This window comes from Chiloscyllium punctatum, chromosome 2 (genome assembly GCF_047496795.1).
Source record: "Chiloscyllium punctatum isolate Juve2018m chromosome 2, sChiPun1.3, whole genome shotgun sequence".
Taxonomy (NCBI): Eukaryota; Metazoa; Chordata; class Chondrichthyes; order Orectolobiformes; family Hemiscylliidae; genus Chiloscyllium; species Chiloscyllium punctatum.
The window spans coordinates 124,400,209-124,534,073 of NC_092740.1; the positions used below are offsets into that span (position 1 = coordinate 124,400,209).

The 133,865-nt window shown below is 41.6% G+C and overlaps 1 protein-coding gene across 2 annotated transcripts; it reads left to right on the forward strand.

Annotated features, from left to right (window-relative positions):
• The first annotated feature begins 11,701 nt into the window (after positions 1-11,701).
• Positions 11,702-112,358, forward strand: lpar1 (lysophosphatidic acid receptor 1). 2 transcript variants are annotated; one of them, XM_072588109.1, is made up of 4 exons: positions 11,702-12,827; positions 44,086-44,192; positions 55,841-56,585; positions 110,352-112,358. In XM_072588109.1, exons 3-4 carry the CDS (start codon positions 55,850-55,852, stop codon positions 110,648-110,650), a joined length of 1,035 nt encoding a protein of 344 aa, XP_072444210.1. In that variant the 5' UTR covers positions 11,702-12,827; positions 44,086-44,192; positions 55,841-55,849; the 3' UTR covers positions 110,651-112,358. The 2 variants fall into 2 exon arrangements, with proteins under 2 accessions (XP_072444210.1, XP_072444211.1); XM_072588110.1 differs by having other exon boundaries at positions 11,702-12,609.
• The last annotated feature ends 21,507 nt before the right edge of the window (positions 112,359-133,865 follow it).

The following is a 133,865-nucleotide window of genomic DNA, read 5'->3' on the forward strand; positions in this document are numbered from 1 at the left end:
TCACAGGATGACAGGGAAGGTCAGGAAAGTGTCGGGGAGATTTGCTGGAGCTACTTGGGAGGGTTTAAGTTCATCTGGCGGGGTCGGGGGGGTGGGTTGAATAGGAACCTCGTGAAACAAGACAGAAGGTTGTGGCTGGTACAGAAGTTAAAGAGAACAAGTGTGAAACCCTCCCAAGTAGCTCTAGCAAATCTCCCCGCCAGGATATTCACCCTTCTCCAGTTCAGGTGCAACCTGTCCCTCTTGTACAGGTCACTTCTGTACCTTGAATAGGTTCCAAAGATCCAAAAATCTGAATCCCTGACCCCTGCACCAGTTCCCCAGCCACACACTCATCTGTCTTATCCTCCTATTCCTACTCTCACTCACATATGGCACAGGGAGTAATCCAGAGGTTACTATCCTTGAGGTCCTGCTTTTTAACCTCCTGCCTAACTCCTGATATTCACTCTGCAGGTCCTCATCCCCTTTGCTAACTATGTCATTGGTACCAATGTGCACAACAATCTCCAGCTATTCACACTCCCCTTTGCAAATTTGCTGCAACTACTCCGAGACATCCTTGACCCTGGAGGCAACACATCATCCTCAAATCTCACTCATGGCTGCAGAAGCACCTGTCTGTACCTCTGACGACAGAGTCCCTTATCACAACTGCTCGCTTGGACTTTGACATATCCTTTTTACAGCAGAGCATAACCTGTATTTATATGGTGCTCATAAAATTCCAAAAATTCTTTCACAGGACTGTCATAAAGCAAACATAGAAACTGAGCCATATAATATTGAGGCAGATTGTCAATGAGGTAGATATAAAGGAGCATTTTTGAAAGAAGAGAATGCGGTAGGGAATTGGAGAGGTGTAGGGAAGGAACCTCAGAACCTAAAGCCCAGGAACTGAAGGAATGTCTTTGTTTTAATAAATCTAACTCAACAAACCTATGGCATTGTTTTCCATGTCTTTTCAGTTTGTCAGGAACATTTTAACTTGAAAACTGCTGCTTTTCTGAAAACACTAAGGATACAGTTAATATTCCTCCTGAAGCCATTACAGACTGCACCTTTCAGACAGTGCCTTTGCTGACACGTTGTTTTTCAAATGTGACCTGCAAACAAACTTTCCAGCGTGTGCCAACGCAGTTCCTAGAATCGTAGAATAGTTACAGCACAGAATGAGGCCATTTGATCCATCATGTCTGTGCCAGCTCTCCAAAAGAGCAGCTCAGGAAGTCCACTTTCCTGACCTTCCCTGTCATCCTGTGAATCATTTCCCTTAAATAATTGATCCAATCCTTGTTTAGAAGCAGTGACTGAATCTGTCTCCACCATATGGCAGGCAGTTTGTCAAACTCCTAACCATTTTCTGCATTAAGTAGTTTCCTCTTTTCACTAGTGCTTTTTTTTTGCCAGTAACTTTAAACTGGCATTCTTTGCTTCTTGATCTTTCCACCAGTTGGAACAATTGTTCTTCATCCCCCTATCTAGATGCCTTGGGATTTTTTTCATTTTCATAAGTCTCCTCATAAGTCTCCTGCTCCTCGGATGCTGCCTAACCTGCTGTGCTTTTCCAGCACCACACTTTTCGACTCTGATCTTCGGCATCTGCAGGCCTCAGTTTCTCCAAGTTAATTAGACAAGGCAGGCAAGAACACAGCAGAGAACAAGGAGGAACCAATGAACTAAAATGCATTTATTTCAGTGCAACAGGCCTGATGGTAAGGCAGGTGAACTCAGGGCATAGATGGGACCTTGGTACTGAGATATCATGGCTATTAGAGAAACATGGTTGATGGAGGGCAGCTCAATATTTCATGGTATAGATGCTACAGAAAGATAGAGGGGAGGCAAGAGAGGAGAGGAATGGTATTTTCAATTCGGGAAAATACATTTTTAAAATTCATTTGTGGGACTTGGCTGGCCAGCATTGATAGCCCATCCCTATTTGCCCATGAGAAGGTGGTGGTGAGTTGTCTTCTTGAATCGCTGCAGTCCACTTGGAGAGAATAATCCGGAAACTATACGGATGGAACTGAAACATAACAATAGGCGGATCACTTTGGTGGGATTGTACTATAGCCCCCCAAATATTCACCAGAAAATTGAGGAGCAAATATGAAGGGAGATCATAGATTGCTATAAGAATAATAGGGTTGTAATGGTACGGAATTTTTAACTTTCTGAACGTAGACTGGACTGCCAATTTGCTAAGGGCTTGGATGGAGAAGAAGTTGTTAAGTGTGTTCAAGAAAACCTCAATCAATATGTAGATGGCCCTACCGGTGAAGGGGCAAAACCCGACCTCTTCTTGGGTGATAAGGCAGGGCAAGGGACTGAGGTGTTGGTGGGGGAGCACTTTGGTACCAGTGACCATTATTCTATTAGTTTTAAAATAGTTATGGAAAAGCATAGGTTTGGTCCACAAGTTAAAGTTCTAATTTGGGACAAAGCCAATTTTGACCGTATTAGACAGGAACTTTCAAAAGTTGATTGGGGAGGCTGTTCACAAGTAAAAAGTCATCTGGCAAGTGGGAGGTTTTCAAAAGTGATATAATGAGAGTTCAGGGACAGTATGTTCCTGTTAGAATTGGAATTAGAATTAGATTTATTATCACATGTACTCAAGTACAGGAATACAGGCGTACAGCAAAAAGTATACAAAGTCACAATTTTCAGCGTCATCTTAGGTACAAAGGTCCAAGGACACCTAGGTACAAAATCGTAGGTATAAATTAGAAATTTTTAAAAAATGAGGTCAAAATATCAGCATTACAGTCATTATAAAGCCAGGTACAAAGATACCTAGGTAAAATATCTGTTAATGTGAATGGCAAGGCTGGCAGGAGTAGAGAACACGAGATGACGAGAGATATTGAGCTCTAGTGAAGAAGATGAAGGAGGTATTTATCAGGTCTAGATAGCTGGGATCAAATGAATCCCTTGAGACCTATGAGGGGTGTATGAGTACACTGAAGAGGGAAATCAGAAGGCCAAAAAGGGGCCATGAAAGAGCTTTGGAAGATATAGTTAAGGAGAATTCAAAGATATTCTACAAGTACATTAAGGGCTAAAAGAGCAACTAGGGAGAGAATAGGGTCCTTTAAAGATCAATGAGGCCATCTATGAGTCGAACCACAGGACATAGGTGAGATCCTAAACAAATATTTTGCTTCAGTATTTACTGTGGAGAAAGACGTGGAAGCTCGGGAGTTTGGAGAAAGAAATAGTGATATCTTGAAAAGATATCACTCTAACTCATATTACAGAAGAGGAGGTGCGGGAAGTCTTAAAATGCATAAGGGTTGATAAATCCTTGGGTTCTGATCAAGTGTATCCAGAGACATTGTGGGAAGCTGGGGAAGACATTGTGGGCCTCTAGAAGAGATATTTGACCATTGACAGCCATGAGTGAGGTGCTGAAAGGCTGGAGGGTGGCTAATGTTGTCCCATTGTTTAAGAAAGGCTGTAAGAAGAAGCCAGGGAACTATGGACCAGTGAGTCTTACGTCAGTGGTGAATAGGTTGTTGGAGGGGATTCTGAGGGACAGGATGTACATGTATTTTCAAAGGCAGGGACTGATTGGGGATAGTCAGCATGGCTTTGTGAGATGGACAGTGACAGTAGAGGCTCCTGCTTTCTTTCCTTCACCAGGAATCTCCCTCCGCTTACCCCCTAGAAATTATGGCTCAGAAATTCCAATGGGAAGTAGCAAATTTAGGATCGACTGGATTTAGTATCAGGACATTCCAGACATCAAGACAATATGGATATCCCTATTTCTGATCAGAAATCTGGTTCCGCACATTATAAGGTTTTGTAGATTGACAATCAACCTGTTTGGCTATGTTATAAATGTTGAGTGAGACTCGAACCCAGCACTTCTGGTTCAGAGGCAAGGATACTGCCACTACACTATAAGATGTCCACATTAGCATTGAATCATTTACTGTCGTTTATAGTGGAGATTTCTAAATGTGGTTTATTGCCAGATCAGCCCAAAACATTACTGCTATTTCTCTCATTTGAAAATCATCAGGCATCGAGGACTTAATAGAAAGGAGCATGCAGCCAGTTTGCATTCCTTCTGGCATTTGAAAAACATTAAATTGAAACAATATGTACTGCAAAGAACACAGTATCAGGAATTTCTTGGTTGCAATCAAATCTCAAGATTCAGATGACAGTTAAAAATGTTTCAATTTCAGACAAATGACACTTTATTAAGAAAATTTCAACAATGGACTTAGAGAAGCAAAGTATGATGAGCTCAAGTCACAAGTTTACAAAATGGAGATCCTGTTTAAAATTTCAATTTTTTTTGGAGGATGTAATTGATAAACGGGAACCAGTAGCTGTTGTGTGCATGGATTTCCGAAAAACACTTAGTAAGCCGGCATGTGAGGAATTAATATATAAAAAAAGGCCTCATGGAGATGGGGTGTGGTATTAACCTGAAGAGACGATTGTGCAATGGACAGAAAGCAAACAGAAAGGAGAAATGGGGCATCTTCAGGATGATAGGCAGTGACTAGGAGTGATGATTTCGAGGTGCTGGTGTACTGGTGTTGGACTGGGGTGTACAAAGTTAAAAATCACACTACACCAGGTTATAGTCCAACAGGTTTATTTAGAAGCACTAGCTTTCGGAGCAGTGATTGTGTGATGATGAAGGAGCAGCACTGTGAAAATTAATGCTTCCAAGTAAACCTGTCGGACTATAATCTGGTTTTGTATGATTTTTAATGAGTGACTAGTAGAATATTGAATACATCATGTTGGGGCCTCAGTGATTTACAATTTATGTTGCTAACTTAGATAAAAAGAGAGAGTAACGTATCTAAGTTCACTGACTATACAAAGCCAGGTAGAAATGCAAACTGTGAAGAGGTCATAGAGAGACTTCAAAAAGATATAGATATGCTAAGCAGTGGCAATGCGGTGACTGAGGGAGTGTAATGTGGGAGGTGTCAGGTTATTCATTTTGATTAAAAGAATAGAGAGTAAAATTTTGTTAAAGGTGTGAAACTTGTAAATAATGATGATCAGAAGACTTGGATGTTCATGTACCAGGAACACAATAAAAAGTGAGTATACAGTTACAGTAAAAACAATTAGGAAAGCAAATGGTATGATGTAATTTATTGCAGAGATTGGAGAACAAGAATAAAGAAATATTTCTAAAATTGTTCTGTGTTTTACTGAGACCACACCTGGAAAACTGTGTGCAATTTTGTTCTCCATGTTTAACTTGCATTTGGAGTCAGTTAGCTGAATTGGCTGGATGGCTGGTTACAAAGTAGAGTGATAGCAATAGTGTAGTCTCAATTCTTGCATCAGCTTAGGTTACCAAGAAAGACTCTCCTTCTCAAATTCTCCCCTTCCTGAAGGCATGGTGACCTTTGGACATCTCGCAAAATTGAGTGAGCAGTCCTACGGTCTGTTAATGCTATGGCAACTTTAGACTTACACCTACTATACTTGCAATGGAGGCAGCCCAGTGAAAGTTCACTACTTTCATGGTAGAGAGGAGGAGGTTGTGCTATGATGAGAGTAAATGGAATCTATAATCTCAAGCATTTAGGTGAAGTGCACGTCCAAAATGGTGGCTGACTAGGATGCTCCAGTCAGAGTTCCTCTGCTCGCCAGTCCCTTTCCCTTTTCTTTCCCTTTTAGCCTCTTTGTAGCTTTTTTTCCCTCACTTGCTCCTTCAGCCCTACATGGGAGTGGAGCCAAGGAGTGGAGTGAGTGGGTTGAGTCCTGTGGTGACAGAGTGAGTGCGGACTGAGTGCCAAGCTGAAGGTGTAAGCACAGACTGAGTCCCGCGGTGACAGAGTGAACACAGGCCCAGTCCCATAGAATCATACCCTTCAGCCCATCGAGTACCTACTGCCACAAATATATTACCTCTACACTAGTCTCACTTTCCAGCACTAGGCCCATAGCCTTGAATGTTGTACTTCAAGTACAGGTTCATCCAAGTATTTTTTAAAGGTTGTGAAGTTTCCTGCCTCAAATACCTTCCCAGGCAATGCATTCCAGACTCCTGCCATCCTCTGGGTGAGAAAGGCTTCCATCAAAAATAAACCTCCTGCCTTTCACTTTAAAATTATGCCCCCTTTGAACAGCAACTCTCTCTTCACCTTATCTATGCTCCTTATAATCTTACGCACCTGAAACACGTCCCTTTCAAATTTCTCTGCTCTCAAAAAGCAACCTGAGCTTATGCAACCCCAGGAAATGCTCCATCCCAGCTAACATCCCACCAATGCAATCACATCTTTCCTATCGTGTGGTGACCAGCACTGAACACAATACTCCAGCTGGGGCCGAACAAAAGTCTGTACAGCTCTGACATATCTCCCTGCTTTTATAATCTATACCTCGGCTGATAAAGGCAAATGTCCTTTATGCCTTCTTAAATAGGCTATTAACCTGTTCAGCCATCTTCAGCGATCTGTAGACAAGCACCCCTTGATCTCTCTGTTCCTCCGAGTTTTTAAGTATCCTACTATTGATTGGGAGGTACTCCCTTGTCAGGTTACTTCTTCTAAAGTAAATCACGTCACATTTATCAGCGTTAAATTTCATGTGCTACTGATCTGCTTATCTGACCTTCCTTCTCACTGTCAGTCACCCAGCCAATCTTTGTTTTGTCCGCAAACTTACTTATCATTCCCCTGTAATTCTCATGCGTGTATTCTATGAACATCACAAACCATGAGGGACCCAGAACTGATCTCTACAGATTGCCATTGGACACTAGGCTCCAGTCACACAAACACCTTTTTCCAAACCCTCTGTTTTCTGCCACTTAGCCAATATTGTAACCAACTTACAAAGTTACCCCTGGATCCAATGAGCTTTTACTTTCTTTATCAGTTTCCAATGTGAGATTTTGTCAAAGACCTTGCTGAAATCCACATGAATCAGCACACTCATAGTGTTGTTAGGAAGAGAGTTCCAAGATTTTGACGCATTGACACTGAAAGTATGGCAATATATTTCGAAGACACAATGGTGAGTGGCTTGGAGAGGAACTTACAGGTTGACTGCTGCTGTTGTCCTTAGTCTGCTGTCCTTCTGCTGCTCTTGGGGTAGAATTTGCAGGTTTGGAAGTTGCTGTCTAGAGAGTTGTTGCATTGCATCTTGTAGATGGTATATACTGTTGTCATTGTGAGTTGGTGGTGAAGGATATGAATGTGAAAAATATTAGATGGAAAGCCAATCAAGCAGGCTGCTTTATCCTGGATGGTATTGAGCCTTTTTGGTGCTGTTGGGACTGCGCTCATTCAGACAAGTGTGGTATATTCTGTCACACTTTAGGTTTGTATCTTGTAGGTGGGAACAGGCTTTGAGGAGTCAGCAGGTGAATATTCACCGCAGGATTCCCAGCATCTGACCAGTTCTTGTAGCCAAGAGTGTGTAAAAGGCCTGAGGAACTGCTGCAGAGATGTCCTGGACCTGAAATGACTGACCCGCAAAAACCACAAACCAAATGTCAGATCTGACTCCAACTAGAATAGAGTTTTCCACCAGATTCTCATTGACTCCAGTTTTGCCAACACTCCTTGATGCCACACTCAGTCAAATGATTTCTCAATTTCAACAGCAATCATTCTGACCTCCCCTTTTGTTTTCATCCCTTTTTTCCATCTTTGGATGGAAGCTTTAATCCAGTCTTGAGCTGACTGGGTCTGGCAGAACCCACACAGACTTTAATTAAGCAGGTTATTGCTGAGTAGCACTTGATAGCATTGTCGATGACACCTTCATTACTTTAATGATGATTGATATTTGGCTTATGAGGCAGTGTTTGGCTGGCTTGGATTTGTCCTGCATAACAAGACATACCTGGGCAATTTTTCATGTGGTCAGGTAAATGCCAGTGTACAGGGTCTACTTGACTAGGGCCATGGCTCAGTCTGGAGCACGTCTTCAGTATTATTGTTGGAATGTTGCCAGGCTCCATAGCCTTTGCAGGGATCAATAATTTAAGCCATTTCTTGATATCACATGAAGTGAATTGAATTGATTGACATGAGTTGGAGATGCTGGTGTTGGACACCAGTTTATAGTCCAACAGGTTTAATTGGAAACACTAGCTTTCAGAGCACTGCTCCTTCATCAGGTGGTTGTGGAGGACACAATTGTAAGACACAGAATTTAGTGCAAAAGTTGACAGTGTGATGTAACTGAAATTATACATTGAAAAATACCTTGATTGTTTGTTAAGTCTCTCATCTGTTAGAATGACCATGATAATTTCACTTCTTTCATATGTAAATTGCAGAACTTTTTTTAATAAGTTACATTCTCAGGTTAACTTTAACAGTTGGTGTCAGCCCAGATAATGTGTTGAAGGTGTTAGCCCCCTGTGTGCTGCTGTCTGTGCCATAATGTTTAGACTGATTCTAATCTAAAAATGAATTTTTGAATTGGTTGACCATTGGCATTTGTGATGCTGGAGAGCTCAGGAGGCTGAGATGAATTATCCACTTAGCATTTCTGGTTGAATATGCTCAGAAATGCATGTCTTTTACCCTGGTTTGCAGGGCTTCCCATTATTGAGGAAAGGGATTTTTGTGGCATCTCCTCCTCCAGTGAGTTGTTTGCCCACAGCCATTCATGTCTAAATGTGGCAGGATTTGATCCATCAGTTGTGGGATTGCTTAGCTCTCTCTGTTGCATACTGTTCACATTGCTTGGCATGGAAGGAGTTCTATGTTGTAGCTTCACCATGTTGACACCTTTCTTTTAGCTATATTTGGTGCTGCTCCTTTCTTGCACCTCCACACATGTCATCTACTGTGTCCGTTGCTCATGATGTGGTCTCCTCCACACTGGATGCCAACTTCGGAAAGTTCAGAGACCATCTCAGAAACATGTGTTATAAACAATCCTGCTGCTCTGGGCCAAACACTTCAACTCCCCCTATCACTCCACCAAGCCAAGCAAGTCCTGGGTCTCCTCCACTGCCAAATTCTAGCCACCGACCCGTAGGAAGAATGACTCATCTTTCGCCTTGGGACCCGCCAACCATGATGTTGATTTCATCAGTTTCTTGATGTCTCCTGCCCCCCATCTTGTCCCAGATCCAACTCTCCTACTGGCACCGCCCACTTGAACTGTCCAATCTGTCCACAATCCTACCCACCTATCCGCTCCAACCTATTACCATCACCCGTCCACCTTCATCTACCTATCGCATTCCCAGCTACCTTCCCCTCAGCCTCACCCCCTCCCAGTTATCTCTCAACCCCCTTGGCTCCACCCATTTCTGATGAAGAGCATATGCTTGAAACATTGACTCTGCTGCTCCTCAGATGCTGCCTGACCTGCTGTGCTTTTCCAGTACAACACTCTTGACTCTGAACTCCAGCATCAGCAGTCCTCACTTTCTTCCATATTTTGGATTAGTGGTGCTGGAAGAGCACAGCAGTTCAGGCAGCATCCGAGGAGCAGCAAAATCGACATTTCGGGCAAAAGCCTTTCTTCCAGCTGCTCCTTACATACCCTCCTGTGGTGGTGCCACACAATATGATTGAGGGTATTCCAATGTGAAGGTGGGCCTTTGTTTTCACAAGGACTGTATGGTAGTTACTCCAACTGATAGTGCCATGGACATCTGCAACAGGAAGATAGATGAGGGTGAAGTCAAGCATACTTTGCCTACTTATTGGTTCCCTCACCACATATTGCAGGCCTAGTTTAACAGCTTTAGTCTTTTGGACTCACCTAACTCTGTCAGTAGTGTTGCCAGTGAGCCTGTCTTGGTGCTAGACATGGAAGTCCCCCACTCAGAACACATTCTGTCTTCTTGGCAGCTTCAGTAATTCATTCCTTCGGCAAAAGCTTTCTGACGGTACCTCACTGTACCACTTCTGCTGGGTCTGTCCAGCCAGTGGGAGATCTGGCAGTCATCTTCCCGAATGGAAACAGAGTAACAACTGAACCTCATTGTGTGTTCGCTTGATCTCTGTTGTTCCTGGCAACCTGAACGGATGGTAATCAGGAATGGAAACCAGGGATATGGTTGCTCAGTTTGCAGCCTGATTGGTTTCAATATTGACAACGGTTCAATATGGACAGAATTGGACACAAATACAAACTTAAACCAGCAGGAAATTTGAAACAAAAACTGAAAATGCTGAAAGTACTCAGTTAGTCTGGCAGCATCTGTGGAGAGAGAGAGAGAAAAGAGAACTGATGTTTCAGGCCTAAAACCCTTAATCAGATTGGCACAACTGATAATAACAACTGAGGGAGTATATCCGTTAGGAAAGGCCAGGAAATCTCCACCTTTGAAAAGAGAGGTGACCTAAAACAAGTCTTTAAATTGATGAAGGGAATTTGATTGGTCGGGCACAGAGAAGATGTTTACACAGTCATTAATGATAAACAATCAGTCATCTACCCAATCAGGAATTCAAGAGAAACATCTTTATTCAGGAATGGTGAGAAGCTGAGGTGAGTAACTTTGGTGCATTTATGGGAATAAAAACATAGAGAAAGGAATAGAAAAAAAATTGTTGATCGAGTGAGTTAGAGTAAATAGAGTGGGAGGCTAAACATGTCGCGAAAAGATCCGTTTTTATGCTGTCAGTTCGATGTAATTCATTGACCAGTTTTCCCTCCTGCACTGTCTGCAAGATTGCCAGTTGAATCGTTCCAAGGCCATCTGTTTTCATGCATAATTTCCACGTAGACTTCCCACTTCAGTCTTATTACAAAGGAGGAGGGATAACTAGTGATTTTACTGTTCCGTTTCACCTCTGGTCCTTCTCAAGCGTTGACTTACTAACAAGGAATAAAGGAGGCGGTCTCGCGGATTGAACAGAAACGCCTTTTGCAACACAGGCATATTTTAACGAGATTGAGAATGCTGCAGAGCTGGGAGCTCTACAATGACAGGACTAAGAAATGAGAAAATAAAGTTGGCTCAAGTTCAAAACGTTCGGTATTTTGAGTAGTACGAGTTGGTGTTTTGCACTTGTGTTTCTTTTGGTAGTTAAAGCTAGACCAAACAACATCCCTCTCCCCAAACAACTCCCGCGTGAATTTCACGATTATGCAGCTCAACTGAACCTCCTTCCTCTTGTTTTTCATCTGGGGACATTAACCTTGCAAACACTTAAAACATGCAACTTCATTCAATATTCCTTACTTTTGTGATACGATACAATTCCAGGTCCGTCCTGTTTTCATGTGACTTGCGACAAACGATTTACGACTTTCAGAGGTTTTGGGTGAAACGGGAATTTTAAGTTTTAAAAAAAAACCTCATTCACCTATTCACTATCTTTTCCTCTTCCCATTTATTATTTCCCTGGCCGTCTGTAAGGTTTACAACCCACATATGCAAGACATTCAAGGAGGGAGAGGGAAAAAAAAGGCGGTCATTGCCAAGTTGATGAATTCGGCCACGTTTTCCAGAGTGAATAAAATAACATTGAAAGAAGGAGACTTTGGTACCAGAGGAACAAATCTGTCTCCCTCTTCGCTCCCCTTGAAAGATATGAGTAAGATTTAAGGTAGAGGTTGTGAGAGGGGGCTTGGGGGCAGTTTAGATTTAGTAAAACAAAAAGAGGTGTATGTATATATTAAAATCAGGCAGCATCCCAAATGTGTTTGTAATTAAAGCCCAGCCTGCTGGCGGCACGGGGCTGACGTCAGCGCCAGGCTCACCCAGCTCAGGGGAACCGGCTTTCAGAGTGCTCAGTGTGGGCGCACACAGACACAGGCAGAAGGGGGACAGCGCAGTGTGGGCGCACACAGACACAGAGGGAGGGGAAACAGCGCAGTGTGGGCGCACACAGACACAGGCAGAAGGGGAACAGCGCAGCGTGGGCGCACATAGACACAGAGAAGGGGAACAGCGCAGCGTGGGCGCACACAGACAGAGGGAAGGGAAACAGCGCAGAGTGAGAGGAAAACCGAGCGCAGTGTGGGCGCAGAGAGTGAGAGGAAAACAGGGCGCAGTGTGGGCGCAGAGAGTGAGAGGAAAACCGAGCGCAGTGTGGGCGCAGAGAGTGAGAGGAAAACCGAGCGCAGTGTGGGCGCAGAGAGTGAGAGGAAAACAGGGCGCAGAGAAAGAGGAGACGGGGAAGCAGCGTAGTGTGAGTGTATGGAGAAAGGGCAGAGGAAAATAGAACGCACCTCAGTGAAAGAAACTAAGCGCAGTGTGTGAGAGGCCAGCGGAAAATAGAGCGTAGTGTGGAAAGAGAGGGGACAGAGGAAAACAGTGCAAGGTGAGGGGTCAGCGGAAACTAGAACGGAGAGAGGTACAGAGAGACCCGAGAAAAAGGGTAGAGTGAGGGAGGCGGAAAAACGGGGCAGTTAGAACTCAGGGAAGATAGAGACCCGGGAAAACGGGGCGGACAGTGTAAGTGATCAGGATAGAGAGCGCAGTGTGGGCGGAGACAGCCCAGGAAACTAGGGCAGAAAGAGAGACATCGGGAAACAGGGCGCAGTGCGGGAGGGAAGAGCAAAGAAAGAGAGAGAGAGAGAGAGAGACACAGGCAGAGGGAGCGGAGCTACTGCCTGCTTAGCGGGACAACGGGACGGTCCTTTCATTCAGACATTTAAACCCGAGCCAGCATTTGCTTCGAGAAGGTTGTGAAAATATAAATTCCTCTCGCCTTGTGTGTGAAGATGGTGTTATTTCTCCACGGGGTTACAATGCAACTGCAGAGTTACTTGCAGGATTGAACGGACAATTATTAACTGTCAACTGTTCATCAGAAAGCTGGTTTTTCTATTCTGTCCCTGTTGTTGCTCCTCCGGTCACTCCAGTGAAGGTAACGGGGAGCAAGAGACCATTGTGAGGCCAGGTACCTGCTCCAGCCCCTATCCCTCATTCTCATCTACGTTAATCTATGTTCTGGAACTTGATTGTTTTTAGCCAATAATGGCACCAACATTTGACATCTTCGTTTAAACTTTCTGTTCCGTTTGGTTGTAGATAGGAAAGATTTTTCACTTGAGTTTGTGAAATTGTTTAACTTTGTTTGTGAGGTGATTGAGCCAGCGGGTGACTTTTTTTTTAATGCTGTTTTGGGGGTTGATGCATTGGGTTCTGTGCTGATTTCTCCCACACGCGGTGCGGTTCAGTTGGATTCCTCTTTGCTTACCGTCCACACGCTGATTCAGACTTTTGAAAAACTTTGGGTCCAGTCGTAATAAAGTGCCCACAGAGATTGACGCCTGAGTTGAATGTAAACAGTAACCCAGTGGAACAGGGTCAATATCAGTAGGAGGGAAACTGGGCGGGCGATGGGTGGAATGCATCCTCGTAATGTTCATCACTCACTGGGTAATAGGCACGGAAGGAGGCCATTCAGCCCTTCCAGTCTGCTTCACTGTTCAGTTTGGTTATGGTGATCTGTACATAAGTTCAATTTTTTTTCTTTTGTTCTATATTCTTTACTTAGAACTTGCTCGGTGCTGTTGTTTATACTCTCTGGAGCTTCATTCCAAGCTGTTACATGTAATTGTGACACAGAATCGCGGAATGCTTCTAGGGAGGCTGTTTGGCCCATCATGTTCGTGCTGGTGTGATGCACAGTGCCATTTCCCATTTCACCCAGTGCCACTTCTCCTTGTAGCCTTGCAGTTTCTTATCGGATAGCAATCCAAATTCCTTTTGAATGCCCTGACAGTGCGTTCCGGATCCTGATCACTTGCTTTGTGGAAAAGTTTGTCCTCCTTTCACCATTACTTTTTGTTCTCGCCGTCAACTCTGCCCTCTAGTTCCTGATGCATCCACCAATGGGAAGAGACTCTTGCTATGTATGCTGTCCTGACCCTTCATGAAATTGACAACCTTCAACAAATCTGCACTTGCCTATTCAGGAAGTAAAACAGTTCCAACGTCTCTAAACCATTAGCACAATTGAAGCCCGTCGTGCCTGGAACCACTCTCACAAATCTCCCTGAACCCCCTTTGAAAGTTTTTGCACCTTTTGGTAAAGTGAGGCACCCAACACCATTCTCCACTTGAAGGTGAACGTGTTCTACACAAATTTCATACAACACTCTTGCTATTGTACTTATGACTGATCCTGTTAGTGAAATCTAGAGATTTAGGAATATAACCTTAGGCCATTCAGTCCATCAAATCTAATCGGCCATGCGAGATCATGGCCGATCATCTACCTCAATACCATTTTCCTACACTATCCCCATATCCATTAATGCCATTAATAACTAGAAATCTATCACTCCCTTTCTTGAACAAACTTAATAACCAAGTTTCCTTAGATCTCTTGGTCCAGAATGCCAGGGATTCATTAGTCTTTCGAGTAAAGATATTTCTTCTTGGCCGAGTCCTAATTTGTTTACTTTTGAGGCTCTGTCTCCTGGTTCTAGACCCCATAGCCAGGGAATATATCCTTTCTGTATCTGTGTTCTCTCTCCCCTTTTCAGAATTTTGCAAATTTCAAAGGATTCCTTTACATCTAGGTACCCATGCTCTTGCATCTCTTTCAGAATTGCACTTTTACATTGTCTGCCATCATTGTTCCAAAATGAATCACTTTGTACAGTTTAGAAGCAAGCCATTCAGCCCATCAAGTCCACATTGACCCTCCAAAGAGCACCCCTGTACTCTGCATTTCCCATAGCTAATCCACCTAGCCTGCACATCCCTGGACACTATGGATAACTTACCATGGCCAATCCACCTGACCTGTACATCTTTGGACTGTGGGAGGAAACAGGAGCATCCAGAGGAAACCCACGGAGACACGGGGAGAATGTGCAAAGTCCATGTAGGCAGTTGCCCGAGGCTGGAATTGAACCCGGATCTGAGGCAGCAGAGCTAACGTGTGTTGCTACCTGTCCCATGTTCCTTTTGAAGTTGTGCGCTATTTGTGTCTCAGTTCACATTACTCTCAGGTTTTGCATCAATTGAAATTGTGACCTGTATGCCAACTTCTGGGGAATTACTACATTGTGGCAGAAACCTATCAATTGCAATTTTAAAACTTTAATCTGACTTGCAGCCTTAACAGCTTTCTGTGGAAGACAGTTCCACATTTTCATTACCCATTGTGTGAAGAAATGCCTCACAAGACATTTTGTATGGAACTTAAGTGGATTAGATGGGAGCCACCGTTCTGAAACCTTCACCTGTGAAGCATGCACAGGTTTAATGGAGTCTTCTCCCCCACCTTCCCTCCCTGGCCCCGTTGTCCTTTCTGAATGTTTAACCTAATGTCTTTGAGAGGCAGTCATCACTCGATGGGTTCACACTTCAAGGGCGAACATCATGTTTAATTCATTAGTCTTGATACTTTTCCAACAGAAAAATAATGACATCCTTGTGCATTAGCGAATATGCTCCATTAATCTGTAAAACCGCTGGGCTTGTATTGGTTTCTCCACAGTTGCTGTATTCTTTGGTTTCATAAAAGGGGTGATTCAGCCCTTGACTTTTGTGGGATGTAAGCAAATAAGGGTTTGTACAGCATTGCACTGCGCCTGTGCTAGAAACCGGAACATTACTCACCAGCTTTTGCAGCTCGTTTCAATGCCGCAGCTCTTTGATATTGTGGTGTTCTCTGCATGTCGCGTGCCCTGGTCATACTCTCTGTGCATCAAGAATGTCCCAAATGCTTTACCCCTGCAAAGTATTCTTAACACTTTTTTTTTGTATAGACTTGATTGGCATAGTGATCACATTAATAGTCATTTTCCTAAATCAGAGCCATCCTTTAAATTGCTTGTCAAATTTCTTCTTGTTTGAGAGATGTGTGGTATTTTCAGTACAATACACGTTCCTGATGACATGTTTTGATGACACACAAACTGTTTGGCAAATATTTTGTCCAGCATTACTTGAAGATTTAATATTTACCTTGAGCTGTTACTTGATTTTGATCATAAAATCAAAATGTATAATTTACTGTTTAGTTGCATTCTGCTTTGAAGTTAATAACTACTTTATGACAGCTGCTTGCAGTATTTAATGCTGGCTGTCAGGCTGGGATCACAACGACCACATTCTACCCAGGTTCCTATAGCCATTTGGAGATGATGTTCTGCTAGTCATTTCCTTTGCATAATAAGCAGTCCTCGTTCTCTGCAGATTTCAAAAAAGAATTCCTACCACAATTCAGCCAAGGAGAACTCCGTCATGTGTCTGTGCTTTCTCTTTGAAATTACGATGTCCAATTAGTCCCTTTGCCTTGCATTTGCCATATTCCCTCCCTTTTTAAAGTATGGAAAGTTGTTTTTATTTGTTAATCAATGCCCAAAGAATGACACTGCTTAGTTTGGGATTGATTTCTGATCTCAGCTGGAGCACAATTCGATGATGAACATGTTTGGAAAAGATCTCTCACCCTTTTACCTGTTGATATCAACATTGCACAACCTTTCTCTCTGACTTAAGTACACTTATCAATGACTTTAAAAAAAGTGCTTGGATAGGATCTAAGCAGTTCCTAAAGGCCTGAAGTATTATTGATTTCCATCTTATGCTTAAGCCTTTCTTAGAAAAGTGGACACATGTAGTGCAGTCCATAATAAATGCTGTCTGGATTTGCATGAATTACAAAACAGTTTAACCTGCTGAAAGGTAGGTATACTGACTCATTTCAGTCTGACTTTTGGATACACATTGTGCTCTGCTTATCAGCCTTCTGATCAGAGGAATCCAAATTTGTGTTATGTCTTTCGGTATGATGAACTTTGAATTCCAGGAAGTGTGCACAATATTTTGTGACTTTAGTTGGGGCAGGCCTCATAAATCAGACTATTGTTCTTTTATTGCTAACTTCATAAATGCGAAGAAAACAAAAGCAGACAAAGATGTTCAGTTTATTGAAGGTCTTTGACAACTTGAGGGCAACCAAAATCTTTTGATAGCCAATAAAGTGTCCTTTTTGTGTGGTTATTGTTGGAATGTAGAACTTGTGGAGGTGCTAGCATTAGACTGGGGTGGATAAAGTCAAAAGTCACACGACACCAGGTTGTAGTCCAACAGGTTTATTTGAAATCGCAAGCTTTCAGAGCACTTTTTTTCATCAGGTGAAGACTTCCAATAAACCTGTTGGACTATAGCCAGACTATAGCCTGAATTCTGACTTGGTAATGGAGAACAACATTGCAAGTTTCCAGCAAAAGCAGTGAGGAAATGACCTGCTAACCTGATTTTGAGATGCTATATGATGTTCAAACATCGATGGCCCTTTTTCATTTATGAATAGTATTAGCGGATTCTTTAGCATCTGTATGAGTGGGTAGATGTGGTATTAATTTGTCGTCTTCCCTGACTGTGCTACTGCTTTGGTACCATACTGAAGTTCCAGCATGTTCATTTGTACAAGTTTGGATTAGGGCTTGAAGCTGCAACCTACTGAATCAATGGTGAGCATGTTACCACTGAGCCAAGACTAATGTATTAATCAGCTATCTGTAATGTATCAAGGAATTGTGAATTGAGGGAATGTTGATTTTCAGGATGTTTAAATGCCCGGTTGGAGTGCAACATAACTGATCCATTACTTTTTCTGTTAAAGAAAATTTGACAACGACTTCTTTGCCGATGCCATTTGTTGAGATGATGGAATGTTAGATGAATGAAACTCCAATGTCTCCAGAATTGGGTTTGCCTCTGTTCGATTTGGTGTGGCTGCTGATTATTTGTACAAAAACATCTGTCAGAATTAAAGTACCGGCACAGATTCCTTTTGTGCTTTATACAAGCTACAGTGCAGCAGTTTACTATGACCCTTTTCGGGGTGCATCCTAATACTGTGCCCCTTAGAAGGATGAGGGACAAGAGGAACATGGTAGTAGGGAATGCTGCCATCTACAAGTTTCATGCCACTTTGGCAGGGACGTCCCAGTTTTTTTACTGTTATTGGGTCAAATGGGACCCTTACCTAGTGGAGTTGTGAGAATTCCTCTGAGCGCAGATTTGAAGAGAGAGTCCTTCAGTAGCTGCTGTGGGAATTAGGAATGGGTGAATATAAAGACTGCCCCTGCAATGATGACTCATGTCTTGACAATCAATAATGTATTTTGAAAAAATCTCTGATTTTCCTTGAAATGGAATGATTGACAAGAATGAATGAACACTTTAATGTGAACAAATTGATGAAATCATCATGTGGTGTGTAGAACAATTTTAGCGATTTTCTGCCTGGTGTTGGAGCCACTTTACTCAGTAACTGATGTCTCTGAAGTGAGAGTTTCACTTGGAGAGCTGGCCTGTAGGTTTTGAGCTGTGTGACAGATACAGTTCTGGAGTAAATATAAAATAAAAATAATCCAGTACGAGCAGGAAATGACAGCCTTCTGAAAACCAACAGCAAGCTTTAATTTTCTCCTTTTTGGCATAGTCACGAAGTTGGAAAGATGACAGCTATAATTTTTGCTTGGATAATCAGTACTTTGTAATATTGCCGTATGAAATGCATCATTGTAGTGAGCTGGACTGTTAACAGTTTCATGTCTAATCTATTCATGTTATTTGTTTTAAAAATAGCAAGCATGAGAATGAACATTGTTGACCATTCTGATGGTGAAATTAAATTGAGATTGTTGAATTATTAGCTTTTATCTTACTATTGGCTGGTAAACTGGGCTGATATCTACAGTGATACATTCCTTTTTCTCTCCCTTTGTACTTTTTTGACTCTCTTCTCTTCTCTTCCCATTACCCTTCATTGAACCAGCTCCCTTACATGCACTGGTTTCTTAGGGAGGTAGGTTGCAGCAAATCACTTGCTCTCAGGGACAGGCTTTGAGTTTGGATGTTTTGAGTATGAAAATGGTAGTCAAATTAAGAGAATCAGTGCAAAACACATTCCCTTCTGTTGCTCATATGTGTACAGTCAAAGTTGAAATCACTGAAGCAGGATCTCTGGATTTCACTGATTTGACTTAATTCCATGTTGTATGAATAAGGATCTGTTAAAGTTTTTTCTTCCAATGGGGGACTTACAGTTTTTGGGCTAAGTAAACACATTCAGAGGGTCGGTGTGGACTTATTGGGCCAAAGGGCCTGTTTCCACGCTGTAGGGAATCTAATCTAATCTAATCTAATTGTGTTGAGGAATGGGAGAAGGATGTGAAAAACCTAACTAAATTCAGAAGTAAATCTTTTTTTAAAAAACCGCTCATAGTTAAATTATTGCAAATTACATAGTTCTTGCATACCATTAGTAATAGGTTTGCAATCAAATTCCCAACAATTTCCATGTAAATCTGCTAATGAATGGGGAAAATGGTGTATATTTACTGTTAAGCCACTTCACTGAGGTTATGATGATGGCATAATTGTTGAAGATTACATGTTGGGGAATAGTGTAACTTTGATTACAGTAAACAATGCCTGAATACATACGACCTTTGCTAGCCTTTCATTATTGAACTGTTATCGGGGCTATCAGTGTTGCTGTTTGAACAGGAGGTGGGAGTTCCTGTCCATACCTCACTAGGAATGTGAATGACATTTGATTCTGCCTGAAGGGCACAGCCCTCTGGAATATCTCAGGAGGACCCTGGTCCTTTTTTTTTAAAAGTTTTAAAAAATTGTGCATTCTTCATTTATTTTGGTGGGGATTGGTTTCCAATGTGATTGTTACACCTAGCAAAAAAGAATTAGCAAGTTTAACATCTTTTCCTCCTCACATTTCCACAGAAGTTCCTTTTATTGTATGTTGATTTGTCATTTGAGAGGAGGAAATTCTCCACATCAATTGGTTTAAAATTGATGAAATGAACCAAATTCATGAAAAGGTGACAGGAGGTCTGAATCCGAAGCACTGGCTGAGGGTAATAAAGTGACTTGTTAGCAAAACAAAATGATTTGGTTTCCTTTGATGGAAGCTTTAGAACTGAATCCAAATGCATTTTTGTGGTCAGGCCAGGCAGTCAAATGATGCAGTTAAATGCTTCAAGTATTCACTACTAAGGCAAACAAACTGAAGTAAACTTTAAGTGCAAGCAAACTTTGCTTCTGATGCAGGTGCTGTAACAAATAACCCTGTTTGTCTTTTAACTGGTCCAGGTATCAGTGGAAGGCAGAGAATGAACTGTATCCATTGTCTGGCCTGTCATTTCCTGACGTTGTTACTTGTTCTGTTTCTGTTTGAGGGGGAAAATATCTGGAACTCTTGAGCTGATGTTATCTATTTAAATTAGGGTTTTGTCCTGTCAATATCAATTTGGATTTTATCCTAATCGAGCCAATAATAATCTGAAAAACATATGGCACTGCCAACAGCAAATGCTTTGTGCAAAAGTTTTCTTTTCCCTTTTCCTTACAAGCCTGTTCGGGGCCACAGTACAACCACATCCGGTCCTTTTGCTCGCAAAACTGGGAACAGATGTTGTTAGGCAGCCGGTAAGTGCCTTTAAGGTAAAATGCATGAAAAGCAACCTGAGCCTGTGAAGATGAAATTAAAAGTGCCACGAAACATTAAAGGTGGCGACTTCAATGGATCTTGATGAAGTGCCATTGTAAATGCTTGGGTTTCCAGGACGATGGGCTTTTTGACAAGCATTAGTTCATTTGGAAAGCTATAAGACAGGCCTATATCAATCTTTTGGGAATGACCTTTGTAGCCCTCATTAATTGCTGAGTCAACAGAGTTAATGGCTGTGTTTGCCTTTGTTTATCGTGGAATTGGATACAGTTGCGAGCAATTGGCATTCTAACAGTGTGGCCACTCCTCCTCTCCACCCGCCCCCAAAACCATCACCACTGTGTTCCAATTCACCAGTTGCAGGTTATCTATCTCTTTTCGATTCATGTTAGTTCTGTCTTTCGTAGGTTTGTCTTTTACAGCAAGATCAATCACCAAGTTAAAATGTGAAACAAAAAGTACAGTAAATAAACACTGGCACATCTACGGTTGGTCAAATGTTCATACTTTTGCTGATCTGGAATGACCTTAACTCTGTCTTTTGTTACCTTTTTAGACTTGACTATTTTAATGTTCTCCTCTCTAGATCCATCTTCCATTCTTCAGAAACTTGAAATACTCTGAAACCTTGCAGCCATTAATCTAACTTGCACTGAGTCCTGTTCACCCATTCCTCCTGTGTTTGCTGGCCTCCATTGGCTTCTGGTCTGTGTGTGCCTCAAATTTGAATGGTGCATTCTTGTTTTCACATCTCTCTCTAAAGCCTTGTCCCCTCTTATCACCGTACCCATCTCCAATCCTGTGAAATCATCAAGCTTCTCCAAATCTAACCTCTTGCACATGTCCAGTTTTTAGTGTTTGATCATCTGGACTCTAAGGTCCAGATCCAGCTCCCCAAACCTCTCCACCTGACTTTTCCTTTTAAGGTGCTACTTAAAACCTATTTTTCTTTGAGCATGCCCCTCTTTGAAGATTTACTGAATTACAGATGCTATAAAAATGACAATTGTTCTGTATGCATCAGTTTTAGTGGAGTAATGCATTGTACCAAAGTGTAGTAGAACTCTGATTTCATCCATTCACGTATGTGGCCGTATACCTCAAAGACTAATGGGTGGATTTCATCAAAACTTGGTACATGGGTCATAGACTAAACGAGTCGATCTTGTAAGTGATGGCCTCATCAGCGACACCTGCATCTTATCAAAACAAATTGAACATTTTGGAGTCCTGCTTTTCTTATGTGCTAGAAAGTGGTTTGATGATAGTTGAGGCAAGAAGTAAAAATCTTTTAGTCTGAAGCTAAAATATCTTTGTGTAATGAAAAAACAAAAATATTTCTGTCCATGAAGTTACTCAGTTATCCTTGTCCGGTGAAATGTTGAGTGCGTCAGTTATCTTGGAAGATTATTTCTGCTTGTTCAGTATTGAAAGCCTCTGCAGGGGCATAAAGGTTCGCAATGTTTTTATTTCCGTCCACTTGTTAGTGGCTACAAACATTGCTCAACTAAACTAAATATCCACTGTAGAAAGCAGGTGAGAGTTTTCCAAAATAATAATCTTTCTTTGCACTATAAGAAGGATGCGCTGACTTTGGAGAAGGTATAGAAATGATTTGCAAGTGGATTCAAGAATGAGGCACTTCCACAACATTTTTAAGAGCAAGTTGAGAGGAGGTGTGATTGAAATGTTGAAAATCATGATGGATTTTGAAAGTGATGAGTAGTTGGGGAGAATTAGCAGTCTCCAATTTAACACACCTTAATCAACAGTAAGTTAAGAACAAAGCCTTTCCGGCAGCCTTTGGTTGTCATATGATGTGCACTGCTTGAGAATGAGGTGAGCCAGATTCAGTCATGGCTTTCAACGGGGAATTGGGTGAGCAATTGAAGAGAGAATATTTGCAGGGCTCCAGAGAAAGATAGTGGATCTTGGATACATTGCTCTTGCAAGGAGCCAGGACCAACACGACAGACTGAATGACCTCCTTTGTGTTGTAACCATTCTGTGACTGACAAATATCACAGCACAACAGGACTGTTATGACATGGACGGAGGCCTGCAGCAACTCTTCAAACGTGCGTCATTAACTAGTGCCAGTCTCATGTTCTTTCCTCAGACTCTTGCATGCTATTTCTGCCTTAATAATCGTCCAATGCCCTGTTGAATGCCTCAGTTGAAACTGCTGCCACTTTGCTCCTAGGCAGTGCATTCATAGAAATTTGGTATAGGAGTAGGCCATTTGGCTCATCGAGCCTGCACCACTATACAATGTGATAATGGCTGATTGTGCAATTTTTGGTATCCCACTCCCACTTTCTCTTTGTACCCCTTGTTCTGTTTAACCGCAAGGGCCATGTCCAGCGCCCTCTTGAATATATCTAACAAATTTGCCCCAACAGCTTTGTGTGGGAGAGAATTCCACAGGTTCACCACTGCGAGTGAAGAAATTCTTCCTCGGCCCAGTCCTGAGTGACTTACCCCTTTTATTCTGAGACTGTGACCCTTAGTTCTGGACTTCCACAACATCAGGAACATTCTTCCCGCATATGGCCTGTCCAGTCCCATCAGAATTTTATGTTTCTGTGAGATCCCTCAACATTCTTCTAAATTCCAGTAAGTGCAAGCCCAGTTGATCCAGTTTCTCTTCATAGGTCAGTCCTGCAATCCCAGGAATCAGTCTGGTGAACCTTCGCTGGGCTCCCTCAATAACAACAATGTCCTTTCTTAAACTACTCATGAGAGAACACTTTTCACATGGCATCACCCTTGCTTCATTTGCACAACACTTTAATTCTGTGCCCTCTTGCTTTGTTTTAATCTTTTACAAGCAGGAACAGCTTTTCTCTGTTCTATCTAGATTGGTCACAATTTTGAAAGCCTCTATCAAATCACAGCCGGCTTCTCTCTGAGAAGAAAAGGCCAACCTATTCAATCTCTTGTTGCTTTTTTTTGATCAAGGCAGAAGCCACACTTGGCTCTTGAGAGCAATGATAATTGTTCCTCTGAGCAATTATGCTTCATATTTATCTACACTGTGGTGAACCAACTCTGGAAAGTACCCTGTTCAAGATTGAGGAATGAACATGGCACATGAGAATTGAATGTAAGTCCAAGTATTATCATTGCTTAGTGTTTATCATTTTTCTCACTGCTCCTGGATCATCATGGTGTTCTAGCTGTTTGTGGGTTTTGTTTTGATCAACTTGTTCAGAGATGTTTATTACAGACCTTTTTGGACCAGGTGGGACTTGAACAACCATTGCATCACAAGAGCCCCCATCCAGCTGTTGATGAACTGGTAGAGAAGATGGGTTGCATACAGTTGTGATACAACATGACCAAGGATTTAAATCCATTACAATTTGCCTTCATGTAGCATCCTTCAACATCGTAAATCATCCCAAATTGTTCTCAAACAAATTTGACACTGAGCAACAGGAGATTTTGGGGTAGGCCACAAGAAGTTTGGTTTTCGGTTGGACCTTAAGGAAGGACAGATGGGAAGAAGCTTAGGGAATGAATATAAGAGCCTAAACAGTGACCATAATTCTGTAAACGTTAGGTTAAGAGTAGTTATTGGGTGAAAGTCCTAAATTGGAGGGGAAGGCTAACTATGACGATATTAGGCAGGGACTGGGGAATGTAGATTGGGCTCGCTAATTAAGGGTAAATCCACATCAGGCATGTGGGAACCTTTTAAAGGCCAGTTGATTAAAGTTCAGGATCAGCATGTACCTATGAAAATGAAGGATAGGGATGGCAAGATTTGGAACCTTTAGATAATGAGAAAAATTGTGAATGGAGTCAAAAGGAAAAGGAGGCATATGTAAGGGTTACGGGACTAAGGATAGACAGATCCCTTTGAGAATTTTAAGGAAGCAGGCAAGAATGTAAATAAGTCAGAAGGGCTAAAAGGGGCCATGAATTGCCCTGGGCAAATAGGATTAAGGAAAATCCCAAGACACTTTATACATCTAAAGAGCAAGAGGGTAGCTAAGGAAAAGGTAGGTCTACTCCAGGACAAAGGAAGAAATTTATGCATGGAGCTGGAGGTAGTGGGTGAGTTCCTTGATGACTACTTTGCACTGGTATTCACAAAGGAGAAGGACATAGTAAATGGTAAGTCTAGAGAGGGGTATGTTGATATAAAAAGGTGGTGGTTCTGGGTATTTTGAAAAGCATTAAGATAGACAAGTCCTCAGGACCTGATGGAATTCATCCAGGGATAGAGGGTGGTGAGGGAGGAAATTGCTGGGGCATTGTACAAAATCTATGTATCCTCTTTAGTCACAGGAAAGGTCCCAGAGGATTAGAGAATAGGCATCATTGTTCCTTTGACCTGAAATTTCCCGAATTATCTCCACAGCCCTATAAGACATCAGCCTTGTCAATGGGAGGGGAATTATTGAAGAAGATTCTTAGAGATAGGATTTACTCATATTTTGGAAAAACATTTACTTATTGGCAATAGGCAGTATGGCCTTGTGTGGGGAAGGTCATGTCTCACAAACTTGATTTGAGTTTTTTTGCAGAAATGACAAAGATGATTGAGGGCAGGGAAGTAGATGTTGTCTTTATGGATTTTAGCAAGGTCAAAGGCTGATACAGAAGGTGAAATTACATGCGATCTGTGGTGAGTTGACAAGATGGATGCAGAACTGGCTTGGTCATAGATAATTGTGATGGAAGTGTGTTTTTTTGACTGGAGATCTGTGACAAATAGTGTACCACAGGAATTAGTGCTGGGACCCCTGTTGTTTGTAATATAAATGATTTGGAGGAGAATGCTGGCTGTCTAATTAGTAAGTTTGCAGATGACACAAAGACTGGGGGAGCTGTGGATAGTGAGTGGAATTGCCAGAGGATATAGCAGGATATAGAGAAGTTTGGGTGGAGAAATGGCAGACGGAATTTATTCTGGGCAAATGCGAGGTGATGCATTTTTGAAAATCTAATGTGAGAAGGTATTACAGAGTCAATGGCAGAACCCTAAGAAGTATTAATAGACAGACAGAGGGACCTAAGTATACAGGACCACAGTTCCCTGAAAGTAGCAATACAAGTGGATAAGGTGGTCAAGAAGACACATGGTATGGTTTCCTTCATTCGTTGGGGCATAGAGTATAAAAATTGGCAAGTCGTGTTGTAGCTGTACAAGCTTCAGTTAGACTCATGTTTGGAATATTGTGTACAACTCATTGCCATATTACCAGAAGGAAACGGAGAGAGTACAGAAAAGGTTTACCAAGATGATGCCTGGTTTGGATGGTGTCAGCAATGAAAAGAGTTTGGAGAAACTTAGTTTGTTTTCACTTGAATTTTGGAGGTTGAGGTGCTTTCTGATGAAGTTTACAAAATTGAGATGCATGGATAGTCTTTTGTTTTTCCCAGGGTAGAAATGTCTATTATAAGGGCACATGAGTTTACGATAAAGTGGAGTAAGTTTTTTAAAGGAGATGTAAGAAGCAGGTTTTTTATACACAGTGGGTGCTAGGTGCCAGGAATGTGCTGCCAGAGGATCTGGTAAAGGCAGATATAATAGTAAAGTTTAAGAGGTATCTTAAATACATGAACAGGCAGGGAATAGAGGGATACAGGCCATGGAGAGGCAAAAGAATTTAGTTTAGGCATCATGTGTCAGCACAGGCTTGGTGGGCCTGTTCTTGTGCTGTATTTCTCTTTGTTCTTTAAGCACCTGCGCAGATGAAGACATGACCATCAATAGTGGAATGATTAAAGTGGGAGATGCACATAAGGCCAGAATTGGAGAACCAGCTCTAACTTGATGGTTTTCTTGGGGGCGGGGGGGGGGGGGTGGGGGTGTGGTGGTTCTGTAGGGCCGGGAAAGATTGGGTCAAGTAGGGATTTGAAAATCAGGGTGCAAATTTTTACTGTCAATACATTACTGTGCTTGGGAGTCTGTACTGGATCAGCAAGCACAGGGAATAATAATGGAACAGGAGTTTAAGTTCCATTGTCATTTTCAAATTGGCATAATCTGAATAAAAATACCAGTTGGGCAATTTATGGAAATTCTGGTCTCTGTTATTCTCTTCATGATTCCTGGATGGAGGACCCAACCTAGCTATTGATAAATGCCAAGGACATCTTTGAGTATTGCTAGAACAGTTATTGCCTGTATTGACAATAGGCAACTGGAGAAACTACCAATGTATCCTGATGTGGACAATTGAAGTTTATCTCAACCAGCGGCCTCGGAGAAGTTAACCTGGCCAGCTGAGGAGTTTCCACATTACCTCTGCACATGTTGTGACACCATTTTAAATGCCGAGTCGATTGTTAGTTCCAGTTTATCTACCACAGTTGTGTTTACTTGAAGTTATTATTCATTTTTAAAACCTGCATTTTAATCCACAGAACTTGTGGAAAATTTCATTGATAGAGAGAAATCCGAGTTAATGTTTTGGGTCCAGTGACCCTTCTTTTAGAATATTTTAATTGTTTTATTTTTGCTGTGGTATTTACAATTTAGTAAGGTTCCAAAGCTACATTAAAGCTTGTATATTTTGAAGAACAAAACAACTCTGAGATTTCTAATGCTCTGAATTAGCTCCATATGAAAAAGTGGTGGTCCAATGTTGTTAATGCCGCCCATAATTTTTCTCCCAATTTAGCAGAATGTGCGCTTTGCAGGCAGATAAGATTTCTATGACAGTTATGTCTTATAATTTTCCTCACCTTCCTCTAAAGGAAAGTGCTGTATTAAACTGAATTATCTGAAAAGTGATGCAAATAAACTCAGGCCCCAGCTCTTTCTGCCAAGTTATGAGCCAAATGCAGAAAAAAAGAAAACTGCACTTTATATAGTGATTGTCATGTCTTTGGGACATCACAAAGAGCTTCACTGAGGCATTACATGAAAGCCGGTCACTGCTGTGATGTAAGAAACACCGTAACCAATTTGTGCATAGCAAGATCCCACAATAGGTTATGATAATAAGTTGATAATCTAATTTGGTGCTATTGGTTGAATATGCTCTGCTCTACAGTCTCATTGCAATTTTTGTTTTAGGCCAATGGCCTTTTTTTTTGTTTTAATCGTGAATTTGATTTGTGTGCATTTATTGTTAGCGGTGGGGTTCCATCCAATGCATCTTTTATTTTTTCTTTAATGCAGTCTATGGCCAGCATTCGCTCCTTTTCCACTTTGGTTTGCCTGATATTTTGTTGGGATTGAATATAGAAATAGAACAAAGTCACCAGCAGACAATTTAACATGATTTTACTCCCCTTATATCGAGTATGAATTTAATCTTTCATCCACCTTGTCAAATTCCTAAGCTAATAAATATCTCTCAAACTGATGTTTTAACAAAAATGCTGTTGAGCAGATCTTTGGAGAAATGCAGTCATTATTGCCGATTACAGTTTGAGTTTAATTGCTCTTTAATATGCTATCTTTGCAGTATCTGAGCAGAAGGAAATCTACTTTACTTTATGCAGATTGACATTTGAAACAATCAGTGCATGAGCAATGACCTAATTGAGGGAAAGGCAAAAGTCTGCTTGAGATTACAAGGGGTAACCTGATGCAGACAAGGGAGTTATTTCTAGGGCACAGGTTGAGAGCTTGCAGCACACTGATTTAATGTTTCAGTGACTTTTGGACTATTAGTAACAGACCCAAGATGGTGAGGCTGAGACTAGTTTAATGGAATCTTTTGATGTATGTCGACAGTATTTCATTACTTTCCTGTGGCCACAAAGGATTTCTTTTGCTGTCGCAGGACAGATTTGGTGGACATCTTGTGTTGGTTTAAAGCACTAGCCCACTCCTGTGAACAAGAAACTGCAGCTTCACCTTGACACTGATCCCAATATTGGTGATGGAAGAAACGTGGCAATAGCTCTGTAGCCCAGCACTGTGTGGTGTCTGTGGCTGCTGATGTTCTTGGCAGGTTGTTGGTTTTTCTTGGCGTTGTGTGGCTCCTGCCTCAATGCTACCAATAATAGTGTAATCTTAAAAGCAGAACCAGAGGATACAGTGCTTTTGCTTGTCTTAGCTGACCACTGATGGACTTAAATACAAAGAGATAACACTGCACTGGACAGCTGTGACAGGGGACTGCAATGGAAATTGTGCTCCAGAGTTGACAGGATGTTTTAAGGTCAGGGCTATTTGTAGCTGAGTGGTCCCCACTTGCCTGCTTTTCTCCCTTCACCTCCTGTCTGTTTCTTTTCTACCCCTTTCTGTGTCCCCCTCCAACATCTGTCTCACCACCACTCTTCCTCACTTGGTCTCTTGTTTTTTTTCTTTCACTCAGGGTCTCACTTTCTTCCTGGTGTCTTCCTTCTAGTTGATGCTGCTATGGGTTTCCAAGGTGCTGTGTAAGGAGCCTTCTACAGTGCATCTTGTAGATGGTATACACTGCTGCTACTGAGTATTGGTGGTGGAGGCAGTGAAGGTTTGTAGAGTGGATGCTGAAAAAGAATAGGCTGTTTTGTCCTACAGAGTTTTGAATGTTGGAGCTGTATTCGTTAAGGCAAGTGGAGAGGATTCCATCACACCCCTGACTTATGCCTTACAGAATGTGTGGCCAGACTTTGGGGACTCCTGAGGTGAGTTACTCACTGAGGATTCCTAGTCTCTGACCTTTTCTTGTCGCTGCAGTATTTATATAGCTAGTCAAGTTTGGTTTCTGATCAGCGGTAACCCCCCGGATGTTGCTATTACAGGATTCAATGATGGTGATGCTATTGAATGTCGAAGACAGTTGTTCATTCTCTCTTGAACACAATCGTCACCAATCACTTGTGTAGTGTGAAATGTCACTTCCATGTTTCAGCCCAAACCTGGGCTTATGCCCGAAACACTGATTCTCCTGCTCCTCAGATGCTGCTTGACTTGCTGTGTGCTCTTCCAGCACCACACTCTCGACTCTGGATATTTTCCAGGTCTTGCTGCACTTTGATGTGGACTGCTTCAGAATCTGAGGAGCTGCAAAGGATGCTGAACATTGTGCATTGAACATTGGAGAGTGTCCTCATTTCTGACCTTGTGATGGAGGGAAACTCATTGATGAAGCAGTGAGTACCCTGAGGAATTGCTGCACAGATGTTCTGAAGCTGAGGTGATTGACCTCCAGCACCCGAAACCAATTTCCTATGTGCTATGTTTGACTCCAACCAGCAGAGAGTTTATCCCTGATTCTCACTGACACCAGTTTTGCTAGAGCCTATTGATGCCACAATATTAAATACCACCTTGATGTCAAGAACAGTCACACTTGCTTCTCCTGTGGAATTCAGCTCTTTTGTCCATGTTTGAACGAAGGCTGTGGTGAGGTCAGAAGCTCAGTGGTTTTGGTGGAAACCAAACTGCATGTCAGTAAGCAGGTTTATTGCTGAGCAAGTGTTACTTGATACTGATGATACCTTCCATCATTTTACTAATGGAGAGTGGACTGCTGGGGCAGTAATTGATTAGGTTGGACTTGTCCTGCATTTCATGGTACAGAGTGTGCCTGACATTGTCTATGTTGTCAGGTGGATGCCACTATTGTTGCTACACTGGAACGCCTTGATCAGGGGAGTTGCAAGCTCAGGAGCACAGTACTTGAGTAGAATTGCTGTAATATTGACAGGGCCCATGCTTTGTTTATGATATCCAGTAAACCAAGATGTGAATGCAGCCTTTAAACTATTGAGCTGCAAACGTGGTTGCGAGTTGTTTAGTGTTCATTAGTCTGCCCTGAGTTCCTCTTAGTTTCTTTGGACTCATTCAGTTAAGGTTGAGAAGTGGATCCAAGATTCGTATTTAAAACTTCAATAAAGATAATGATGAAGGCATGAAGGCAAAGCTAGCTATCGTGAATTGGCAAATCAGGTTAAGGTATATACCAATAAAGATGTAGACTTTTAAGAGGACATTTACAAATGCACAACAGATTCTTTTGAAAAGAAGGAGAAATTCCAAGGGACAGACCCACTGTCCATCTGTAACTCAAAAGTGTTAAAGATAGTATCAGATTTGAAGATAAAAATGTATTTATGCAAATTATGGCATGTCATAAGATTGGGCAGAAAAGAAGTAAGAAACTTGGAAAGAATTGGGGGTGAGGGTGGAAATTTAATGGAGAGAAACATTCGGGTACAAGAGAAAGCTAGCCAGAAATATAAAAACTGGCCCAGAGTATCTCTAAATATTTGAAGGAACGATTTAATAAAGTCAGCATTGGTCATAGAAAATGAATCTGGGGATTGAATAATGGAAAATCAGAAATGGCAGACCAATTGAACAGGTTTCAGTTTTCATGATAGAAGGTTCAAATAACATCCAGAAATAGCTTTAAATTAGGAAATTGAGGGGCGGAGGAAGGAACTGAAGAAAACTGAAGTACCAGTGAAGTGCTACTCAGCTAATTTATGGTCTAACAAGTTTGAGTTCTGGTAAGGCTTCTTCCTCGATTCTGAAATGCCTAGTGTGATAGTTGATGTATCAGTTTTAATTTTCCAAAGTTTCCCAGATTCAGGGAAAAAGTTCCATCAGATTGAAAAATAGGAAATGTAACACTTTTAATCATAGTGAGAGGGAGACAGAACATAGGAATCTTTAAGCTAGTTAGCTTAACATCTGCTTTTACTAAAGATCTAGCAAGTCCCTTACAAAGGTTTAAGGCAGTTGAACAATCACCATTGTTTTGAAGGCAATCATAATTAATTCATTTATTAAAGGTCTTTGAGTATGTAACAACATATGCTGTTGATAAGAGTTAGGGCTAGTACAACCAATGGATGTACTGTTCTTAGATTTCTAGAACTTATTTGACTGGTTCGCTCACAGGAAGCAAGACATACTGTAAATGGGTCATTTTCTTGTTGGCAAAATAAGAAGTGGTGTGTATTTGGATCCCTGCTGGGCTTCTCCATTTAGAATTTATATGAACGTATTGGATGAAAGGACAAAGTATGGTTACTTAATTTGCTGATGACATAATAATGGGAAAGAAAATTCTGAAGAGAATGTAAGGAAGCTTTATGGGCTGTACAGTGGCAGTGGTTAGTATGATTGCCTCAGTGCCAGGAGCTGGGTTTAATTCCAGTCTTTAGTCACTGTCTAGCAGTGTGGAGTTTGCACATTCTCCTGGTATCTACTAGGGTTTCCTTCAGGTGTTCTAGTTTCCTCACAGTCCAATGATATGTAGATTAGATGGGTTGACCTTACTCAGTTGCTGAATTTAATTGGCTGAAAGCTGGTATCTCTAATATGGAGGACTACCGCGGTGGAAGAGACAGATGGATCATCCACTTAGTGTGTCTGGCTGAAGATTGTTGGAAATGCATCAGCTGTATCTTTTGCACTGATGCATTGGGCTCTTCCATCAGTGAAGATAGGGATATTTATGGAGCTTTTGTATTCGAGTGAGTTTAATTGACCCCCGCCATTTATGATTGATTGGATGTGGCAGGACTGCAGAGTTTAGATCTGATCTGTTGGTTGTGGGGTTGCTTAGCTCTGTCTGAATACTTACTGCTTATGGTGTTTGGCATGCAAGTAATCCTGTTTGGTAGCTTCACCAAGTTGACACCTCATTTTCAGGTTCACTTAATACTGCTCCTGGGATGCCCTCCTGCATACTTGAATTTATAACTAAAGGTTGACCATTTCAGAGAGGGATGAGGGAAATTTTTGAGAGTAGTGAGTCTTTGGAACTTGGTTGGGTGGACAGGAATTTGGAGTTATCAGATCACCATGATTTTATGGAACAGAGTTAAAAATCGCAACAACAGGTTATAGTCCGACAGGTTTATTTGGAAGTATTAGCTTTTGGAGTGCTGCTCCTTCATCAGGTGATTGTGCCAGTGCAGAGCAAGGGGTCAAGTGGTGCTTCAAGGCTGTTGCAGAGGGCATTTTAAAAAGTCAGCCATATTGGCACAGGATCTGGAGTCTCATGTAGACCAGACAAAGTAAGGAAGGCAGAATTCCTTCCACAGAAGAAGTAAACCAGGTGGGTTTTTGTAAGGATAGGGGACAGTTGGTTCTGTTACCAATGCTGAGACCAGCTTTATTAATTGAATTTAAATTCAACCAGCTACCGTGGTGGATTTGTAGCCATGTTGCCAGAGCATTAGCGAGTACTGGATTACTTGTCTAAGGCCCTTCATTTTATCACTTTCTTCTACTGAGTCAACAGTTCTGCTTTTGTTGCTTGCCTCCAAAAGGAACTGGCCGTTGTTGTTATAACGTTATGGTTTAATTTATTTGATCCATGTCTTTTGAGCCTTGAAGTTTTGGTTTCTCATGTGCCACTTGCTGCTGCTCAGTGGGGTGCCTCTATCAGTATTGGACACTGTCACAGCTTTAGCTCATACTCCACCTTACTTGATATTTGCTTCATATGTGTGAATACTCTCAGCCACAGTTAATTAAATGTTGAGTCTGGTTTTGAACTGTATAATTGTCCTAACATTACTGACCCCAACTCTGCACCAAGTGTGAATTACCATTAAAAGAAATTAGTTCTGTTTATGGGATTGTTTCTGATGGAACAGATTCCCTTGTATAAGGCTATTGTGAGTCAGAGAAGGTTTGACAGACTAGTTTCCATCTTTTGCCACTGTCAAAGTATTAAGGGCAAATAATCATTTGAATAGCTTACTTACAACAGCTGTCAGGTTACCCACCCCTGCAAAAACTTAATACTATCAGTAAGTAGCCCTTGAAACCTGTAATTACTTGTATTTTGCCTTGAAATTATGGAAGGTTAAGCTATTGATTTCAACATTTAGTTTATGATGACATCATCTTAGGGCTTATACTGTTACTGAGCAAAATAAAATTCAGAATGTCCTTTCTAACAATTTGCTCTTGTTGCTTCTAAGTCACGCTTTTCAATCGATTTTCTTGCCTGGCAAAACTGTGGAGTTGTGTAACTGGAAATTACATGCTGTATGTTTAGGGACTGGTCCCTGCTACAAGGTAAATTTCAGTGGCAGGTGGGCATCAAGCAAGATGGAGCCACGTCTTAAGTCAGACACAGTGGTTTTGTCATCAAGAATTAAGAGTTGCACCTAATTATATTGAATTTACAGGTCATTCAGCCCAAATAGTCTGATGTTTATGCTCCACATAAACTACTTCCCTATGCCATCTTACTCCATTAACGTACTCATCAGTTTCCCCTCTCTCTCTCTCTCTCTCTCGTACTTATCCAGCTTCCTGTTAAAGGTGTCCATTGCTCTGCCTTCAAGTGCTCAAAGATTGTTTCAGATTGTCACTTGTTCAAAAATAAATTGCTCTTCCACAGCTCGTGATTGATGTATTGAAACACCTTAAACACTTTACAGGAGGATTTAAAGCAAAATTTGACACCAATCCACATTAGGTTTTATTGGGACAGATGACCCAACCCTTGTGGGAAGAAGTAGGTTTAAAGGAGGGTCTTAAAGGACAACAAAGTAGTAAGGTTAAGGAGGAAACTTCAGTGCTGGCGCACCTTGCAAAATGAAAATCCAGAACAAAACTTGATCCATGGCATGAAATTGTAACAAAGTCAATATATATCAGATTGTGAATTTTTTCTATAAATCGTTGTCCGCATTTACAAGAATTGGGATTGATACTTCCTTTGAATCGCTTTGATTTCAGCATGTATTTAGTGATTGGTTCATTATCCAATATCTCAATAGTTTGAGGCCCTAGGTTATTCAAATACATCCCTTGACATTATAAGAACTGGCTGCATCCACTTCATATACAAGGGATAACTGCATTGAAGATTTTTGTCAGTATTAGTAACTTAAAAGGCAATTGTCATTAATATTATTTCCATCTCATGAGTGTATTGATGCTGGTCAATCCTCTGGACTTTGCAACAGTTTAGTCAGAAATAGTTTAGATATATTTCACAACTTTTTTTCTTCCTTTCTCTGCTTTGTTCATTTGTCTTTTTCCATTGAAACAGAAAAGGTAATTATCCATCTGTATGCATTCTAAATTTTCTAAGATGGCCTACTCGGACACTATTTATTTTGCCCTTCTAGTTAGTGCTGTTGGTCAGGGTGGTGGTAGGATGATTGGTAGTGATTAATATGAATTACATTTGGGAGTAAATGAGGATTCCATATGGAAAGGTGCTGCTGCTCCTTGGTAACTGGAAGTAGACCTTTTGTTTTAGAAACATAGAAAAATAGATATAGCTGTAGGTCATTTGGCCGTGAAAGCTGCTTCACCATTCAGTATGATCTTGGCTGATCATTCAACATAGTACCTCAGCTTTTACCCCATATCATTTTGGTTCCTTTAGCCTGAAGAAATATATGTCACTTCTCCTTGAAAACATTCAATGTTCTGGTCTCAACCACTGTTTTCACAGGCACCCCTGTGAAAAAACAATTATCCTCCTTTTTCAGTCCCAGTTGGCATACCCTGTATCTTTAAATTGTCGCCCCTGATTTTGGATTCCCCAATCATCAAGAACATCTTTGCTGCATCTGCCCTGTCTAGTCCAGATCGAATTTTAAAGGTCTCAGTTTGAGAACTCTTTCCCCCCCCGCCCACTTAATCCAAACCAAACCAGTCATTTTCTTTTTATTATACATCCATCTTGCCATCCCAGGCATCAGTCTGGTAAACCTTTGTTGCAGCCCCTTCATGCTGTACAATTATAGCAAGACATCCCTGTTCCTTAACTCCAATGCTCTCGTAATGAAGGCCAACATGTCATTTACGATCTTCGCTGCCTGCTGCACCTGTACAGAGACACACAGGTCTCACTGTACCTCCCTCTTTCATGATATATCACCATCAGATATTATTTGCCTTCCAGTTTTTGCTGACCAAGTGGTTAATCTCACATGTTTCCACAGTATAATTCATCTGCCATGCAGTTGCCCATTCATTTTGTCCAAACCGCAATGAAGCATTTTTATTTGCTACGTCCACCTGGTTTACCCTCCCTCCCAGCTTTTCATTGTCCGCTAACTTTTGAAATATTGCATTTCGTTTCCTCATCCAAATCATTAATATCTATTATGAATAGCTGGGGTCTAAGCACTGATCCCTGTGGTACCCTTCTGGTCACTGGCTGCCACTCAGAAAATGACCCATTTATTCCCAGTCCTGTTTCCTCTCTGGCAATCTGTTCCCTATGTGTCAATACACAACCTCTAATTCCATGCCCATTAACTTTACATCTCAGTTTCTTACGTGAGATCTTATGGAAGGCCTCCTGAATGCCCCAGTAAACCATATTCACTAGTTTTCCCCCTTATCAGCTCTACTAGTTACATCCTCAAAAAAAATTCCCATTAATTTGTCAAGTACAATTTCCTTTGTATAGATCCATGCTGACTCTGTCTAATACTGTCAGTGTTTTCCAAGTGATCTGCTATTAAATCTTTTATAATAGACTCTAGAACTTTCCCTACTCCAATGTCAGACTCATCAGTCTATTTTAAAGGTCTGTTTTCCTTCTACCCCCTTTTTTTAAATAGTGAAGTTACATTAGCAACTTGCAGTGGTCTCTAGAATCTTGAAAGATAATCACAAATGTATGGATTATTTCTAAGGCCAGTCCTTTAATACTCTGGGATGTAGATTATTAGGCCCTGGAGAATTGTTCGTTTTTAACTCCTTCTGTCTCTCCAATCCCGACTCGTACCTATTTCATGTAGTTCCTCTTTCTTACCTAGACGACATGTTCCCCAGTATTTTTGGGACAGGATTTGTACTCTTTTGTGAAGACAGAACCTAAATATGTATTTAATTGGTCTGTCATCTCTTTGTTCCTATATTACTTTCTCGTGTTTCTGATTGTAAGGGACCTACATTTGTCTTCACTAATCTTTCTCTCTTCACATAGCTATAGAAGTTTCTCGATCAGTTTGCATGCTTTGCATAAACTTACTCTCGTGCTTTGTTTTCCTCTCTTTAATAAATCTCTTTGTCTTCCTTTGAATTTTGAATAGCTCAGGTCTGCTGCTCATTTTGCATACTGCTTCCTTTGATCTAATACCATCCCTAATTTTCCTTGTTTGCCAAAGCTGGGCCACCTTTCCTGTTTTACTTTTGTGCCTGACAAGAACGACCAATTGTTCCTCCTAGTGTGTGCTAAATGTTTGCCATTGTTATCCATTGTCAGCCCTTTAAGTAACACCCCCCTAGTTTATCATAGCTCATGCCTCAGTTTTCACCAATTACATTCTGGACTCTAGTCTCACAATCAACTTTGTCATTCTCCACCTAGATGAAGAATTCAATTGTATCTCACCTTCCCAAGGGGTTGTGCACAGATAGATTGCCAGTTGTTCCTTTCTCATTTGACAATACCCAGTTTGGATGGCCCACCCCCTAATTGCTTCCTTAATATATTGATTCAGAAAACCATCCTGTACACATTCTAGGAATTTCCCCCTCTTCAGTAATCTTACTGATTTTGATTTGTCTCATCGATATTCATTTAATAAACTGAAATTAAGATCCACTGTGGATTGGCAATCTGATTGATTTGTGAACTATTCGAGATGCGAAAATGTTCAAACTGGCTTTTCCTTTGAGGGTGATGTGTACTTATTCAAAGCGGTCATGTGAACACTGCTTATCCCTTGACTAAATAGCTTGCGCAGTCAATTGATTTGTTTACATTATATAATAATTTAGAGTATTTTAAGAAACTAATTGAATTGGGGATGTGTCAAATTGTCATCAGCATTCCATAGAGAAGACTCATGGACCAGTCCCAATTCTCAATGAGATGTCAAAGTACATCCCCATGTGCACTCCATACCTGAACCAGATTATATTCCTCTCTTTTCAGTTGAAAGTGATGTTCTTTGAGTCTTGGTATCTACCTTTGTCATTTGAGATGAATTTGGATACCATCTGTGGATGGTAATGCAGTGAGTGACTCCATTACAAGTCAGGTGAAGTGAAGTTTCTCACCAAGCAGAAAACAGTGGATGTGAAGCTTTACCTTGCTGCTTTGTAGCAAGGTGTATTTAAGCTAATAATATGATATTGACTGTAGGACGGGAGGTTTTTTTTGTTTAACATAACAAGCAAGTAGAGTTATAGACCATTGAATTGGCGTGGCATGTTTAGAGTGGTAACATAAAAGGATCAGGAGAAAAAACAAATGGGAGTGGGAAAGATCCAATTATCAATGTACTTCTTACAAATTATGTTGTGTGTTTTATGGTATTAAATGAAAGAGTTAAAATGCCATTGGCATTTTCTCATTCTTTACAATGCCTGGTTTGGAACCCATCCATTAAAGAAACGGACGGTCTTTAATCCATTTATAAGCTTTCTTTTAAATTCTGGCACATTTTTACAACAGCCATGATAATTTGTGGTGCAAACTGACCATTGAAAGGAAAGGGCATAGAAGTTGGCTGCATTATTTAGCCACATTGACCTTTTCTTCCAAGTCCAATGAACTCTGAAATTCCAAACAAGACTGGTAATGGCAGTGACTCTCAGCCAACCTGAGTTCAGGAAAATGGACTGCGTTTGAGTTATTTAGTGTTCCAGAAAGATTTTAATTCTGCAGACTGTGTTTTACAACTGTTAGCATTTTACAATGTGGCAATTGTTATTTACAGCTATGTATTGCAGACCAGTTGCCTGTCTTCTAGCTATAGAAAATGAGATTACGATTCAAAAGAATCATGTTTTGACTCTTATCCATTTCTTTTTATTTATTCATGGGAGGTTTGTGTCACTATTTATTTCAGCATTTACTGCTAATTGCCCTTGAAAAGGTGGTAGTGAGCCACAACCTTGTGTCATATTAATCCATGGAGGTTATATTTGTTAGTAGTTTTGATAGAACTGAGTGGCTTGAGGTCATTTCAGAAGCTGGTTATTCATCAACAGCATTGTTGTAAGTCTCAAGTCCCATTTAAACCAGGTTGGGTAAGGATGGCAGATTTCTTTCCCAAAAGGGCATCAGTGAAACTAATAGATTTCTACGATGGTCTGGAACCTCATGGTAACTATTGCTAATACTCACTTTGTAATTACAGAATTATTTAACTAATTGATATTAAGTTCTCCAACTGCCACATGAAATTTGAACATGTCTCCAGATTACTAGTCTGAATCTCTCAATTGCTGGTCCATGAACATAATCGTCATGCTATTATACTATGGCAATTTGAAGAAAAGTAGTCTCACCACTGGGTGTGATTTCCAAATTTTGTGTGTGCTTGGAATTCTTGAGCCACATTCCCAGAGAATGTCGACAGCATACAAATGCAAACATTACCCCTCCCCTATTTTGTTGCCCTCTGAGCTGGCTTTGGGAAGGTCTGGATGAAAGGGCTTTGTCTTTGGAAGGACTTTGCATATTCTTGAAAAGATATATTAATGATTCAGTCTAACTTCAACATGGGATTTGTTCATACCAACAACACTTGTTAATGGTTGTCCATTTTTGTGTATTAATGGAGCATTGCTAAGGACTTGCTTTGATGGACAGGGAATAATCCAATGTGATGACTTTTCTGCATACATAGAGAAACACTGTATCTCCTTTTTTGAGTGTGTTACTGTGCATTATGTTCCATTAACTTGGCAATTTGCCTTTAGTCACAGGCAAGGGCTTGGAGTGAATGATCATCCCATTCAGCTCATGTTTGAGCTGTCTTTGTTTCCACTTAACTGTAACATGAGTTATGCCACCCATGGGAAAGTCTTAATTGATTATTTTATTTCTTTTGTGATGTATATTTATGCCACAATATGAATTCTGGGTTTGAGATAGACTGGCTGAGGAGAAGATAAGTCAAAGACTGTCTTGAGGCTTGTATTTCAAGGTAACTATTTATTACACCTGCATACTAAATACGGTATGTGATAATCTTATACCAGGATTGAATTAGATTAACAATTGTCTAATGTAACTATCTTCAACTATTCATATCCATGTGCTATCTGTCTCTTTCCGAATGTATTCAATCCTAGCGTGATATTTTCAGTTTTCTTTCCAGACTATTCTAATCCGGCAAGCTGAGTGGCTGATAGGATGTCAAATTAGACTTTACCTACAAAGTAAATAAAGATAAAATTTAACTCTAGACTTTTCATTTTTCTCTGGTTTGAATGTGGTGGGGGAGGGTTCTCAAAATTATGGTTTACCTAGGGCACCAACCAACCCTGGGAATGTCTTTGGTTCTAACACCGCCCACACTGTGATATTTATATCCCATGATGTTTGGCTCTGCAGCATCACAACAAAGCTGCTCCAGGATGCTCTTGCCCACAAATCGTGTTATTGTTCTTGATGCCCATGCATTCAACTGCTTTGATTCTACATTCTGGAATTCTGTCCCTTGAATTTATCATCTTCCCTCTCCTTTTAAATGCCACCTCTTTGGCACTGATGTTTTGGCTATCTGTCCTAATCATCACCTTTCATTTCTCGAAGTATAAAATGCTTTGCTTAAGTCCCCAGGGATGTGTTACCATAATAAAAGCTATTATCAGCTATTTGCATTTGCGTGTTACTGATCTACCTTTTGGAAGAGCTGGAAATAGATTTAGCATAGCAGATCAGCTTAGGTTTTATTAAATGGTGAATTAGGTTCAAAGGGCTGCTGACCACCCCTGATCCTATTCCTTATTTTGTTTGTAAAGAAAAATATAATTTTAAATGTAAAGGAAGTCATAACTGGACTAAGATGCAAGCTGTTGAGTTCAAACATATACAAGAAACCTTCACAATGACTCAGTTGGTTTTGACCATTAACTGGAGATAAAATATGTCATGGTGTTATTTTTGAAAAAAGCAAGTGTCCTGACCAGTATTTAACTCAAGCAATACCTAAGTTAGGGCAAGATTTTCTCACTAGTGGCAAGCACCGTCAGATTGTCACTCCGTTCCTACTTTTCACATTAAGAAAATATTCTGCATTTCTGAAAGGAGTCTCTGATTAAACTTACTTCAGAAATGCAGAGTGTACTTTATATCTGATGGGTCCCTCATAATCCACAGTGGTCTGATAAAGGCCTGAGAGAGATTTGGTCTTTTTAACAGCAAAGAATAGCTGTTCAGCACAGAGTGTAAAGTCTTGAGTTAGGTAACATTCTGTATGATCAGTTAACTAATTGATTGATTGATTTATGTTGGGGCTGTTTTGCGCCTTAGATTTGGAATTCAAGATTGAACAACTTCAATTCTTGCTTTGTGGCTGTTTGGTGACTCTCGTGTAAATGTATTGCAATTATTGGTTGAAGATAAGATCAGACTGAGGACTGCTTATCATGCCCTGCACATTTGAATGGTTTGCCAATACTTAGTTCTAGGCTTGTGCACAATGGTCTTGTGGTCTTCAGTCACCACAGATTAGTGGCAAGTGGTGAATGCATTTCGGAGAGGAAAACAAGAGTGAAAGAAATGGCGACAAAAGAAGTTGTTGAATAGGGATGGGGGCAGATGCAAGGCCGCTGCTGGTGATAATACAAAAAAAACTTTCTTCATAACTGATTTCAGTAGCAGTAGCTTGAGATCAGTAGCAGGGTGGTGAGGCCATTGTTCATTACCCATTCCTAACTGGCCTTTGAAAGTGCGATTGAACCACCATCTTTCAACTGCTGTAGTCTGATACATATTTTACTTCCTGTAGGGTTTATTATCTAATGCAATAATCCTTATGTTAAACTGTGTAACATATGAAACTAGGGGCAGTTCATGTGATCAACTCGGAGAAAGTTGATGAAGGGCTCATGCCCGAAACATCGATTCTCCTACTCCTCTGCTGCCCTGATCTGTGCTTTTCCAGCACCACAATCTCTACTCTGATCTCCAGCAACTGCAGTTCCCACTTTCTCGCAGTTAACATGATATTGAAGAATCCAGCAGATGTTTACTATACCTGATTATTTTATACAGTTGTTACATTCCAAGGCTCACATCAGCCTGGATTTGGTATTAGGCTATTCAGTTGCAAAGAGCAAAGACTGTACAACTGTACATTGATGGGCAAGGTTTGTAGATGACTCACTATTGTATGCCAAAAGGCAGATAAAGAAAAAACATTGTCATGTGCCTTGGGACAAGCTGCTTGGCTTATGTATGTTGAGCTGTCCCATTTTAGGGAGTGAGGAAAAATTATTGCAAATCAGATTTTAAAAATTGGGCAGGGTCAGAAGCGATTTGAACGTGGACACTGATTTTGATGTTTATTAGCCAATAGAAACTCCACCAGAACAGCTTGAAGATCAAAGTTCAAAGGTAATTGGGAAGGTTTTGATGCAGCGAATTGATTTCCACAACTACTAAAACTTAATAATTAAACAACAAGGGCAGGAACCTGTCAAACAAGAGAGAGTGTATTTTAGTCCTGAACGTTTTGAAGGTGATAAAGCTGACTGTACAAAAGGTACGACATCTCTTGTTTTTTCCAAGTGAAGAAAAGTAAGTGACTGACTACAACCCATTTGAAGTATTTCCACTGGCAATTACCTTGAACTGAGTGCAAAAAATTATTAGTGTTGAATGATTTTAAAAACTGTCTTCTTTCCCAAGTGCCCTTCATACCTTCGATGTTCACCTTCATATCAGTCACTGCAGTTTACACTTGTGTATCAGTTCTAATGATTCTATGACTGTAGGCGGTAGATGTACAGAAGTGGTGACAATCAAATGTAGATTTGAAGGCCGCATTGGAGCTGGGGAGAGTTGCAGCATGAATAAAGAAGTAAGGGGCGGGGGCTGTTGATGGGATGTGTCACTAAGGGAGCTGACACTGATCTGATTTAATTGGAGTGCAAGTTGCATGGAGGGCTGGGCTGGGCAGGGACTACAGAGAGGGGCCTGGCAATTTGGAGAGAGTCCTCAAAAGCCTATTTAAAAAGCATGTGCTAAACCTTGTTACGAGCAGCCAATGTCGTTTGAGCAAGATCAGGGAGACAGATAAAACTGGAATTTTGTATGGCTGAGCTTTAACAGGCATTCAGGACATTGGGGAAAGAAAGCTGCGATTATGCAGCACCTTTTAGAATCTTGGGGTGTTCCAACAATTTTAGCAGCCAATGAATCACTTGTGCAGTGTAAAGTTTGTTGTCCCTCTTTGATTTTAAACTTCCTTCTGGCTGTCTCCTTTGTGATGGTGCTATTGTCAGATTTGAAATATCTTGTAGTGTAAGAAACGTGGCAGTTAATTAGCACATAGTAAACTCCCTCAGGTAAAAATGTGGTAATGCAGATAATGTGTTTTCATAATGTTCATAGAGTGATAAATATTGGCCAGGACACTTGGGAGGTAGGAAAGGAGGAGAGTGGAGAGATTTGGGGGCAGTATTCTAAGCTTCAGTTCCAGATGATATGATGAAAATTGTGGATAGGCAGAGGCCATTTGGAAAAGTGCAGAGATCTCTGTAGTACTGGTCCGAAGTAGATTCCAGAAATAGGGGAAAAAATTGGCATGGAAGTATTTGAATGTAAAGGTGAGAATTTTAAAAATTTGAGGCAATGCCAGGTTGGGAGGCTGTTTAGCCCAGTAAGCATAGATGACAGAGTATGGATAAACTATGTGAAACATTGTTGGTTCATGATGCTTTCTAATAGAGTAGAAATTCATCACTTGGGCCACCCAGACACATGTACCTCTCAATATGATGCCACTTGTCTGAGGGATTTAATTTACAGCATGGTCAAATTTAGATTTTAATTATAAATGCAGGAGGAAACAGCACAGAAGCGCTTCACAGGAAGCTCCCAAGCACTGAGGATGTTACCTAGACAGGGGACGAAACGTTTGCAAGACAAATTCCCAGCTCGGCAAACAGAACCACAACAACGAGCACCCGAGCTACAAATCTTCACCCAAACTTTGAAGATTTTAATTATCATTTGAACTAGATTATTTAAGTAGTAGAACCTTGGAAACCTACTTTGTGAAAATAAGCCTGTGCAATTGCGCAGTGCATTTAGGTAGCCTTCAATGTAGCATATTGCTACATCCGTTGGCACTATGTATGACAGAGCTGGGGAAGAGAGGCTATAGATTTTTCCACCCTGTCCCAATCCCCAAATCACTGAGCTGCCAATTTGAAAACTGAAGTTATGCAAATGTCATTTCAAGGACACATGTATCTGTGCACAGAATGAGGGAGAATGTGGAAGGACACCATTGATAGTTTACTATTGCACAAATCAAGAAAGGAAAGAGTGAATTGGAATTTATTGAATGCCTTTTGCAAACCTGGGACATCCCAAAGCTATCCTCAGCCAATGATGTACTTCTGAAGTGCACTCACCTGTCACAATGTGGAAAATGATGCATATATACATAAGCATGGAATAAGGCACTGGGACAGAGCTAAATGTTGGCCAGCGCACTCTTGTTTTGGGGGGCAGTATGACCCTCCCCATTCTTTGTCGAAATTATGCCCTGAGATCATCTTGCATTTACTTCAGAGAGCAGTCATCTCATCTGACATAAATTATGTGACTGGGCAAGAAATTTGTTTGCATTCACTAAATCCTCTTTAAATGCAGCAAATAATTTTTTATAGTGGAACCCTGCGATTCCAAAATTACGGAAGAATGGTTTGCTTATTCTTTTCATTGTCATCTGTGTCAGTGAGATGACAAAAAACAAAACATACAAGCTCAGAGAACGAGAATTTCTAATGCTTTTGGTGCGAGGTTTTTGAGCTATTCACTTTGGTTATTTTCAAACAGTTGGTGGCCTCTGTATGTTCTGTTGCTTCAAGCTACTTTTCTGTTAATTGTTTCAGGTCCCGGTGGAACAGAAGAGACTGTGCCTTTTGGGAAACTTGCCTAAAAGCAGATCGCACAACTTTAAACTGAAGGAGTTATTGAGCAGTGACTATCAAACCAGAAGGCAAGTATTGCACAAAGAAAACAACAATAACTTGGAATGTTAGCACTTTTAATCCCCACACCAGCAACTCTCTAATCCAATACTGGGAGGTATTCGTCATTATGATCAGATCCTGGATGAAACATCCCAATTTGTCGCAGTTCCAGGCAGGATACCAGTAAAACCCCCTAAGGTGTTTCACAGGAGAATGATCAAACAAAATTTGACCCCAAGCCCTATTAGGTGATATTTAGACAGGTGACCAAAAACATGCTCCTTGAAACTTACCACTTTGAGCATCATTATCGGAGGAGGGAATGATCTGGGGAGGGAATTCCAGAGCTTAGGGCTTTGGTAACTGAAAATACAGCCGGCAGTGATGGAACAATGAAAACACTAATGCTGGCTTCTAAATCTGGAAATGGTAAAGGGCACTGAGCTTCAGAAAAAGTAACAATTGGGCTGGTCAGGGTCTAGGCAATACACCAATCATGTTACAAATTTGGATAATGGAGTATTGCAACATTGTGATTTTCTTTTGGGGTGGCGTAGCCAGGGAAGCTATTAGTAGCTGGCTCAGCAGTAATCCTATCCTTGCCATGGCTTGTACAATAAATGTTGTTTCTTGTTGCAAAGTCAGGCCTCTGGGAATTGACCCACACAATGCCTTTTTATCTGTTGGTACAATAATGTAATCTGTGTCAGTAACAATAACATCACCTCTGACCTCAACTGGATATCTGACTTTTCCAAACGTTTCTCTCCTTCAATCACTTTCTCTTCGAATATTTGATGGGCAAGGCGTGATACATGTCAATGAACAGCTTTCGTTTTCATAGAACAGAAGTTTTGATCAAGTTGAGGCAATTCAACCAGTCTAACTAAGTACAGTAAGAATGCTATCTTGACTTAACATAACTCTCTTGCATTTTTTGCCTAGGCTGTCTGTTTTGCAGATTTCTTTGCTTGATAAACCTTATCTCAGTGCCTGTGTGTTTTATATCTCAATGTTAGTAGCCAGATGTCTAGCTGAGTCCCCACACCAATAACTCTACAATACAGTGGTGGGTGGCATTCATTGTTATGATCAATCCCAGATGAGAGAGCCCAATTTGTTGCAGTTCCTAGCAGGATACTGCAGAATCACTAAGTTCCCAAGTGAGGAGGAATGAACTGACTCTCCTCAGTTATTCACTTGCCCTCTCGCTTCGTCACCTGCGAGATTAATTTAATAGTGTCCCTTCCCTTGTAAATTTCTTTCTCCCAGACTGAGTTACATTTTGTTGGAACAGGAACTTATTCTTGACTTAACAAAAAGGTAAGTTTATTAGTTCCGTGGGCGGCACGGTGGCACAGTGGTTAGCACTGCTGCCTCACCGCGCCAGAGACCCGGGTTCAATTCCCGCCTCAGGCGACTGATTGTGTGGAGTTTGCACGTTCTCCCCGTGTCTGCGTGGGTTTCCTCCGGGTGCTCCGGTTTCCTCCCACAGTCCAAAGATGTGCAGGTCAGGTGAATTGGCCATGCTAAATTGCCCGTAGTGTTAGGTAAAGGGGTAGATGTAGGGGTATGGGTGGGTTGCGCTTCGGCGGGTCGGTGTGGACTTGTTGGGCCGAAGGGCCTGTTTCCACACTGTAAGTAATCTAATCTAATCTAATCTAACAAGCGAAGCAGTAGTAATAGAACACAAGTAAACACAGATTACGAATAAGAATGAGTATAAAAAAGTTTCATTAAAAAAGAAATGGATCCAATTGAGTTGTTTGTGATGTGTAGATGGAAGAATGTTTGTTGTCGTTACTGGTAGTGTTGATTTTAATAGTTGAATTGTCGACTTTAAAATTCTTAGCTTTACAGGGTTTTTAAAATTCTTTTGTCCTGGTTCCTTTCAGCACAGGCTAACTGGCAGTACGGAGTGAAAGACTGACTCTTGCCCTCCTTTCCCTAAAGTGCAAGGGTGTTTAATGGTTAGACTTAGAATTAGTTTTATTTTTGCAAGGTTTGTGTGTTAGTTTTATTGTCACACGTACTCAAATGAGTACAATGAAAAGTGTACAAGTCACTGCTTATGGTCTCAACTTAGGTACAAAGGTCCCTAGGTACAGCTTTTTCAGTTAGAGCTCTTAGAAAAACAGAGAAGTAAAAAAAATGTCCAGCATTGCAGATTTTAGGAATGCATTATGATGTGGAGAATAAAACCAGTTCAGAACAACGGATTGGGACCGAGGCTCCAGTCTGCACCAGATCTTGACTTCAGACCACGCTGGGCTTCACCTCAGGCTTCACAAGACCACGGGATTGCTGTGGTATCATGTTGGAGCTGGAAGTCCGTGCCGAGGCCAAGAGGCTGCCTTGTACTGCCTGAAGAGCACTGTGCTGGGCCACTTGGAGATTGCCAGGCCAAGGGGACTTCACACTGAGCGAAGAGGCTGCTATGCTGGGCCTCTGAGGCTGGGAGGTTAGAGGCTGGGGAGAGAGAAGAGGGAAACAAAAAAAAAGCAATGCACAGAACGGATGAGCTCCAGCTGAAGCGTCCTACTCTGCTGCCATCTTGGAAGTAATTATTATCAAAGTTGTGACCTTCTTAGAATACTAGTCCACATGCAAGGACATCAGGCCACTAAACACAGACTGGTTGGGTTTAAGCTATCTTTCTTGGGTATGCTGAAAAGGATAAAATAAAAACCTATCTGCATGAAATGTCTCCCTGCTGAGTGGGGGTTGGGTAGTCAGTCATCTTCATCTTTTCCTCTTTAGTCATTCTGTTTGAAGTTGCCCTGACTGTCCATGTGGCTTTCCAGAATTTCTCTCCAGGTAGCCATTGAATTCACATCTGCAGCCATCTTGGCTGTATCAGACCTCAGTTAAAAACACATGTTGGGGAATTAAAGTTCAGTGTGTCTGTAGGTAACCTGGGGCTATGATCCATGTCGTAACATAAATTTTATTGAGACAGGCAGATGAATTGTTTTCTCTTTATAGACTGTAAATAATTAATATCAAAGCTCACCTGTTAGCATCTCTGACTGTTCTATTTGCACAAATACCTAGGGTGTCCTCAGGGTTCTTATGTCATACTATGATATGTGAGGAGAGGTGGATTATCTCCTCTCTTTCCAACCTCAGCTGGCTGCAACAAAGGTTTCATATTCTTTTTAGTGTGCTGTTATTCCACACACTGATTACAATGTGGTGAACTAGCTCACTGGAAACAATAAGGAGTCAACTACAGCTTGCCTATAGCCTCCCCTGTTCCTCTTTATCATCTGCAAGGCACGGATCAGGATGGAATACTGTCCACTTGCCTGAATGTGTGTGGCTCCAATAACACTTGAAGTTTAATAAGGTTCAGGAGCAAAGCACCCTTTTAACTGGCAGCGCACCCATTTCGTCCACCTCTCCCTCTGCACAGTCGCAGCAATGTGTATCACCTACAAGATGCATTGAAGTAACTCCGCAAGGACCCTTGTGTGTCATCTACCACAGAGAAGAATAGTGCAGCAGTAATATTGGAGCACTACCACATGTAGTGACCTCCTCCAGACCACATTCACAAGTCCTGACTTGGAACTAGATCACCATTTCTTTCATTGTCATTGGGTCAAGATTCTGGGACTCCTTCCTAACCTGCACTGTAGGTGTCCTTTACAACTCCCAGAACTGCAGCAGTTTGAGAAACCATCACCTGCTCAAGGGCAATTAGGGATGTGCAACATTGCCTAGCTGACAATGCTCCTATCCAATGTACAAGTAAAAGAAACAAATAAATATTCTCTCCCATTCTCTTTGCGCATTCGCACTTCCTATATGTTTTTCTCTTTTCTCTCATGCACTTTTCACTCTCACATATCTTTGCAAGCAACTGTGTTTTTAAAAATGGATAATGTCCACTTCAAAAAGAAAGATAAAACAATGTCCATTTCAGAACCTGGTATGTTTTAACATGAGACCATGGCTAGAGATTATTCTGGGACACGGTAGCTATGAACATTGCATACATTTTTGAGTTCTTGGTGTTTTAATATTTCTCCTGCTTGCTTTGACTATCTGAATGAGAGAATCTTCTCCAATTCTTGTCACAGATGTCCTGAATTCTGCCACGATTGGAATCCAGCTCATTTGCATATTCCAATGTATGGGTTTATTGTCTCCAAAACGTGAACTTCTCATTAAAGTCTAAATCCATCCAGAAATGCAGGTTTCTTTATTCCTGACAGATTTCAGTATCTTTTGATCACACTGTTGCTTTTAGTTCAGAGTGGTTCTTGTCTATTGTTCCCTAAAATTTGGCTTAACTTGTGGGCAAGTGATTATTGAACATTTTTAAGTCTTTTGCCTTTCCTTTATGAAATCTTTCCATTCTTGAGAGTTCTAGGTATTAAAACCAGATGATGAAATTGGAAATTTCAATAGTCACATTCCCTCACTATCATGTTAAAAAGCACACAATACCAAGTTATAGCCAAGAGGTTTATTTGGAATCACTAGCTTTTGGAGCACTGCTCCTTCATCAACCACCTGATGAAGGAGCAGCGCTCCAACAGCTCGTGCTTCCAAATAAACCTGTTGGACAATAACCTGGTGTTTTGTGATTTTTTTTTATCCTTGTACACCCCAGTCGAACACTGGCGCCTCCAAATCATATCACGACAATAGATACTTCAAGGTGGAAGGATGCATTGAAAGACTACTTAGCAATTCCAAAAGGATTTGGAGATTCATATATAGTGGCAATGAGTGAAAGCAGGGAGGTTACGCTGAATTTGTATTCAGCTTTGATTAGGCCACAGTTAGAGTATTGGATTCAGCTCTGGTCACCCAAACCTTAAGAAAGATGTGCTGTGCCTCCATGTCCAGCATGGATCAAGAGTTCAGGGTTTTAGTCACCAGTTTAGGTTGGAAAAGCTGGGGTAGCTCTCTGTGGAGTAAAGGAGATTTTGGGGACATACAAGATTAGTCTTAATCTTGACAGGTTTAGATAAGGTAGGGAAAGTAAAATTGTTCTCATCACCTGATGGGTACAAGGACTAGGGGAATTTGACTTGAAGTTTTTGCAGACGTGGTTCAGGGACAATGTAAGGAAAACACTTTGTACACAGCAAATAGTAATGAGTTGGAACTCATTTCCTTCAAAGGCAGGAGAGATGGTCAATGGACAGCTGAGGGCAAAAGACCTATGGGGTTATGGAGTTGGAGTAGGGGAATGGAACTGACTGGATTGCTGAACAAAGAACTGGTATGCACTTTATGGGTAGAATAGCCACATTCTCTGTTCAGACTCTATGTATTAAAATGAAAAATTTTTGTTTCCAAACTTTTAGCATGAAGAAAATAATCCAGCGATGTACCAACTTTGGGTTAATTAAATTGATGTTGTTGCTGAGGTATTGCTGGGATGAATGTACCTACTGTCACATCTAATAATTTGCTTCAAAATTTCTCAAAGTGAAAGAAAGGTTTAACTATGAGGCCTTTTCAACCTTGAGATCTCAATCTCACAATCACATGCTGTGCTACAAACATTTTTTCCTAGTTCCAAACTATGCTTTGTGGCTCAAACGGCTGTGATCTACTGAGAAGTGGCAGTAGATTATTTTTGGGTTTTTAATTAGGTGAAGCCCTCAATTATCTTTAAGTCAGTGCTTCCTTGAACTGATATAATGTAGTTCCATGTCAAAGGGGTTTGACACATTCTGGAGGCGTGAATCCATTGAACATTCTGTGCTGTTTTAAAGTAATCTCCAAGAGTAGTTGTCTTTGTCTTGCCATGAAGATAATTCTTTGAAATTCCAGCAGCCGTCATAGTATTAAAAGGACACCGGTAATTTTAAACTGTTGACTTGTCAATATTTTAAAAGCCATGGAGTCATTATGGTACAGGAGGAGGCCATTGGCTCGTTGAGTCCATAGAACAATCCTGTCAGTCCCATTTCCAAGCTCTATCATTAGTCCTGCAGGGTCCTTTCCCTCGAGAGCCCATCTCATTCTCTTTTGAACTCCATGATCATTTCTGCATTCACCACCTTCCAAGGAAAATGTTCCAGATCATTTTTCTGAATTGTCTTTTTTTAAAAAAGCTTCTACCATGCACTAATTGCCCCTTCTCCCAAACCCAGCCCCATAATTCTTACTCAAAAGCTTACTTTTTTTTTGTCCTCTTGACCTTGTTCCATCAGCAATTAAGAATAGCTTTTCTTTGCCTCCATCATCTAAACCTATATCCAACCCCAGCTTCCTCAACCTAGTTTTATGACTAACCTCACCCGTGTAACTGTTCTGGTAAATCTTTCCTCCACCTTCTCAAGGATGCTCACATCCTCCACTATGTGTGGGTGACTAGAGCTAAATGCAATGCTCCAGTTGTAGCTTCACCAGAGCTTTATAAAAGTTCAGCATACTTTCCCTGCTTTTGTATTGAATGTATTTAGGAAGACCAAGCTCTCACTGGTTTTGTTAACTACTCTCCTGTATGTACTCCCACCCTCAAAGATCAGCACAAGTCCCCAAGGCGGGTTAGAAGTCTAGACTGTCCTGTTGTCCCTATTAATGACAAAGGTCCTGGCACATTTGTGTGACATTTCTTTGGGTGCTATATGAATGCTGATTTATTTATTTAAGTGTATTGATGCCCGAGTTTAAAAAAAGGACAGTCATGTGATCAAGAGGTTTTGAAAGTGTGTACACTAAAATTCACTTCTAGGTTTGAGTCTTAATTTTATGTTTAATTTACTCTGAAGGCCAAATCACAATCAGTGCCATAATCTGAGGAATTTGTTTGCATTTTAAGTATTTTTGAGGGAGGGTTGTAAATCTAAAGGAAAATGTGTTAATTGTGCAATAATCCTTTTTGAGATTTTCCAATCTTAAAATGTGGTTGGCTTTCTAAGAATAGAACCACACCCACTTAAACATTTTAAATAAGTAACTGTAGTAATTCTGTGGTGCAAAAAGTGCTACATATAGCATTGTGCCATAGTTGACTGAGAGAATCTTTTGACTCCCTGCTTCCAGAATCAAATGAGTTTTGGTCAGGTAGATTTTACAGACTTCCCAATCTGAATCTGGGCACTAACCCCCTGACCACTTCTGTCCTGAATGGTAACAGGATTTTGGGGCAGGGTGATGGGCTTGGTGATGAGGCAAGTTAACATTTTAAGTCTTCTTATAAATGAGGAGCTTTGTCTGTATTCACCATTTTGAGTTTATCTGTGGACACCAACTTTATAGATCATATGGAACCTTGACAGCTAAACCCTGGGGAATAATGTTAATTGAGTGGGTTAGTGCCTTTCCATCTCAATGCCTTCTCTGAATGACAACTGATTGGATTCTGTCTCCTTCTCCTTCTTCTCTCTCACCCCCATCTGACCCAATGACCTTCAAACTGCAATTCCGATTCCTGCACTGGTGTCACTCAGAATCTGTCACTCTGACAGCAGCAACACGTGATCTCTGGAGTTTAACAACTCCATTATGATATGTAAAATTCCCATCTTTTAGTTTCTGAGCTCCACTCTAGGCAGGTCAGATAAGTTAACTTTCAATCCTCTGCTCTAACAGAGGGTGTACTACAGTGGTTTGCCACAGATGTGCTATGAAGTGTAACTAGTACTACAATTTGCTTCTATAATGCTAACTGCAGTAGATACTTCTATCTCCATGAAGATCCTCTTTTCTTTATATAGAATTTACTGCCTTTCAGCCCGAGAGGCTTTTAGCTCTACACAAGCCTCTTTCTCATCGAATGAAAGCAAAATACTGCAGGAAATCTGAAATAAAAACAAAGTGTTGGCGAAACTCAGCAAGTCTGGCAGCATTGGTCGTGAGAGAAAGAGTTAAAGTTTTAAGTCTGATATGATTCCTCTTTGGCTCCGCATCCCAATTTGCTTTAATTAATCTAATCAGTTTACACTTTCATTGTTCTCTCTCTCATGCCTTTTCAGCTTCCCCTGAAATGTGTTTATTCTTATTACCTTGAGCTCCCCATCTAGGAATGAGTTCCCCATGCTTCCTGCTTTTTGAGTACAGAGATTTCTCTTGAATCCCTTTTTAATGGGTTTACTGTTGATTTACCTTATTTATAACCTTGTCCATCTTCACACTAGTTAAAGCAGCCTCTGTACTTAATGCCACATGCCCTCAAAGCGACTTCCTGTGCAATCGCAGAAGGCATAACACTTGTCCTTTTACCTCCTCCCTCCTCTTGTTCCAAGATCCCAAACACACCTTCCAGATGAGACAATGTTTTATTTGTACTTCTTTCAGAATAGTATTTATTGCTCACAGAGTGGACCAAACACACAAACTGGGTGACTACTTTGTGGAATATCTCTGTTTTCTCTGAATGACCTGATCATACGTCCATTCAACAAACCACATTGCTCTCCAGTAATGTTTCCATTCTAGGCCTGCTGCAGTGCTCCAATGAAGCTTCATGCAAAGCTTAAACATACTTGCCAGCAGATTCAGGAACAGCTTCTTCCCTGCTGTTATTAGACTTCTGAATGGACCTCTCAAATTTCAAATCTAATGTTGATCTTGCTTTTTGTGCCCCTTCTTTGCAGCTACAACTTTGCATTCCTTGCTCTGTTCAATCACCCATCTGTCTGTACTGCATGCAAAACAAAACTTTTCACGGCACTTGAGTAAATGTGATAATAATAAACCAAATCGAGCGTAAAGAACCGCTATCCTTTTCTGCTTAGGTACTCGACAGCTCCCTACCACCCTGTTCCCTTCTTCCTTTCCCCATGGTCTAGTCCAACTATTTTTCCGAATTGCCTGCCATATATTTGCCTTTCAAATATGTATTCAACTTCCTTTTGGAAGATACTCTTGACACGGAGTTACAGGTGATATTCTAGATGGGTAACAGGCAACTTTTAATGAACATCTTGAGAGGATGGAGGTGTGGAGGGAAGTTGAGTGAGAAAATTTCAGAGTTAAGGCCTTTTCTAGTTAAGGATGAGACCACCGTTAACCACTTACCAAGTTTCAATTTATTTTCATAGTGAAACATACACCAGTGTTTCTTTACACTTTTAAAAAGAAAACCTGCTAAATTGAAGCCAGTTGAAACAAGTTAAAAGGTACCAGCCCCTTAAAAAGGCATCCTAACAATTATCAACATTTTAAGGCAGAGGAGTTTAATATGTCAGAGATAATGTGGTGCTCATTGGTGCTAGAAAGCCTGAAGCCTACTAGTGGGCACTTCATATTCCATCTCCAAGGAAACCCAGGCACAGCTGTCACTGGAAGAAAAGTAGTCACTTGGATAGAGTGACCTCCTCCCCAGCCTTTTTCCTGGACCAGCTTGTCTAGGCACAGGCGTAGACGTTTGATGTTTGTTTGTGTGTGTGTGTGTATAACAATGTTCTCCATCTGCGTTTAGTTAAGCATATTCACATACAATTAATACCCGTGGTGGAGTGATGCAAGTTGGGATGGGATGCACAAGACACTAGAATTGGTGGAGCTTGTGAACTCTTGTTAGTTGAAAGGAAGAGATTTGAGGGGGAAGAGAGAGACAAGTACCAAGGTTTTACTCCTAGCAGTGTATTGTGGTCACTGCTTTGATTTGTATAGCAGTATTAGTATTCTTGTAATAGCAAACCATGTAGCAAACAATGTCAAGTGACCTGACCGCTGCATTAGACATAATAATTTATTTTAATACTTACATGGTGATGCGTATGGAAATAATGCACTATCGGTGTAAATAAATTGTGCTTGACATCCACCCTGCCATTTATAAAATCAACGTGGTCAGGTCCAACACTGAAATGATGCTGTGTGACTCCGTGGCAGGGAGTGTTGCTCTTCTTTGCATTGGAGGCAGTTCAGGTCTGCGCACCAGAGTAACATTTCCAATTTTGGATTGCTGTGAAGTAACTTCAGCTTCATGTCAACAGTAAATTTGCCAGCCGACTAATGCTCTGTGAATGCGATGAATCAAGTAAAACATCTGGCTGTGATAGACTCCTGAAACATTGTATTGAATGGTATGTTGTTCGGATTTTGTAGAAATAGAAAAAAAGAAATTTAGGAATTACATGGAAATACATATACATGGAAATATATATAAAGCATTGATTTTATTGATAAATATCCAGATTCAGGAAAATGATCTTCTACAGTGAAGCTGCAACTTCTAATGCTGCAATGCTGAATCTTTTATATTCGCTTTCCTCACCATTTCGTTTATAAAGCTTATGTACAGTGACTTACCGATAACGTTTTGAAAGAACTGCAAAATCGGCTTTTATTTAATATCCTGTGGCAAATGCTGTTCTGATTCCACTTCAGTATTGTAGGGGCATTCTAAAGTGGTGGACTTTGTTTAAATTCAAATAAATTTTAAAGATAGCAAGTTTTTCCCGTAGAGTAATTTAACAGTTCACAATAGGGCTGCTTTGAAATGTTCAAAACTCAACTTGCAAATTCAGGATCTGAAGATCTCAAAATGGAAACTCTACACCTTACTCATCAGTTTTGTGCCACTCCTGTTGGCTTTCATGACTGGCATCTTGCCTTTAACTTCCCTGTTACCTCCAATAGCTTGTATATTATTTGCGGTTTAAACACACTACGGCAAGTTAAGTCTCCTAACTGTATAATTACCCTTTAAGAATTTAACAGATAATATTATTATAATTCCATCTCAATATATGTTAATTATTTCAATGAGGGAGCTAAATGTAATATCTCACAGGTTTGCAGATGACTCAGCTGGGTGGGAGGGTGAACTGTGAGGAGAACATAGAAAAATGTCAGTGTGCTTTGCACAAATTGAGTGAGCGGGCAAATAAGGTATAATGTGCATAAATATGACATTATCCACTTTGGTAGGACCCCTCCACCCCTGCTGGAAGACAGATTGTTATCTGAACAGAGGGAGGTGCAATGAGACCTGGGGAGTCCTTGGGCACCAGTTACTGAAAGTTAGCATGTAGGTGCAGCAGGTGGTGAAGAAGGCAAATAGTACATAGGCTATTACAGTGAAAGCATTTGAGTACAGGAGCAGGGGCGTCCTGTTGCAATTCTACAGGGCCTTGGTGATACTGCACTTGGAGTATTATGGGCAGTTTTGGTTTCCTCATGTTTCTGCGAGTGTGTTCTGGCTATGGAGGGAGTATACTTGAAGGTTTACCAGACTGATTCCTGGAATGACAGGAATAAATGGATGAGCGGAGATTGGCTCGATTACGATTATGGTCACTGGAGTTCAGAAGAATCAGGATGGTCTCGGAGAACCTTTATAAAATTCTAATGGAGATAGACAGTTGACTCCATTATTCTGTGTGTGGTCCCAATGCACAGCTTTGTCCAGCTCCCAATGTCAAAGATTTTGACCTTGTGGCTGAGGGGATAAAGTCGAAACTGATGGCATATGCCCCAAAATCCCCTACATTGGCGAAGTGTACTCGTTTAATTCCCCTGGCTAGACAGTGAGCAGCTTAGCTGAGACCTGTTGACTTTTAGTTAGTCTTGGTCTCTTGATGTAGACTTGTGTGATAATGCTGAAAGGAAAATAAATTAAATCTGGCAAAGATTCTTTTCAAAATTACATTTGAAATCTCAGCTTGATGATCAAGACTGCAGTGTTTAATGCGATTCAAATCATAGGCTCTGTCTTGCGTTTAACTGATTTTTCTTGTCATTTTTGCTTTAGGCTGCCAGCATGGATCAATACTGCTACTACAATGAAACCATTGCCTTTTTTTACAACAACAGTAAAAAACCCCTAGCTCAAGAATGGAATGCAATCAGCAAGCTTGTCATGGGCCTGGGCATCACTGTGTGCATCTTTATAATGCTTGCTAACCTGCTGGTTATGATAGCCATTTACGTGAACCGCCGCTTCCATTTTCCCATATATTATTTGATGGCGAATCTAGCAGCTGCGGACTTCTTTGCTGGCCTGGCCTATTTTTACCTCATGTTCAACACGGGACCTAACACCCGCAGGTTGACTGTTAGCACGTGGCTTCTCCGCCAGGGCCTGATAGACACCAGCCTCACTGCATCGGTGGCTAACTTGCTGGCCATTGCTATTGAGAGGCACATCACGGTGTTTCGAATGCAGCTCCACACCAGGATGAGTAACCGGCGCGTGGTGGTGGTGATTGTTGTGATATGGACCATGGCCATCATCATGGGGGCTATCCCTAGCGTGGGTTGGAATTGCATCTGCGACATCAACAGGTGCTCCACCATGGCACCGCTCTACAGCAGCTCCTACTTGGTGTTTTGGGCTATTTTCAATCTGGTCACCTTCGTCGTCATGGTGATCCTGTATGCCCACATCTTTGTCTATGTGCGACAGAGGACTATGAGAATGTCTCGTCACAGTTCAGGACCCCGCAGAAATCGTGATACCATGATGAGCCTGTTGAAGACAGTTGCTATAGTGCTTGGTAAGTGGCTTGTTTTTCCTATTTTAAGTACTTCTGAACATTTATATTGTGCCGTTTTCCTCTTCATCCTTTTTGTCTTCAAGTTTTAAGGTCTTTTTGCAAACATGAAAATCGAAGCTTGTTCTGGGGGATCCACTTCTGCTTAAAAAAAGAAGAATTTCCTTCTGAATGTTGTTGAGATGTTTGTTATGGGGTTGTGTAATATTGTGCAAATGGACATTGGCTCATTCTTCAGCAATCCACGGTTAAAGTGATTTCCAGTTCTAATTGATTGTCAGTGTGTGCAGAACTTTTGTCTGCTGTCTTTCAACTTGCTCAGCATGAATGTTTCATTGCAATCTTGAGGAACGTGCCTTTCGTGTTTGACATTTTATTTTGCAGTCAGCTATCTTTGTAGTTGTGTGTAAAAGGCACTAAACCAGTGTCAAGGAGACATGTTGCTTGGATGATACCAGAGCTGAGAGGGAGTTATTAAAGGGGAAGCCTGGTTGGGGTCCTTTTTTTTTCTCTCCATTTGAAGCTAGGGCAGAGAGATGACTTGATAGAGGCATTTAAAATTGAAAAGGTTTGATTAGGTAGATGTGGAGAACATGTGGAAATTCAGCAAAACCTCTTTACCTGAAGACTAGTGAGAAAGTAGAACTCACTGCTAGGAGTAATTGAGGCAAATTGTGACAAGACGTAGAGTGGGAAGATACTTGTGGTGTCTCAAGACCAGTTGGGCTGAATTGCCGACTTCTGCACTGTGAATGCTGTGTAATTCGGTGACCAGCAGAAAATGGTTTCTTTGTGGATTTTGAGTCTATCTTGCTGTCAGTATTTGAAATTTAATGTAAACAACCAAGAACAAATTCAGATATTCAGTCATTGTCTGGTTGTGGTCCAAAACTGATTAAAAGAATTGCTGTTTTCTTTAAGTAATCAGTTTGACAGATGCCTGGTACTGTGAGGCAGTGTCATGGATCAACATTTCTGAGCCTGCACAACAACAGCGTCTGTCAGCATTTTCAAACACAACTCTTTGTTAATATGATGAAAGAAACATCTTTCATTTCGAAGAATTGTTAGTTGGTTCAGGATGGTGACACAATGGGATATCTGCTGTTGTACTCCATTCTGCTGTAAATCAGTTAACATTTGGGCAGATGGTAATTTTCAGACTGTTAACACTGGAAAAGATATGAGGCTTATTTAGCAACATTCTTTGCAGCAGTTCTGTTTGTCTTTCTTGAGCTTTCAGTGATGTGTGTTTTGCGACCAGGATATTTATTTTACCTGATGTGGCAATGTTCATGTTAGTCCTTGTAATATCAGAAAGTAGGGTGTGGATAGTGTGGTATTGAAAGATTCAACAGACATTTATTACAGTGCTCTCTTGCAACATTCATAAACATACCAATGTATGAGCTAAAATTATGCTACTCAGTGACTAAGAGAGTATGCTTTCATCACCTGTCATGGTTCAAATGACCCAAGGTAAGATGGAGTCTGAGATCTTCATACCCTCGGGTTGCATACTGTGACACTGATGGAGAGACCGTACCATATTGGTAATGTTGCTGGATTAGTGATCCATTAACTAGTCCACTAGTTAATGTTCTGGGGGCACTGGGTTCAGATTTGTGATGCAGATGGAATTTAAATTCAGCTAATTAATCTGTAATTGTAAACTAGCCTCAGTTTTGTGGTCCCCATTAATAACTATCATTGATTTGTTGTAAAAGCCCATCTGGTTCACTAAAGTCCTTTAGGGAAGGAAATCCACCATCCTTACCTAAGTCTTGCCTACATGTGACTCCAGACTCACAACAGTGCGATTTGGTTCTTAACTGCCTTCTGAAATGGCCTGAGAAGCCCCACAATTCAAGGACCAATAACAATGTTGGGCTTACTCATGCTGCCTTTATCCCTTGAAAGCATAAAGAAATATGTCTTTTAAAAGTATATTGACTTTGAGACCCAACACAACATCCAGATTTACTTATGGCAGATACTGATTAGTGAATGGCTTGGAGATGCTAACACACAGTTACGTATTTCTTATCATACCTTGTAATTTCCAGAGCAGCAATGGCATACATTTCTGAGGAAATTCAAATGTTGATTAACTTCTGGTGATATTTTCTGCACCCTTTGAATTTCCTTTATTTTAAAGGCGTCAGAAGCTGTTGCATTGAAAAGGGAAAAACTTCCAGGATTGTAGTTTCCAAAGCAACTTGTGTTTGACGTATGTGACCAATGTCCTTAATAACCATAAGTGTTTAATTTCCATGGCGAATGGGAAGGTAGGCTTTCCTTGGGGTCCTGATAGCTTGTGCTGATTTAATTGTTTTATATATTTTTTTAAAATAATCCGCCATATGTGCATAATTTCTCAGGAAATTCCTGTGTAAATCTTTGGCAGCAGGATCAGTGAGGAAGTGGCAGGTCCATTGATTTCTTGACCACTTGTGATGCATATTGCCAGCAATTGATTCATATCATCTTGCCCTTAATCCGTGTAATAATGCCTTTCCTGATGTGATTGTGGTGCACATTTCTTAGAGTCTCCTGAGCTGGCAGTACTGAACTGTACAACTGTTTCCAATTCCTTCAGTCTTGGGGCTCATTGTGGTGCTTAGCAAGTGTAGTTTTTGCACTCACAGCTCTGAGGTTGGTTTCTGTTTTTAATGTTAGTTAATGAAATTCCAATGCTGAGGATGTCAGCAATAGAGGTAAAGGGTGAGTTGTAATGATTCCTCAAGGTGGTCTTTGTTTTCAGATTTCAGCTTTGCAGTTCTATTACTGCAATGCCTGTACCAAAATAAATCTATTGTTTTTAAAAAAAAGTCATATGCATCCCTTCTTCTTACTTGATAGTACGTATTCCCACTGGATGCCAAATCACCTTTTTAAGATGTATTTCTCTCTGCCTGATTTTGTGGATATAGGAACAGCTAGATACTTGTCTATTTTCCCATTGCCTTTTAAGAAGGCAGTGTTGAGCTGCCTTCATGTTAGGTCTCTTCAAAGTGCAGTTACAAGTGAATTGCTCAAGATTAATCCATTGCTGTGCATCTGAAATTAATATTTAGACCAGGCTGGATAAAAGTGACTGATCTCCTCTAAAAGATATTATCTAACCTGATGGGACACCCCAGAGTAGTTTCATGCTCACTGTTTATGATGCCAGCTTTTGATTCCTTAACTAGTTTAAAGTCTTCTCCCAGCTGTCTTGGTGGGATTTTAACTTGTCTCCTGATTTGGATGGTACGGCGGCTCAGTGGTTAGCACTACTGCCTTTCAGCGCTAGTGGCCCAGATTTGGTTCCAACTTCTTGCGACTGTCTGGAGTTTGCACGTCCTCCCCACGTTTGTGAATTTCCTCCCACAGCCCAAGGATGTGCAGATTGGGTAGTTTGGCATGCAAATTGCTCATTGTCTGGATTAGTGGTGCTGGAAGAGCACAGCAGTTCAGGCAGCATCCAAGGAGCAGCAAAATCGACGTTTCAGGCAAAAGCCCTTTTACCAAATTGCTCACAGTGTCTAGGGATGTGCAGGCTAGGTACTGATGGGAAATGGCAGGGTTATGGGGCAGGATGGGGGGTGTGGGTCTAAGTGGGATGCTCTTTAGAGAGTCACTGAGAATTCTATACTGAATCAATAACATTAATGTGCTTTTTGTACATGTCTTGGCAGGGGATAGACCAGAGGTTGTCACAACTGAACAGATTGTGTTCTTGTCTAAGGTTGATTTAACACACTTCAAGCTGGCCATTCACTAATGACCTGGGAGAAAAAACACTGATGGAACACCTACGTCAGGATTCCTCCTCCAACTGTGTTCAGAGGAGCTACTGATTGGCTGAAAGTGATTTACAAAGGCACCTTTTCCATTACAAACTATCAAACAAAAATTGACATCAAGTGAAGTTGGCCAATATTGGAGTGGGTGACCAAAAGCCTACTCAAAATCAGGAAAAGGCAAGGCTTAGGAAGCAAAAGCGACTGTGTGACCATGGTAATTTATCCCTCTTCATCCTTCTGTACATGGCTGCACTCATTTGACACTGTTGACCATGTACCACATGTCCAACACCTCTCCTCCATTGTTCAGCTGGCCCTTGTTGTATTTATCAGGTGCCATTCTTGTCCATCTGCTCAGAAATTACCTGCGGGGTCTTCTCTTCCTAGTCCCATGCCATCAGCTTTAATGACTTTGCTATCTTTGGCTCCAATGCACAGAAGCCAACACTTAAAGGAAAACCTGAACATCAGCTCAACTCACCCTCAACTGTGCTGCACCCATCTGCTGAGAAACCTGGCCAAATGGTTTACCCTGTATTTTAGCCAGTAGTATGTATAGTGGTGCTGGAGGAGAATAGACAGACCAAAAAAAAATCTTTTTGTGATTTGTAATCTAAAAACAATATCACAATTTTAGTATCACCATTTGAATCTGCCAAGTATACCATATGTTCATATCCTGTGAGGCATTGGCAATATGTTTCAGGCAATCTGAATAAGCTCTTTTTCTTTGTAACATAACTTTGTAGTTTGTTTATTTTTAACTTGCTAATTATCACTTAGCAGCAGCTGTTTGCTTAAAAAAAATTGCCCAAGTCATTCTGCATTTTGTTTTCTCCTGACAAAACCCCTCATTCTCCTTTTCTCAGTTTACTAAACTTAATCTCTCATCTTATTCATTACTAAGTATTTTTGAAATGGCTATTTATGGACATCACTAATAATACAATGGTGAAGATCGAACAAAACACACTTGTTTCAAATCTGGGTAGAACCCACAAGTTACCATGAGCCTAAACTGGGAAATGAGACATCCTTCCTGTTCTCTGATGATTGATTAGACCCTCTTTCAGGACAGAATGTTGATTATTTCTGATGGAAGGTTGTTTAAGAACCACAAGTTACAGTGTCGTAGAATGACACAGTGCAGAACATAGAACATAAGAACATGAGAACTCGGAGCAGGAGTAGGCCATCTGGCCAGAAAGAGCTCACTCTGCCAGAGTCAGCTGTTCAAAAGGGCAATCCAATTTTTTTTTCCATTCTCCTGCTCTTTTCTCCCCAGCTCTGCAACATTCCTCCTAAAATTTCTCTTTTTTGACTTTTATTATGGGATTTGCTTCCACACTACCCCTTCAGGCAGTGTATTTTGCAAAACCAGACTTTGCTATGTAAAAGTGCTTTGCAAAACATCAATGTATGTCCAGTGGTTAGTGATCTTTTTGCCATTGGAAGCAGATTCTCCCTTTTATTATTTAATGAAAACTCCACCCCCCCACCCACCCTTTTCAGTGCTGCTAACTAACATTCTTTTCTCCTCTTCAATAGCCCTTAAATGCACCTTTGCTATTTATCTCACCATCTCCGTGGGCTAGCGAGATTCAGTCTTTCCTGGGCAGCACAGTGGCTCAGTAGATAGCACTGCTGCTTTACAGTGCCAGGGACCTTAGTTTGATTCCACCCTTGGGCGTCTGTCTGTCTGTCTGTATCTGCGTGGATTTCCTCTGCGTACTCCGATTTCCTCCCACAGTCTAGAGATGTGCAGGAGGATTGGCCACGGCAAATGGAGGGTTACCAGGATTGGGTGGGATGCTCATCAGATGGTCGATGTGGACTCGACGGGCTAAATGGTTTCCTTCCACACTGTAGGGATTCTATGATTTTTCTCTTTTTGGGTAAATAGATTCCTTTTCAAATTCCTTATTAGATTTATGCATTAAAATCTTGTGTTTAAGGCCTTTACTCTTGGATTCCTTAGAAGTAAAAACTGCTGAGAAAACTTTTTCTTAAAGATACTTTCAGCTACTGTTCCTAATTGCTACTGATGGGACAGCTGGAGATGGTAAGTTACCATTGTACTTGAGCATACTGCAGGTTCTGTGAAGGCAAGTAGGTTAAGGGAAGAGAAAGTCAAGCTTCTGTTTTCCAGGTTGTCTTTCCTGTTTTCTAGTGAACGTTCCGGGCGGAAACACAGGTGGAGGAAGGGGTGATGCAAAATGGTTTGGAGGTGGCCATCAATGGGTACAGATTGCAAAGAGCTTTGGCAAGAAAACGATTGGGGAAAGACTTGAGGTGGTGTTAAATTGTTTGGCTGGTCCTTAAAGCATGTTGGCGTTGATTGCTAATAATTCATAGAATGTGGACATTGGCATGGGCCCAAGATACTGAGCTGCCATGTCACAGTTAGCCCAGTGTTACCTTTTCTTCCTAGCCTGGATTTTGAACAGTGTGGAACTGTTGTGAAACATTAAATGAGACTTTTTGACTTTGCTTTTTTTGATAGGGCTTTGCCAGGTATTACTAGTTCTGTTCACAGTTAAACCGCTTGTTCATTGATTTGGTTTACAGGCCAAAAAAACAAGGTCACAAATTTATGAATCAGTGGGGGCGTATGAACAGAGCTGAGCATGAATGATCTTAAACATGTTGAATGCCATACTGAAAAATTACCAAGCTGGTCTGATTACCTGAGAATTGTGTCATATTTTGAATGTTACAGCATAGATTTTGTTTATTTAAATATGGAATGATGTATTTTAAATTTGATAGCAGCTTTCATTCTGCCAGCTTTGTTAGCCAAGAGGCTATTTGAAATAGAGTACATAATTTTAAGAACTGTATAAAAATGGTCCTCTTTATCATTTCAATTTGGGAACCTTGATTCAGGTAAAAGAAAGCAGGAAGGATTGTCTTTACGTCACTGATTGTGGACAGGACCTGGACGTGTTTCGTCCAGTTTAACTAAGCTAGTTTCTACTCACCTTTGCCCCATATTCATGATTTAACCCTGAGATCTCCTCCCAACCCCTTTCACAGTTGGTCATCTATCTTACTCTAAAATAATCAATCAACTTCCCTTTGCCAAAGATGCCACCCACGCTACCATCCGGGGGATGTGGGTGGGCAATGGGAGAAAAGAGCAAGTTAGCATTGACTGATATTTAGTGAGACCAGTGTTGTCCGTACTCTGGCTGCAAGAGCAGGTCCAAGTGCAAACTAGTGACCTCTGCCAACTGGGAGAACAAGGGCAGTCCAGCACCACACTCTTGGACTCTGATCTCCTCACTTTCTCCTGCATGAAAAAAACCCACCAACTGCAAGTTCTCCAAGCCACACCCCATCATGATGTGGGCCAAATTTGCTATTCCTTCATATTGCTGGGTAAAATTGTTGGAACTTGCTCTAGCACTATTTTAGTGTTGCCCTGCAGGTGAACTGAGAGGGTCCAGGAAGTTGGCTCATCACCAGCTTCCAGAGAGCTGTTAGGGATGCGCAGCAGATGTTGATGGAGGAAAGAAAAACAAGGAAGTGCTGCCATTATAGCTTACTCTGGCTCTGTGTCCCTCGCTCCTATGTCTGACAGATGGTGATGCTTGTCCATCAGGCTGTCTTTCTGGTGGGGAACTTGATGGAAAAATTTTCATGTCATTTTGGCTGTTTGTTTTTTGAAAAAAGACACCTTTTCATGCTGCTACTTGTCTCATTTGTTAATTCATTCTTGGAATATTTCTGAAACTTTCTGAGCAATATAGTTCAGTGCCATAGTCTTCGTTCAAACCAAGAGAAGGCTAAAGTTGTTGAGACAGTTGTGCTAGATGCTCCCAAGCCCATCATCAAATGCCTCCTCAAAATGGAGAAGGATAATTTCTTGGACTTTGCAGTTTATTTAAGAAATTCTGAGACTTGTTGTTTAATTGAAGACATTTATTTGTCTTGAACATGCTTTTTGTCATATTATATATTTTATTTATGCCTCTGCCTTGCCTTCACATTTCAATGAATTAGGATACTTTTTAGATGCAAGTTATTTAGCTGTTCCGATGGGCAATAGAAAGGCGTATCATCCTTTTATATTTAATAATTGTCACTCGGTGCATTCTAGCTTTCCACCCTGTCAAACTCTGACTTGCTCCCACTAACCCCCTATGTTTCTACTCCTCTATTTGAGGCAAAGCATTTATTTCCTGTGACCTGGCCTTTAGAAATTTCCACCCTCATCTTGTCTTTTGCTCTCTCCTTCCGTTCAAACCTTCCTAATCACTTATAGCAAAACCTTTTGAGAGGGTGAAGCATGGGGACATGGGTGTGTGGATTTATGCAATGTTTGGATGACAGTCAGGATTTGATAGTCATACAGCATGGAAACTAAACTGATCCCACCTCCCTGCGCTTACCCCATTTCCCTCCAAGCCTTTCCTATTCATATACTTATCTAAATGTCTTTTAAACGTTGTAACTGTGCCCACATTCACCGCTTTCTCTGGCAGTTCATTCCACGTAAGGTCCACACTCTGTTTTTTGAAAGACAGGAGGGGCAACTTTATTTTATTTTTAAATCTTTCTTCTCTCACTTTAAAAATATGCCCCCATGTCTTCAAAGCCCCCATCCTAGGGAAAAGACCCATGTCATTCATCTATGCCATCATAATTTTATAAATCTCTGTAAAGTCACCCCTCAACCTCCTACACTCCATTGGAAAAAAGTTCTTTCCTGCTTAATATATGCATTAAATTTGAAGATTCAGTGGAAAGCTCCCTTCTCTCTCTTTCCTTTTGTGCTTGGCACTTTTCTCCTGTTGTAACTCTGAGACTGTCTTATCTCAGACTGATCCACAAATATATGTCATAGCTCTAATCTAACTGATTTTGCAATTCTAAAATGGAATTTGAGATTAGGTTGCAGCCAGAAGTCCATGTCTATCTGTTTATAACATTGATGGCTACTATATTCTTGGCATTGAGTATTTTATTCGGTCTTCCTGTCTTCACTTGTCCTGTGTAAGCAAACTGAGATATATTGTATTTAAAAATGAAGGTCTGCATTGTATCTTCAGTTAACAAGCGTCCCTCCGTTTGTTAGTAATCTGAACTGTGAATTTTGATCTGAGGCTAGATTAAATCCTTTCACAATGTTCTGATCCTCCAAAAAACCAAGAACATTTTAATAAGGTGAATATCCCAGTCAACAATGGAGAAAATAAAGGACAAGATTTCACAATCTGAGACTACTAATAGACAAGTTATACATAGACTAAACAATACTTAATGGCCAACTAATACACCAAATTTAAAGAAGAGTTAGTTTGCCTTATCTAACTAATTGTAATCAAGATACAATTTACTTGCTTAATATTGCACTGCTGGTAGGTTTGTAGCATTTTAGGAACAACCCTCTGTAACCAACAGCTTTCCAGCAGCCTTCTATTTCCCCACTGCAATAGATTCAAGCTGCCAATCCCCTTTTGAAAATTGTCCACTCAGCCTGTGTTTACAAGGTCCTGTTTTCACCAGCAAAACCCACCGTAGTGACTCTTTACTCTTTAAATCTGCAAAAGGCCAGTCAGTTATGCTCCATCCTTTCAAACATGAAACCAAACTACACAAGCATGCTACTTGGTTCATTTGATACTCAACAGTCCTCTCTGCTTCTCCACATTGGTAGCTGCTTTCTCTCTCCATACTGCAGTGTCCTGCTGTCTTTCAAAAAGCAGTTCTCTTTTTTTTTGAGTTCCTGTTTAAAGGTGTAAAAATTGTCACTTGATATTTCAGTTGGTCTCTGCCTGAGTTACTCTCCATGGCAATCAGATCACATAGGTCTGCCTCCAAGTGAGTTGTTTATTATGACCACATCATCCACTTTTATGGAATGCTGTTTCACTTTGTGTTAAAAGAGAGTTTTAAAACACAGCTATCTTGTAAAATCCTGACTCATTAAAATAAATACTCTAACTAAACATAGCACCACACATTTGTTAGAAGGGTATTCAAAACATTTCACTTTCATTTTATGGACAGTTGGCAAAATCTTTATTGGAGATTTGCAGAAGATTGGGCCAAGTCTGTACAAATATAATTGTGATTATATATTTTAGATCATTAATCCAAGTACCTTGTAATGTTAGAACAATATAATGCTTCAGAAATGAGTTGCAAACATTGCCAATGACGGTAACAGAAACTCGGCCATGTCCAAATTTTTCATGACATTGTATAGCTTTACAAAACTATTTACAGTTCTTGGCATCAACATTAATTCTTTGCATGTCTTTTAAAGAGGGAGTTATAAGATGGAATTAGATTGGAAAGGTTTTTGTTCCATTAAATGTTCTTCCTCCAGCTTTCCTACTTTATACTCCCTACGTGCACCACCTGCCCCCACCCTTTTCCGAAGAACCTGATTTACTGTTAATGAGTACAGATAGGATCTCGCCCAAGGAGCTATTACTGATGTGCGAGCTTGTACTTGAGTACTGGTGAAATGTCCAGTCTCCTGGTGTACGTTAGTGATACCACATTCTGTCTCCCTCCATTAAATAGGGAGTGCTGAAAAATAAAATTCCTTCCCCACATAAAAGTCTGATTACTGTAACAGGATGAGTTACCTCATAATACTGTTTTGAGGAGGCAGAATTTTATTTTTGTGATGTGGCGGAGACTGTAGCTTGCATTATGAAGGTGGTCACCTTGAGGCTTGATGGATTTTGCTCTGAATTGCCAAAATGATGGCGTGTTGAGGGAAAGAAGGCTATTCTACCATTAGGCTGGAGTGAGTTAATTACAGAACTGCTTTAATTAATTGCCACCTTTCCACAATCCCACAATTCCTTGCTCTTTGCTCTTATAATCCAAATGTTGCCTTTCAGCCATTTATTTAATTTCCCTTCGGAAAGCTACCCTTTGAGTCTTTGAAGGCAGCACATTCCAGCAGGGCTCAAATAGTTTCACACAGTTTCTATTGCTCTCCAATTTTATTTATTGGCCTGTTCTGGTCACAAATCAACTATATTTAATGAAGAAAAAAGGCATTTGTCTTTTACAGTTACAGATGACCTTGTTCAGCTGGAAACATGAAATAGTTTGTCCTGATCAGCCCTTTAGTTGAATATCAGCAAGACCAGACAACACTTTCGTTAGGCCAAGTCTCTGTTATCCAGCTAGCAAGATGTGGCGAAGATTAAAATGCATATTCTATCCTTGTTTGTGCAGTGGTGCCATCTTTTATCTGTGAAGTCTGCACAACAAAATTCCTGAAGCTGAGAGGAAGTTGAATAATTGTAGTTTCAGATTGTTGAGCGATCATGGGTTGCGAGGAGGAGAGGGCATGTGCTGTCTTGTGCTCACATTTTAGCATTGATTTACGGCCGGTGTTGCAGAGTTGATCTCTAATTGAAAGGACACATGGAGTAATTGTGCTGCATGAAACATCACAGAGCTGCCAAGTGTGTCTGGGCCAATCCTTGATATGCATTGGGATCAATTATTAACGACGGAACAGTTGTGTTTTACAGATGAGCAAATTGGCTTGAGTGGACCATTCAGCCCCTCAAACCTGCTCAGCTGTTCAATAAGGTCTTGGCTGATTGGATTGTGGTGTCAATTCCTCCCTTATCTTCCTGTGGTGGGGGGTGGGGTGGAGGGGTCAGATTAATTTTATGGAGCCTTCAAATGCAGTTAAATTAACATTTGGAGTGACAATCTCAGCACCCCACCTCAATCTTTGATTTCTTGTTGGTGGGTTGAAATGTGGAGATAAAGTCAGGTGGTTTTGATGCTTTGGACCTCATACAAACCAGTGACAGGTTTGCATTTGCATGTTGTAAGTACACATTAGCATGGCAATCTTTTCTTTTAGCTTGAAGGTAGGACACTTTTTAAAGTCACTGGCATGTGTGAATCATGTTGACCTGGTTCAATCTTGTTTAAAGGGCAAATAGGTCTTTTGGGGCGGGGATGTGTGGTGGTGTTGGTGGGGAGGGGAAGGGAAACAACAGAATAGCAGCTTATATGGAGGCTTAGGACTGAGAAAGGTGTGTCAGTGACATGGGAGGAGGTTACTTGTATCTAAATCCATGGTCTATTTGCCTTAGGGAGTGTTTGATGTAAAGGAAATTTTACGCTGTATCTAACCCCATGCTGTATGATGGGAAGCTGGGGGTGTGGAGGAGTCCAGTTGGTGTGGTGTCCTAGGTGCAGTGGGAGTGAGTGGTGGATACAATCAGTGTTTTGTGGGACGTATGCTTTTCAAATGCTGGTCTGTTGGTGCCGGCTGGCAAAGTCCTTACTCAATGTACTGGAGGACAGTGCCTGTAACAGTGCATAACAGGGAGTGCCAGTTCAGTCATGTCCCACAGCATATTGAGTAGAATGCTGGACACTAACATAAACATACAGAGTGTGAAAGCAACAACACAATAAAATAACTATCTCTAATTCTCCTGTAAATATCAGAGTACCGCATCTAAGGCATGCCATTACATTTAACTTTCTTACTAAGTCAATCTCAACAAATAACAATGATGAGCACATCAATAAAATGAAACCAAGGTAATGTGTATTATTTACAACTGAAATTTATTATTAAAAAAACCTTGTGGCATCCCTGTGCTTTCATGTCTACTATTGATGCCATGAAGCTGATTGGGAACTTTTGGCCTTGATGCAGAGCCTTCCAGTTTGTGCGGGTGGGACCAGGGGCTGGAGGGGGTCTCTAACAGCCCACTGTAGATATGCAGCATTGTCAGCTAAAGGTGTGTTTTATTGGAAAGCATCCCACTGCTGCCGAATCTCACTTCTCCCATGCATACATTGGATTGACATTGTGCAGAAATAGGAAAAGGCATGAGAGCAGAAATGATGTGTATCACAGCATTGATAAACCTCTTCTCAATAGCTACTACAATAGGAAAGGCCTACAGGAATATTAGTGCAGGCAGGTGGGACTAGTTTAGTTTAGAATTGTGTTCAGCATGGACTGGTTGGACTGAAGAGTTTGTTTCTGTGCTGTATGACTTGGCTCCACTTCAGGTCGACTCTTGTATTGATCTTCTACATTTTTTTCACCTTTTTGTATTGAAAACTTTTGTAAGCATGTACCAATTACCAATGTTTTTGATTAGTCTTGCTATTTAGGTGCTCTTAAAGCATCATTTCCCTTAATTATTTGGGGCGGTGGATGTATTTAACACACCTGTGGGATCTATCTTTCATGTTTTAGTAGTATGGCAACACTGCCTGAAACAGTTTGAAAGTTAAATAACTAAATAGATTTTTTTTAAAAAACAAAAAGTGAACAGGCAACTGAATGAGTATAATTTGAAAATAATGTGTCTCTATGCAAGATCTGGGATGTAGAGGAACAACAGCATATTAAAATCCCAGCTGATGTGAGGTAAGACTGGACAAGTTGGTTTCAGAATGAAATCTGGCTTGATATACACTTCTGCAGTTTGTTTAGCATGATTGTCAGTCACTGAACATATTTGCATAAGGTTGTCAAAGTTCTTTTAACACGAGAACGCTAGTATGTTACATAAAATAAATTATCAATTAGAAAGATCTAAACATAAATAGCAAAAAGAAAAAGTCAACCCCTTTTCCACTAACATCCTCCAAGGCCACTGAATCTTCAGAAAAATATTACCCTTATCTTAATTCTTTGATTTCTAACTTAACTGCAATCTTAAATGGAAGCATTTGACTGAAGTTCTAATTTAAATGCAAATATTTCATTTTGGAAATTTTCTATACATTCCCAAGATGTGTTTTCCTATGTTCCTGTCTTTCCTTGAGATACACAGACATTGGCTAGTTCACTGTCTTCTCCTAATTGAGCTTTTAAGAAAAGCCTTGTTTACTTAAAGTGCTAAAACAGTTGTAAGACTCCTTTGCAGCTCTGCAATGAATCACTGTCCTGTCAGTCACCCATGCAGCTAGCTTTTTTGTAGATTTAGATAGTTGAAGAACAGATGGTGAAGTCCCATTCTTCAAATGGTTTATTGGGATCCTCCACAATCAATTGAACAAGTAAATCCTACTTTGGTGTAATCGCATTCGTCTGAATGATGGCATCTCAGATACTCCAGGAATCCCTTAGAGCAATGAGCTGTCACACTCTGCACTAAACAATATACCATATTATCCATCACTTAGCTATTTGTCTACCATTATCCAACAGTATAATTTCAAAGGTGTTTCATCCATTATTTGCCTCTTTTATGCTTTTGCCAAGTGTCTTGGAAGGTGCTATACAAATGCAAGTTATGTTTCAATTAAAACTCTTCCCGGTTAACTAAGCAGAGGAGAAGAAACGCAATAGAAAAACAATTTCAGATGGAAGTATTTTTAAATTCCACCAGCTGGCATTGTGGGATTTGAATCCAAGTTCCTCCAAGCTTTAAAAGCCAAGATTTACAACTCCAATGATATTCCCATTATATTATTGTGTCTTCTGGGGAATGAACCAAAATTGTAGTTAGAGTGTACAGGAGGATGAGAGTAGTGAAGTCAGAACTAAGATTTCAAGATCGCAAGAAGTCAACGGCAGGCAAGAAGTTGGTTTGAAGTGTGCCTACTTCAATGCCAGGTGGATCTGGAATAAAGTGGGTGAACTTGCAGCATGAGTTGGTACCTGGGATTTTGATGTTGTGGCCACTTCAGAGACATGGGTAGAACAGGGACAGGAAAGGTGATTGCAGGTTCTGGGATTTAGATGTTTCAGTAAGAACAAAGAAAATGGTAAAAAAGGGAGTGGTGTGGCACTGTTAGTCAAGGACAGTATTACATTTGCAGGAAAGATGTTTGAGGACTCCTCTATTGAGGTAGTATGGGCTGAAAGTAGAAACAGGAAAGGAGAGGTTACCCTGTTGGGAATTTTCTATAGGCCTCCAAATAGTTCCTGAGATGTAAAGGATAGGAAAGCAAAGATGATCCTCGATAGGAGCGAGAGTGACAGATTAGTTGTTATGGAGGGGCTTTAACTTTCCAAATATTGACTTGGAAAACTATAGTTCAAGTACTGGTCAGTTTTTGTATGCAGGAGGGTTTCCTGATACAGTTTGTAGACAGGCCAACAAGGGGCAAGGCCGCATTAGATCTGGCACTGGGTAATGAACCCTACCAGGTGTTAAGTCTGGAGGTAGGTGAGCACTTTTGGGATAGTGACCATGATTTAGTTATGTTTACTTCAGTGATTGAAAGGGATTGGTATATATTGCAGGGCAAGATTTATAGCTGGGGGAAAGGCAATTATGATGCGATTAGGCAAGATTTAGAATACATAGGACGGGGAAGCAAACTACAGGGGATGGGCACAATTGAAATGTGGAGCCTGATCAAGAGCCAGCTACTGTGGGTCCTTGATAAGTATATACCGGTCAGGCAGGGAAGAAGTTGTTAAGCATGGGAGCCATGGTTTACTAAGGAAGTTGAATCTCTCTTCAAGAGGAAGAAGGCGGCTTATGTTAGGATGAGATGTGATGACTCTAGGTGCTTGAGAGTTAGAAGTTAACTAGGAAAGACCTAAAGAGCCAGGAGGAAACATGAGAAGTCATTGGCAGATAGGATCAAGGAAAACACTAAGGCTTTCTATAGCTATATCAGGAATAAAAGAATGACTAGAGCAAGATTAGGGACAATCAAAGATAATAGTGGGAAGTTGTGCGTGGAGTCTGAAGAGATGGGGAAGTGCTAAATGAATACGTTTCATCAGTATTCGTACTAGAAAAAGACGATGTGGTCAAGGAGAATACTGAGCTACAGGCAACTCAGCTAGATAGGAATGAGGTGCATAAGAAGGGGGTGTTAGCAATTCTGGAAAGTGTAAAAATAAGTCAGTCCCCTAGGCCGGATTGGATTTATCCTAAGCTTCTCTGGGAAACCAGGGAGGAGACTGCCAAGCCTTTGGTTTTGATCTTTGTCGTCATTGTCTACAGGAATAGTGCCAGAAGACTGGAGGATAGCAAATGTTGTTTCCTTGTTCAAAAAGGGGAGTACAGACAACCCTGGAAATTATAATCCAGTGAGCCTTCCTTCGGTGGTGTGCAAGATGTTAGAAAGGGTTATAGGAGAGAGGATTTATAATAATCTAGAAAGGAATAAGTTGATTAGGGATAGTCAACACGGTTTTATGAAGGGTAGGTTGTGTTTCACAAACCTTATTGAGTTCTTTGAGAAGGTGACCAAGCAGGTGGATGAGGGTAAAGTGGTTGTGTTGTATATGGATTTCAACAAGGTGTTTGATAAAGTTCCCCACAGTAGGCTATTGCAGAAAATATGGAGACATAGGATTGAGGGTGATTTGGTGGTTTGGATCAGAAATTGGCTAGCTGAAAGTGACAGAGGGTGGAAGCTGTTGGGAAATATTCATCCTGGAGTTCAGTTAGTAGTGGGGTACCACAAGAATCTGTCTCGGGTCTGTCATTTATATAAATGACCTGGATGAGGGCATAGGGCGGGTTAGTAAATTTGCGGATGACACTAAGGTCGGTGGAGTTGTGGATAGTGACAAAGGATGTTGTAGATTATAGAGAGACATAGATAAACTGCAGAGCTGGGCTGAGAGGTGGCAAATGGAGATTAATGCAGAAATGTGTGAGGTGATTCACTTTGGAAGGAATAACAGGAATGCAGAGCACTGGGCTAATGGTAAGATTCTTGGTAGTGTAGATGAGCCCAGGTATATAGATCCTTGAAACCTGCTACCCGGATTGATAAGGTTGTTAAGGAGGCATATGGTATGTTAGCTTTTATTGGTAGAGGGATTGAGTTTCCGAACCACGAGATCATGATGAAGCTGCACAAAACTGTGTGGCCACCTTTGGAGTATTGTGTACAGTTCTGGTCACCGCATTTATAAGAAGGATGTGGAAGCTTTGGAGAAGGTTCAGAGGAGATTTACTAGGATGTTACCTGATATGGAGGGAAGGACTTACGAGGAAAGGCTGAGGGACTTGAGGCTGTTTTTGTTCAAGTGAAGAACGGCAGGGTGGCACAGTGGTTCGATTCCAGCCTTGGGTGACTGTCTGTGTGGAGTTTGCACATTCTCCCCGTGTCTGCGTGGGTTTCCTCCGGGTGCTCCGGTTTCCTCCCACAGTCCAAAGATGTGCAGGTTAGGTGAGTTGGCCATGCTAAATTGCCCATAGTGTTAGGTGAAGGGATAAATGTAGGGGAATGGGTCTGGTTTGGGTTGCTCTTCAGAGGGTCGGTGTGGACTTGTTGGGCTGAAGGGCCTGTTTCCACACTAAGTAATCTAATCTGTAAGTAATCTAATCTAAGGTTGCGAGGTGACTAAATTGAGATATATAAGATAATCAGAGGGTTAGATTGGGTGGACAGTGTAAGCCTTTTTCCTCAGATGGCGATAGCTAGCATGAGGGGACATAGCTTTAAATTGAAGGGTGATAGATATAGGACAGATGCCAGAGGCAGTTTCTTTACTCAGCAGTAGGGGCATGGAATGCACTGCCTGCAACAGTAGACTCACCAACTTTTAGGGCATTTAAATCATCATTGGATAGGTATATGGATGAGAATGGAATAGTGTAGGTTAGATGGGCTCCAGATCGGTTCCACAGGTCAGCTCAACATGGAAGGCCCAAGGGCCTGTACTGCGCTGTAATGTTCTATGTTTAATAATCATGTACGATTGTTCCAAGGAATTTGCAGCTCCTGGTATGTTAATGAGCAATGGCCAAGAAACATTGTTATCAATAATTGAATATTTCCAAAAGTGAATATTTGAGATGTGCATTACACTTTTCTGTAAACTTGTTGTTTGACACGTTTACTAGCTACTGATTTTTAAAATTAAATATTGTACAGACGAAGGTTTTAAGTACTTTGTAAATGTGACATGACTGCCAAATACCAATAGGAAACAACAATGTGAATGCCATGTGGAATATCTTTCTGCTTGGATAATTTAATGACTGGGTAATGAGGTGTACACAATGATGTGCATTTTTTTAAATGCTGTTGCTCCCCGTTTTGTTAAAGGGTATGATTATTCCTCGATTGTTTGTCTATTTTTCATTTGTTTAAAAAGTAGAGCGAAAGTTAGAATTGTAGGCCTTGATATTTATGCTGGCCATTGTCAGGGAACAGATGGGGGTGATGTAATGGTTGGGAAGTGGGATTGGTGGGACTGCATCGATCAGGGTGACAGTATGGATGGAAGGACAGATAAACTAGGAGTCAGGGAGTGGATGGAGAAAATGAGGGATTGTTGATCAGTATCTGATCGATTAAGTGCACCCAGAAGTTGCCTAGTGGCTAAAGGCCCTGGGGGTTCAGTGATCTGGGAGTCGGAGACTGGTTACTTTCTGCAAGTGTGTAGGATATGAGACATTGTCGAAGGAGATGGCATTCCTGCCCTTGAGCAGTGCTGTAGAGACTCTCCTGAGTTTCCTCGGCTCTGGGAAATTTTGGTCCACTGTTGTTAAAAGTGAAAAAGATAAAAATTTGAATCACAGCATCTCTTTCACATACTTATGTGATGTGCCTGTCTTTGGAGAGCAAGTTCGTCTGTGCTCAAGTCCATCTGTTAAAATAGTAAAACCGTGCTTTGGCAGCAATTTGGGTGTCCCATTATTGAATTTTTAACACAATGCCCTTTCCTTCTCCCGAATGTGGGTTAAAGCTTCAAGTCGAAGGAGGCCATTCAGCTTATTGTCCATGTATCAGCTGTTTATCGTGGTCTGGGGATCCGTCAAGAGAGACAAAGAGGTTCAGCATTGAATCCACACCAGCTTTTCATACCATTTCCTGCAGAGTTCCAAGACCTAAAGGTTCTGAAACCAATTCCATAAGTACTGACAGAAGATAGGTGGGACAGGGTGCCGTGCAGGTACAGAGGTGATTGAGTGAGGGGGAAGTTGGTTGTTAGGGTAGACCCAGTTAGAGGTGGAGACTTTGGGAGGGTCAGATCTGTGAGGAGATGCTGAGAGGGAAGTCAGGTTGGAGGGAAGGGTGTAGAGGTAAATGGGGGTTGGCATCTGGGTGAGTCTAGTGGGGTTGGGTATCCATGTTGGGGGAGTGGAGAGGGCCATGTGTGTCCGGAGAGATCAGTTCAATAGTTAGCCACACGGAAGAGCAAGTTTTAATTCCTCCAATTCTCCCATGTTAGTTCCTCTAAGTTTCAACTTCAGGGTAATTCCTGAAGAGTCAGCTGCATTCGCACTGGTGCATGGCACCAAAATGCAACTCTTGTCTACGTTCCAGCAGGAAATTGTCTTCCTAGCGCAGAAGATCTGGACTTTTGTGTCACATCTGATTCTTTTAGATAATTACCTTAGTCCTGTGGTTACAGATTTCTGTCACTAGAAAACTCCTTAGGCACATGCTCAGTACTGACATGCTTCTTGAGAACTGCTTTGCTGGACAGTTGGGGATTAGTTGTCCAGAACAATGAACTAACGTGGCCACAAATGATTCTGTGCTGGCATTTGAGATTTCTCATAAATAATGCTCTTTCAGCAGGTAATTTCCCTTCTGTTATTCATCTTAATTTTGGCCATAGAATTGGCATTAGACTCTGTGTCTCTGTAATGATTTTGAGAAAACTCCCTTGGCAGCAAATTGTGGACTGCAAGTCTATTCCCAGTCAACGAATCCCCATGCTACGCCCGTATGTTCACTCGTTCTGAATGCTGAGCCAAGACCGCACCCTTTGACAGCAAACTCCGTAACTTTAATGCAGGACAAGACTGACCATTTAATTCTGAAATCTTCAGCTCTGTTTTATGAATTATACTTTGAGTGTTCTGTAGTCCCCTTGTTGCTTTGATTTGGTCGACTGCAGGTTATGGTGTTGCTACTGGGTAATTGAGCATTTTATTTGGTTTTAGCAGGATGGCCTGATTTTTAAGGGATTGTTGTTTATTTTGATTGTTTGTCCTGCTTCTCAAGGAACACACTTTTTATACTTTGTTTCTGTGAGCGGCTGAGCCTGGGAGCCTTTAGCTGAGTTTGAGTGACACGTATGGGACTGCAAGTGAGAGAGTCGACCAGCAGGAAGATTATAATATTAGGAATCACAAGGCAAGTGGCCCTTTTCAGTTGATTGCTTTTTAAAGCAAAAAAGCCTTCTATGAGTTTATTCTGTCAAGATCATCCCCACTCCCCATCTCCTTTTGTCTCCCAAAACAGAGGGAGGTGGTGTCATATGCCAGGAGTGCCTCAGTATATCTTCACTTTTCTGGTGGCAAAGGTATTGAGGCGACTACATCTGTCATGTTCATCTCTTTATTTTGAGGACTCAACACTTGATGGAGAGGATGAACCCTCAGGTTCCAGCTGAGGGGCAGGGCATGGTTTGCTCCGCTACATTGCGAATTTGTGGCTTTTGACTGGTCCATTTGCTTGTTCAGGACTATCGCACCTACCTGAACCTTATACGTCACTGGTCCTGACTTTGCATTGACCATGTCTCTCGTCCATGAGGGACTGTTACATCAAACTTTGTCCTCTGTGTCATAGTCTCTCGCTTAACTGGTATTGGTGTTCCTGAATGCCATCTCCTTTCCTCTCCCACCTAAACCCTCCCCTACCCCCACCCCCACTCCCACCACCACCACCCCCACCACGTAGAAGAAATAAGGAAAGCTAAAATAATGTTAGATTTTATTGCGAAGGCAATTCAAGCCCACTATATAAATAATGCTTCAGTTATACACTGCATTAGTAAGACCACGTTCTGGAGTGCTGTGTACAGAACTGGTCATGCTGTACTTGCAGAAGGATGTTAATGTGTTGGAAACAGTTCAAAGAAGTTTTATTAGACTAACACCTGGAAGGAGCAGATTGTCTTAGGAAAGGTGAGACAGGCTAGGCCTATACCCCCCTGGAGTTCAGAAAACTCAGATTATTTAATTGAAACCTGTAATGTCTTGACCTGCTGGATGTGTAAAAAGATGTCTCCTCTTGTGGGAGAATCTAGCACCAGAGGTCATAGTTTTAAAAATTATGGGTGTCCCCAGTAAAGACGGTGTGTTGTGGGCCTTTGCCTTTTGAGGAAAGGAATTTTGATGGATGCAGAATTTTAAGATATTTTAAAGGCAGAAATAGATTCCTGGTTACCAAGCGTAGAAAGATTATTGAGGATATGCAGGACTGTAGAATTGAGGTTAAAATCAGATTAGTTGTGCTCTTGTTGAATGGTGGAACAGGCTTGAAGGGCCTACTCTTGTTCCTTGCCAGTGTGTTCATGTTAGAACATATATGATCTGAAGGGGTCTTCACAGGATATTTGTGAGAATGATGTTTGTTCCCTTTTGTGGCTGAATCTACAACTGGGGGTCATTGTTCATAGGACAAAAGTGAGGACTGCAGATGCTGGAGATCAGAGTGGTGCTGGAAAAGCACAGCAGGTCAGGCAGCATCCGAGGAGCAGGAAAATCGACATTTCAGGCAAAAGCCCTTCATCAGGAATGCTGTGCTTTTCCAGCACAACTCTAATCTAGTCATTGTTCATAAATCAGGGGCTGCTCATTTAACAAAGATTTTTTTCCCTTAGAGGGTTATGGGTCTTTGGAACTCTCTTCCTGAAAAGTGGTGACGGCAGAATCCTTGATTCATTTTAAGACCGGTGAAGAAAGGTTGGAAATGTGGTTTTCAAATTACAGTCAGAGTTAGCCTGATTTTATTGAAGGGTGGAACAGGCTGAGGGGCTGAATGTCCTACTGTTACTCCTACTCCATATGTCTGTGTACAGTCATGGTCAACAGTCCCTTTGCTGCTTCACCATTCAGTAAAGTCATAGCTGACACTGTAACTCAGCTCCCTCCATCCTACCTTCCCACACTATCCCCACTTCCATTGATTCCACTACTATGGAAAGATCCATCATGTCCCTATGTAGTAGGCTCAAAAAAAAATCTTGTCACCTGTAGCTTTCTGGGTTGCATAATTCCATAGATTCTCTGGACCGTTTGAGTGAAGAAATTTCTCCTGGTCGCAATACTAATTGGCTGATTTCTTATTCTCAGACTTTGATCCCTAATTACCAAACTTTTGCTATAAATTCTGTGTCTTCTGGTCCTGCTTCACAACCACCTGATGAAGGAGCGGCGCTCCGAAAGCTAGTGCTCCCAATTAAACCTGTTGGACTAGAACCTGGTGTTGTGTGATTTTTAACTTTGTCCACCCCAGTCCAACACCGGCATAAGACCATAAGACATAGGAGTGGAAGTAAGGCCATTCGGCCCATCGAGTCCACTCTGCCATTCAATCATGGCTGATGCGCATTTCAGCTCCACTTACCAGCGTTCTCCCCGTAGCCCTTAATTCCTCTAGACAACAAGAATCTATCAATCTCGGCCTTGAAGACATTTAGCGTCCCGGCTACCACTGCACTCCGTGGCAATGAATTCCACAGGCCCACCACTCTCTGGCTGAAGAAATGTCTCCGCATTTCCGTTCTGAAATGACCCCCTCTAATTCTAAGGCTGTGTCCACGGGTCCTAGTCTCCTCGTCTAACGGAAACAATTTCCTAGCATCCACCTTTTCCAAGCCATGTATTATTTTGTACGTCTCTATTAAGTCTCCCCTTAATCTTCTAAACTCCAACGAATACAATCCCAGTATCCTCAGCCGTTCCTCATATGCTAGACCTGTCATTCCAGGGATCATCCGTGTGAATCTCCGCTGGACACGTTCCAGTGCCAGTATGTCCTTCCTGAGGTGTGGGGACCAAAACTGGACACAGTACTCCAAATGGGGCCTAACCAGAGCTTTATAAAGTCTTAGTAGTACATCTCTGCTTTTATATTCCAACCCTCTTGAGATAAGAGACAACATTGCATTCGCTTTCTTAATCACGGACTCAACCTGCATGTTTATCTTTAGAGAATCCTCGACTAGCACTCCCAGATCCCTTTGTGCTTTGGCTTTATTAATTTTCTCACCATTCTCACCAAAAAAGGCTTCTCCAGATCATCCCAATTTCCCAGCCTGTGGAACATCCTCTCAGTATCTATCCAATTGAACACCTTAAGAATTTTATTTATGGTGGGACTTCCTGTTTGGGCAGAAGTGCAGATTTGAACTATGAGATGTGATGTGAACTGTGATATGAAAAGTGCTTAAACCAAATGAATTTAGACTGGTTGAGCTGTACTCTGCAATTCCTGAGACTTGTGATTGTCCCCGAGTGGATGTTTTGTGGTTTGTGAGGCTGCAACTTTGCTTTTGATGGTATCTGTACAGTACTGCAGGCAAGATTTCAAAACAAAAAGCAAAATCATCTCTTTATTTTCTTTAAAGATTTTGGTTTCAGTGTTAGTTTTGTTGGCATTCCCAACAAACATCTCTGAGAACTGCTGCAAAACATCATCTCGTGTTATGTTTACATGAAAGAGATGTCCAAATCCACGGTGTGGTTTTAAAGGAAAATCTACTTTTGGTGCAGGAACAGTTTTCCAACGGATAATGTAAATATTAAATCTTTTCCACAGATTTCACTGCATCATTTAAAAATATGGTGGTTAGATATGTACACTATTTTAAAAACATTCATTTTTTAAAAAGAAATTGATAGTGTGTTTGCCTGTAACACGTTTTAAAAAAAATATTTTACAAGTCTTGATGAATCTCATTGTGGACCTGGTGGGATCCAAATGGAAATTATTAAGGGGATCCAGGAGTGATAATATCACTGGCCTTGTATTGCAGAAGCCCGGACTGGGAATGTGGATTTGAATCCCACTTTGGCAAACAGAGAAATCTGAATTTAGTAAAAATCTGGAATAAAAAGTGAATTTAAAAAAAAACTTCCGCCCAAACTGAAAATCGCATCATAAATAAATAAAATGGTGACCGTTGTTGTTTGTGTTAGACTTCCATCTGGCCTGGCCTATGTGGGACTCTAGATGTGCTTTCAAGTCTCATGTGATCATCACAAAAAAATTGAAGACAGATATGGGCTGAATGGTCTATTCCTGTGCTACACATATTGTACAAAGATACATACTCAACCTAGTTTGATCTGTGTGATTGTTAACTCTCCCTTACATCAAGTTCTCACATATTCATTACCCACAGGCGTGTTCATTTATACTGACTCCCAGACAAGCAACACATTGATTTCAAAACTCAGTGGTTTACAAGATCTTCATGTTTTTGTGCACTCTCCCCTCGCTAGATTCTATCAGACCAACAGCACTCCCTTTGCCTCTATGTTCCTATCATTCTGGCCTCCTTGCAACCTCTTCTTTTTTTTTGTTTTTCCTTCTAGCCGCTTCCATCCTGAGCTCTAGAATTCCCTCGCTAAACTTCCACATCATTCAAATTTTGCATCCTTCCTCAAAAAAACTCTGTGCCCAAGTGTCTGATTATTTAGCTATTTTCTTCTATATTGCTTCAGAGTCAAATGTGTTTGATAATTGCTGTGTTAAGCTTTGTGATATTTTATTACCTAAGGTCCTGTGTATATATATTTATAAGTTATGTGGTTGATGAAGAGATGGGAGTGCAGGGATCGCAGCAAAGAAACTCACTTGGTTTATGACTGTGTTTTCATGGTTTTAGCAGAGGCTGGTTTGTTGGTTATGTTGAAATATTGTGCATTCAAATCCCACCATCAGAAACATGAGCACAAAATCAAAACTCAAAACCTCCATTATATTACTGAGGGAGCACTGCACACTGTCAATCAGATGAGATATTAAATTGAGGCCATATCTTCCCTTTCATGGATGACTACCAATAGTAGAACAGTGAAAATTGTGGGAGATAAAGCAAAGATCCAGAGGACTGTAGGCATTTCTGACTGTTGCTAGGATTTAAAAGATCCCAGAGCATTCTTTCAAAGAGGAGCAAGAATGAAAAGTACTAAAACTGTATCTGGTTATTATCCCATTGCTGTTTGTGGGCATATGATGTGCACTGTTATATGCTGTGTTTCCTCGATTAGAATGATGAAGTCCAAAAACCATGAAAGGAACTAGGTAAATGCGTGTTTTGTTTTATTCTGTTGCTGCCAGTATCTTTGGCCTGCTTTCAGAATACATCTACATTTATTTTGGTAAATGGTTTATTTTCCAGTAGCTATTACTGGGGTAGGGGGAGAGACAACCAGCAATGTTTCCAAGAAGTTAATCTAATGTGGTAAATAGGTTCAAAGTCAGCAGTTGTCTTTTCTGACTAATTTTCAACATGTGTGGTAGTGAGCTTTTTTTCATGGGGTGGGGGAGGGGGAAAGTTTATTCTGTTTAATGGAAACTTGTTGACACTCAGATTCAGCATTCTTTCTTGTTTTCTTTTCTGCCTTTCTCTCCTTCTCTGCCACTGGGTTCCCTCGCCTTTGTACAATGTAGTATTTGTGGATTTCCAATTAAGTTCATTGTCCTTGAGAAAAGAAGGCTTAAGGAAGGTTTAGTAGAGGTATCCAAAATGAGGAATTGATAGTTTCTCCCTGCTTTGTCTGTTTGTCTTGCTGCATGTGTCAATAACCAAAAGGAGGTAGCCCCTTGAATCGTAGAGTCAAACAGCACGGAAACAGATCCTTCGGCCCAACTCGTCCAAGCTGACCAGGTTTCCAAAATCAAACTAGTTCAATTTTTTTATGTTGGGGCCCATAATCCCTCCAACCGCAACAAGGACAGAACCCCCCTGGTTCCTCACCTTGCACCCCCAAACTCTGCATAAATCGCATCATCTGCTGACATTTCCGCCACCTTACAAATGGACCCCACCACCAGGGACATATTTCCCTCCTCACCCCTATCAGCTTTCTGCAAAGACTGTTCCCTCCGCAACTATCTGGTCAGGTCCATGCCCCCCTCCTGGCACCTTCCCCTGCCACTGCAGGAATTGCAAAACCTGCACCCACACCTCCCCCCTCCTTTCCCCCAAAGGAGCCTTCCACAAACATCAAAATTTTGCCTGCACTTCCACATGTCATTTATTGTATCCATTGCTCCCAATTGTGGTCTCCTCTACATTGAGAGAAGGTGTCCAGTCTCCCAGAGTGCTTTAGAGAACACCTCCAGGACGCCTGCACCAATTGACTCTCCAACCCCCATGGCCGAACATTTCAACTCTCCCTCCCACTCTGCCGAGGACATGCAGGTCCTGGGCTGCCTCCATTGCCACTCCCTCACCACCTGACGCCTGGAGGAAGAATGCCCTAAAGTCTGCCTCAGGATCCTTCAACCCAAGGGCATCAATGTGGACTTCACCAGATTCCTCATTCTTCCCCCTTCTTTCCCCCCCCCCCCCCCCCGCCTTACCCCAATTCCAACCTGCCAGCTAAGCACCACTCTCATCACCTGTCCCACCTGTCGATCTTCCTTCCCACCTATCTGCTCCACCCTCTTCTCTGACCTATCACCTTTACCCCTACCTCCATCCACCTATTGCATACTCAGCTCCCTTCCCCAACCCCTCCCCTCCCCAGCCTCACCCCCTCCTATTTTATCTCTCCACCCACAAAGCTCTCCGCCTCATTCCTGATGAAGGGCTCAGGCCCAAAATGTCGATTTTCCTGCTCCTTGGATTCTGTCTGACCTGCTGTGCTTTTCCAACAGCACGCGTTCAACAATGACCTCCAGCATCTGCAGACCTCACTGTCTCTCTAAACCTTTCCTATGCATGTACCTGTTGAAATATCTTTTAAATGTTGTAATTGTGTCGGCAGCTCACTCCATATACGCATCACCATCTGTGTGGAAAATGTTACTCCTAGGTCCCTTTTTAAATCTTTCTCCTTTCACTTTAACCCCATGCCCTCTAGTTTTCAACTCCCCTATCCTGGGGAAAAGACCTTGGCGAGTCACCTTTTTCTAAACCCTTTATGATTTTATAAACCTCTATTAGGGTACCCTCTCAGCCTCCTATGTTAAGTGGGGGGAAAGAATCCAGCCTATCCAGTCACTCTTTATAACTCAAACCTTCTAGTCTCAGTAGCAATCTTGTAAATCTTTGCACCATTTCCAGTATAAAAACATCCTTCCGATAGCACGGTGACCAGAGTTGTATGCAGTACTTTAAATGTGGCCTTACTAATGTCTTGTTTAGCCATTCCTGGCCAAAAAGAGTAGAGGGGAAATGGGATAGTTATTGAAACTGAATGTCGTCATGACCTGGAATGCATTACCTGAAAGGATGGTGGAAGCAAATTTGGTTAGAAGTTTTCAGTGGTAATTGGATATTTTTAAATGCAATATGAGTGTTGTTCAGTGCCTTTTGAGAGGGTGGAGATAAGCTGCCTTTTTGAACTGCTGCAGTCCATCAGATGGAGATGCAATATGGTTAGGATTGAGGCTTCCAGAACTTTGCAACAGTAAAGGAACTACTATATAGTTCTATGTCTGTGGTGTGTGGTTTGGAGAGGAACTTGCAGGTAGTGGTGAAGCCTTATTCTTCTAGATGGTAGTGACTGCTGCAGAATCTATGGTTTAGATTAGATTACTTACAATGGTGTTATTATGAGACTGGCTTGAAGGTTCTAGGGGAAGGCTTGGGGATGACACTTGCTTGGGCAGTTCTTTTGAAGGTTACAGTGGTGCTGGAAAAGCACAACAGGTCAGGCAGCATCCCCAAAGGGCTTTTGCCCAAAACATTGATTTTCCTGCTCCTCGGATGCTGCCTGACCTGCTGTGCTTTTCCAGCACCACTCTAATCTTGATTCTAATCTCTAGCATCTGCAGTACCCATGCTCGCCTAGTTCTTTTGAAGGATCAGCAGAGGCACAGCCAGCTGAATGGCCCTCTTGAAGATTCCGTGAGATAATAAATTAAACTAATTCGGTTGCACATACTGTTCCATGAATCCAGATACTATTCCGTGAATTACTATGCATCCCAGATCTCTTCTGTTTGTTCTGTCTGCACGCAAATAAGCCCTCCTTCTGGAGGATGTGGGACTGGCAAGTTGCAAACCAGATACAAATCAAATATTTTATTTCAGCGAACACACTGTTTTATAGTACTGCAGCATGAGTCAGGCATCCTGGCATCATCCTGATGGCCTTATAAATTACTTGCTGTTGTGCAATCCTTCTCCAGCTGTCATTCGAGATAACAGTTTGAAAAGGAGAAAAGCTTGCATTTAGAATCATGAAATGGTTGTGGTGTAGAAGGAGGCTGTTCGGTCCATCCTGTTCATACTGGCTGTATGTGAGAGCACCTCAACTGGCCCGACTCACTTGCTCTTTCCCTGTAACCCTGCCATGTTTTTCCTCCGGCTGCCTGTCGAATTCCCTTTCGAAACCCTCCCCCCCTGTCCAATCGAACAGGGCAGTCTGGATGCCAACCACTTGCTTGTACAAACAAAGTCACTTTTTTCCTCCTGGTAAATACTCTGGAAGCTGGAGATCTGAAGTAAAAAAACAGAGAATGCTAGAGAAACTCGCATGTCTAGCAGCGTCTGTGGTGAGAAAAACAACGTTAACGTTCAAGTCGTCTTTGAAATGCAATTGTCTGTGGTTCTTTTGCTTTGTTGGTGTCCTCTGGCTCTTCACTCTTCTGCCAACAGGAAAGGTTTTTCTCAAATCTCCTAATGAATTTGAATACCTCTATTGAATCTTTTTTTAAAGCAGAATTGCTCCATCTTTGTTTTGCCCCACTCTGTCCTCATGACTAACATTCTTCAATCCTGGAACTATTCTTGTAAATCTTTTCTGTATCCCCCTCCAATAATTTAGAACCTCCAGCTGAGGCCGAACTATAAAGTTTCACAAGTCCATTATGTTTCTATTCCATAATCTCTCTGTACAAACCCCAGGATCCTGTAAGTCTTAACTATTCTTTTATCAGCCTTTGTGGGCTTTAACATTAATTTGTATGTATGCAAATCATAGGATGTCACAGTACAAAAGAGGCTCTTCAGCCCATTGTGTTAGTCGTGACGAAATTAAAGCTGCACTAATCCCACTTTTGCATATCCTCATGTGCCTCTGCTTCTGCAATCTTGTTCGAATTATACCCTGTATTTCATATTGCCTTTCCTCCGATATGTCTCACTGCATACTTCTGCATTTAATTTTATCTGCCACTTCTTGGCTTATTCCAGAAGCCCATCCATGTTCTCTGGAAGGAGAAAGTGAGGACTGCAGATGCTGGAGATCAGAGTCGAGAGTGTGGTGTGGAAAAGCACAGCAGGTCAGGCAGCACCCAAGGAGCTGGAGAATCGATGTTTCGGGAAAAAGACCTTCTTCAGGAAATAAGTCTAACTCCATCAGAATTCCTGAGGAAAGTCTTTTGCCCAGAACATCGATTCTCCTGCTCCTTGGATGCTGCCTGACCTGCTGAGCTTTTCCAGCACCACAGTGTCAACCCACGTTCTCTGGAAGCCTACCACTATCCTCTGTTCACTATACCTGACATTCTAAAGCAGCTTTCATAACCAGCAACGCTTAATAAACAATGTAGGGCTTTTAAGTACAGTCACTGATGTGATCTATAAAATGCTTCAGCTAGTTTGCATTCCGCAGGCTCTGACAAACAGCCATGTGACAACGTCCAATAATCTGTTTGTTGTGATTTAAATTGTGAGAGATATTGAGCAGGAGATTGAAGATGGTGATGTCCTTTCTCCTCTTCAAGATTATGATTGGGAACTTTTACATTTGAACAGGCAAGTGGGGCCAAGACTCCGTTTCTCATTTTTAAAAAAAAGAGGGAACGCTGCAAGTATCCATTGATCTTATTTTTACAACAGTGCTGAATTCCTGGGGTGGGACTCAGAATTAGAGACATACAGCACAGAAACAGATCCTTTGGTTCAACTCATCTAAGCCAGCTAGACTTCCCAATCCAACCTAGTCCCATTTGCCAGCATTTGGCCCATATCCCTCTAAACCTTTCCGTTCATATACCCATCCCAATGCCTTTGTAATTGTGCCAGCCTCCACCACTTCCTCTGGTAGCTCATTCTATAAATGCAACACTCTGCGCAAAAAAAGTTAACCCCTCAGGTCATTTTTAAACTTTATCCCCTCTCAACTTTAAGCCAATGCCCTCTGGTTCTGGACTCCCCTACCCTAGGAAAAAGACCTTGACTATTTACTCTATTCATGCCCCTCTATAAGGTCACCCCTCAACCTCTTGACGCTCCAGTCTATTCAGCCTCTCCCTATTACTTTGACCTTTCAGTGCCAGCAACAACCTTGTAAATCCTTTCTGCACTCTCTCAAGTTTAACAACATCCTTTCTATAGAAGGGTGATCAGAATTGTATGCAGCATTTCAAAGGTGGCTTCACCAACTGTGACAGGGAAGACCCAACTCCTATGCTGTACTCTTGATGGCTTGACCAATGAAGGCAAATGTGCCAAATGCTGCCTTCATCTTCTGTCTACCTACCACTCCACTTCCAAGGAGCTTCAGCACCTTCACCACTAACTGTCTTTGTTTAGATTTCAGCCTGATTTTCTGACTCTTGGACAAAGGTTCTGAGAATGGGACTATACACACAATGACCTTACAGAATTTGATGAAACCTGTTCAGAAAATGAAAATGGGGCCTACAATTGAAGTCAAAGTTGCCTGAAGTAATAAAGGATATGATCCCACAATTAATGGCACAGTACTTAGTTTTCAGATTGAAAATCGATGATGAGGAATCCAACGTGATGGCCAGGCAGGAAATGCACACACTCTGTGTGATGGAAATGGACCATTCAATGTGCCAGAACCTTTTTAAAATCCTTCACCTAAAATAATTTACTTAGTTTTCAGATTGTTATAGGGACTTTTTGGGTTCTTATTTTGTTCCTTCAGCTTACTTGCCATGCAATAAATCTGTCCAGTATTGCTGTTGCTAAAAGGCAGGAAAGTTCCTTAACAGCGCTATCAAAGAGCTCATGTTCATTTGTAGCTTTGCCATTTAAGGCTACTAGTAAACTTGTTTCTGATTTATAAAATTCTGTTCAGGTTGGCGAGGGGTTGACAGTTTGTGCTTTAATGTGATTGTGTGGGTAGGCCTTCCTTTTGGGTTGGAGGTAGAAGGCGGTGGTAGGAGGAGTTGGATACAATGGTAGCTGTGATGAAAACCTGAGAGTAGAGTTGGATCGTGGCACAGATTCCAGACCAAATGAACCTGTGCCTTTTTAAAGGCAGTAAGGTGACCGCAATGTAATGCTCCGGTATCAAGGTACCTGTCTCTCCTTCAAACACTGTAATGGAGCCAGTGTAGTCATTCGGTTATGTAGGTTCGATGTACAGCAACATCCAGCGAGCACAGAGTCCAAAAAATATGGGAAATTCTGTGATATTGTAGCCATGTAAATATCATTGTTAATGAACTTAAAAACATCTGTCTCAGCAGACTCTTTATGGAACTCATCACATGGACTCACCTAGAGAAAACTGAAACTGAAGCTGTTTACTGGGAAGGAAGGGAGGATTCTACACTTGAGGTCATTCCCACAGCGGATCTTCTGAGAGTCCTTTCTTATTACTTTGCTTGCTTCTCTAATTCAGTGAAAGTCATGTTAAAGCTGTATAAGCTACTGGCTTTGCCTCAGCTGAACGTCTCCGTTTCAGAAGAATATGAAAGCATTGGAGACAGTGCTGAAAAGATTGTTGGGAATTTTTAATTTGGTGAGAAGGTTCAGTTACATAGAGAAATTAGAGAAGTTGAGAATGTTCTCCTTGGCTCAGAGGAGATTTAATTGAAGTATTCAAAGTTATAAGGGATGTGGACAAAATACAAAGGGAGTATTTGTCTCTATTGGTATATGGGTCAAAAAGCAGAAAATATCAGTTTAAAATGATGGGAGCTGGGAGGAATGGTAACATGAGGGAAATCTTTAATGCAGAAGTGCTTAGGATCTGGAATGAATTGTCTTGGAGTATGGTAATAAAACAGCACCTTTACCTCTTGTTCTTTTACTTTAAATCTGTCTCCTCAGGTCAATGGAACCTGTTTCTCCTTCAGTCTGAAGACTTTGGATGATTTTGAGCATCTCTACCTAATCTCTGATTTTTCTTACTTCCAAAGTTGATAATTCCACCATCACTTGATGTCTCCTCCGAAGTGAAGACAATATATTTTACTCCAGGAAGTGTAAGCAGAATGTGTGCTACCTGCTGTCAGGGTAACCCCCAATAGCATTCTGAAATAAATGGCTTACATGATATAACATTCTAATATGTCCTGAACATATTCTTAATGAAAGAGCTTGCATTTGTATGGCTCTGTTGATGACTTGATCCCATATCCAATGATGGAGTTTTGCAGTACAGTAACAGTTGAATCTTGTTATGTTTCACTGGGTAGCACACTGACAATCAAGCCCTGCTATTCTTGGAGTTGTTGGGCAAGTTAAAGATTTCATACAAACACACAGTACATAGCTACTGCCTTTGCTGTTCAAATTCGTATATCACTGGACATCGGAGTGCATCTGGGAAAATTAACAAACAGTGAAATTCACAACTAATCTTGGAGGAATTGTTTGGGCGAAGTCACAGCACAGAAACAGATAAGCGAATAGTGTTAGGTGTGGCCTACAGAGAGTCTGCAGTAGTGAGTAGAGTGGGTTCTTTCTTGATTATGTTTTTGGAGAAATGTCTCTTAATTAAAATTAAAATATTAGCCATAACTATTAATTTAACCAGGAGCAGTGTTTCGTAGAGGAATAAGATGGTGTTACTTTCTCCATCTGTAGATTGTGAAGGAGCAAAAATGGCCTTTAGTAGAGTGATATGCGCTTCTTGTCAGATATGGGAATTTAAGGAGAGTTTACGGGTTACTGTGGATTATACCTGCAATAAATGCTATTTGGATGCGAATCCTATCAGATCGAATGGATCGGTTGGAGAGGCACTTAGAGGCAATGAGGAATTTGCAACAGCGACGGTATGTGATGGATGGCAGTTATAGGAAGGGGGGTAATCTCTGATACAACCAAATAGATGGGTTAACTCCAGGAAAGGTAAGAGAGGTAGGTAGCTAGTGCAGGAGTCTTCTGTGGCTATACCCATTTCAAGCAAGTATGCTGTTTTGGAAAATGTAGGGAGTGATCGATTCACAGGGGACTGTAGCATGAACAGCCAAGTTTCTGGTGTTGAGACTGGCTGTATTCCAATGAAGGATACATCAGGTTCAAAGAGATCAATTGTGTTAGGGGACTGTCTAGTTCGAGGTACAGACTGATGTTTCTGTGGCCAGCAGCGAAAATGCAGAATGGTGTGTTGCTGCCCTAGTGCCGGGATCAAGGATGTCTCTGAGAGAGTGCACAATGTCTTCAAGGGGGAGAGGGACCAGCAAGAGGTCATTGTTCGCATTGGAGCCAACGGCATAGGAAGGGAAAAGGTTGACATTCTGAAAGGAGATTACAGAGAGTTAGGCAGAAATTTAAAAAGGAGGTCTTGAGAGTAGTAATATCTGGATTACTCCCAGTGCTACGCGCTAGTGAGGGCAGGAATAGGAGGATAGAGCAGATGAATACATGGCTGAGGAGCTGATGTATTGGAGAAGGATTCACATTTTTGGATCATTGGAACCTCTTTTGGGGTAGAAGTGACCTGTACAAGAAGGATGGATTGCACCTGAATTGGAAGGGGACTAATAAACTGGCAGGGAGATTTGCTAGAGCTGCTCGGGAGGATTCAAACTAGTAAGGTGGAGGGGTGGGACCCAGGGAGATAGTGAGGAAAGAGATCAATCTGAGACGGGTACAGTTGAGAACAGAAGCGAGTCAAACAGTCAGGGCAGGCAGGGACAAGGTAGGACTAATAAATTCAACTGCATTTATTTCAATGTAAGGGGCCTAACAGGGAAGGCAGATGAACTCAGGGCATGGTTAGGAACATGGGACTGGGGTATCATAGCAATTACAGAAACATGGCTCAGGGATGGGCAGGACTGGCAGCTTAATGTTCCAGGATACAAATGCTACAGGAAGGATAGAAAGGGAGGCAAGAAAGGAGCCGGAGCGGCTTTTTTGATAAGGGATAGCATTACAGGGAGGATATTCCTGGAAATACATCCAGGGAAGTTATTTGGGTGGAACTAAGAAATAACAAAGGGATGATCACCTTATTGGGATTGTATTATAGACCCCCCTTAATAGTCAGAGGGAAATTAAGAAACAAATTTGCATGGAGATCTCCTCTACCTGTAAGAATAATAGGGTGGTTATGGTAGGGGATTTTAACTTTCTAAACATCGACTGGGACTGCCATAGTGTTAAGGGTTGAGATGGAGAGGAATTTAAGTGTATACAAGAAACTTTTCTGATTCAGTATATCAATGTTCCTACTAGAGAAGATGCAAAACTTGACCTACTCTTGGTAAATAAGGCAGGGCAGGTGACTGAGGTGTCAGTGGGGGAGCACTTTGGGGCCAGCGACCATAATTCTGTTAGATTTAAAAATAGTGATGGAAAAGGATAGACCAGATCTAAAAGTTAGAGTTCTAAATTGGAGAAAGGCCAATTTTGATGGTATTAGGCAAGAACTTTCAAAAGCTGATTGGGGGCAGATGTTTGCAGGTAAAGGGACAGCTGGAAAATGGGAAGCCTTCAGGAATGAGATAACGAAAAGTATCTTCCTGTTAGGGTGAAAGGCAAGGCTGTTGGGATATGGAATGCTGGATGACTAAAGAAGTTTAGGGTTTGGTTAAGAAAAAGAAGGAAGCATATGTCAGGTATAGATAGGATAGATCGAGTGAATCCTTAGAGTATAAAGGCAGTTGGAGTATACTTAAGAGGGAGATCAGCAGGGCAAAAAGGGGACATGAGAAGCTTTGGCAAATAGAATTAAGGGTTTTTACAAATGCATTGAGGACAAAAGGGTAACGAAGGAGAGAATAGGGCCCGTCAAAGATGAGCAATGCAGCCTTTGTGTGGAGCTGCAGAAAATGGGGGAGATACTAAACTAGTGCTTTGCATCAGTATTTACTATGGAAAGGAAATAGAAGATCTAGAATGTAGGGAAATAGATGGTGACATCTTGAAAACTATCCATATTACAGAGGGGGAAGTACTGGATGCCTTGAAATGTGCAAAGGTGGATAAATCCCAGGACCTGATCAGGTGTACCCTAGAACACTGTGGCAAGCTAGGGAAGTGATTGCTGGGCATCTTGCTGAGATATTTGTATCACCGATAGTCACAGGTGAGGTACCAGAAGACTGGAGTTGGCTAACATGGTGCCACTGTTTAAGAAGGGTGATAAGGACAAGCCAGGGAACTGTGGACTAGTGAGCTTGATGTCGGTGGTGGGCAAGTTGTTGGAGGGAATCCTGAGGGACAGGATGTACGTGTATTTGGAAAGGGAAGGACCGATTAGGGATAGTCAACATGGCTTTGTGCGTGGGAAATCATGTCTCACAAACTTGATTGAGTTTTTTGAAGAAGTAACAAAGAGGATTGATGAGGGCAGAGCAGTAGATGTGATCTATATGGACTTCAGTAAGGCGTTCGACAAGGTTCCCCATGGGAGATTGGTTAGCAAGGTTAGATCTCATGGAATACAGGGAGAGCTAACCATTTGGATACAGAACTGGCTCAAAGGCAGAAGACAGAGGGTGATGGTGGAGGGTTGTTTTTCAGACTGGAGGCCTGTAACCAGTGGAGTGCCACAAGGATCGGTGCTGGATCTACTACTTTTCCTCATTTATATAAATGATTTGGATGTGAGCACAAGAAGTATACTTAATAAGTTTGCAGATGACACCAAAATTGGATGTGTAGTGGACAGTGAAGAAGGTTACCTCCAATTACAATGGGATCTTGACCAGTTATGCCACTGGGCTGAGAAGTGGCAGATGGAGTTTAATTCAGATAAATGTGAGGTGCTGCATTTTGGGAAAGCAAATCTTAGCAGGACTTATACACTTAATGGTAAGGTCCTAGAGAGTGTTGCTGAACAAAGAGACCTTGGAGTGCAGGTTCATAGCTCCTTGAAAGTGAAGTCACAGGTAGATAGGATAATGAAGAAGGCGTTTGGTATGCTTTCCTTTATTGGTCAGAGTATTGAGTACAGGAGTTGGGAGGTCATGTTGGGGATGTACAGAACATTGGTTCGACCACTGAAATATTGTGTGTAATTCTGGTCTCCTTCCTATCTGAAAGATGTTGTGAAACTTGAAAGGGTTCAGAAAAGATTTACAAGGATGTTGCCAGGGTTGGAGGATTTGACCTGTAAGGAGAGGCTGAACAGGCTGGGGCTGTTTTCCCTGGAGCATCGGAGGCTGAGGGGTGACCGTATAGAGGTTTACAAAATTGAGGGGCATGGATATGATAAATAGGCAAAGTCTTTTCCCTGGGATCGGGGAGTCCAGAACTAGAGGGCATAGGTTTAGGGTTAGAGGGGAAAGATATAAAAGAGACCTAAGAGGCAACTTTTTCACACAGAGGATGGTACGTGTATTGAATGAGCTGCAGAGGAGGTGATGGAGGCTGGTACAATTGCAACATTTAAGAGGCATTTGGATGGGTATATGAATAGGAAGGGTTTAGAAAGATATAAGCTAAGTGCTGGCAGGTGGGACTAGATTGGGTTGGGATATCTGGTTGGCATGGTTGGGTTCAACCATAGGGTCTGTTTCTGTGCTGTACATCTGACTCTATGACGCTAATTCCCCAATTCACTGTTTTAGCTCTGCCTATGTGCGTACCAAGCCATAACAAGTTCATTGTGGGTGGTGGCAAATAGTGAGAAGATGCTTCTTTTGGATTGTCAAATGTTGTCAGGTCATGCTGCTCCTCACTGCTGCTGCTCCTCCTCGTACTGTCTCTTGCAGGAGGCACAGGATGATCGCTTCATATTTTAAAAGCCAGAGCCTGCAGCAACTGCTGAGGAAAATAAACTGGCTTTCTTCAGGTTTTTGCTGTTTACTGCAGAGGAAAGGCAGCTCCTTCCTTTCTGAAGCTCCAATGGCTTCTGTCCAAACGGTGAGTTCTCTGGGAACCCGTCTCAGCTGTTGGCACACAGAAGGCGGTCACTGTTCCTCAGACCAATTTAGTTGCTTGTTGCTGGTTGAATCTCCACTTGTACCCTCTCTTCAGTTATGGTTTATCTGCAACTCGATGTCCCTCATTGCTTGAACAAACAGCAATGTAAACAGCACTTACTATGAGTGTTGGGTAACCTACTTTCAAAATGTGCACTGACCTTTCAACAGACCTTGGTTTTAAAGCAGTCTTTTCTCCATTGCAGTCCACAATCAAAAATGTAGAAAAATAAAAAAATACGGGCTTTATAACAAACAGTACAATTAGCAGTCAATGTTTTGGAAATCATACCATCTAACAATACATGATGCCATCTAGTGGTTAGCACTATTTCAGTTCAGACCTTGATGGGCACAAAAAAATCAAAATTTACACCCTCTGTATTGGGTATGCTATCATTTCATTTACAGTTTCATTCGTTAAACCCTGAGTTCAAGTTTCAGATCGTTTGTAATGGACCCGTGTTTAATCCTCGTGGGATTGTATGGGAGCTCCTTTGCAAAATGCTAAGGTACCTCCTTTCTTGACTTGAGGGAAGGGCAAAATGTGCTATTTTGTCACTATATTGACCTAACCAAATTAACCTTGTATGGCAGAAATCACGAAATATTTAGACATTGTGTTGAAAATGTGCTTGTTGTCAGGACTTGAATGCCAACTGAGAACCCCAGCTAACATGAGCAGGCAGCTGATACAGCATCACAGAAGTTGACAGTGTAAGGACAGCTCTGGATATAAGCCAGCGTCCTGTAATTCCAAGGCTCCATGGGTCAGATTGAGGAAAGATTTCATAAACTGATTGTACTCACAGGAACATAGAATGTTGGGGGTGACATTTGGTTGAGGTTTAAAACATTTTGAAAGCAGATGACTGGGGTGATGGACTTCCTGCTGTTGGGGGAGTCTAGCACAAAGGTACCATTAAATTCAGAGTGCAGTCATTCACAGTGAAGTTAGGTAAACATTTCTTCACACAAGCGGTTGGAACTGTTTTTTTCTTCCTTCTTCCCCTCTCTCCTCCTCCCACTCGGAGATTGGGGGAATAAGGGGTATAGGGGTCAGTTGAAACATGTCAAATTCAAGAAGTACAGATTTTTGATGGCCAAGATTACAGGAGGGTATGCAGCCAAGGTGGGTGATTGGAGTTAGATCAAAATCAACCAGATCACCTTAAATGGTTTGAGGAACTGAATGGTTGCCTCTTTGTATTCATCTAGTGCCTTCAAGATAGAAAAATATCCCAAGCCACTACTCAGCAGTATTATTAAATGAGGTTTTACTGTGAGCTAGGATGAGATACAAACACAAGTGCCCAAAAGCTTAGTCAAGAAAGTAGGTGCATTTTAAAGGAGGAAAGGTAATAGCGAAGTGTAGGGGTGGAAATTCTGAGGTTAGGTGCTGGGCAACTGAAGATCAGTGGTCGAGTAATTACAGTTGGAGATGACCAAGAGGTAGACTGGAGGAGTGTAGTGGCAGCGTTCTGTAGTGGGACCTAGAAAAGTCACAGTAGGTGGGAAGGGCTGAGTGACAAGGCCTCAGAGGCTGAACAATGTAGGATGAGATTAATGTTTGTCAGCAAAGGCACTGGTGCATAGGACCTGGTGCAAGTTAGGTTGTGGGCAGCAGAATTTTGGATGAGTTCAAGGTTATGCCTGAAAACAGGCTTTTAGAATATTTAATACAAACCCTATCTGTTACAAAGTCATTTTCTACTACTGAGACCTCCAAACTCTAGAACCTTCTACATATTTTTTATTTTTCCTTTTATGCTGAACCTTTTTTGCTATTTTATTATCAAATACTTAAGTATCTGTAGCCCTAGATATCTTGTACCCAAGAGAGTGGCGTAAGTGTAACATTGCAAACTTGTCATTACATTCATTTGAGTTCATGTGATACAACTAATTCAAACTCAGATATTCCGCTTTTAGGGTGGCAGGTAATCAGTGTTGGGTCTTCAAGTTAGATTTTAATTTACAAATGTTTAGAGTGTAAATTCTTGTGATAAACAGAATTGTCAGGAAAAAAAAGCTTTAAGATGTGGCACACCCTTGACAACTGGGTTTATCCAAAATTTTCCATATTGTTCATTCTTGAAAAGCCTTTACATTTTCCCTACTTTACGTCAAGTGATTATTTTCCGTTTGGTGCAGACAAAAGATGAGGATTCTGGCAAAGGTTTCTTAAATTTCCAGACGGCCTCTCAACCGTTTAACTCCACATTGGCAAAACTATGCTTTACAAAGCGATGACTAAGACAAAAGTTATATGCGACTTATTGTGGGCTGACCTTATATAACTGGAAAGCTTAACGGCTTTTGTATACCAGTGACTTGTGAACATTTATCTTTGTACCAATGAGTTTTATAGAGCAGCTTCCAATGAAGCTATAACTTGAAAGGCTGGGGATGCTGGCTTTTCGATCTAACCTTTAAAGCCAGGCTTGCTCTCCCTTCTTGGGTGCACGTGAAAGATTCAATGGCATAACTTTGATTACAAGCAGGGGAGTTCTCTCTGCTGTCCCAAGGCCATAATCTATCCTTCAGTTCACATCATTTAAAGAAAAAACAGATTATCTCATCATGATCACATTGCTGTTTGTGGGAACTTGCTGTATGTAAATAGATTGCCGCAGCTCCTACATTAACTCAGTGACTACACTTCAGCGGCTGTGCTTTGTGACATTCTAAGGTTGTAGAAGACTCTGTTTGGTTTTATGTATCCTAAAGCAATGCACAGATGACACTGATTTTTAAACAGGAATTGTTTAAAAGAGTTTTTAAATCTTTTTGCAATCCCAAAATGTCTGCGCCGATGATTATGGCTCAGTTCCTTTAGCTCCCATCCTGCATGTTTATTTTACATTTTCGAGTGTCCTCCCAATGGTAGCACAGGACATTGCAAAGCAATTTTAACAAGCAGTGGGAGGGGCAACTTCACTGTAACTGTGATCATTTGAAATTGTGTGGAAGACAAAAAAAATACTTCAACAGCGTTCGATTCCAACCTTGGGTGACTGACTGTGAGGAGTTTGCACGTTCTCCCCATGTCTGCGTGGGTTTCCTCCGGATGCTCTGGTTTCCTTTCACAGTCCAAAGATGTGCAGGTCAGGTGAATTGGCCATGCTGAATTGCCTGTAGTGTTAGGTGCATTCATCATGGGTCTGGGTGGGTTGGTCTTCGGAGGGTCTGGTTGAGCCAAAGGGCCTGTTTCCTCACTGTAGGGAATCTAATCTAATCTAAACCGCTGTAAACATTGGCTTTCTCTCTCACAATGAGGGCAGGAAGGCTTTTACTGAGCCAGCAAGACGGGCGCATCTTTGCAGGACCAGGAAGAGAGAAGATCAGAGTTTCAGAGACATTGGGAAATTATCCACTCCATCACTAAACATAAATGTTGGCTGAAATGTAGGTGAGCCCCTAAATCAGTTTGAGAACAAGTTGGGTCTGCAGATATCATTGCGAGATGTTGACACAGGTCATTTTGGGAGGGGGCAGGTTTTCTGACCTGGAAAGACTGCTGTGCCCAAGTGATGACCAGGCGAATGGGCTCAGCAAGAGAAAGCAGTAGATGCTGTAAATCAGAAATGAAAAATAAAATGGTACACAGCAGGTGACAACGTCTACGGGGAGAGAAATGGAATTAACGTTTCAGATCAGTGACCATTTCATTAGAACTCTGAGCAGAGGAGTTTGAAGGCTCATCCACTTCAAAACTTTATTTTGCTCTACACAGAGGTTGCCAGACTGACTGGGCAGAACCTTGCCAGCCCCTGAACAATATGGGACATTCGCTGGAGAAAACATGGTGAGATCAGCAGAAGTGAGATTCTCGACATCGAGGGTGAAAGGCCTCCAACCGAGTCTTGAACCACAAGATGAGGATCTCCAGGAGTGGGTGGGAAGAGACCTAAGTGCATCCATTTGAATGCAGCAGTTTTCCATTATTCCCCAATCACACTTTGGTGTTATGCAGTTTCTTACTTTGCCATTTGCTGGATAGAAACTAGACACCGATGATTCCTGACATGAAAGTCGGAGTGGGTACCTGGTGACTCGTGCCACCAATTGCTCCTTCATCTTGGACAGCAACATTTCCAAGCAGAATCCAGGCCTGGTAATTGCCTGCAGCCTGTCTCTGTGGATGTTCTCGTTGGATGCACTCTAGCCTCTCTGTACCACTTCCAAAATGCTGCACCTCAGAGCATACCATGGTAACACTGCCGGCAGGACACTGTGTGCAGAGAACAGCAAACTTGCGGTTTGGACCAGGGACCAGGATGCATCTCGGGGGCTCTGCACTTGCTCTTTCATGCGTGCTCACTCTCCCCACCTCCACCACCCACCCCGCCCCCCCCACCCAGGGTATTTATGGCATCTCTGCCTTGTCTTCCCTTTTTGTGCATTGCCTCCCTCTGCCAGACCATGACGGCTCACAGTCCTTTAGCACAGACGCAAAGCCAGGCACATGGTTATGTTGGCACATTGTGGGCATGTTGCTGCATGGCACTATGCACTGCTAATCTCCCACCTGCATTGTGTGATTGCAAGGAATGTAACTTAGTGTAAACACAACCATTCGGTTGTGCAGATGCAATGTCTCAATCTATGTGGGCAGTCAGGCCAAGGGAGTTGGTCTTCAGTCAGGTGGTCCCAGTTGGGGCATCATCTGCCTTAAAGCTGCAAGGGCTCAGATATGGTCTGTCGGTTGCTTGGGAGACTCTGGGTCAGGGCACTATTCCTCTACAGACCCAGGAGTGGGCCACAGTTAGTCGTATCAGTCCAGACTAACCAGACGGAGCTGCAAATTGACCAGTCGGGGATACTGATCAGTTAGGGATGTCATGCAAGTCGGTCAGGGAGATTTGGTCACAGTAAGATCTGGAGATCAGCTCATTATCAGGGACCGCTGCTGTGGTAAAGACATTGGGGAAGTTGATTGTGGGGTTTGTTGAGATGCAAAAAGGACAATAATTGTTAAGGCGGGGGGAGCGGTGCAACTCAACATATACGGGGAGGGATGTTTGTGCATTGGATAATATGGGCTACTGCAAGGGATAGGAGAGAGGTCATTAACAGTCGCAATCACTGACTTTGGCAGAACTGACAGTGCAGCACAATAATTGATGTGACTAAGTAGTGGGCATTGGGAAAAGTATACCATTCCCTTGGGCTGGGTTTTAAGATGGAACAAGGCTAAAGATAGGTGACCCGTGTAGCTTGGTTTTTAAATAGTGACACTTTTCTTCATTTGCACTTGTATTCTCAGCGAGGTCTAAGCTGTGCCACACACATGTTCTGAGAAATATTTCTTTCTGGTTCTCCTCTCACCCTATATGCACCATGAAGGGTAACTCCTGCTTGACAATGCTTGACCTGGAGCGTAACTGGTGCTGATGTGGGGCAAATACATCTGCCTTTGGAAGGGCAAGCAGGGTAACTGGGAGGTAGTGTTCTCTCTGATTTTGTTTTTCTTCTGCATGCTGAAGTCCGTGCATGGCTGTGAAATCTGGAAGTGGACATCAATGAGAATAGAGTACTATGCACAAGTGCAGCATACAGGGAGCGTTGCTTAGGGGAGTGGTGCATAGGTGGGTTTCTGAGAATAGTGTGAAAAATCCCACTAAGGGATACAGAAAGGAATCCTCTATGAAACCCAACAGAACTGATACAACTAATTCTGCCGAATGGTGGACCAATATGTGTTTCTGTAGCAATGTCTTGTTTATATTTTTGGCTCATTTAAAGATAAGTTGAAGAGGGTAGACTGAAGTTTTCAAATCCTGACCTAAAGGTGGTGGGGGAAGGGGGGGAGAGATCGGCTGTGTGCAGGCAGGAAACCAGTTTTAGGCCCGAAGGCTAGGCCACCAGGCCTTGAGCTGGAGGTGAAGCTAAAAGCTCCTTTGCAAAGGGATTCCTTAACGCGCGCACACAGCTGTTTGGAAAGTGGCTGAGAGGACGCCATCTTGTTGAGGTGCCCTCCCCAGTGTCTTGTGTCTCACAGAAGCTAGCTGCTTCTCCTGAAACCATGAAAAGCTGGTTTGATTAGCTTCCAGTTTTGGGACCCACTTCCTGCCCTTAATCAGCATGGAAATGGGCTTGCTGCCCAACTAAAGGCTCACCCATGTGAAAAGTCTTAACTTGCCTGCTGCAGCAGCGTTGACCCCTGTACAAACGCAGCTCCTATTTCCACCTCTCTGTGCGGAAATTCTAACCTGTGAACTTTGGGGTTGAAATTTTCTGGATCAAGCCAGGAAGGAATGTGCTCCACTTGTACACTCAGCCTCCCTGCACAGGTGCCTCGTCTGGCTGACGAGTGGACCATGAGCATTTTGGAATTCCAGGACTGCATGGCATGCAGGTTGGAATTTTAGTCCAAAATGTTTTATCGGCTCTGCGGGAGATTGAAGTATCGGTTTCCAAAGTCTTCCCCCCTCAACTATTTTTTTAATGCTGCTTTGGTCAAGGACAGTCATGTCAATCCAGGTAATAACTACCGGTGTTGGACTGGGGTGGACAAAGTTAAAAATCTCACAACATCAAGTTATAGTCCAACAGGTTTATTTGGAAGCACTAGCTTTTGGAATGCCTCTCCTTTGAGCAGTGCTCCAAAAGCTAGTGCTTCCAAATAAACCTGTTGGACTTATAGCCTGGTTTGGTGTGATTTTTAACTTTTGCCATCTTTTCAAGTAATTATTTGCTTATCTAAACATTTTGAAGTTGTTTATGAAGGTCACACAATGGTCTTTTTTTTTGTTCCTTCCTATGTCTATTTACTTTTCTTCCATGATCTATTTGAGCTCGGTGTGTGGAAAGTCTGGAGGTATATCTCGTGAACTGCTCTCAGCCTGTTTGCTTTCTGAAGTACTGAAGCTTCAACAGTGTCACCTTCCTGACAAAACTACACAGTCTACAGTAAATAGGTTATCGGGGCTAGGTGTACAAGGATTCATTTGTCACTCTGAGTATAGAAGCATATTTACAGTCGCTGGGAAAAGCTCAGCGGGTCTGGCAACATCTGTGGAGAGAAAACAGTAGGTGTTTCAGGTTCAGTGACCCTTTTAATCCAGAATTCTCACAATCTCGCACCCCCTCCCCCATACACTACAGGATCGACACTTCAATAAGAAGAAATGTCTGTCCCATCCAGAGAGAGGCCACACTTCCCTCATTTGAGGGAATTCAGCAACCTCTGTTGTACTGCCCGGCTTGACAGACTCATATGTGCGTGGGTTTCCTCGGGGTGCTCCAGTTTCCTCCCACAATCCAAAGATGTGTCGGCCAGGTGAAGTGGCCACACTAAATTGCCCATAGTATTAGTTGCATTAGTCAGAGGGAATGGGTCTGGGTGGGTTACTCTTCAGAGGGTCGGTGTGGACTTGTTGGGCTGAAGGGCCTGTTTTCACACTCTAGGTAATCTAATCTACTGATTGCCCAGTTAGCAATACCAGTTTGTAACCTCTTGATTTGTGCTGTGTCTACTGTATTGAACAAGGTGTGGTGCCTCTAAACCACTGGAATATAACTTATTCATGCTCCAGGGCACTTACTGGTATTAACAACAATCATCTTGTGTGTCTCTATTTTATATAGGGACAGGTGACTGAAAGTCTGGCTAAAAAGGACCGTGTAGTTAGGTTCATGATTTTGGTATTTTCATTACTTCCAAACTGAACTGATATTTGAGAACAACTTTATTTTAAAATATCTGCAGGATGGAGAAACTCCAGTCTGGCAGCATCTGTGGACAGAGAAAACAGTTTGTTTTTGAGTCCAGTGACCCTTTTTCAGTTAAGGTCAGTGTACTCTAAACATTTAACTCTGTTTCCTCTCTGCACTGATGTTGCCAGACCTGCTGAGCTTCTCCAGCCATTTCTTCTTTTTGTTTAATCGAAAGCTATTGGAAAGAAATGAAAAGAAAATCTTTTGCTAAAGGCACAGTGTCATTGACAATATATTGGCTTCAAATATAACAAAGGTGTGAGGACCCCAAAAGCAGATGTTGGAACTCAGTGAGGTCAGGAGTGCATGGGGTCAGCTGATGTTAATTGCTGGCTAATATTGGGGGATAAGTGGGAGTTTTAACACCAGGAGGCCACAACTGGGGTCGGAGTGACGGGGAGGTAATTGAAATCCAGGTCACATTAGAATTCAAGTGAAGATTCTCCAGAATACAGTCTGACTTTTGATTGTAGTTTTCTATACGTTAGCTCAAATAGCACGTGCCACAGAGACTCTGGTACTTACTGAGACAGACATCTTTAAACTGATTAATAAAGAATTACATATACTGTGATATCTCAGATGTATACAGTCTGGCTAAGGTACTCACAATCATATTATGTGTGTAGTTGACTGGCTGACTGACTAGTTGACTGCCTCTGTCTGACTGGCTGCTTGCTTAACTATACTGAGAGTAAGATGGAGATATTTTATGTGAGAACTCCTACTGTAATGTTATCTCACTGTCTTAAATATATGGCGTATTTCTGAGGTTTGCACAATAATAGAGCAATATTAACCTGTCTTTTCAGACACCAGTGGATTTGTTGCAAGAAGGATTAATGATTTGAGTTGTAGTAGCATCAGAATAAGACTGCAACTCCTTCTCCTGTGGAAAAAGTGAGGGTTCCAGTTTATTAGTCACACATTTGCTCTTGAATCCTTTGCTGCTGCCTTTGCATTCCATTTTGTATAAGGCTAAATACACTGGGGCATACAAATATGTACTGCTGGATAGTTGGCATATTCTCGATGAATGTAAGGAAAACCTGGTGTTTTTTTAAGCTATGGTGTAATAATATTCCAAAGTCACATATTTCAGTCCAGATATGATATTCTAAAGCCATTTTAATCTACTTTTGTAACTAGTGTTAATGTAGAGTTGAGCCAGAGTACTGTATGATCATATCCTTATGATTTTCTTGGAACTCCATGCTTGAGACCACCTCCACAAACTGGATTTCTGGACCTGCCAGTGTTAAAACAGCTCTTGTAAGATACACATTGACTTTCATATGCCTTTGACAAAGGTATGTATGGCTCCCTCTTCAATCTTCTTGACTGCTTGCCCTTTGGTATTGTTGACCATATCACCCTGATCCATTACCTCTCTGCTGTTTGGTAGGACTGTTCGCACCTGTTTCAGTTCTTCCCTATTTAATCGCTAGGCAGAGAATCACTCATACTGACTTTTCTCCATGCTCACCACAGCTACCTCATTGAGCCTCCTAGGGATCTGCCATTGTCAGCCTCATTTTTCTCCCATTTGCATGCTGCCCTTTGGTGACACCATCTGAAAGCACAGCATTAGTTGTCACCCTCACCACAACACATGACTCTACTTCATCGGCACCTCTCTTCCACAGCAGCTACGTTTGCCGCAGCATAGGAAACACATGACTTTAAATACAGAATGAAGCCATCGTTATCAGTCCTTGCTCTGAACTCCATTCCCTAAGTTACTGACATCATCCCTGTCTTTGGCACTAGTCTGAAGCTGAACCAGGTTCTTCACAATCTTGGGGTTATATTTGTTCTCGAGATGAGTTTAGACCACATATCCTTGAAAACCATCCACTTTTACCTCTGCACCATCACTCAACTCCGCATCTACCTCAGCTCCTCTCTCTGTGAATCTTATTGTTCCTTTTCATTTAAATATTGATGGACCTGTTGTCTACAATCCAGAATGTTGTTCTTGTTCTTCGTCCTGTGAGTTGGTGACAGTGTCAAAGAAGCATCGGACCATTCAGTACAATGTCCGACTAGGGGTATGTGGCTGTCGCCCTACTAAACCCCAACTGACTTTCGAATTCTACACTGTGGGTTTAAATAATGTATACTATTACTTAAATATGTATTGCACACTGCCAATATATATTCAATTTTGTCTGGGTCAGAAATTTAAACAGTCTGAGTGTTTAACCAATGATAATTGAACATATATTCACTTCCCGTTTAAAGATTAGCAAGTACTTCATTCCAAGCAGCCAACCAGCAACCTGAGCAGAATTGTCAGTATTTTTATTTGTTCCTCAATGATGATGGCACAGGAGCACACTGTACAGTAGGAGTGGGGAGAAGGAAGATAGTCAGCCATTGTAAATGGGGTGATTGGGAGAAAAAGTTACCTCTCTTCTTAACACAATAACCAAACATGTATCTTGAAGCATTGGAGTTTTCACTTTGCACCTCGATTATACTCTAAATTGTTCCAGGTTTGAAAACTGTTTCAGTTTCCATGTATTTCTATTCATCATATTTTCTCAAAACAAGATGTTCCAGATTAGTTCCAATATGGGCGTTTAGACAACAATGTGGAAAATTGTCCATGTGTGTCCTGTACACCCAGCAGGACAAATCTAATGGTCCCATGAGTTTACTCTTGGTCATCAGTTAAGTGATTGAGGTTGCCATCAATAGTACTATTGAGCAACATTTTGCTCAGCAATAACCTGCTCAGTGACACTGAGTTTGGACTCCAACATGGTCATTCAGCTCCAGATCTTCTTCCAAACATGGGCATGAGTTGAATTCCAAAGTGATTGCCCTAGACATCAAGGTTGCATTCGACAAATTGTGGCATCAAGGAGCCTGAGCAAAATTATAGTTAAGGTCAATCAGGGAAAACTCTTGGCTAGTTGGAATCATACCTGGTGCAAATGAAGGTGGCTGTAGTTGGTCAATCACTTCAGCTCCTGGAGTTCCTCAGGGTAGTATCTTTGGCTAGATCTGTCTTCAGCTGCTTCATCAATGAACTTCCCTTCATCATTAGATCAAAAGTAGAGGTATTTGTTGAAGATTAAACCATGTTTAGCACCATTCACAACTCGTCAGATAATGAAGCAGTCAATGCTCAAACGCAACAAATGGAAAAGATCCAGAGTTGGATTGACAAAAGGCAAGTAGCATTCTTGCCACACAAATGCTAGGCAGTGACCATTTCCAAGAAGAGACTATCTAACCATCGCCTGCTTGATGCATTACCATCACTGATTTCACCACAGTCAGTGTTCTGGGGGTTACCACTGATCAGAAACTAAATCATATTAGCCATATGAGTGTTGTGGTTACAAGAGCTGTTCAGAGGCTGTAGTGAGTAACTTGGTGCTTGACTTGTTAAACCTTTTTATTGTCTATAAAGCACAAGTCAGGAGTGTGATGGAATACTCCCCACCTGCCTGGATGAGTGCAGCTCCGACAAATCTTGAAGTTTAACACAATCCAGAGCAAAGCAGCCCACTTGATTGATACACAGCCACAAATATCTACTCCCTCCTCTATTGACTCCCACAAGCAGCAGCAATATGTGCCATTTACAAGATCCACTGCAGAAAGTCACCAAAACTCCTTAGGCAACACCTTCCAAACCCATGACAACTTCCATCTAGAAGGACAGGAGCAGCAAATCCATGGGAACACCACCACTTGCAAGCTCCCCTCCAAGCTAGTCACCATCTGACTGGGAAATATATCACCATTCCTTCACTGTCACTGGGTCAAAATCCTGGAACTCCCTCCCTAATAGCTTTTTGGGACACCCTACAGCAAATGGACTACAATGGTTCAAAAATGCAGCTCACCAACACCCATTCAAGACCAGCTAGGGATAGGCAATAAATGCCAGCCCAGCCTAGCCACCCATCCCCTAAATTATTATTTCTATAAACTGCCCAACAACCAACATAGCATTCACTGTAAACAAGAGCAGCTGACAGATTATATTCTAAAATGTTTTCTTTAAAAAGTGTTTGGTTATATTGAGTTAGTCATTTTTGTAGTCATTTTTAAAAATACATTTATTTAAAAGCTTTGAGAAAGTACCTATTGGTGTCTTGTGCCAATCTCAGTTTTTTTTTGAGCCTCCACCATAACCCACAGAAGGCTGCAATTAACAGCATCTCCATTAATTTGAACTGGGGCTGTGGCCAATTTTGTGGCCAAACTTGGCTTCTAGAGCAACTTTTTTTTCATGTAAAAGTTGACAAGTTTGATTTTTGTGGCATATCGTTTATGTTTGAAATTCTGAAATCTGTCTTTGCATGGAATGGGTAATTGAGAGAAAATTGGTTTGAGGAAATGTCCAGTTGGACCACGCAGAGCGCCCAAATGAAAGCATTCTTTAGAACTGTTTACCTGGAGATTAAATTGTGCACATTGCACCTACACCTAGATACTGAGATACCCCTGATGTTGGAACATAATTACTGATGATCCAGTGAGCTGTCTAGAATAAAATTGGCTGGTCGAAGACCACTGTCAATGTCATGTGCCTGTGGTTAATTGAGATTGGTCCAGTTTGATTGGGAAAGGTGGTTGCAATGGGAGGATTGAGTGACAATGAGGTGGGGCTAGGGAAGGACCTAAAACAATTGGGGAAGAAACGATACCTGCTGATTATCCATGTCTTTGCAGAGATCAGGAGGCAACACAAACACAAATTACTGGAGAAATCCAGCAATACAAGAGCTATAGTTAGTACGTTTGCAAATGATACCAAAATCCAATAGGTTGGACAGCATCTGTGGAGAGGAAGCAGAGTTAACATTGCTGGTCCAGTGACGCTTCAGAACTTTACCCCCTAATGATTTTATAAACCTCTATAAAGTCACCCCTTCAGCCTCTCCCTATAGCTCAAACACTTCAATCCTGGCAACATCCTTGTCAATCTTTTTTGGATTCTTTCAAGTTTAAGAACATTCTTTCAAAAGCAGGGAGACCAGAATGCAGTATTCTAAAAGTGACCTCACCAATGCCCTGTACAGCTGCAACATAACGTCCCAATTCCTATACTCAATGTACTGACCAATGAAGGCAAACGTGCCAAATGCCTGTCTACCTGCGACTCCACTTTCAAGGGACCATGTGCCTGCAACCTTAGGTCTCTTCTTTCAGCAACACTTCCCAGGGCCCTACCATTGAGTATACATGTCCTGCTCTGATTTGCCTTACCAAAACGCAACACCTCACATTTATCTAAATTAAACTCCAACTGCTGCTTCTCAGCCCATTGGCTCATCTGATCCAGGTCCCGTTGTACTCTGAGATAATCACTGCTATACCACCAATTTTGGTGTCATCTGCAAACTTACTAACTGTACCTCCTATATTCATATCCAAATTATTTGTATAAATGAAACGAAACGCAGCAGACCAAGCATTGATCCCTTTGACATACTGCTGGTCTTAGACCTTCAGTGAGAAAAACAATCCTCTATCACCCCCATCTATCTCCTATCTTCAAGCCAATTTTGCATCCAATTGGCTAGCTCCCTCTGGATTCCAACCAGTCCACCATCTGGAACATTGTGGAATACTTTGCTGAAATCCATACAGACGATTAATCATCTTTGTCATCTTTTCAAAGAAAACTCAACCAAGTTAGTAAGACATGAATTCCTATGAAATTTCATGGTTTTCTTGAGTGAAAGAAAGAGAAAAGTAATTGCTTGCCAAACTTAGGCAGCATGGTGGGCTCAGTCGCTAGCATTGCTGGCTCCCAGCGTCAGGGACCAGGGTTCAGTTCCACCCTTGGGCGACTATCTGTGTGGCCTTTGCACGTTCTCCCCGTGTCTGTGTGGGTTTCTTCCAGGTGCTCTGATTTCCTCCCACAATCCAAAAATGTGTAGGTTAGATGATTGGCCATGTTAAATTGACCATAGTACCCAGGGATGTGCAGGCTAGGTGGATTAGCCATAAGAAATGCAGGGTTATGAGGGTGAGGTGGAGTGTAGGTCTGGGTGGGTTGTCCTTTGGAGGGTCGGTGTGGACTCAATAGACCAAATGGCCTGCTTCCAAACTGCAGGGATTCAATGTAAGATCCCTTGCAAAATAAGAGATGCAATATCAAACACACAAGCAGGTGCTGGTTGAAAAAGGTGCTGCTGTACAACTTAAATTAAGATGAAACAATATGCAATGTTAAATCGTTGAGGTGTTGGGTTCAAGTTGGAGACCACAATCAGTTAGGCAAGTGGATAATGACAAGTTGTGAATAATACAAATGTGTTTGAGTGCTTGTTGGGCAGAAATTTTCTCCAGTTTAGGTTTTCACCGGGCGTTTTGTCTTTCGAGGGGCTGAGAGAGCAGGGCGAGTGCGAGAGAGACTTCTCCAATTCCAGTTCCAAATCCATCTCTCTCGGCTCTGTCAAATGCAGTTGTTTTGAAATACAACTCATTCATATTTAGTGGTTCATTGGCTAATTGCAAACTATTTTTTTTGGCTCCAACGTGTGAACTTTCCATCAATGGGACAGGAGATTTGATTATTTTCAGTGTCTTTGAAAACATGTTAATTTCTGTTCAAGCTGGCTCTTGTGTATTGGTCGCTTCATGGTCTGTGGTCAGGTGATTACAGCAGCCATGTTTAAGTCGGTGTTTTATTTTCCTCTTCGTACCCAATTCAGTCCATGAAAGTCCCAGGTTTTAAAATCCGGTAATGGAAGTTGAAAATTGAACATCTATATTTTACCGTTATCAATATCTACATCCCATGAAAGAAATGTTACAGCTGGACAACATTCTTAACTCAGGATGTTTGCGTTCCTTTTCAATATACTGAAAAGTCTCCACCTATTTTGAAACTACTTCATAAACGTCTTGGTATATTTTCCAAGTTTTGTGCTTAAGAATCCTTTTACAAAGCAAAGTTTTTCAGAAGAAATACTCAAAATAAACAAAATGATCCTTTGAATCACCCTTTTGTTTCTCTCCTGGGATAAAACAGTTGCATTAACGTGCATTGCAAACTGTTTTGAAGTATAATGCAATGTTTTCAGTGGTTCATTTTCTTTTAAAACTTCAATCGTGTTTTCCTCTGTTTTGCAAGAATTTCATCGTTAGAAGTGAAAATATGGCATTGTTTCAGTTTACATAATTTCCTGTAACACGTACTTACAATGCTGATGAGTTCAGAATGAAAACAGCTTGGTGAGGCCGCATAGTGGCTTAAAATGTTTTACTTTTCTCCTGGAGTTTCTGTTCAGAAAATATCTTCTTTGTTTAAAAAAAAGCAAGATTATATACGTTTTGAAAATACATTTAGTGTTGTGCTACAGATGCCAACAACTGATCAAGTCTGACACTTGCAGCTTAGGGCAATGTATCAGAGATTCCATCATTGTGATGGGACATTGAAGCCCATCAACTTGTTCAGACGGCTGTAAAAGGTGGTGTTATTTGGACATGATTTGGAGATGCTGGTGTTGGACTGGGGTGTACAAAGTTACAAATCACACAACGCTAGGTTATAGTCCAACAGGTTTAATTGGAAGCACTAGCTTTCAGAATGCTACGCCTTCATCAAGTGGTTGTCCTGATGAAAGAGCAGCGCTCCGAAAGCTAGTGCTTCCCATTAAACCTGTTGGACTATAACCTGGTGTTGTGTGATTTGTAACTTTGTTATTTGGAAATAGCAAAGGATGGGAAGATACCGGCTAACAACCATTCTCCCAAAGATTAGCATCTAAACAGATTAACTTGTCCTTTATCTCATTGTTTACTGATAGGATTTTGTGGTGAATTTGCTAGTTGCCATCTCCTGCAGGACAATAACAGCTCCACTTCAATGTCTGTGAAGCCCTTTGAAAGAATGTACAAACTGTTATATAAATGCACTTCCTTTCCCTCTACTGTTCTTTTCCTTCCTTCAGTACTTTTCTACTTCTAGCCACTTTCAAAGAATTAGTGTGCGCCAAAGATTAGAGGATTGGAGGAGGTACAGTCAGGTAGGGTTCATAGGAGTATAGGGTTTTAGCCAAGGAATCCATAAATCAAACTTAAACTGAGAAATAATTTTCACTGTTTTTGTGTTGACAAATTGCCTGAAAGCTTGATAAATACTACTCCACTGAAAACCTCCATATAAATGCTAAAAATCTGACATAAATCAAAATGCTGCAAATATTTAGCAGGTCACACAACATCTATAGAGAGAGATGTGGAGATGCTGACTTTGGACAAAAACCAGAAGTCACATGACATCAGGTTATAGTCCAACAGTTTTATTTTAAAATCTCAAACTTTCAGAGTGCTGTTCCTTTGTCAGGTGGAGAGAGAGAAACTGAGTTATCTTTCCAGAGTAAAATTGTGATTTGTCATCTTCTACATGATTTAAATAATGTTCTTTATTTATCCTTCCCTGTGGCTTTTGTCCAAAGATGTGCAGGTTAGGTGGATTGGCCATTGTGTCCAGGGATGTGCAGGCTAAGTGGGTTAGCCATGGGAAATGCAGAGTTACAAGGTTATGGTATGGGGGTGGGTGTGGTCAGATGCTCTTCAGAGGGTTGGTGTGGGTCCAATAGCCTGCTTCTATGCTGAGGGGATTCTGTGATCTGGCTGCATTGTTTCTTCCTCGTCATTTAAAGGCAACAACATTTTGTTAAACCATCTTTCACCATCAAATCTGAATGTGCAGTGTGCAACCACATCTGTAATATTTAAAGCGAAAGTTTGCTTGTTCTTGGAAACCAACCTGAAGTTTGACATTTTGCATTGAGCAAATTCTGGACCAGACCATTCCTTGTGAAAATTGAAGTGAAAAATCTCTCAACGTCAGGTTATGGACCCAACAGGTTTATCTGAAAGTGCAAGCTTTCAGAGACTTGCTCCTTCATCAGTTAACCAGTGGGGCATATAGGTAGGACACAGAATTTAAGTAAAAGATCAAAGTATCATGCAACTGGTGCGATGTATTAGATAAATCTATATGGTAACGACTTGAAGCCACCTAGATTTGTCTAATACATCACATCAGTTGAATGACACTTTGATCTTTTACTATAAATTCTATGTCCTGTGATCCTGCCCCACTAGCTACCTGATGAAGGAGCAGTGCACCGAAAACTTGCACTTTCAAATAAACCTGTTGGACTATAACCTGGTGTTGTGTGATTTTTAACTTTATCCACCAGTCCAACACCGGCACTTGGTGAAAATTGAATGCATTGTCCCAGTATCTGATGAAGTACACTGAGGATGTGATGAAATAAAGTAGGAAGAGGTTTGTGGGGCATAACTGTTGGTAAGGAGCAGTTGGCCCTGTGCTGCAAGTTCTAATTGTGTTTGTTTCTGCTCCATTTAGGTGCATTTATTATTTGCTGGACTCCAGGCCTGGTTTTACTGCTGCTCGATGTGTTCTGCTCTGACTGCAACGTCCTCACTTACGAGAAGTTCTTCCTGCTGTTGGCCGAGTTCAACTCTGCAATGAACCCCATCATTTATTCCTACCGCGACAAGGAGATGAGCGCAACGTTCAAGCAGATCTTGTGTTGTCAGCGCAATGAGGGCAGCAACAGCGCGGCCGAAGGCTCGGACCGTTCAGCTTCCTCCCTCAACCACACCATCCTGAGCGGGATACACAACGACCATTCTATGGTGTAATTGGGGACGAGAGGATCACACTGATCACTGCAAGGCGACCAAGATGGAGGAGAGACACAGATGTGAACCAGCTGTGGACAAGTGAATTAAACACTGAAGTCTAAATACTAAATAAGCACCAGCGGCCAATTTACAAACTAATATGAGACATTGACCAGTATTCCTGCTTTAGTAGGTCATAGTGTGAGACATCTTTCATAACACCAGTTGAAGTCTTAAGTACTTATGTTGTATTATCTGCCAAACTGTAGAAATTGTGGCTTATTAATAATATAATAATCTTATTTTATTCACCCATATCAGCATGCTTAAGAAGGACTTTTGCAGAACAGGCAGATGCAACCTTTTATTGCTTCATGTTAATACTCACTGATTAAGCAAAACTTCTTATAAGCACCAGAAAGTTATGATTGTTCCCTCTGAAGAGACTGTTGGTTGTTCTTCAGGGCATATAAACTGTGCAAGTCATTAGTAATCTTTGAAACGTTTGTGCCTTCTCAGTCTCTGTTTTTAATTTAAAAACAGCAGTTGCTCCCAAGCTGACACGATTTGATTTTTGATTTCAACATTCAACCCTCTGCAACCATGTGTTCTACAGGACATCTGAGAAAATGGTACAATTAACTATTCTGTAACAGCAAATGAGGTTTTGTTTTATAGAGTATTCTGGATTTCAATCGTTAGGACCTATTGAATAAATAGTTCATTGTTTCAAGCAAGACTGCCGCGTTAGCTTTTAAATTGCTGCTCATTGCACTCCACATTGGTTGCCATATTACAGTTAAAACGTAAAGTTACAAATGGAAAGTGGGTTTTGAATGTGTAAATTTGTCAGCAAAAAAATGAACTATTTATTTAGTATGGACTGATGTGTTTTAAAATGCCAGTGACAAACTCTATTGCCCTGTTATTTGATTTCAGACGCTTGAGCTTGGTGTGCTCCACACGAACAGGTTTCAGTTCCTTGTGAAATCCAAGTAGGCAAGATACTTTGTTGATACGTCCCGCAAATTGACAAGACTCGTGCAGACCTGCACTCTACATTATTATTGCCAAAGGAGATGTTACTAAGTGTTCCGTGTTACGTTCAAGATTGTGAATTCTCCTTTTCAGTTCTACTTCCATTATCACAAGTATATTTAGTTCAATGGCTTCATCATTCACACCTCCCCCACCTCAGAAGGTGCCTAGTGCCTATTTGTGTTGCAGAGTTACCTACTATGGAGTTAGTTTGGAAATTTGAGCATTGTAAAATTCCTAACCGCTAAAAATAAGGGATGATGCATGAATATGGCATGGCATGGAAATCCAGTAACTCTTTTGATTGTGTTCCTTCGGTTTGTATTTTGAACCAACCCCACTGTTTGTAGCAGATGAATACTGGTGCTGCTCAGTTAAGCAATTCTCCTTTGCACTCAAATTAATAGATCGATTGAAATGAAGAACCATCCCAAACACTACTACAATTTTCAATGGTGGGATGGGAAGGTTGGAGAACTTGTCGTTTTGTAACCATTCGATGTTGGATGCAATTCTGCTTGGGGTTTTTTTTTTGTTTAACATAAAGGTGCCTTAATATTTAATGCTTTTGACATGTTGAGTGTCTGTAAACTTGTGCATTGCCTATGCATTACTGGACCATTACTGCAATTTGTAATGTGTAATGCCTATAATTAACTGTGCATTCTCATTAAATGGTGCACCAGGATTGGAGATTTTGACCTGTATTCCTTTCCCAGATCTTTACTATTTAGTAATTTGTTTTGTATATTTCATGGATTAGGTACAATTTATACAAGTTTAAATTAGTATTTTTGACTAGGCAAGGTGTTTTTCAAGAATAATTTTTTGTGCCCAAGTTGTTCAGAATAGTTTCTTTAAATTATGACAGGTTTTGTATTGAGTTTAACTTCCAAGTATTACCATGTTATCACAAACTATGTAATTATGCTGCGACCTAGTGCACAAGGAGTTCAAAGTAGTATTTTACAATCTCTGCACTGGTGGTGTAAAATATTAGAACTAATAGTAATTACTACAGAAACTATTCACCACTATGGAATATAACAATTTATAATCAGGTCATAATGCATTGACTTTGTAGCATTACCTAGTGCTAGTACATGTTTTACATAGCTAACTTTTAAATTTATATCAATAAATGCTACTGGGACATTTAAGTCCTGATTTTATAACATGTTTAATGTGTTCCCTTTAACTGGGGACTGGCCTGCTCACACCTTTTTTGCATCCAAGTTAGCTGAATCTTTTCGTGTTCTGTTGCACCTTAATCCAGATTTACCCAGAAAAAGCAAGAGGGATCAAAGTGGGACTGACTAGGAATAGAGAGTGTTTGAGAAATTGAAAAGATTACACTGTTTGTAGTTGTAATTAGGCCAAGGAAGCCAATTAATTTTCAGGAGGTGCTAATGTGAACTGGGACTGATGTGCACTTGGGTCAGAAGACAGTTGAACTTATTACTTTGAAGGATTATTAAATGGAAGCTTCAAATGTGGATATTATATCCAAAATAGAGAAATGTACATTACCAACGGCTATGAAATTCCTCCTATTCCCACTCCACTAGCATTATCAGGCATCCCCCATTTCTTACTATAAATGGGGTCTCTATCAAGAAATGGACAGACTTCCAGAAAAGTAATGGAATACAGTGGGACCAGATCTGAGGATTTTCACCAATCAACACTAACTTTTTTTCTAATTCTCTAATTTAACTTGAGACTGTATTTTCAAAAGGTCATTTATGCTGACACAAAATTGTATTTCAAATGCAATGACAGATTTCTGGAAAACAAGATAAGGTCTATGTAACACTTTGCGCATTGAATTCTATTGGAGGCTTAAAAAATCTTATGTGAGCTGTTCAAAGATCTAAGGACCACTTTTGCAGTTATATTCTGTATGTAACCATTATGATGGAAGTATCAATATCTTAACATACAAAATCAATGGATTATCTCAGCATAAATTAATAATATTTTATCACTTCCCATTGATGTTTCCTTATGTGATTTTTTAAAAATTAAAAATAAAATTTCCTTGGATAGAAAATGTTTGCAAATCTTTTGCACTTCTCTGTAATTTGTTCAACGTGCCTTATGTTCGTCCTTTGCCATGCAATTTATAATGCACAACGTGGAAAGGACAAAACCGTGGAAGCTTGGAACAATTTGTTCAATTCAGGAACAGTGACAGACAAAATTTATGTTAGCAGCTGTTGATTGGTTTGCTACGAATTGTTACGTCTTCCATTTACCTTCCCTAGGCAACCCAAGAGACTGCCTGAAAGCGAACTGTCACTAATCAAAAATTTAGGAGTAGGAAAGCTTAAAGGTGGTGTCTCTTGGACTGATCGCCATTAAGGTTTCTATGAGCATGCAGTGCTATTTTTCATTCTCACCATTGATGTGAAAAAGTAATCAAACGCATTATGGCTACAAGGCAAAAAAAGGGGTATGCTGATTGGGTGGGATGAAATAAAGTGGGAAGATAAGCACTAATACAGGCATATGAACATTTGAACATACGAATTAGGATCAAGAGTAGGCCATTCAGGCCCTCGAGCCTACTCTAATATTCAATAAGATTGTGGCTGATCCGACCATGACCTCAACTTCATTCCTGTTCACCTGTTAATCTTTCACCCCTCGCTGAACAGGAATCTAACTCCCTCTGTGTTAAAAATGTTCAGGGGTTCTACTTGCATTACCTTTTCAAAAAGAGGGTTTTAATCACTCAACCCTCTGATAAGAATTCACCTCATCTTGATTTTAAATTGGTGACCTGCGGTCTTTAAAGAATCAAATTGAGGATTTGGTTAAGAAAAAGAAGGAACCATATATTAGGTATAGACAGGATAGATCGAGTGAATCCTTAGAGTATAAAGGAAGTAGGAGTATACTTAGAGGGAAATACTAAATGAGTATTTTGCATCAGTATTTACTGTGGAAAAGGATATGGAAGATATAGACTGTAAGGGAAATAGATGGTGACACCTTGAAAAATGTCCATATTACAGAGGAGGAAGTGCTGGCTGTCTTTAAACGGGTAAAGGTGGATAAATCAGGTGTGCCCCAGACCTCTGTGGGAAGCTAGGGAAGTGATTGCTGGGCCTCTTGCTGAGATATTTGTATCATCGATAGTCACAGGTGAGGTGCCAGAAGAGTGGAGGTTGGCTGACGTGGTACCACTGTTGAAGAAGGGTGGTAAGGACAAGCAAGGGAACTATAGACCAGTGAGCCTGATATCGGTGGTGGGCAAGTTGTTTTTCAGACTGGAGGCCTGTGACCAGTGGAGTGCCACAAGGATTGGTCCTGAGTCCTCTACTTATTGTCATTTATATAAATGATTTGGATGTGAGCATAAGCGGTATACTTAATAAGTTTGCAGATGACCCCAAAATTGGAGGTGTAATGGACAGCGAAGAAGGTTACTTCGGATTACAACAGGATCTTGATCAGATGGGCCAATGGGCAGAGAAGTGGCAGACGGAGTTTAATTCCGATAAATGCGAGGCGCTGCATTTTGGGAAAGCAAACCTTAGCCGGACTTATACACTTAATGGGAAGATCCTAGGGAGTGTTGCTGAACAAAGAGACCTGAGAGTGCAGGTTCATAGCTCCTTGAAAGTGAAGTCACAGGTAGATAGGATAGTGAAGAAGGCATTTTGGTATGCTTTCCTTTATTGGTCAGAGTATTGAGTACAGGAGTTGGGAGGTCATGTTGTGGCTGTACAGGTCATTGGTTAGGCCACTGTTGGAAAATTGCTTGCAATTCTGATCTTCCTATCGGAAAGATGTTGTAAAACTTGAAAGGGTTCAGAAAAGATTTACAAGGATGTTGCTAGGGTTGGAGGATTTGAGCTATAAGGAGAGGCTGAACAGGCTGGGGCTGTTTTCCCTGGAGCGTCGGAGGCTGAGGAGTGACTGTATAGAGGTTTACAAAATCATGAGGGGCATGGTTTGGATAAATATACAAAGTCTTTTCCCTGGGGTTGGGGAGTCCAGAACTAGAGGGCAAAGGTTTAGGCTGAGAAGGGAAAGATATAAAAGAGACCTAAGGGGCAACATTTTCACACACACGGTGGTACGTGTATGAAATGAGCTGCCAGAGGAAGTGGTGGAGGCTGGTACAATTACAACATTTAAAGAGGCATTTGGATGGGTATATGAATAGGAAGGGTTTGGAGGGATATGGGCCGGGTGCTGGCAGGTGGGACTAGATTGGATTGGGATATCTAGTCAGTATAGATGGGTTGGAATGAAGGGTCTGTTTCTGTGCTGTACATATCTATGACTGTATCTCTTGTTCTCTATTCTCCCATAAGAGGAAACACCCTCTCCACATCCATCCTGTCAAAGTCATTTAGAATTTTGGATGTTTCAATCAAATCATCTATTATTCTAAATTCCAGCAGATACAATCCTAGCCTGTCCTACCTTTCATCATAAGCCAAATCCCAATGTCCCCCTCTTTCCTTGTATTGGTTTAAAATCTTCTCTGAAATACTTCCAATGCATTTACATTTTTTAATATAAATAAGGTGGTGAACAGTATGCACAGTACTCCAAATGCTGTCTCACAAGTGCACTGTATAACTGAAGCATAACCTCTCTACATTTGTATTCAATTCCCCTAATAATAAATGATTACATTCTATTAGCTTTCCTGATTACTTGATGTACCTGCACACTAACATTTTGTGAGCCTTTTATAAGGATACCCAGATTCCTCTGCATCTCCAAGCTCTGTAATCTTTCAGTTTAGGTATTGTTTTCTTATTCTTCCCACACAAAAAAATGGACAATTTTACTTTTCCATATTATGCTCCATTTACCACATCTTTGTCCATTTGCTTATCATCTTATATCCTCTTTACAACTTACTTTCCTTACGTTTTGTTGTGTCATTAGTGAATTTGACAATCATATCCTCTGTCTTTTCATCCAAATTGTTTATATAAATTGTAAACAGTTGTGGGCACAGCACTAATACCTGTGGAACATTTCTCATTTCATCTCCCAACTGAAAAAGAGCCACTTTATACCTACTGCAGCTCCCTCTTAGCTAGCCAGTATGCTATCTCCTACATAATGAGCTTTTTATTTTCTAAATAATCTTTGATGTGGCACTTTATCAAATACCTTCCAGAAATCCAAATACAGTATACCAACTGGGTTTCATTTATCCATAGGATGAGTTGGCTCCTCAAAGAACTGCAAATAGATTGATCAAACATGACCTTACTTTCACAAAACCATGTTGAGTCTGCCCGCTTACCTCGAACTTACCCTTATTGCAGGGCATTTAGATATTAGCAGCTCCTGATGTTTTCCCTATGTCTAATGTTAAGTTATCTGGCCTTTAGTTTTACTCTTTCCTGTCTTCCTTTTTGAATGAGATAATTATATTGGCTATCTTCCAGTCTAATGGGGCCATTTCCAAATCGAGGGAATTTTGGAATATTAAAGCCAATGCATTTGACTATCTCACTAGTCATTACATTTTAAGTTGAAGTCCAACAACACCTGAGCACTTGTCAGCCCAGAGTTCCAACCATTCAACTCAGAATCACTTCTCTGGTAATAGTAATCTTCCTGAGTTCCTGCCTTCCTACCAATTCCTCTTTTGTCTTGCTTCTGCGATGTTACTTTCATCCTCTACAGTGAAGACTAATGCAAAATACCTGTTCAATTCATCTGCCATTTCCTTATTTTCCATTATTAATTCTCTACTCTTTCTATAGCATCATTGCTCTTTTCTGTAATTATTTCTAGAATATTTGCTATAATTTTTATATTTCCAACTAGCTTTCTCATGCTATAATTTCTCTTGATTTGTTAAAAAAAAATCTGTTCCGTCTAACAACCTCATTTTTAGCAAAATCCTATGCTTTCTCTGTTTTGGTTTGTGATCTTTAACCCTTTTTAACAGATAGTTGGTGAAATACAGTCAGTTCACTGTTGCATTGATCCTTTCATCGCTTGTTTACAGGAGCATGACCCACTTCCATCTAGAAGGACAAGGACAGCAGATATGTGGGAACACCACCATCTGCAAGTTCCCCTCCAAGTCACTCACCATGCTGCTTTGGAAATATGTTGCTGTTCCTTCACTATTGCTGGGTCAAATCCTGCTGTTCCTTCACTGAAAACACTGTGGATCTACCTACAGATCTACCTACAGCACAAATAGAGTGCTGTAGTTCAAAAATGATTTGTAGACACTGCAAGATGTGTCTACAAGATGGGTGGCACAGTGGTTAGCACTGCTGCCTCACAGCGCCAGAGACCCGAGTTCAATTCCTGCCTCGGGTGACTGACTGTGTGGAGTTTGTACATTCTCCCCGTGTCTGCGTGGGTTTCCTCCCACAGTCTAAAAATGTGCAGGTTAGGTGAATTGGGTTTCCTCCGGGTGCTCTGGTTTCCTCCCACAGTCTAAAAATGTGCAGGTCAGGTGAATTGGTCATGCTAAATTGCCTGTAGTGTTAGCTGAAGGGATAAATGTAGGGGAATGGGTCTGGGTGGGTTGTGCGTCGGTGTGGACTTGTTGGGCCGAAGGGCCTGTTTCCACACTGTAAGTAATCTAATCTAATCAATGTTGACACGGATACTGCCATTACACCTGGGAACACCTCCCACCATGTACGTGGCAAGTACTCCTGCAACTCAGCCAATGCTATCTATCTCATACGCTGCAGGCAAGGATGCCCTGAGGCATGGTACATTGGCGAGACCAAGCAGAAGCTATGGCAATGGATGAATGGACACCGCACAACAATCAAGAGACAGGAGTGTTCCCTCCTAGTCGGAGAACACTTCAGTGGTCTGGGACATTCAATCTTGGAGGGTGGTCACCCAAAGGTCTAAGGCGGACTTCGGGGCAGGCAACAACAAAAAGTGGGCAAGCAGAGGCTGATAGCAAAGTTCGGTACCCATGGGAATGGCCTCAACCAGGACCTTGGGTTCCTGTGACACTACAGGTGACCCCATTGCACTACACACTCTTTCCCCTTCTCCCCCCCACCATCCACTGACACACACGCTCATGCAGACCCTCTCTCAAACACTCACACGTACACTCCCACACACATGACCTCTCTCAGACTTATACCCCTTTACATTCTCACTCACACTCTCTTCCACATACACACACTCACCACCCCCCCCCCCACACACACACCCACAGGCACACATACACATACAAGTTTGGGGGGTGAATTTGTACTTGCAGAATTACATTTTACTTTGCTCAAAAACTGCATGAATCCATGTAAGATTCTGTAAATCCATTTTTTAGATTAGAATCGGACTGACCATTGTGGCACAGACTGTCTCATACAGAGAAACTCACCTTTAATACATTAGCTGGGCTGACATGATACCAATTGTTAAAGTTCACTTGAGAATGTAACTTTTAAAAAGTTTTGTGATTTACATATAAAAGAACTGAAACCAACATGATCATTCTAAAAGATGAGAGAATTAACAAACAATCCAGGTCTTTTTCAATATATAAATTCATTTGCATCACTGTAAACTTTTGCTGTAAATTCTGTGTCTTACGATCTTATTCTTCACAACCACCTGATGACGGAGCAACACTCCGAAAGCTAGTGCTTCCAAATAAACCTGTTGGACTAGAACCTGGTGTTGTGTGATTTTTAACTTGGTGGTTCAAAAAGGCGGCTCACCACTGACTTTTCAATGGCATTGAGGGCTGGGAAATAAATGCTGGCCCAGCCAGTGACACCCAGATCCGATGAGTCAGTGAGAAAAAGGAAGTAACATTTGCCATTAACTGAGGTCATGGATTTTGATTGGGTTTGTTTGAGAGGGTGGTCCTCAGTTGAGGCAAAAGGAGGTCAAGTCAGAAGTATTCCCGTGAATTATGTCATCACTAGAAGAGATGCGACAGAGATGGTAAAACTGGGGCAATGTAATGAACTTCTTTCAGGAAGCAAGCAGGCTGTCACAACTACAACACTTAAGAGGCATCTGAATGTGTATGTGAATAGGAAGGGTTTAGGGGGATGTGGGCCAAATGATGAGAAATGGAACTACTGTAATTGAGGGTGCCTGGTAGGCATGGATAAGTTGGTCCAATGAGTCTATTTCCATGCCGTACAGCTCTATGACTCTAGGTGTAGTTGAGGTAATGTTGGGAATCAGTAGTTTTTTCCAATGGATATTAGTGGACAGCTTAGCCCCAGAAGTGGAAACAAAGAAATCAAGGAAGTTGAAGGAAAGAAGCAGAGATATACCAGATGAAGGTGAGTGAAGGATGAAAATTAGAAGCAAAATTGATGATTTTTTTCCAATTCCAGATGAGAGCAGAAAGCAGCACCAATAATGTCATAGAGATATATAGCACAGAAACAGACCTTTCGGTCCAACTTGTCCATGCTGACCAGTTATCCCAACCCAATCTAGTCTCATTTGCCAGCACTTGGCCCATATCCCTCTAAACCCTTCCTACCCAAATACCCATCCAGATCCCTTTTAAATGCTGTAATTGTACTAACCTCCACCACTTCCTCTGGCAGGTCATTCCATATACGTTCCATCCTCTGTGTGAAAATGTTGCCCCTAGGTCCCTTTTATGTCTTTCCTCTCTCACCCTAAACCTATGCCCTCTAGTACTGGACTCTCCCACCCCAGGGAAAAGACCTTGTCTATTTATCCTATCCATGCCCCTCATGATTTTATAAACCTCTATAAGATCACCCCTCAGCCTCTGACGCTCCGGGGAAAACAGCCCCAGCCTGTTCAGCATCTCCCTATAGCTCAAATCCTCCAACTGCAACATCCTTGTAAATCCTTTCGAGTTTTACAACATCTTTCTGACAGGAAGGAGACCAGAATTGCATGCAATATTCCAAAAGTGGCCTTTACAGCCGCAACATGACCACCCAACTCCTATACTCAATGCTCTGACCAATAAAGGAAAGCATACCAAATGCCTTCTTCAATATCCTATCTATCTGCAACTCCACTTTCATGAGCTATGAACCTGTACACCAAGGTCTCTGGAGAAAGAGTTGTAGAAGGGACCCCTGAGAAGGACAGGAATGTGAATGTTCCACATACCCTACAAAAAGACAGGCATAACTGGGACCTGCTGATACCCAGAGCCATACCTTTAAGCTGGAGGAAATGATACAAGTTAATGGTGAAGTTATTCAAAGTGAGAATTATTTCAGCCAGGTGGAAGAGGAAGATGGTGGATAGGGATAGTTCAGGCCTCCTTTCAAGGAAGAAGCAGACAACCTTGAGAGCATCCTGTTTAAGGATGGATGTGCAGATCCATGCTGAAAAGGAGGTAGAAACTGGAAATTGTGGAACTGATAGAAAGTAACAGAAGACTCCTGAATTTGGATTGGGAAAGTCTGAATGAGGGAAGAAAACATAGAGTCAAGATAGTTAAAAATTAACTCAGTGGGGCAGGGACAGGCTAAAACAATGGGTCCACCAAGGCAGTCCTGTGTGGGATTTTCACAAGGAAAGTACAAGTGGTCAGTGTGGGATTTGGGGACTTTAAGGTGAAAGCTGTGCAGATAAGATCTCCTGAGGAGATGAGGCCAGTGACTGCCCAGGGAAAAAATGCAGCTTGATGATCAAGTCAGGATGGTCTGTGATTTGGAGGGGAGCTTGCAGTTGGTGGTGTTTCCATCCATCTGCTGCATTAAGTGGTAGAGGTCATGGGTTTGGAGGGTGCTGTTGGAGGAGCTTTGGTAAGTTGCTGCATTGAATCTTGGAGATAGTACTCACTGCTGCCACTGTGCACTAGTGATAAAGGTTGTGAACGTTGGAAGATGGTCGATATGGTATCAAGTGTGCTGCATTATCCTGAATGGTGTAGACCTTTGTGAGCATTGTTGGAACTGCATTTTTACAAATGGTAAAGTGTGTGCCTTCACAATGCTGACTTTTGCTTGGAGATAGTGGACGCAAGAGGTGAAGAACTTGCCTCAGATTTCCCAGCCTCTGCCCTACCTGGTAGTCACGATATTTACCTAGCTGGTCCAGTTCAGTTTCTGAGCAATGGTAACCACCTGGATGTTGATAGTGGGATATTTGGTATTCCTTTGACGTATTTGGTTCAGCATAATTTCCCTTTTAATAAACTATGTTGGCTCTGACTCATCATCTAGCACCTGAAGTTTATTGGTCAGAGTATTGAGTACAGGAGTTGGGAGGTCATGTTGCGGCTGTACACGACATTGGTTAGGCCACAGTTGGAATATTGCTTGGAATTCTGGTCTCCTTCCTATCTGAAAGATGTTGTGAAACTTGAAAGGGTTCAGAAAAAAACTTACAAGGATGTTGCCAGGGTTGGAGGATTTGAGCTATAGGGAGAGGCTGAACAGGCTGGGGCTGTTTTCCCTGGAGCGTCGGAGGCTGAGGGGTGACTTTATAGAGGTTTACAAAATTATGAGGGGCATGGATAGGATAAATAGGCAAAGTCTTTTCCCTGGGGTCGGGGAGTCTAGAACTAGAGGGCATAGGTTTAGGGTGAGAGGGGAAAGATATAAAAGAGACCCAAGGGGCAACTTTTTCACGCAGAGGGTGGTACGTGTATGGAGTGAGCTGCCAGAGGAAGTGGTGGAGGCTGGTACAATTGCAACATTTAAGAGGCATGTGGATGAGTATATGAATAGGAAGGGTTTGGAGGGATATGGGCCAGGTGCTGGCAGGTGGGACTAGATTGGGTTGGGATATCTGATTGGCATGGATGAGTTGGACTGAAGGGTCTGTTTCCATGCTGTACACTTCTTTGACTCTATGACTCTAATAGCTCCTAACATCTTCCATATGACAGGGAACTACAGACCAGTAAGCTTATATCTCCTTCCCTTTTGAATAAAGGAGATATACTTATTATTTTCCAGTCTAATGGAAACTTTCCTGAATCTAGGCCCTTTTGGAAAATTAAAATCAATTCATCAATGGCCTCACTAGCCAATCCTTTTAGCATCCTGGGATGAAGTCCATTCATATCCAGTGATACCATGAATAATCTGTCCTTGGTAATATTAAGATATTGTTCTTCATAATGCCTGCTGCATAGAGCATGGCAGAAATTTGGAGCTTATTTGTTCAAACAGCAATTTTTTTGATCAATAAACGGTTAAGTTTAAAACTCATATAGAGATAAACTTGTTAATCAAAGGCACTAGGGGTATGGAATTAGATCACAGATCAATCATGATGTCATTGGATATTGGGAACAGGCTCAAGCCAGTGAGTGGGCAACTCTGGTTTCAATGGTAACTCTTTGTCAGGGAAATCCAATTCTGCTGTGCCTGTTTTTCAGGAATTAAGCAGATCTTCATTCCACTCTGTTGTACATTATCTGCCATTTTGGATTGGCTCCGTTAAGGTGTCTTCTGGAACCACTCGATCTATCAGATCTCAATGAGGCTTGCTACAGGACCATTTTGAGAAATTATGGACTGGTGATGAGGTTGCCCAAAATGCATAGTGCTAACAGTCCAACAAAGATTCTAACGCAGTGATATTTAAAAGGCCATCTGCTAAATAATGATTTTATTCTGATTGTGATTAACTGCTGGATATTTTCTTTTATTTTTGGCTTGGTTTTCTGCTCTCCACCACTGAATTGTGATTTACCAACTCTTTATGTTGCTGATTGGCTTCACATGGGGGAGCTATTCAGGCCAAGAGAACAAGGAGCACCCAAGAAGATTTACGAGAACAAGAACAGCTCAGAGAGAGGAAAGGGTCTATTCAGGAGATAACAACTACAATGAGTCTCGATGGAACTGGTCTCTTAACATGAACTTGACTGAGGAGCAATGTGTTAGGTACTTTTGCTTGACCAAGCAGTCTCCAACTGAATTGTGTCCTCTGCTGTGCTGGTTGAAAGCCATATACATGATTCATATCCCCATCCTTCACAGGGTCATGGATTTAGCTAAGTGTTGTTTGGAATAAGGACAGAAGCAAGTTCTTTCCAATACACAATTGTCATTACTGATTTTATCTTTAACAGTAACAGAATGTTTAAGGATTGCAAAACAGACGTATGAGGCTCAGATACAAAAATAGGACAAAGAGCCACTGCCCTCCCATTCTAAGAAAACAGAAATACATTTATATATCACTTTTCATGGCCACGGGATACTCTAGACAGTTAGTTAAGACTTTAAAAAAAGGCTAAACAAAACACTGGGTATTCGTTTCTAGAAGAACCACCTTGGTCAAATAGTTGGTCCTTTAAATGTTCAGAGTATTTTGTGCTGGTTTCTTTACTGTCATAATTCATTGGAGCTGTGCCAACCCTCAGTACTGGTTTTTATTCCTACCAGGATGTTAAATCCCATACTGGCAGTCAGGTGATGAGCCAATCACTTCAGTCATGGCTCATATCAGGAACCAGGTCAAAGGTGCAGAGTCAGCAGTGCAATGAGAACCACGCTGTCATGAGATAAGGGTAATCCTGATTATCGAGAGACACGTCCACTGTGAGGGGGTCAGCAATACAACCCTGAATGTGAACTCGCATTTGGAGTCGGATCGTGGTGACATCAGTGCAATAAAATGTGCCATAGTCTTATCAGACCATAGGGCTGCTGTCTCATTAGAGAGAGATGACTAGTGGTGATTTAACCTGAGGGCCACCACACCTCAGACGATGGGAAAGGTTGAGAAGGAGAGTCTGTCATGGTAACATCAATCAGTGATGGGAATTGAACCTACGCTGTTATCACCTCACTGCTTTGCTAACTGAGCTAAACTGATCTCACAATCCCATTATAACCAGCTGGACTGCAAGCTGTACAGTAGAAGGAAGATCAAGAACAACATTAACCATTAATGCCCTTGCCCTGACTGTAAGATCTCTCAGAGGGCAGTTCATGTGGACCATTTCTCTCATTCCCAAAAAACTAACTTTCCTCAAATCCTTATCACCAGCTAATTGTTTTCCTCTGTCCAGTCTTACAGCCTTAAATTTGTTTCAGTTAATATTGTCAAAAGCCAAATCACATACAGAAACAAAATGATCGGATTACAGCTGGGAACATTAATTCTCTAAACAACTCTCCACTGGCAGTGATTGTGTTGCTTGAAGGAGAATAGTTCTCTCTGTGGGTAACAGGCTCTTTCCTCCCCTGCCCACTGTCTGAAGCAGGGCTTCATCAAAGAAACTGGCTGGTCTTCCTGAAAACCTGTTCCCTGCCTGTGAAGGTTTTGTGGTATCCACAGGCAAGGGGCAGCTTCTGGGACTGACCGTCTGTGATCCTGAAATATATGAACAGCCAGTGAGTCGATAGTGAGTGAGTAGGACCAATCTCACCAGGTCCCCATTATCACATGAAATCAGATGTGTGACACATATACCCCATCTGTTTGGATTGCCATCAAATGCCTGCATTCCTATCTTTATTATAACATGTGGCACCATTTCACTGGACTGAATATTCCAAATCATCCCATGATAAAGCCAGACATGTAAATATACCTTGGGATAGTCTAATAATGACTTGCACTTATATAGAATCTTTAACATTTTAAAACATCCCAACATGCTTCATAGAGCAATGTCAAACAAAATTGTACACCGAGTCACAGAAGGAGATATTGGGACATGGGACAAAAGTCTGACACCATGAAGTGAATTGTAAGGAGCATTTTAAAGGAGGAGAGGGGATTAAAAGACTGGGAGATGATGGGGGGGATGTTCCAAGTCTTAGAGACACGGTAATTGAAGGCACCGCCACCATTGATTGGGGTTGAAAATCAGCAAAGCACAAGGGATTGGAGAACTGCAGAGATCGCAGAGGGTTTCCAAGAAGGAGGAGCATGAAGGGGTGGGGAGTGGGGAAAGGCTAAGGCGAGAATTGAATCCAGAGAAAACATTTTTAACATTAAGAAACTTAACCAGGAGCTAATATAGATCAGCAAACATCAGGGGTTGATGGTGAGTGGGGCTAGGTACAAGTTAACCTACACGAAGCAGAGTTTTGCATAAACAAGCTGATAACAGGTCGAAGGTGGGAGGTTGGCCTGGATAGAATTGGAAGACAAACTTTTAGAGGGCTGAATTCCAACTTCTTAAAGATGTTGCTAACTATCAGACAGTGATGTGATAAAATGGTAGCACATCTAACAAGGTGTTGTCTATATTACAAATTGAACATGAACGTGTGTTGTCCACACCAATTGCTTAAGTGCATCATAGCTTTGGTTAGATTACCACCAATGAGCTAAATCCTCACTAATGTAAGGAACAGAATCTCTTTCAGTTTGAGTGCATTTAGGAGCTGGTGAATGATAACTGAATTTGAAAAGAATGCTAATGTTAACTTTAAAATAATGTCTAGCTGGTGTCAAAGACAGTCACTGGAAGATTTTATTGTAGTCATTTAGTTTATTGCCTTCATTAAAAACAAAGTGTTATTTAGATTTGTTGGTGCCATTTCAAGATGGATTATCAAGATATGGGCAAATAAACATGCCAGCTTTTTAAACTTTGAAACCAGAAATGGTTTCCTAAGTATTATCCATGATGGTTGTGCCCTTTGAAAAACAAATAAATGTCTGAAAACCTGTGCAAGTGTGTGCTTAAATGTACATGTTGAATATCACTTACCCCACCCCTATATTTTAGACATTAATGCATGAGTCAGTTCAAGCCATCATTGCTAAGTTTTAATACGTTATTCAATCCCACAGATGTCATATGGCTTTCTCATCCTGGCTGTTTGGGAAATGTGGACTGAGTACATGCCTCAGGCTGCTAATTTAATATCTCCATAGCTTTGTGAATTAAGATGATTGGAGCGTTCATTCAGAAATCCCAAATGACTGCATTCACTCCTGGTCATCCTTATACACACTAAATACAGTCATGACCAGGCTTAATGTATTAACAGAGATTCTGAGGTAGAAGGTAAAGAATTTTGGATGAATTCTTGACTTAGAATATTTCCTCATTTGCAAATTTTTACAGCTCCTCCAAGTTGCTGTTATTTCAGCTTGTTCCCTTTATAGAGTCATCGAGTCATACGGCACAGAAACATACCCTTTGGTCCAACCAGTCTGCGCCAACCAGACATCCCAAACTAGTCCCACCTGCCTGTGCTTGGCCCACATCCTTCCAAACATTTCTTATCCATGTACTTATCCAAATGTCTTTTTAAACGTTGTAACATGAACCACTGTCTCTGTAAAAAAGATTGCCCCTCGTGTCTTTTTAAAATCTTTCTTCTCACCTTAAAAATATGCCCCCTATCTTGAAATCCTCCACCCTAGGGGAAAAGACACCTGCCATTCATCTTACCTATGCCCACGTGATTTTATAAACCTCTTTAAGATTACCCCCTCAACCTCCTAAGCTCCAGTGAAGAAAGTCCCAGTCTATTCAGCCTCTCCTTGTCACTCAAACCTTCCATTCCTGTCAACATCCTGGTAAATCTCTTCAGAATCTTCTCCGTTTTAGTAATATCCTTCCAATAACAGGGTGATTAGGACTAGACACAATACTCCAGGAGAGGCCTCACCAATGGCCTGTACAATCTCAACATAACGTCCCAATTCATATCATTTCCCTAGCATGTTTACTCGAACAGTCTTGGCAAGAGATTGTTATTGAGAATTTACCCTGTATATTCCCCTTGCCTAGTTCCAATATTTTGAATATGACATATTTTATGCTTGATTTACAGTACATAGTCTCTTCTTGTTCATTTGAGGTTTCACCATCAGAATTGCACAACCATTCCTGCTTATACTGGAGGATGAGAGGGGGTGCCAAGGAAGCATAGCTGACACTCGCCTAAGGATGTAAACGTCTCCTGCTCCATGCGCCTATAAGATAGCTCTTTTAAGCAGTTTCTCTTTAATTTTTAAAAAAGTGATGTTTTCTTTTTAATTGAAAATAGTTGGGCAGCTTCTTAGAAAAGGGAGGAGTTAAATCATTCAGTACGTGTGGATTCAACGATACCATATGCATGCTGACTCTGTCCATTTGATAGATTTAGTGGCATTATTTCAAAGGAAAGCTAGGAGATCTCCCCTTTATACTGAGTCAATAGTTATCTCTCAATCGGCATCATAAAAGCAGGATATCTGCTCATTATTTTATTTCAGTGTGTGGGATCTTTCCATGCATAAATTGGCTATCCATGTCCCACATGAATACAGTGATTGCAGTTCGAAAGCACTTTGTTGGAGTTCTTTTAAAATTTATCAGTGATGACCTTGACAGATTCATGAATGTGTGTGTGTATGTGTGAACGGGTGTACCCGTGTGTGTCTGTGTGTGAGAGTGTGTGCACCTGCATTTGAAAGCTGTGTCTGTGTGTGAGAATGGGTGCACCCGTATGTGTGTCTGTGGGTGCATCTGCGTGTGTGTATGTTTGTGGGTGAAAGTGGATGCGACTGTGTGTGTGTCTGTGTGTGTATCTCTATGTGAGAGTGGGTGTGTCTGTGTGTGAGAGTGGGTGGTGTGCATTCCAGTACACACAGTCAAGCACACACTTGGAGGTACTGGGTGGAATCTTGTCACAGTCTGAACAACATGGACTAAGGTGAGATTTGTAGCAGAATTGGTCAATCTGTTGGTACGTGTGTTTAAGCTGTTGTATCTTCTACCCAATGGATGAGGTTGGAAGAGATTATAATTAGAGTGGGAGGGATCTTTGATGATGTTGGCTGCCTTCCCGAGGCAATGAGAAGTATAGATGGAGTCAGTGGACAGTAGGTTGGCTTGTGTGATGGACTGGGCTGTGTCCCGCCTCTGAACTATCCCATCCAGCAGGACCGCCAGGTTCCTGCTGCAAAGCAGAGCCACGACTTCCCCTGTCTCCCTGTCCCAAATAGAGGTCAGGAGCTGTGAAGGGCAGCTTCAAACCAATAGTTCTTGTCCTGGTGCACAATGGACTTTCGAAGGAGTTGTGGGCACAGGGGTGCCGATGAACTTCAGGTTGCCCTGTGGCTAGATGAGTTGTTTGGAGAATGGTACATGATAAGGTGGATCTGGAATCAGATATGAGAACATCCAAAGCCTTTGTATTGAGGCGTCACGGTCTCTTTAATTTCAGTCTCTCTCTTTCTCTATTGTGCTTTCCTTACTTTACTTGAGCTGGATTTGCGAAGTAAATGTGGCCTCTGCAAGGTTTCTGTCTAATCCATTCCCTTGTCATTAGCTCTTCATCATTAATTTGCTTGCAAGAGATTCCACTTCCCATAACTCCTCATTCCTATTAAATCTTATTATCCCTTCCATATTGAATACCTGACTAGTGCCTTTCTTCTTCTCTTTCCCATACCCACCCTAGTCCTTTATCAACTATCCCAAGATGAGTCACTCCATTCCAAGGATGGTTGACAAGGTCAGAGGCCCACCTTCCCCAATCTTTCTTCCCTTGCTGCTCTTCCTATCTGTTTCCCTCAAAGATGCATTGTTTAACTTACAAAATTCATTTAAAAAGAAATTAAAACGAATAAAGAAAGAAACTGTCTTTGGAACATAGAACAAAGAACATAGAACAATACAGCACAGAACAGGCCCTTCGGCCCATGATGTTGTGCCGAACTTTTGTCCTAGCTTAAGCACCTATCCATGTACCTATCCAATTGACGCTTAAAGGTCACCAATGATTCTGACTCTGCCACTCCCACAGGCAGCACATTCCATGCCCCCACCACTCTCTGGGTAAAGAACCTCCCCCTGACATCCCCCCTATACCTTCCACCCTTCACCTTAAATTTATGTCCCCTTGTAACGCTCTGTTCTACCCGGGAAAAAAGTCTCTGACTATCTACTCTATCTATTCCCCTGATCATCTTATAAATCTCTATCAAGTCACTCCTCATCCTTCGCCGTTCCAATGAGAAAAGGCCTAGCACTCTCAACCTATCCTCATACGAGCTATTCTCCATTCCAGGCAACATCCTGGTAAATCTCCTCTGCACCCTCTCCAAAGCTTCCACATCTTTCCTAAAGTGAGGCGACCAGAACTGCACACAGTACTCCAAATGTGGCCTTACCAAGGTCCTATACAGCTGCAACATCACCTCACGACTCTTGAATTCAATCCCTCTGCTAATGAACGCTAATACACCATAGGCCTTCTTACAAGCTCTATCCACCTGAGTGGCAACTTTCAAAGATCTATGAACATAGACCCCAAGATCCCTCTGCTCCTCCACCTTAACTAAGAACCCTACCATTAACCCTGTATGCCGCATTCTTATTTGTCCTTCCAAAATGGACAATCTCACACTTGACAGGGTTGAACTCCATCTGCCACTCCTCAGCCCAGCTCTGCATCATATCTAAGTCCCTTTGCAGCCAACAACAGCCCTCCTCACTATCCACAACTCCACCAATCTTTATATCGTCTGCAAATTTACTGACCCACCCTTTAACTCGCTCTTCCAAGTCATTAATAAAAATTACAAACAGCAGAGGACCCAGAACTGATCCCTGCGGAACTTCACTTGTAACTGGGCTCCAGGCTGAATATTTACCATCTACCACCACTCTCTGACTTCGACCGGTTAGCCAGTTCTCTATCCAACTGGCCAAACTTCCCACTATCCCATGCCTCCTGACTTTCAGCATAAGCCTACCATGGGGAACCTGATCAAATGCCTTACTAAAATCCATGTACAATACATCCACTGCTATACCCTCATCCACATGCTTGGTCACCTCCTCAAAGAATTAAATAAGAACTTGTAAGGCAAGACCTACCCTTCACAAATCTGTGCTGGCTGTCGCTAATCAAGCAGTGTCTTTCCAGATACACATAAATCCTATCCCTCAGTACCCTTTCTATTACTTTGCCTACCACCAAAGTAAGACTAACTGGCCTGTAATTCCCGGGGTTATCCCTATTCCCTTTTTTGAACAGAGGCACAACATTTGCCACTCTCCAGTCCCCTGGCACCATCCCCATTGACAGTGAAGATGAAAAATTCATTGCCAACGGTTCTGCAATTTCCTCTCTTGCTTCCCACATAATCCTAGGATATATCCCATCAGGCCCGGGTGACTTATCTATCCTCAAGTTTTTCAAAATGCCCAATACATCTTCCTTCCTAACAAGTATCTCCTCTAGCTTACCAGTCCGTTTCATACTCTCCTCTTCAACAATACGGTCCCTCTCATTTGTAAATACTGAAGAAAAGTATTCATTCAAGACCTCTCCTATCTCTTCCGACTCAATATATAGTCTCCCACTACTGTCCTTGATCGGACCTACTCTCGTTCTCATCATTCTCATGTTTCTCACATACGCATAAAAGGCCTTAGGGTTATCCTTGATCCTACCCGCCAAAGATTTTTCATGCCCTCTCTTAGCTCTCCTAATCCCTTTCTTCAGCTCCCTCCTGGCTATCCTGTATCCCTCCAACGCTCTGTCTGAACCTTGTTTCCTCAACCTTATGTAAGCCTCCTTCTTCCTCCTTACAAGACATTTAACCTCCCTCATCAACCATGGTTCCCTCACACGACCATCTCTTTCTTGCCTGACAGGTACATACATATCAAGGACACGTCGTATCTGTTCCTTGAAAAAGTTCCACATTTCAACGACATCCTTCCCTGACAGCCTGTGCTCCCAATTTATGCTCCTCAGATCCTGTCTTGCAGCATCATTTTTACTCTTCCCCCAGTTGTAAAACCTGCCCTGTTGCACGCACCTATCCCTCTCCATAACCAAGGTGAAAGTCACAGAATTGTGGTCACCATCACCAAAATGCTCACCCACTAACAAGCCCATCACTTGTCCCGGTTCGTTACCAAGTACCAAATCCAATATGGCCTCCCCTCTGGTCGGACAATCTACATACTAAGTTAGAAAAGCTTCCTGGACACACTGCACAAACACCGCCCCATCCAATCTACTTGATCTAAAGAACTTGCAATCAATATTTGGGAAGTTGAAATCGCCCATGACTACGACCCTGTGGCTTCTGCACCTTTCCAAAATCTGTTTCCCAATCTCTTTCTCCACATCTCTGCTGCCATTGGGGGGCCTATAATAAACACCCAACAAGGTGACTGCTTCTTTCCTATTTCTGACTTCAGCCCATACTACCTCCAAAGGCAGATCCCCCCTAACTGCCTTTCTGCAGCCATTATACCATTTCTAATTAGCAACGCCACCCCTGCCTCCTTTTTTACCAACCCCCTAATCTTACTGAAACATCTGTAACCAGGAACCTCCAACAACCATTCCTGTCCCTCTTCTATCCACGTTTCCGTGATGGCCACAACATCGTAGTCCCAAGTACCGATTCACACCTTAAGTTCACCCACCTTATTTCTGATACTCCTTGCGTTGAAGTAAACACACTTGAGCTCATCTCTATGTCTGCAAGTATTCCCTGTCAGTGCCACCTTCTCCACAGCCTCCCTACATTCTTGGACATCCTGAAAAACAGCTAACCTACTTGCTGGACTACAAGTCCGGATCCCATCCCCCTGCCAAATTAGTTTAACCCCCCCGCCCGAAGAGTGCTAGCAAACCTACCTCCCAGGATATTGGTGCCCTTATGGTTCAGGTGCAACCTGTCCTGCTTGTACAGGTCCCATCTTCCCCAGAATGCAGTCCAATTGTCCAAATACCTGAAGCCCTCCCTCCTACACCATCCTTGCAGCCACGTGTTCAACTGCACTCTCTCCCTATTCTTTGCCTCACTGTCACGTGGCACCGGCAACAACCCAGAGATGATGACTTTGTCTGTCCTAGCTTTTAGCTTCCAGCCTAACTCCCTGAGCTCCTGAATGACCTCCCCACTCCTCTTCCTACCTATGTCGTTGGTGCCAATGTGCAACACGACTTCTGGCTGCACACCCTCCCCCTTAAGGATTCTGAAGACACGGTCCGAGACGTCTCGGACCCTGGCACCCGGGAGGCAACAATCCATCCGAGAGTCTCGCCCCTGTCTACAGAACCGCCTGTCTGTCCCTCTAACTATAGAGTCTCCTATAACTAGCGCTCTCCACCTCTCCACCTTTCCCTTCTGGGCCTCAGAGCTGGACCTCGTGCCAGAGACCTGGTCACTGCAGCTTACCCCTGCTAGGCCATCCCCCCCAACAGTATCCCAAGTGGTATACTTATTGTTGAGGGGAACGACCACAGGGGATCCCTGCACTGCCTACTTCCTCCCCTTCCCACCTCAAACTGTTACCCAGCTACCTCTGTTATCTGGCGTAACTATGTCCCTGTAGCTTCTATCTATCACCCTCTCAGCCTCTCGAATAACCCTCAGTTCATCCAACTCCAGCTCCGTTGCCTAACGCGGTCTGTGAGGAGCTGGAGCTGGCTGCACTTCCTGCAGGTGATGTCAGCAGGAGCATCGATGGTCACCCCTACCTCAAACATCCTGCAGGAGGAACTTCCACTGCCTGCGCTGCCATAACTCTACACTTAGTCACCAAAACAAGAACACTAAGTAGCTTACCTGTTCAGCCGCCTGAGTCCTTTTTTTAGATGAGAGAAGGAGGGAGGGTGGGAGACACTACACGTGTAGTGTCTCGGGTTCCTTCTCCACTCAAACTTCTTACCTTCCCAGAAGCCTGTGTTGACGACTTCCGAGTTCCCGCTCCTAGTTGAAAAAAAACACAGACTGGGCAGTAAAAGAAAAATGTTAATTTAAACTGGTCTCTGCTTACCTTCCAGCTCCCCTCTCTGTGCGCCCGCTGTAGCACTGAGGTCGAAACCTCGGAGGTACGCGCTTTTAAATCAAACTTCTTACCTTCCCAGAAGCCTGTTTCCTTTTTCCTTCTTTGTGTTGTTCTTGCTGTTCGTCTTTTTCTGCCCATTATGCCAACGCTATATAGATACTACTTATTAGAAGTCCTGTCTGTAAATTATTATTGTTAACATTTTTATTTATGCACATTGAACTTAGTATAAAATAGATATTTTGGCTAAAATTGTAAATGAAACTTGTGTTATTTAAGACGTGGGGGTGCTTACTGTATGGTTGTGAAGTTTGAGAAGTATTGGTCAGAACCTAGAAAAGCCACACAGAGCTAAGTCTCCACTTGTGTTATTGCAATACTCTCTCCAGAGCAAATATCAGCTTTAATGTTGAGACAATCAGGTCAGCCAAAACCCTTCATTTACAATATGTCACCAGAAAGCATTATATTTCCTGAATATTTCAGCTTCAAGAGAATCAGCAGATAAAGCCAGTCTCTTCCCCATAT

Coding starts and splice junctions, on each gene's coding strand:
- lpar1 (XM_072588109.1), top strand. CDS start 55,850: ATGGATCAATACTGCTACTACAATGAAACCATTGCCTTTTTTTACAAC. Junction 56,586..110,351: donor GACAGTTGCTATAGTGCTTG/GTAAGTGGCTTG, acceptor TGCTCCATTTAG/GTGCATTTATTATTTGCTGG.